Below are 125,433 nucleotides of genomic sequence, written 5' to 3' on the forward strand. Positions count from 1 at the left end.
CAGAAGATGTAAAGGAAGGGAGAACACAAGGCATCGTCTGCGGCGGAGCTCATCACCGGAGGCTTCTGACTAATTCATCAGTCACCAGGGGGCACATACTTTACCAGTCTGCCCACATTCAGAGCTCAGCTCTCCATAGATCCAGGAGTACACAGTGACTCCACCAGCAAAAGGGTGAGCGCAGCTCTGGAGTATAATACAGCATGTAACTCAGGATCAGTACAGGATAAGTAATGTATGTACACAGTGACTCCAGCAGCAGAATAGTGAGTGCAGCTCTGGGGTATAATACAGCATGTAACTCAGGATCAGTGCAGGATAAGTAATGTATGTATACAGTGACTCCACCAGCAGAATAGTGAGTGCAGCTCTGGGGTATAATACATGATGTAACTCAGGAGCAGTACAGGATAAGTAATGTATGTACACAGTGACTCTAGCAGCAGAATAGTGAGTGCAGCTCTGGGGTATAATACAGCATGTAACTCAGGAGCAGTACAGGATAAGTAATGTATGTATACAGTGACTCCACCACCAGCAGAATAGTGAGTGCAGCTCTGGAGGATAATACAGAATGTAACTCAGGATCAGTACAGGATAAGTAATGTATGTACACAGTGACTCTACTAGCAGAATAGTGAGTGCAGCTCTGGAGTATAATATAGGATGTAACTCCGGATCAGTACAGGATAAGTAATGTATGTACACAGTGACTCCACCAGCAGAATAGTGAGTGCAGCTCTGGGGTATAATACAGCATGTAACTCAAGGTCAGTACAGGATAAGTAATGTATGTACACAGTGACCCCACCAGCAGAATAGTGATTGCAGCTCTGGGGTATAATACAGCATGTAACTCAGGGTCGGTTGGGCGCAGTAACAGGTAGTGTTAGTAAATGTACACATCAGTCCGTTGTGTTTCTCTCCGCCCTCATTCGCACCTGCTATTTTGCTATTCTCTGTGCATTACCTCTATAGGTGATCCTATATGGCCGCGCACTCGGCAGGATCGGGAGATGTCCGCACGGTGACTGTGGGCCCCTCTCTACTACGCAGCGGCTTCCAACAGCGGTCCGCGCCAGCATCATGATGGTGTTTATCTGGAAGGGGATGAAGAACTTTCTCTGACAACAAATAAATCTACGGGTCGGGGAGGGAGCGTTTTGGCGCGGCGCTCGTCTTCCAGCGTTTGTTGTGCTCCATTGACATTTATATACCGTCTGTCAAGTTTAATGCATTTCAGTTTCACGCAGAACATGAGTGATGAGGACGAGGGATGAAAGCTTCGGCCTCGCTCACCAATGGGTTTTGGTTCGGGTCACTTGGAGATAATTAGAAACACATAGAAAGTTGTAGTAATGAGGATCAGCGGATCAGGGCGCCGGAGGCTCCGCGGTGCCTGCTGGATGCCTCGCAGAGCGAATACTGGGGAACCTGGGGGCCCGAGCTCCAGAACGCGAGTCATGGCTAGCAGTAGGTGAGCCGCCGTGTGCGGGCCCCATAACCAGCTCAGCCGCCGGGGCCACAACGAGAGGCAAGGTGAAAAGTTCAGTCCAGCGAAGGACAAGGCTTGTGCTGAGCGAACCGAAGCAGTGAAAGTCAGCTTCAAGTAGAACTTTGTTAAATGTTCAGTTTGGTGAAAACCTGAAGGCCGAGCGCCTCAGCGCCGCCAAACCTGCGCCGCCAAATCTAAAAAACAGCTCAAAAATACTCAGATGAACACGACGACCTAAGATTGTTATAGAGGGCCGGCGGCAGGTTTATGTGGGCAACAGTCTCAGAGGACCCCTATGCAGAGTGTCACAACATGCGGCAGTAAATCTGCAATGGTGCATACAGTCTTACCGGTAGATACCGGCTCTACAGAGGGGCCCTGCGGACCATACAAGCTATTACAGTACGGGCACATCCAGTGATCACAGCTGACGTCTTTCAATTTCCTTTTTCTTCTGTATCCAGCCCAGACCACCACAACAACTTCTACCGGCCACAACTTGTCTCCACGGAATTTAACATACAGACATCTTTGGCTCCTTGCTTTTCCACAACCCTCCCTATGTTCTCTATACCTTCACACAATGCCCCCTTCTACAGTACCCAAGATAGTAGTAATGCCACCTGTGGGACCCCACACAGTAGTACTGTCCCCATTTTTGTGCCTCCTAAAGCCCACACACAGCAATACCTAAGGAGAAGCGGCAGTCAATGCTACAAACTGGTATGATTGTAAAAGTCACACATTGTGGCACGATAAGCAGGGGCGACACAGAGAAGAGTAAATTCAAGTAGTAGCCCCCTTCCTCCTGTTGGGGACCCCAAGAGCTGCGACATCGTACACTTCTATGCCGTCTCTGATAGGCTATAATGCTGGGACTATAAACTCCAAACTGCCTCCTCCACCATATGAACAGCGGAGGCCGTGACCGCGGGACAGAGAGGAACATCGCCCCGAATTACATTAAGCCACACCCACATCTACAAGGGGACACTCCCCTGCTTTGTAAGCTCCACCTCTATTGTATTGGGTGTTACATTATATATTATATTGGTAGTGCATATTATGCAGAAATCCATCATCCTTTACACGACTGCTCTTGGCGCTCTGCAGGCGTCTCTCCCACATTCCCAGGAAACCGCGCTTCTTCCGACCCTCAATCTGATTTATATTTTCCAGTCATTCATTACTGGTAACTTCTCCTGACTCAGAAAACTCATCTCCCCCTACTTGTCATAGAAGAACAGCGGCACCGCTCACTGCAGACTAACATAAGTGAGAATGCCACCTATCCATCACTAGAGAGCAGCAGTGACATCACTGAGAATGCCGCCTATCCATCACTAGAGAGCAGCGGTGCCATCACTGAGAATGCCGCCTATCCATCACTAGAGAGCAGCGGTGCCATCACTGAGAATGCCGCCTATCCATCACTAGAGAGCAGCGGTGCCATCACTGAGAATAATACCTATCCATCACTAAAGAGCAGCGGTGACATCACTGAGAATGCCGCCTATCCATCACTAGAGAGCAGCGGTGCCATCACTGAGAATGCCGCCTATCCATCACTAGAGAGCAGCGGTGCCATCACTGAGAATGCCGCCTATCCATCACTAGAGAGCAGCGGTGCCATCACTGAGGATGCCGCCTATCCATCACTAGAGAGCAGCGGTGCCATCACTGAGAATGCCGCCTATCCATCACTAGAGAGCAGCGGTGCCATCACGGAGAATGCCGCCTATCCATCACTAGAGAGCAGCGGTGCCATCACTGAGAATGACGTCTATCCATCACTAGGGAGCAGCGGTGACATCACTGAGAATGACGCCTATCCATCACTAGGGAGCAGGGGTGACATCACTGAGAATGACGCCTATCCATCACTAGGGAGCAGGGGTGACATCACTGAGAATGACGCCTATCCATCACTAGGGAGCAGGGGTGACATCACTGAGAATGACGCCTATCCATCACTAGAGAGCAGGGGTGACATCACTGAGAATGACGCCTATCCATCACTAGGGAGCAGCGGTGACATCACTGAGAATGACGCCTATCCATCACTAGGGAGCAGCGGCGACATCACTGAGAATGACGCCTATCCATCACTAGGGAGCACCGGTGACATCACTGAGAATGACGCCTATCCATCACTAGGGAGCAGCGGTGACATCACTGAGAATGACGCCTATCCATCACTAGGGAGCAGCGGTAACATCACTGAGAATGACGCCTATCCATCACTGGGGAGCAGCGGTGCCATCACTGAGAATGACGCCTATCCATCACTAGAGAGCAGTGGTGACATCACTAGAGAGCAGTGGTGACATCACTGAGAATGACGCCTATCCATCACTAGGGAGCAGGGGTGACATCACTGAGAATGCCACCTATCCATCACGAGAGAGCAGCGGTGACATCACTGAGAATGCCACCTATCCATCACTAGAGAGCAGCGGTGACATCATTGAGGACTCCTTTGACACTCCGTATTCTTTGGAGCCCCTTCTTTCCTGGGTTCTGCCCGATGTAGACGTCCAGCTGTCTAATATCCGGTTCCTCGGCCTTAGGGCTAATGCCCACGGATGGATTAACGCTGCAGAATTTGCGGTCAGACACCCGTCACGAATTCCGCAGCAATGTCCGTCCATAGTTACCCATATGTTGTGGTAAACGATTCTCCCCTGCCCACAAGCAGAAATCAACTGCGCTTTTCTGTTCGCGGGGAAGAATCGCAGCATGTCCTATTCTATGCGGAAAATCGCACTGATGGCTTCTATTGCAGTCGATGGAGGCCGTCCGTATTGCGATACTTCTGCTGCAAGCACAGCGGAAGTATTTCGAGAGCCTGCGTCACCGCATGTGCGTCATGAGCTGCACTGTGCATGAACGCCGGGTGAGACACTCGCGGCGGATCCGGAGAGGTGAGTGTAGGGTCTCTGGGGAGCCCCGGGTCTGACTCCATTGCGATATGTCGCAGGCGGAATCCAACCTGGCCGTGGGCATGACCCCATAGGCCTCATGTCCACGGGCGAATCAGATTCCGCATGCGGATTTCTGCAGCAAGACACATAAAAAGTCCATTGGGCACTTTGAATTGTGGATGACCCTTGCGGATTCCGAAAAACCAATCCACCCGCGCCCATTGGGCCTTACATGGAGATTTCACCTATTATTAGCCGGGAAGAACGCTTTAAACTTACGTCAGCACCGCGGATCATCGCCAGCCGCTCGTGTGCGCAGAGGCGTCAAAGCTTTAGAAGTGTCAGGTTTCCGTGTCCGCGGTGGATGTTTCTAAGCAGATATTGTATAATAGACATTACCGGACGTACAAGGGTCCGAGCAACATCAGTATTAGTGGGGGGGATATCCCTATACAGTGCGGGAATATATATGACTAGAAACCCTTGAAGCGGAAAGAAAGAAACGCAGCCGAAGCATCCTGAGCTTCCTGGGCCATGAACAGAATGCGAGTACTGCAGTGAAGACAGACACCGCTATGTCTGAACCTGTAATAACAGCTAGTGATGACCGTGTATGAGCGCGGGGTCTCGGAGGGCTGAGGGTGGTCTTCAGGACCTCACCAGGGGGACATGTCTCATCATAGTCACATCCTCCTATCCGTGCCGTACGTCAGTGATCCCGGGCTCACCCTTCTCTGGCACTCTCCGCAGCGCAGATGCGTCTATTTGTCTGTCTCTGATAATCAGTCCATAAATTACAGAGCGGCCCTTGGGTAACGTTCCCGGATCACTTACAGAAAGCAACCGTGAACCATGGCGGGCGACCAACAGAAGACCGCCAAGACCAAACCAGGACATTGTGCAATAAAATATCAATATCTGCAGATGATACAAAACTAGAAGGTAATTTACACAAGAGGACAGAATGTGGGAACATATAGATGTGTGTGCCACTACAGATGGATCGGGAGAAGATGGGGGCAGTAAAGTGTCTGCTGAGGGGTAACACGGATACAGGTGAGGTTCTGCACGCGGCAGGAGATACATTTCAGCATTACACACTACTGGGAAACCACTGGGGACCCCAACAGGGAGAAGGACTGGGGGGTTTATAACTGTAAGCTTAAGTGGAGCAACCAGTGTCAGGCAGCTGCTGCCAAGGCAGATAGGATCATGGGGGCATCAGAAGAGGTCTGGGGGCGCATGATGGGAACATTGTTCTTCCTCTCTACAAGTCACTGGTCAGACCACACATGGAATATTGGGGACAGTTTTGGGCAGCGGTATTTAAGAAGGACATATCAGAGCTTGAGTGGATACAAAGGGGGCAACTAAAGTAATAAATGGGCGGACTACAATATCCAGAGAGGTCATCAAAACTGGGGGTATTAAGTTTAGAAAGAAAATGGCAGAGGGGCGAACTAATACCTATGTATAATATATCAGGGGTCAATACGGGAGCGCTCTTATAACTATGTATAATATATTAGGGGTCAGTACAGAGATCTCTCCCATCATCTATTATACCCATGACTGTAACAAGGGGGCGCTCTAATAACTATGTATAGATATATCCAGGGTCAGTACAGAGATCTCTCCCATCATCTATTATATCCAGGACTGTAACAAGGGGGCGCTCTAATAACTATGTATAGATATATCAGGGTTCAGTACAGAGATCTCTCCCATCATCTATTATATCCAGGACTGTAACAAGGGGGCGCTCTAATAACTATGTATAGATATATCAGGGTTCAGTACAGAGATCTCCCCCATCATCTATTATACCCAGGACTGTAATAAGGGGGCGCTCTAATAACTGTGTATAGATATATCAGGGGTCAGTACAGAGATCCCTCCCATCATCTATTATACCCAGGACTGTAACAAGGGGGCGCTCTAATAACTATGTATAATATATCTGGGGTCAATACAGAGATCTCTCCCATAATCTATTATACCCAGGACTGTAACAAGGGGGCGCTCTAATAACTATGTACAGATATATCAGGGGTCAGTACAGAGATCTCTCCCATCATCTATTATACCCAGGACTGTAACAAAGGGGCGCTCTAATAACTATGTATAATATATCAGGGGTCAGTACAGAGATCTCTCCCATCATCTATTATACCAGGACTGTAACAAGCGGGCGCTCTAATAACTATGTATAGATATATCAGTGGTCAGTACAGAGATCTCTCTCATCATCTATTATACCCAGGACTGTAACAAGGGGGCGCTCTAATAACTATGTATAGATATATCAGGGGTAAGTGCAGAGATCTCTCCCATCATCTATTATACCTAAGACTGTAACAAGGGGGCGCTCTAATAACTATGTATAGATATATCAGTGGTCAGTACAGAGATCTCTCTCATCATCTATTATATCCAGAACTGTAACAAGGGGGCGCTCTAATAACTATGTATAGATATATCAGGGGTCGTACAGAGATCTCTCCTTACTGTAAGAGCAGTGAGACTATGGACCTCTCTCCTGAGGACGCGGTGATGGAGATACGATATAAGAGTATAAGCGGGGCATGGAGTGTAATAATAGCACGTTACATCACTGATTACTCAGGAGGGTCGGTGATTCGGGAATTATTCCGATTGCCAGATTGGAGTCGGGAATTAATTTTTTCCCCCTAAAATGAAGAAAATTGTCTTCTACGTCACTGGGGTTTTTGCTTTCCTCTGAATCCACATTGGGGGGGTAAAAGGCTGAGCTGGATGGACGGGGGGGGGGGGGGGGACGACTTTATTTTCAGCCTGACATACTATGTAAACCCGGCCAAGATCTGCTGGACTCTTCCGTACAATAACCAGCCTCTGTATCACAATCCAATAATGCCGCCATGGTGAGATTCTTCCTCGTAATTCTTAAGATAATGGCAGCATCTGCGCTTAATCCCTAATATATCGGATGGCACCGCAGCTCCTCATATATGCACCATCAATGACCAGATAGAAATGCGACAATACTGCGCTTGTCTGGCCACGCCCCTTCATATGCAACCTAAACGTCTGGAAAAAATGCCACAATATCCTGCCAGCGACGAGACCCAACCGCAGCGCCATCCCTATCCGTTCAGTGGTGTCCGGCTCTGGGATACTCGGCAGGCTGTCCCCGCCTCCTTCTTGATGGCGTCCGGCCGACGGTCTTTTGTCTTCCCGCTTTCCTTTTACCACGACCATTCCAAGTAGCATCTTTCTCCAGCGCATTCGCCCTCATCCCGTGTGTCCGAGGTCCGTCAGTCTGTCTGGTGATCTTACCTTCCAGGGACTCCTCCAGGTTAATACGACCCGGCGCCCCTCGCTGTCCAGCGGATCCGTAGACGTTTTTTCACATCTCAGAAGCGCCAATTCCTCTTCTGTCTGCTCTCCTCGGTCTTCGCTTCTTACAGCCATTTGATACAATCCAGGAGACGATGGATGTGATTAACCTTTGTTTGATGGTGACGGAGACATCCTGGCACTTCCATCCTGGGTCCATGCCCCCCATGGCCGTACGCCCCAGATCTGGTCTAGCAGAGACTAAAAGAACAAGAATTGTGAACACTGCTGGCAAATACACAATATGCTAGGTGACACTTGGAAGGTCCATTCAGTAACAGCAAGCAGAGATTGGAGAAATGTTGGGGAAATTAGCAAAAAACCTATTATAAAGTTGCCGATTTTCTCACGATGTAAGTAATGAGCTTCATGTATGGCGCAGGTCATGTGACTGGTTCCTTCTATACAGACATTCATATGGGTAGCATGCTAGGGTAAGTCTAATAATCTTCTACCCCTCCACCAGCTGGTGCCCTCCTCAGTACTCACTCTTCCCTGGCATCTCCGGTGCCCTCCTCAGTACACAGTCAGTCCTGGGATCTCATGTACCACTACCTCTACCAGCGGGTGCCCACCTCAGTAACCAGTCCATCTCAGCACCTCCTCTGCCCACCCTCCTCCACCATCTAGTGCCCTCCTCAGTACCCAGGCTTCTCCCCTGCCCCCCCCCCCCTCCACCAGCTAGTACCCTCCTCAGAGCCCAGTTAGTCCTGGCATCTCATCTGCACCCCCTACAGCAGCTGGCATCCTCCTCAGTGCCTGCGTCTCCTCTACCACTCCCTCTACCAGCTGGTGCCCTCATCAGTACCCAGTCCATCCTGACATCTCCTTTGCCCCTCCTCCATCAGCTGTTGTTTTCCTCAGTGCCCAGTCAGTCTCCTCTACCACTCCTTCTACCAGTTGTTGGCCTACTCAGTACTCAGTCAGTCCCAGAATCTCTTCTGCCCATTCATCCACCGACTAGTGCCCTCCTAAGTATCCAGTCAGTCCTGGTATCTCCTCTACCCCTTTTCCACCACCTTCTGCACTCCTCAGTGCCCAGTCAATTCTGGCACCTCCTCTGCCCCTTTTCAACCTTTTGGTGCCCTCCTCAGTACCCAGTCAGTCCCAGCATCTCCTCTGGCCCTTTTTTGCCACATGATACCATCATCAGTTGCTAGTCAGTCCAGGCATCTCCTCTGCCCCTTCCTCCAACTGATAGTGCCCTCCTCAGTACCCAGTCAGTCCCGGCATCTCCTCTGGCCCTTTTTTGCCACATGATGCCCTCCTCAGTTGATAGTCAGTCCAGGCATCTCCTCTGCCCCTGTTAGGGTTATGCTGGCTAGGATCTGTTGTGCCACAGTTTCTAGCAGCACAGCTCCACAGGTGGTGATGATTGAGCTAGCTACCATAGATGTGTGTCTCCAGTCAGCCAATCACTCCAGGTCCGTACACATAAGAGCTGTCTTCCCAGGTGTGGGTGTGGTCAGCTGTCTTCACGGGTGTGGTCAGCTGTCTTCCCGGGTGTGGGTGTGGTCGGCTGTCTTTCGGGTGTGGGTGTGGTCAGCTGTCTTCCCGGGTGTGGGTGTGGTCGGCTGTCTTCCCGGGTGTGGGTGTGGTCGGCTGTCTTCCCGGGCGTGGGTGTGGTCGTCTGCCTTCCCCGGTGTAATCAGCTGTCTTCCCGGGTGTGGGTGTGGTCAGCTTTCTCTGCTCTCATTCTCTCCCTGTGTGTGGTGTGATCAGGTTCTGTGTTTGGTGGCTGCAAGTAAGGTTTGTGTCTCATGGTTGTTTGTTTATGTCTGAACTCCTGGTTAGTGTAGGGACTAGCGGTATAGCCAGGAGCCGTGACGTGGCACACTAGCTTCCATATTTTGATCAAAATGTCAACTAATACCTGGTATTTATAGCGGTAACATCTGCTACCAGTGGTTGTGTATTGGCTGCTGTATGGTGGGATTTGGGCTCTGTGTGTCAGCTTACTCTGTCCAGTTGTCCCTGTCGGTGGTGGCATGTGTATGCGTCCTAGCCTAGGTGTGTGGGTCCTAGGAACAGCAAGTTAGGGAGAGGTGCTAATCTGCGGTAGTGTTACCTGGTGTTCTTTATCATTCTGGGTTGCGTTTGTGTGGGCTCGGTGCTCACTAGCCAACACGAACGTAACAGCCCCCTTTCCACCTTTTAGTACCCTCCTCAGTACCCATTCAGTCCAGTAATTATTCTGCCCCTCCCTCCACCTGCTGGTGCCCTCCTCCGTACCCAGTCACTCCCGGCATCTCCTCTGCCCCTCTCTCCACCTGCTCGTGCCCTCCTCAGTACCCGGTCTGTCCTGGCATCTCCTCTGCCTCTCCCTCCACTTGTTGGTGCCCTCCTCAGTACCCAGTCAGTCCCGGCATCTCCTCTGCCCCTCCCTCCACCTGCTGGTGCCCTCCTCAGTAACCAGTCACTCCAGGCATCAACTCTGCCCCTCTCTCCACCTGTTGGTGCCCTCCTCAGTACCTAATCAGTCTTTGCATCTCTTCTGCCCCTCCCTCTACCTGTTGGTGCCCTCCTCAGTACCCAGTCAGTCCTTGCATCTCCTCTGCCCCCCTCTCCACCTGTTGGTGCACTCCTCAGTATCCAGTCAGTCCTGGCATCTCCTCTGTCCCTTCCTCCACCTGTTGGTGCCCTCCTCAGTATCCAGTCAGTCCTGGCACTTCCTCTGCCCCTCCCTCCACCTCTTGGTGCCCTCCTTAGTACCCAGTCAGTCCCGGCATCTCTTCTGCCCCTCCCTCCACCTGCTAGTGCCCTCCGCAGTACCCAGTCAGTCCTTGCATCTCCTCTGCCCCTCCCTCCACTTGTTGGCGCCCTCCTCAGTACCAAGTCAGTCCTGGCATCTCCTCTGCCTCTCCCTCCACCTGTTGGTGCCCTCCTCAGTATCCAGTCAGTCCTGGCACTTCCTCTGCCCCTCCCTTCACCTGTTGGTGCCCTCCTTAGTACCCAGTCAGTCCCGGCATCTCTTCTGCCCCTCCCTCCACTTGTTGGTGCCCTCCTCAGTACCCAGTCACTCCCGGCATCTCCTCTGCCTCTCCCTCCACCTGTTGGTGCCCTCCTCAGTATCCAGTCCGTCCTGGCATTTCCTCTGCCCCTCCCTCCATCTGTTGGTGCCCTCCTCAGTACCCAGTCAGTCCCGGCATCTCTTCTGCCCCTCCCTCCACCCGCTGGTGCCCACCGCAGTACCCAGTCAGTCCTGGCATCTCCTCTTTCCCGGTTCCATATTGTAGCTGCACAGATGGAGGCTGTATTCAAGTGATTTTCATACGCGTAAAAACCAATGTTGTTAGGCTGGGCTCAGACGGGCGTAACCTACTGTGTGCCGACCATGGAAGAGACGTGCGCAGCACTCAGCAGGCATGCAATGAACTAGTACAGCATATTCCGCGCAAAATATGCTACACCAGCATGCTTGTGTGAGCCAGGCTTTAGGGCGAAAACACATTGCCGTGGGCGCAACTACGCTCTGCAGCATACAGTGTAGTTGCGCCTGAACGAGGGAGATTTCTTTACCCTCGCCAGCAGTTCAAACTCTGCGCCAGAGGGCAGGAGTTTGAAAAAAATGGTGGTGTGAAGTTAGCGGCCGCCCGATCTTCTCTCATGCATTATTATTACGTCCGAGAAATTCCAGCAGTGAAAACAAAACCAACTTCCATTGAGATCAGCGGCTTTGTTTTGTCCCGTTTACGGCCGTGATTATCACTCCTGGATAAGGGAAGAGAAACGCGTCCGTCTGCTCGAGCCTGAAGGCTGTTTTTACACGGACGATAAAAACGCACGATTTTTAGAAAATTCAACAGCGAGTGAAAACGCAGAATTATGAAACTCGTGCTTTTACCGGCGTGCCTCCCTATTGGGCAGTAAAAAAGTAACATCAGTAGCTCCTATTGTCTTTTGCGCGAGAAAATCGCAAGCGGCAGCGATACAATGCGAGATTATTTGCAGGAAAAAGCATCGCTGCCGCTCAAACATCGTATAGAAATGCGATCTTGCCCTGATTTTCTGGCGGTGATGTCGCGCTCGCCCCTGTGAAGCTAGCTACTTGTGCATTTTTCTCGGCTCTGCCCTTCCGCGTTTTCATCTTCTCTCCATAGGAACCTGTAATAAAAATGCATCGCAACGCATGAATATCGCAAGAGACGTGGTGCATTTTTTTTATGCTCCCATAGAAAATAATGAGCGATTCTTGAAGAAACGGGACGTTGCGAGGACAGGCAGCCATCTTTCTTTCTTGGGCTACGAGAAAAGTCACTCGTGTCAATTACCTCATTCAAATGAATGGGTTCTTTTCCCGTGCGAGATCCATGTTTGCATCAGACAGAACTTCGTTTTTGTGAACCACAGCACGTCCGGACAGGATCGAGCCCCCCAGAATGTCACCCCCATTACTGTTCCCCAAAAATACTGTATACCATTGCTGCAGACAGACATATTCACGGGACCCACTACCTGCGCCTCACCGCCAGGGACATACATATATACCGCCGCCGCGCCAATCTACAGCAGTCGACTGCAGGCCTCACTTATGTAAACTGTCTAAGACACTAATGGTCTGTGTTCCCCCGGCAACCAATCACAGCGCAGCATTCATTTTACCAGAGCAGCTTCAGAAATGGAAGCCGAGCTCTGATTGGTTGCTAGGGGCAACAAGGGCGATTTTGATAAATGAGGCCCGTTTGAGTACAGAGACTGTGATTTCAGTATATCTCATGTCAATGGACGTCTGTGGAGGAGAAAGAGCTTGTGAGGCAACAGGAGACTGGCGCCCCCGTGAGGTAAAGAAGGGCGGCGCCCCGTGAGGTAAAGAAGAGCGGCGCCCCTGTGAGGCGAGAGGGAACAGGAGATTCTGAGGTAAAATGTGTGAGGAAGCGTGAGCTGGAGACAAACTACCTCAAGCGGTCAGCGAGATGCCCAGCGGAGCGCTCTGAGGGCCGAGATGCCCAGCGGAGCGCTCTGAGGGCCGAGATGCCCAGCGGAGCGCTCTGAGGGCCGTCACACACATCTGAGAGTGCAGGAGATGTGAGATCCTGGGAGCAGGAGACCACAAAGTAGCTGGTGAGCAGTGGGAGATTTCCCCTCAGGCAGGAGGTGAGGAGACGGAGCGACACGGACCGAGACGCCATAATACTGAGGGAGGATCTGTGAGACGCCTCGTGTACAAGGAGCTCATGGAGAACATCCAGGACTGAGCTCTGGGCCTTGTTCACACGGGCGCATTGTCACCGCGTATTACACACATGTAGGCAGGGAACGGAGTCACTGAAAGTCTGCGGACCCTGCGTATCGTTACGCCACATCTTGTACCACACAGTGTGAGCCGTATACCCAGTATGGGCAGCCTACAGGGTTGCCGCCTGGCCGGTATTTTTACGTACGGGGGTGAGTCTGGTGAGAGAAAGGTAAAAAGGCTGCAGTCAATATGGCGAGGGATGGGGCTGCTGGGACACACAAAACAGCCTGAACGCCCCCACAGGCCAGGCGGCAGACATGGGGCTCGCCTCACAAACTGCTTGCAGATGCCTGCCGCACTGCAAAATGTCAGCATGGGCTTTGGGTTTCTGAAGGCTTGGTGTCCGGTGCGTGCGGGGGTTGGGACCGCGTCCAGGGTTAATGGCGCGAAATATGAGAAGTTTATCACAAAAAATGGCATGGAGGCCGGATTCGCACAAGTATTTGCGCAGTCAACTGCGTTTGTAGGCCGGCTGCACACTGGCGTATTTGCGCATGCGATGCGCAGTGACTGGAACGCACGGATGGGTTCATCACATAAGCGTTTTTTCTCTCACATTTCAGTCGCGCCAAGAAAAAAAAAAGCACGTGCGCGGTCCACCGCAGGTCTGAGCGAAACTGCGTGAGGCAATGTATTTGCCTGCGAATTACTGCGTATAGCACAGGTAATACATGCTAATTATACGCCGGTGTGAGCTTGGCCTAAGTCATTCCAATGTCTGGGAGTATCGGTTTTGGGGTTTTGTTTTTTCTTCGGTGCGCACTAATACACATGCCTTGCGTGTGCAAAAAGTACAGTAAAATACGCCAAAAAACGGTGCAAAAAAAATGATACCGTTCGTCACGCAAAAAAAGCCATGCTCGCTGCGCACTGCACTATTTGTGCATGGAAAAGGAGAAAAAAAATGCGGTGATAAGCCACGCCCACAAGCCACACCCCCTTTTAACCATGGCCGGTATTTTTTCGTGACAATGGTGGCAACCCTAGCAGCGTACGATACATTATTCAGAGCGGGGAGTTTTAAAACTTGTCCGCGAGGCAGAGGTACGCAGCCATCCGCAGCCATCCGCAGCGCACTCGCAGTCTATACACCGTCTCTGTCGGCAGCGAATATATGGCTGGAAAATGTGGGGAGACCTACAAGGTTGTACGCATACAAGTATGTTGCTCAACCAGCGCTCCATCCCTACAGGACCGGTACCGCTTGGATACGCTATTACTTTAAATTCTGAGGAGGGCTTACCTCTGGTAGCCCACCAACCCTGAAAACGTAGGGGATGCAGGGCTGGTTTAACTATGCATCCCCTTTACCGTCTTCTGCCCATACAGCGGCCCCCGGTCACCCCACTGGGTAGCAAGGCTCCATTCATTTGAATACTGTAGCTCCCTGCTGCCAGAGAAAGTGCTAAACCAGCGCTGCATCCCCTACAGGACTGGTGGAGGTCCCAGATGTGTGCTAAACCAGTGCTGCATCCCTACAGGACCGGTGGAGGTCCCAGATGTGTGCTAAACCAGCGCTGCATCCCTACAGGACCGGTGGAGGTCCCAGACGTGTGCTAAACCAGCGCTGCATCCCTACAGGACCGGTGGAGGTCCCAGACGTGTGCTAAACCAGCGCTGCATCCCTACAGGACCGGTGGAGGTCCCAGACGTGTGCTAAACCAGCGCTGCATCCCCTACAGGACCGGTGGAGGTCCCAGACGTGTGCTAAACCAGCGCTGCATCCCTACAGGACCAGTGGAGGTCCCAGACGTAGTGTGCTCAACCAGCGCTCCATCCCTACAGGACCGGTGGAGGTCCCAGACGTAGTGTGCTCAACCAGCGCTCCATCCCTACAGGACCGGTGGAGGTTCCAGACGTGTGCTAAACCAGCGCTCCATCCCTACAGGACCGGTGGAGGTCCCAGACGTGTGCTAAACCAGCGCTCCATCCCTACAGGACCGGTGGAGGTCCCAGACGTGTGCTAAACCAGCGCTGCATCACCTATAGGACTGGTGGAGGTACCAGACGTGTGCTAAACCAGCGCTGCATCCCTATAGGACCGGTGGAGGTCCCAGACAAGTGCTAAACCAGCGCTGCATCCCTACAGGACCAGTGGAGGTCCCAGACGTAGTGTGCTCAACCAGTGCTCCATCCCTACAGGACCGGTGGAGGTCCCAGACGTAGTGTGCTCAACCAGCGCTCCATCCCTACAGGACCGGTGGAGGTACCAGATGTAGTGTGCTAAACCAGCGCTCCATCCCTACAGGACCGGTGGAGGTCCCAGACGTAGTGTGCTAAACCAGCGCTGCATCACCTATAGGATCGGTGGAGGTCCCAGACGTGTACTAAACCAGCGCTGCATCCCTACAGGACCGGTGGAGGTCCCAGACGTAGTGTGCTAAACCAGCGCTGCATCACCTATAGGATCGGTGGAGGTCCCAGACGTGTACTAAACCAGCGCTGCATCCCTACAGGACTGGTGGAGGTCCCAGACGTAGTGTGCTAAACCAGTGCTCCATCCCATACAGGACCGGTGGAGGTCCCAGACGTTGTGCGCTAAACCAGCGCTGCATCCCCTACAGGACCGGTGGAGGTCCCAGACGTGTGCTAAACCAGCGCTGCATCCCTACAGGACCGGTGGAGGTCCCAGACGTAGTGTGCTCAACCAGCGCTGCATCACCAACAGGACCGGTGGAGGTCCCAGACGTGTGCTAAACCAGCGCTGCATCCCTATAGGACCGGTGGAGGTCCCAGACGTAGTGTGCTAAACCAGCGCTGCATCCCTACAGGACCAGTGGAGGTCCCAGACGTAGTGCGCTAAACCAGCGCTGCATCCCTACAGGACCAGTGGAGGTCCCAGACGTAGTGCGCTAAACCAGCGCTGCATCCCTACAGGACCGGTGGAGGTCCCAGACGTAGTGTGCTAAACCAGCGCTGCATCACCTATAGGACTGGTGGAGGTCCCAGAGGTTGTGTGCTAAACCAGAGCTGCATCACCAACAGGACTGGTGGAGGTCCCAGATGTAGTGTGTTAAACCAGCGCTCCATCCCTACAGGACCGGTGGAGGTCCCAGACGTGTGCTAAACCAGCGCTGCATCACCTACAGGACTGGTGGAGGTCCCAGACGTTGTGTGCTAAACCAGCGCTCCATCCCTACAGGACCGGTGGAGGTCCCAGACGTGTGCTAAACCAGCGCTCCATCCCTACAGGACCGGTGGAGGTCCCAGACGTGTGCTAAACCATCGCTGCATCACCTACAGGACCGGTGGAGGTCCCAGACGTGTGCTAAACCAGCGCTCCATCCCTACAGGACCGGTGGAGGTCCCAGACGTTGTGTGCTAAACCAGCGCTGCATCACCTACAGGACTGGTGGAGGTCCCAGACGTAGTGTGCTAAACCAGCGCTGCATCACCTACAGGACTGGTGGAGGTCCCAGACGTAGTGTGCTAAACCAGCGCTCCATCCCTACAGGACCGGTGGAGGTCCCAGACGTTGTGTGCTAAACCAGCGCTGCATCACCTACAGGACTGGTGGAGGTCCCAGACGTAGTGTGCTAAACCAGCGCTGCATCACCTACAGGACCGGTGGAGGTCCCAGACGTGTGCTAAACCAGCGCTCCATCCCATACAGGACTGGTGGAGGTCCCAGACGTTGTCCGCTAAACCAGCGCTGCATCCCCTACAGGACCGGTGGAGGTCCCAGACGTGTGCTAAACCAGCACTTCATACCTACAGGACCGGTGGAGGTCCCAGACGTGTGCTAAACCAGCACTCCATCCCTACAGGACCGGTGGAGGTCCCAGACGTGTGCTAAACCAGCGCTCCATCCCTACAGGACCGGTGGAGGTCCCAGACGTGTGCTAAACCAGCACTTCATACCTACAGGACCGGTGGAGGTCCCAGACGTGTGCTAAACCAGCGCTCCATCCCTACAGGACCGGTGGAGGTCCCAGACGTGTGCTAAACCAGCGCTGCATCCCTACAGGACCAGTGGAGGTCCCAGACGTAGTGCGCTAAACCAGCGCTGCATCCCTACAGGACCAGTGGAGGTCCCAGACGTAGTGCGCTAAACCAGCGCTGCATCCCTACAGGACCGGTGGAGGTCCCAGACGTAGTGTGCTAAACCAGCGCTGCATCACCTATAGGACTGGTGGAGGTCCCAGAGGTTGTGTGCTAAACCAGAGCTGCATCACCAACAGGACTGGTGGAGGTCCCAGATGTAGTGTGTTAAACCAGCGCTCCATCCCTACAGGACCGGTGGAGGTCCCAGACGTGTGCTAAACCAGCGCTGCATCACCTACAGGACTGGTGGAGGTCCCAGACGTTGTGTGCTAAACCAGCGCTCCATCCCTACAGGACCGGTGGAGGTCCCAGACGTGTGCTAAACCAGCGCTCCATCCCTACAGGACCGGTGGAGGTCCCAGACGTGTGCTAAACCATCGCTGCATCACCTACAGGACCGGTGGAGGTCCCAGACGTGTGCTAAACCAGCGCTCCATCCCTACAGGACCGGTGGAGGTCCCAGACGTTGTGTGCTAAACCAGCGCTGCATCACCTACAGGACTGGTGGAGGTCCCAGACGTAGTGTGCTAAACCAGCGCTGCATCACCTACAGGACTGGTGGAGGTCCCAGACGTAGTGTGCTAAACCAGCGCTCCATCCCTACAGGACCGGTGGAGGTCCCAGACGTTGTGTGCTAAACCAGCGCTGCATCACCTACAGGACTGGTGGAGGTCCCAGACGTAGTGTGCTAAACCAGCGCTGCATCACCTACAGGACCGGTGGAGGTCCCAGACGTGTGCTAAACCAGCGCTCCATCCCATACAGGACTGGTGGAGGTCCCAGACGTTGTCCGCTAAACCAGCGCTGCATCCCCTACAGGACCGGTGGAGGTCCCAGACGTGTGCTAAACCAGCACTTCATACCTACAGGACCGGTGGAGGTCCCAGACGTGTGCTAAACCAGCACTCCATCCCTACAGGACCGGTGGAGGTCCCAGACGTGTGCTAAACCAGCGCTCCATCCCTACAGGACCGGTGGAGGTCCCAATCGTTGTGTGCTAAACCAGCGCTCCATCCCTACAGGACCGGTGGAGGTCCCAGACGTAGTGTGCTCAACCAGCGCTGCATCCCCTACAGGACCGGTGGAGGTCCCAGACGTGTGCTAAACCAGCGCTCCATCCCTACAGGACCGGTGGAGGTCCCAGACGTAGTGTGCTAAACCAGCGCTCCATCCCTACAGGACCGGTGGAGGTCCCAGATGTGTGCTAAACCAGCGCTGCATTCCTACAGGACCGGTGGAGGTCCCAGATGTGTGCTAAACCAGCGCTCCATCCCTACAGGACCGGTGGAGGTCCCAGACGTAGTGTGCTAAACCAGCGCTGCATCACCTACAGGACTGGCGGAGGTCCCAGACGTTGTGTGCTAAACCAGCGCTCCATCCCTACAGGACCGGTGGAGGTCCCAGAGGTTGAACGCCTGCTGTTCATAAAGTCATGGAACATCTCACACCTTTAAAATGAGGCAGTCGGTCATTCTTGGCAGCCATGTGAAAGGTATGTTCACCCGGCCGTCAGAGTATACAAACCGTATGACCATTAGCTCCAGTGCCCTCACACATCCCTGGGCAGATTGCATCTATAGTTTCCAGTCAACTTGAAAGATCTTTGCTTTGTTTACCTTACATTTATCTTGCGATGCCTCTAGTCACATCCAAAGCTGCATGCACAATGTCAAAAGATTCCACTGGCAATCTGTTAGCATTGTAGCTCAGATGCAATCTAGCTAAGATCCCACAATGCTCCACAAATTAGCAGACACTGAACCAGTAGGGGGCAGGAAGCAACCTCAAAAGAGCCTGAGAGCCAACAGGACACCAGTGCAATTTTATCTGCAGCTCTGAATGTGACAAAAGGTAGGAGAAAATGATGTGTGCAAACACTGGGTAGCCTCATGCGCTCACTGTTTTCACGCTGATGATATATGCACAATCTCTGATCTCCCTTTATATCTGCCAGTGAATCATTATTGAGTAAATTCAGACCTGAACACACCCTTATTTCATATCACATGATGCTGCCCAAAGACAAACACTGCACTGCACCACAAATATACAACTGTTTGGTTCCTTTCATCTTTAAAATGTTGAAATTCATCTGGAGAAACTCAGAGCTGACAATACTCTGCAGACAATTACTCCAAAAATTTAAAAATTGCCAAGGAAAATATAACTACTATAATACTGCTCCCTATGTACAAGAATATAACTACTATAATACTGCCCCTATGTACAAGAATATAACTACTATAATACTGCTCCCTATGTACAAGAATATAACTACTATAATACTGCCCCCTATGTACAAGAATATAACTACTATAATACTGCTCCTATGTACAGGAATATAACTACTATAATACTGCCTCCTATGTACAAGAATATAACTACTATAATACTGCCCCTATGTACAAGAATATAACTACTATAATACTGCCCCCTATGTACAAGTATATAACTACTATAATACTGTCCCCTATGTACAAGAATATAACTACTATAATACTGCCCCTATGTACAAGTATATAACTACTATAATACTGCCCCCTATGTACAAGAATATAACTACTATAATACTGCCCCTATGTACAAGAATATAACTACTATAATACTGCCCCTATGTACAAGAATATAACTACTATAATACTGCCCCCTATGTACAAGAATATAACTACTATAATACTGCTCCTATGTACAGGAATATAACTACTATAATACTGCCTCCTATGTACAAGAATATAACTACTATAATACTGCCCCTATGTACAAGAATATAACTACTATAATACTGCTCCCTAGGTACAAGAATATAACTACTTTCATACTCCCTGTGTACGAGAATATAACTACTAAAATACTGCCTCCTATGTACAAGAATATAACTACTATAATTCTGCCTCCTATGTACAAGAATATAACTACTATAATACTGCCCCCTATGTACAAGAATATAACTACTATAATACTGCCCCCTATGTACAAGAATATAACTACTATAATACTGCCCCTATGTACAAGAGTATAGCTACTATAATACTGCCCCCTATGTACAAGAATATAACTACTATAATACTGCCCCCTATGTACAAGAATATAACTACTATAATACTGCCCCTATGTACAAGAATATAACTACTATAATTCTGCCTCCTGTGTACAAGAATATAACTACTATAATACTGCCCCCTATGTACAAGAATATAACTACTATAATACTGCCCCCTATGTACAAGGATATAACTACTATAATACTGCCCCCTATGTACAAGAATATAACTACTATAATACTGTCCCCTATGTACAAGAATATAACTTCTATAATACTGCCCCCTATGTACAAGAATATAACTACTATAATACTGCCTCCTATATACAAGAATATAACTACTATAATACTGCCCCCTATGTACAAGAATATAACTACTATAATACTGCTCCCTATGTACAAGAATATAACTACTATAATACTGCCCCCTGTGTACAAGAATATAACTACTATAATACTGTCCCCTATGTACAAGAATATAACTTCTATAATACTGCCCCCTATGTACAAGAATATAACTACTATAATACTGCCTCCTATATACAAGAATATAACTACTATAATACTGCCCCCTATGTACAAGAATATAACTACTATAATACTGCCTCCTATGTACAAGAATATAACTACTATAATACTGCCCCGTATGTACAAGAATATAACTACTATAATACTGCCCCCTATGTACAAGGATATAACTACTATAATACTGCCACCTATGTACAAGAATATAACTACTATTTTCCGAGGCTCTTCTTCCCTGCTGCCCTGGATAGAGTCTTGACCTGTAAGTATGATGGACTGAGCTGTAATAAGGAGCTGCTTGGCTGTATCTCCCTCTGACAAGTCTTGGCCAGTACATAGACTTCAGGGCTGTGAGTGACAGGAGGCCGGGGGTTGGGGGGGACGGCCGGTGCCGATGACTGTTGGAGGCTCAGCCAGTGCAGATATCAGGTCCAGTGTGATCTTGTGGGAACAGCTGCTTTGAATAGATCTGATCCTCTCTGGATGGATGGTGACCCTGCGCCAAGCTAAACAGGCCGCTCCTTGGATTCTGTATCCAGGAGTAAACAGACTTTGTAGCATTTCATATTATTCTACAATATCTGGATCCAAACCCCATCTGCCCGAGAGATAAGTCAATGTGATGTATCTGCGGTGTGGGGGAGGGGGGCTAATATCCAGGGCACCTTCACACTATAGTCCCACAGTCACAATGTAAGAACACCTTTGTAGGCTTTAGGAGCAGCAGACTGGCCTCGCCTACATTCTTATTAGCTTCTTGTGTATAAAAAGATATTGATGACATCGACCTACAAGACTAAGAATTCGGATTAGATCCGCTAATGTATACAGCCCGCCCTGGAATTACCTTGTCTACAGGGGGCCGCGGGCCCCTCAGCAGCTGCCCAGGTTGCAGATATGGTATATTCACGGTTGGATGAATGGATGTTATCTGCCACAATTTACTCCACCAACTTTGCGTGATTCTCGGGCCGCCCTCGTGGTGCGCGACCTGCCGCAGAGTTTTCCCTTGTTTAGAGGATCGCCTGCGGGAGGCCGTAAGGTAAACAGCGACGGCGCACTCGTATAAATACTCTGCGTCCATAACTCAGCTGCTCCATCGTGTAAATATTAGGAATAGCTGCATCCTGGACATGTGGCGCGGGGACAGCCTGTTTCCACAGTCAGTCCCGGCCGTGTCCTGGAGCTGCCGGCGCTCAGGGGGTTAATACAACTCCTCTCCGCACGCCGCGTTATTATGTGCTCAGTACTACCAGCTGATGCTTATGGGGTCAGTAGCCAGCAGCACAACAGCTAGAGAGACACTACAACTCCCAGCAGCTCCTGACTATACCGCCTCCAGAGTTCACATTAAAGGAGCGGCATTAGAGATGAGCGAACGTACTCGGTAAGGCCGATTCCGCAATTGAGCACCGCGATTTTCGAGTACTTCACTACTCGGGTGAAAAGTACTTGGGGGCGCCGTGGGTGAGTGGGGGGGATTGCAGAGGGGAGTGGGGGGAGAGGGAGAGAGAGAGCTCCCCCCTGTTCCACGCTGCTACCACCGGCTCCGCCTCCCCCAGCCCCCCGGCGACCACCGAATCTTTTCACCCGAGTAGTGAAGTACTCAAAAATCGCGGTGCTCGATTGCGGAATCGGCCTCACTGAGTACGTTCGCTCATCTCTAACCGGCATCCAGTTTAATTTGAATTAATCTCTGTTAGTTTTTTGGTGAAACTGGAACTTTCTAATGGGATTTGTGCTTTATTTTCTCATAATCTTTGCTTGTTGTCAGTGAATAAAGACATTTCTTCTGATCGTTCCTGGCCGATTGCTTCTGACTACAACAGAAGCAGCTCAGTGCTGAAGTGTAACAGTATGTAAAAAAAAACAATCTTGTACTTATTCCGCAGCTTTCAGGTCATTTATTTATTACCCCCCACCAAGCTGGGGGCTCATTTTACCGACCTTGGAGGGATGGAAGGCTGAGTCAACCTGAGCCGGCTACCTGAACCATGCGGGGATTGAACTCAAGGTCGTGTGCGAGAGCTTAGGACTGCATTTGTGCACCACACGAGGTGTGTAGGTACATCTCCCCACAGTCACTGAGACCGTCCATTATAGTCAGGCAGGTGGAGGCCTCCTTCCGAGAAGCATCGTCAGCCTTCACCTCCACACATGGCTTCTGTTTAAGACTGGACACCTTCCAAGAAGCAGAAGAGACGCAGTGTCCATTACTGCAAAAACAAGATTCCCCCAACGGCACTGCTGCCGCAGAACATGGGGAGGTCACTGTGCACAGAGCCCCGCATATAGGAGCCTCTGACCCCATTACCTCAAGCCACCAGGGGCCTGAAACCTACATGAACGCCATCGGCTGCCTCAACTTATGACGCGGCTTGGAAAAAGTGATGAGCCGACTCCAGCAAATGAGCAGGAATAATCGTTCAAGTCACTGGTGAGTGTGCAAGATGAGGATGCACGAGTACCTACCCGGAGAAGAGTCAGTAACCCCCGAGGGGTCACAGGTCCGCACACGGTGTTACAACATGAAAAGTCAAAACTAGATATAGCAGGTGGTATTATAGTAGTTATATTCTTGTACATAGGGGGCAGTATTATAGTAGTTATATTCTTGTACATAGGAGGCAGTATTATAGTAGTTATATTCTTGTACATAGGGGGCAGTATTATAGTAGTTATATTCTTGTACATAGGGGCAGTATTATAGTAGTTATATTCTTGTACATAGGGGGCAGTATTATAGTAGTTATATTCTTGTACATAGGGGGCAGTATTATAGTAGTTATATTCTTGTACATAGGAGGCAGTATTATAGTAGTTATATTCCTGTACATAGGAGGCAGTATTATAGTAGTTATATTCTTGTACACAGGGGGCAGTATTATAGTAGTTATATTCTTGTACATAGGGGCAGTATTATAGTAGTTATATTCTTGTACATAGGAGGCAGTATTATAGTAGTTATATTCTTGTACATAGGGGCAGTATTATAGTAGTTATATTCTTGTACATAGGGGCAGTATTATAGTAGTTATATTCCTGTACATAGGAGGCAGTATTATAGTAGTTATATTCTTGTACATAGGGGGCAGTATTATAGTAGTTATATTCTTGTACATAGGGGCAGTATTATAGTAGTTATATTCTTGTACATAGGGGGCAGTATTATAGTAGTTATATTCTTGTACATAGGGGCAGTATTATAGTAGTTATATTCCTGTACATAGGAGGCAGTATTATAGTAGTTATATTCTTGTACATAGGGGGCAGTATTATAGTAGTTATATTCTTGTACATAGGGGCAGTATTATAGTAGTTATATTCTTGTACATAGGAGGCAGTATTATAGTAGTTATATTCTTGTACATAGGAGGCAGTATTATAGTAGTTATATTCTTGTACATAGGAGGCAGTATTATAGTAGTTATATTCTTGTACATAGGGGGCAGTATTATAGTAGTTATATTCTTGTACATAGGGGGCAGTATTATAGTAGTTATATTCTTGTACATAGGGGGCAGTATTATAGTAGTTATATTCTTGTACATAGGGGGCAGTATTATAGTAGTTATATTCTTGTACATAGGGGCAGTATTATAGTAGTTATATTCTGGTACATAGGGGGCAGTATTATAGTAGTTATATTCCTGTACATAGGGGGCAGTATTATAGTAGTTATATTCCTGTACATAGGGGGCAGTATTATAGTAGTTATATTCTTGTACATAGGGGCAGTATTATAGTAGTTATATTCCTGTACATAGGGGGCAGTATTATAGTAGTTATATTCCTGTACATAGGGGCAGTATTATAGTAGTTATATTCTTGTACATAGGGGGCAGTATTATAGTAGTTATAGTCTTGTACATAGGAGGCAGTATTATAGTAGTTATATTCTTGTACATAGGGGGCAGTATTATAGTAGTTATATTCTTGTACATAGGGGGCAGTATTATAGTAGTTATATTCTTGTACATAGGGGGCAGTATTATAGTAGTTATATTCTTGTACATAGAGGGGCAGTATTATAGTAGTTATATTCTTGTACATAGGGGGCAGTATTACAGTAGTTATATTCTTGTACGTAGGGGGCAGTATTATAGTAGTTATATTCTTATACATAGTAGCAGTATTATAGTAGTTATATTCTTATACATAGGAGGCAGTATTATAGTAGTTATATTCTTGTACATAGGGAGCACTATTATAGTAGTTATATTCTTGTACATAGGAGCAGTATTATAGTAGTTATATTATTGTACATAGGGGGCAGTAATATAGTAGTTATATTCTTGTACATAGGGGGAGTATTATAGTAGATATATACTTGTACATAGGGGCAGTATTATAGTACTTATATTCTCGTACATTGGAGCAGTAATAGAGTAGTTATATTGTTGTACATAGTGGCCGTATTATAGTAGTTATATCCTTGTACATAGGGGCAGTATTATAGTTAGTATATTCCGGTACATAGGGGGCAGTATTATAGTTATATTCTTCTACATAGTGGGCAATATTATAGTAGTTATATTCTTGGACATAGGGGCAATATTATTGTAGTTATATTCTTGTACATAGGGGGCAGTATTATAGTAGTTATATTCTTGTACATAGAGAGCAGTATTATAGTAGTTACATTCTTGTACATAGAGAGCAGTATTATAGTAGTTATATTCTTGTACATAGGGGGCAGCATTATAGTAGTTATATTCTTGTACATAGGGAGCAGTATTATAGTAGTTATATTCTTGTACATAGGGGCAGTATTATAGTAGTTATATCCTTGTACATAGGGGGCAGTATTATAGTAGTTATATTCTTGTACATAGGGGGCAGTATTATAGTAGTTATATTCTTGTACATAAGGACAGTATTATAGTAGTTATATTCTTGTACATAGGGGGCAGTATTATAGTATTTATATTCTTGTACACAGGAGGCAGTATTATAGTAGTTATATTCTTGTACATAGGGGGTAGTATTATAGTAGTTATATTCTTGTACACAGGGGGCAGTATTATAGTAGTTATATTCTTGTACATAAGGACAGTATTATAGTAGTTATATTCTTGTACATAGGGGGCAGTATTATAGTAGTTATATTCCTGTACATAGGAGGGCAGTATTATAGTAGTTATATTCTTGTACATAGGGGGTAGTATTATAGTAGTTATATTCTTGTACACAGGGGGCACTATTACAGTAGTTATATTCTTGTACATAGGAGGCAGTATTATAGTAGTTATATTCTTGTACATAGGGGGCAGTATTATAGTAGTTATATTCTTGTACATAGGGGGCACTATTATAGTAGTTATATTCTTGTACATAGGGGGCAGTATTATAGTGGTTATGTTCTTGTACATAGGGGGCAATATTATAGTAGTTATATTCTTGTACACAGGGGGCAGTATTATAGTAGTTATATTCTTGTACATAGGGGGCACTATTATAGTAGTTATATTCTTGTACATAGGGGGCAGTATTATAGTGGTTATGTTCTTGTACATAGGGGGCAGTATTATAGTAGTTATATTCTTGTACAGAAGGACAGTATTATAGTAGTTATATTATTGTACATAGGAGGCAGTATTATAGTAGTTATATTCTTGTACATAAGGACAGTATTATAGTAGTTATATTCTTGTACATAGGGGGCAGTATTATAGTAGTTATATCCTTGTACATAGGAGGCAGTATTATAGTAGTTATATTCTTGTACATAAGGACAGTATTACAGTAGTTATATTCTTGTACATAGGGGGCAGTATTATAGTAGTTATATCCTTGTACATAGGAGGCAGTATTATAGTAGTTATATTCTTGTAGCTATGGGGCAGTATTATAGTAGTTATATTCTTGTACATAGGGGGCAGTATTATAGTAGTTATATTCTTGTACACAGGGGGCAATATTATAGTAGTTATATTCTTGTACATAAGGACAGTATTATAGTAGTTATATTCTTGTACATAGAGGGCAGTATTATAGTAGTTATATTCTTGTACATAGGGGGCAATACTATAGTAGTTATATTCTTGTACATAAGGACAGTATTATAGTAGTTATATTCTTGTACATAGGGGGCAGTATTATAGTATTTATATTCTTGTACATAGGGGGTAGTATTATAGTAGTTATATTCTTGTACACAGGGGGCAGTATTATAGTAGTTATATTCTTGTACATAAGGACAGTATTATAGTAGTTATATTCTTGTACATAGGGGGCAGTATTATAGTAGTTATATTCCTGTACATAGGAAGCAGTATTATAGTAGTTGTATTCTTGTACATAGGGGGCCGTATTATAGTAGTTATATTCCTGTACATAGGAGGCAGTACTATAGTAGTTATATTCTTGTACATAGGGGGTAGTATTATAGTAGTTATATTCTTGTACACAGGGGGCAGTATTATAGTAGTTATATTCTTGTACATAGGGGGCAGTATTATAGTAGTTATATTCCTGTACATAGGAGGGCAGTATTATAGTAGTTATATTCTTGTACATAGGGAGCGGTCTTATAGTAGTTATATTCTTGTACATAAGAGCAGTATTATAGTAGTTATATTCTTGTACATAGGGGGCAGTATTATAGTAGTTATGTTCTTGTATATAGGGGGCAGTATTATAGTAGTTATATTCTTGTACATAGGAGGCAGTATTATAGTAGTTATATTCTTGTACATAGGGGGCAGTATTATAGTAGTTATATTCTTGTACATAAGGACAGTATTATAGTAGTTATATTCTTGTACATAGGGGGGCAGTATTATAGCAGTTATATTATTGTACATAAGGACAGTATTATAGTAGTTATATTCTTGTACATAAGAGCAGTATTATAGTAGTTATACTCTTGTACACTGGGGGCAGTACTATAGTAGTTATATTCTTGTACATAGGGGGCATTATTACAGTAGTTATATTCTTGTACATAGGAGGCAGTATTATAGTAGGTATATTCTTGTACATAGGGAGTAGTATTATAGTACTTATGTTCTTGTATATCGGGGGCAGTATTATTGTAGTTATATTCTTGTACATGGGATGCAGTATTATAGTAGTTATATTCTTGTACATAGGGGGCAATATTATAGTAGTTATATTTTTGTACATAGGGAACAGTATATTAGCAGTTATATCCTTGTATATCAGGGGAATTTTTATAGTTAGTATATTCCTGTACATAGGGGGCAATATTATAGTAGTTATATTCTTGTACATAGGGGGCAGTATTATATTATTTATATTCTAGTACGTAGGGGCACTATTATGGTATTTATATTCTTGTACATAGAGGGCAGTATTATAGTAGTTATATTCTTGTACATAGGGGGCAGTATTATAGTATTTATATTCTTGTACATAGGGGGCAGTATTATAGTAGTTATATTCTCGTACATAGAAGCAGTATTATAGTAGTTATATACTTGTACATAGGAGACAATATTATAGTAGTTATATTCTTGTACATAGGGAGCAGTATTATAGTAGTTATATTCTTGTACATAGGGGGCAGTATTATAGTAGTAATATTCTTGTACATAGGGAGCAGTATTATAGTAGTTATAGTCTTGTACACAGGAGACAGTATTATAGTAGTTATCATCTTGTACATAGGGGGCAGTATTATAGTAGTTATATTCTTGTACATAGGGGGCAGTATTATAGTATTTATATTCTTGTACATAGGGGGCAGTATTATAGTAGTTATATTCTCGTACATAGAAGCAGTATTATAGTAGTTATATACTTGTACATAGGAGGCACTATTATAGTAGTTATATTCTTGTACATAGGGAGCAGTATTATAGTAGTTATATTCTTGTACATAGGGGGCAGTATTATAGTAGTAATATTCTTGTACATAGGGAGCAGTATTATAGTAGTTCTATTCATGTATATAGGGAGCAGTATTATAGTAGTTATATTCTACATAGGAAGCAGTATTATAGTAGTTATATTCTTGTACATAGGGGGCAGTATTATAGTAGTTATATTCTTGTACATAGGATGCAGTATTATTGTAGTTATAGTTTTGTACATAGGGGGCAGTATTATAGTACTTATATTCTTGTACATAGGGGCAGTATTATAGTAGTTATATTCTTGTACATAGGGAGCAGTATTATAGTAGTTATATTCTTGTACATAGGGGGCGGCATTATAGTAGTTATATTCTTGTAAATAGGAAGCAGTATTATAGTAGTTATATTCTTGTACATAGGAAGCAGTATTATAGTAGTTATATTCTTGTACATAGGGGGCAGTATTATAGTAGTTATATTCTTGTACATAGGAGGCAGTATTATAGTAGTTATATTCTTGTATATAGGGAGCAGTATTATAGTAGTTATATTCTTGTATATAGGAGCAGTATTATAGTAGTTATATTCTTGTATATAGGATGCAGTATTATAGTAGTTATAGTTTTGTACATAGGGGGCAATATTCTTGTACATAGGGGGCAGTATTATAGTAGTTATATTCTTGTACATAGGGGGCAGTATTATAGTAGTTATATTCTGGTACATAGGGGGCAGTATTATAGTAGTTAAATTGTTGTACATGGGGACAGTATTATAGAAGCTATAGTCTTGTACATTGGGGGGCAGTATTATAAGAGTTATATTCTTGTACATAGGGGGCAGTATTATAGTAGTTATATTCTTGTACATAGGAGGCAGTATTATAGTAGTTATATTCTTGTACATAGGAGGCAGTATTATAGTAGTTATATTCTTGTACATAGGAGGCAGTATTATAGTAGTCATATTCTTGTACATAGAGGGCAGTATTATAGTAGTTATATTCTTGTACATAGGGGGCACTATTATAGTAGTTATATTCTTGTACATAGGAGGCTGTATTATAGTAGTTATATTCTTATACATAGGGGCAGTATTATAGTAGTTATATTCTTGTACATAGGGGGCAGTATTATAGTAGTTATATTCTTGTACATAGGGGGCAGTATTATAGTAGTTATATACTTGTACATAGGAGGCAGTATTATAGTAGTTATATTCTTGTACATAGGGGGCAGTATTATAGTAGTTATATTCTTGTACATAGGGGGCAGTATTATAGTCGTTATGTTCTTGTACATAGGGGGCAGTATTATAGTCGTTATGTTCTTGTACATAGGGGGCAGTATTATAGTAGTTATGTTCTTGTACATAGGGGGCAGTATTATAGTAGTTATATTCTTGTACATAGGGGGCAGTATTATAGTAGTTATATTCTTGTACATAGGGGGCAGTATTATAGTAGTTATATTCTTGTACATAGGGGGCAGTATTATAGTCGTTATGTTCTTGTACATAGGGGGCAGTATTATAGTAGTTATATTCTTGTACATAGGGGGCAGTATTATAGTAGTTATATACTTGTACATAGGAGGCAGTATTATAGTAGTTATATTCTTGTACATAGGGGGCAGTATTATAGTAGTTATGTTCTTGTGTACATAGGGGGCAGTATTATAGTCGTTATGTTCTTGTACATAGGGGTCAGTATTATAGTAGTTATATTCTTGTACATAGGGGGCAGTATTATTGTAGTTATATTCTCGTACAAAGGGGGCAGTATTATAGTAGTTATATTCTTGTACATAGGGGGCAGTATTATAGTAGTTATATTCTTGTATATAGGGGGCAGTATTATAGTAGTTATATTCTTGTACATAGGGGGCAATATTCTTGTGCATAGGGGGCAGTATTATAGTAGTTCTATTCTTGTACATAGGGGGCAGTATTATAGTAGTTGTATTCTTGTACATAGGGGGCAGTATTATAGTAGTTATATTCTTGTACATAGGGGGCAGTATTATAGTAGTTATATTCTTGTACATAGGAGCAGTATTATAGTAGTTATATTCTTGTATATAGGATGCAGTATTATAGTAGTTATAGTTTTGTACATAGGGGGCAATATTCTTGTACATAGGGGGCAGTATTATAGTAGTTATATTCTTGTACATAGGGGGCAGTATTATAGTAGTTATATTCTGGTACATAGGGGGCAGTATTATAGTAGTTAAATTGTTGTACATGGGGACAGTATTATAGAAGCTATAGTCTTGTACATTGGGGGGCAGTATTATACGAGTTATATTCTTGTACATAGGGGGCAGTATTATAGTAGTTATATTCTTGTACATAGGAGGCAGTATTATAGTAGTTATATTCTTGTACATAGGAGGCAGTATTATAGTAGTTATATTCTTGTACATAGGAGGCTGTATTATAGTAGTTATATTCTTATACATAGGGGCAGTATTATAGTAGTTATATTCTTGTACATAGGGGGCAGTATTATAGTAGTTATATTCTTGTACATAGGGGGCAGTATTATAGTAGTTATATACTTGTACATAGGAGGCAGTATTATAGTAGTTATATACTTGTACATAGGAGGCAGTATTATAGTAGTTATATTCTTGTACATAGGGGCAGTATTATAGTAGTTATATTCTTGTACATAGGGGGCAGTATTATAGTCGTTATGTTCTTGTACATAGGGGGCAGTATTATAGTCGTTATGTTCTTGTACATAGGGGGCAGTATTATAGTAGTTATGTTCTTGTACATAGGGGGCAGTATTATAGTAGTTATATTCTTGTACATAGGGGGCAGTATTATAGTAGTTATATTCTTGTACATAGGGGGCAGTATTATAGTAGTTATATTCTTGTACATAGGGGGCATTATTATAGTCGTTATGTTCTTGTACATAGGGGGCAGTATTATAGTAGTTATGTTCTTGTACATAGGGGGCAGTATTATAGTAGTTATATTCTTGTACATAGGGGGCAGTATTATAGTAGTTATATACTTGTACATAGGAGGCAGTATTATAGTAGTTATATTCTTGTACATAGGGGGCAGTATTATAGTAGTTATGTTCTTGTGTACATAGGGGGCAGTATTATAGTCGTTATGTTCTTGTACATAGGGGTCAGTATTATAGTAGTTATATTCTTGTACATAGGGGGCAGTATTATTGTAGTTATATTCTTGTACAAAGGGGGCAGTATTATAGTAGTTATATTCTTGTACATAGGGGGCAGTATTATAGTAGTTATATTCTTGTATATAGGGGGCAGTATTATAGTAGTTATATTCTTGTACATAGGGGGCAATATTCTTGTGCATAGGGGGCAGTATTATAGTAGTTCTATTCTTGTACATAGGGGGCAGTATTATAGTAGTTGTATTCTTGTACATAGGGGGCAGTATTATAGTAGTTATATTCTTGTACATAGGGGGCAGTATTATAGTAGTTATATTCTTGTACATAGGAGCAGTATTATAGTAGTTGTATTCTTGTACATAGGGGGTAGTATTATAGTAGTTATATTCTTGTACATAGGGGGCAGTATTATAGCAGTTATATTCTTGTACATAGGGGGCAGCATTATAGTAGATATATTCTTGTACATAGGAGCAGTATTATAGTAGTTATATTCTTGTACATAAGAGCAGTATTATAGTAGTTATATTCTTGTACATAGGAGCAGTATTATAGTAGTTATATTCTTGTACATAGGAGGCAGTATTATAGTAGTTATATTCTTGTATATAGGAGGCAGTATTATAGTAGTTATATTCTTGTACATAGAGGCAGTATTATAGTAGTTATATTCTTGTATATAGGAGGCAGTATTATAGTAGTTATATTCTTGTACATAGGGGGCAGTATTATAGTAGTTATATCCTTGTACATAGTGAGCAGTATTATAGTAGTTATATCCTTGTACATAGTGAGCAGTATTATAGTAGTTATATCCTTGTACATAGGGGGCAGTATTATAGTAGTTATATTCTTGTACATAGGAGCAGTATTATAGTAGGTATATTCTTGTACATAAGAGCAGTATTATAGTAGTTATATTCTTGTACATAGGGGGCAGTATTATAGTAGGTATATTCTTGTACATAAGAGCAGTATTATAGTAGTTATATTCTTGTACATAGGAGCAGTATTATAGTAGGTATATTCTTGTACATAAGAGCAGTATTATAGTAGTTATATTCTTGTACATAAGAGCAGTATTATAGTAGTTATATTCTTGTACATAAGAGCAGTATTATAGTAGTTATATTCTTGTACATAGGGGGCAGTATTATAGTAGTTATACTCTTGTACATAGGGGGCAGTATTATAGTAGTTATATTCTTGTACATAGGGGGCAGTATTATAGTAGTTATATTCTTGTACATAGGGGGCAGTATTATAGTAGTTATATTCTTATACATATGGGGCAGTATTATAGTAGTTATATTCTTGTACATAGGAGCAGTATTATAGTAGTTATATTCTTGTACATAGGAGCAGTATTATAGTAGTTATGTTCTTGTACATAGAGGCAGTATTATAGTAGTTATATTCTTGTACATAGGGGCAGTATTATAGTAGTTATATTCTTGTACATAGGAGCAGTATTATAGTAGTTATATTCTTGTACATAGGGGGCAGTATTATAGTAGTTATATTCTTGTACATAGGGGGCAGTATTATAGTAGTTATATTCTTGTACATAGGGGTCAGTATTATAGTAGTTATATTCTTGTACATAGGGGCAGTATTATAGTAGTTATATTCTTGTATATAGGGAGCAGTATTATAGTAGTTATATTCTTGTACATAGGGGGCAGTATTATAGTAGTTATATTCTTGTACATAGGAGAGCAGTATTATAGTAGTTATATTCTTGTACATAGTGTGATAGACATGATGATTAGATCAATAGGGGGCAGTATTATAGTAGTTATATTCTTGTACATAAGAGCAGTATTATAGTAGTTATATTCTTGTACATAGGAGCAGTATTATAGTCGGTATGATGTTTTATGTAGGCATGAAGTGCTCCATCTAATGCAAGGATACCTATAACAGCCTTACATGAAGTATATTATTAGAATGGATGTGATTGCATACTAATAAACTACACATTGATATACACACCCTATGAATCCACCAGAATACGTTTTCAGCACCACATTTATTACAAAGGTTACAAAATTTTCTGCACTCTCATGTATGGTATAAATGTAGCACCAGGTAGAAGATTCATCAGAAGAGCGACCCCAGGGATCTACAACATTAATACTTTGGTCACAATGATCCATACTGGGAAATAATAATTAAGGGTCTGTCTTATTTGTGATTTCCAGACTTCCATCTCCATAAATAACAGTCACATACATTACTTATCCTGTACTGCCCCTGCGTTACATCATGTATTATACCCCAGAGCTGCACTCCCTATTCTGCTGGTGGAGTCACTGTGTACATACATTACTTATCCTGTACTGATCCTGAGTTACATCCTGTATTATACTCCAGAGCTGCGCTCACTATTCTGCTGGTGGAGTCACTGTATACATACATTACTTACCCTGTACTGATCCTGAGTTACATCTTGCATTATACTCCAGAGCTGCACTCACTATTCTGCTGGTGGAGTCACTGTGTACATACATTACTTATCCTGCACTGATCCTGAGTTACATCCTGTATTATACTCCAGAGCTGCACTCACTATTCTGCTGGTGGAGTCACTGTGTACATACATTACTTATCCTGCACTGATCCTGAGTTACATCCTGTATTATACTCCAGAGCTGCACTCACCATTCTGCTGGTGGGGTCACTGTGTACATACATTACTTATCCTGTCCTCCAGCGCTGCACTCACTATTCTGCTATTGGAGTGACTGCTATAGCTATGGAGAGTATATACATATATCGCAGGGCTCCATAGTGAGGTGTTGCTGTGTGTCTCCTGCAGGCTGAGTCTTTGGTTCCCACTTGCCCTTCTATTTGAGTCCCTTTATCTGCTATATAGTAAACTTTCCTCTCTGCACTTCACATACTTGTTTCAGGCTCTTCGTATGTAAGAAGCAGTTCTAATGGAGGATGCAAGCAGGAAAGACAAGAAGGAAGACTTAAGTTCTGCCGGTGAATTTACAGCCGGCTTCGGAGGGAGCTTTTAGCTCAGGGACAAATCCTACAATCCTCGTGCGTATGCAGATGCAGGATATTTAATTTAAAGGGCCAGTGTCCAGTTTTCTGGAAGCAATATTTAATCATTATGTAAAGTTCTACAACTTATTAACAGACTTTCAGTAACTCATTAGTTTCAGGATCCCTGCTTGCTGCCAGTGAAGTGTACCGCCTTGTAAATAGAAAAGTCTATTAGAAAGCTGCATTATACGGGGATTATGATCTGTGACTGATCTGCCATGTAAGACCCGGGGCCCAATGTGCGCATAATGCAGACTGGCTGCTGGGGGCTGAGGGTCTTTCTGTAGTAATGGGGGAAGGGGGGGGGGGGGCGGGGGGCAATTCCTATGTGCAAACTATCTATGTGTCCGGCACTGCTCCCCACTAAGTACCGGGAGCAGTAAGTGCAACATACCCTCCCGCAGCCCCTTCCGAGAGGCTTCTAGATGTGGGTGAGGGGGTCCTGCCATTATCCACAGCACATACATAGAAGAGAATATATACAGAGGGTGAATACTCCCCACATATAAAATAAGACGGCGCCAGCACTGCTGCATACAAAACATCCGAATAATAACAACACGATACAAAAGATAAATATATACAATACTGAGGGGGAACCACCGGCCCACCACATCTGTCAGCACCCACCGGCCCACCACATCTGTCAGCACCCACCGGCCCACCACATCTATCAGCACCCACCGGCCCACCACATCTGTCAGCACCCACCGGCCCAAAATGTTTTGTTTTAAATTCGCCCTCGGAATGTTTGCGGACCCTACGAGCTGGAGGAGCGGCGATGCCGGGTTATGGGAGGGTTTCCCCTGGATGTTCGCTGCTTTGGATTATCCTACAATGACAACAGACACAGATGAGTCCAGGTCCGGGGGAGTCGGGGGGCTCGCCATGTGGACCCTCAGAGTCCGGTGACGTCAGATAGTGGGGAGTCCGTAAAGCATCCAAGATGGGGGATGTTTGGCCTTCTGAATGTCCGTGAACGTCCCACCAGGTTCCGCTTTCCTACTATTGCTTCACAGCAAATATACGGAACGCTTTACCTTCTTTACGATTCTTAACGCTGGAAGACAAAACAAACAGTTTGAATGTTCCGGGGGCTTCACCTTCTTAAAGAGACCCAAATGACACCTTACAGATGCAGCAATGTTATCGCTTGTTCCTCAGTCCCTTCTAATCCTCCGCAGGGAAGAACTTAGAACTCTGTTCATCCGGAGCTTACTGGATCATGAATAGAACTCTAAACTCCAGTGAAGACTGACACTTATACAGTAAGGGCGCTAGGCAGCAGATTTATAGGGCACTCAGAACCCGCATTGGTGATTGTCATCCAGGACCTGTTACTTGTGTAGCAAACGAGATGCCGGGGGTCTCGGCTCTATAGTGGCTTCTAACCACACACCATATAGCAGAGTGGCTCTATATGTCGGTATACTAACCCCTCCCACTCTTATCCCGATGACACTTCTGGGTTCTGGGCCACGCCGAATACCGTGCAGCGATCTACAACAGCGGCAGGCCAGCACCTTTCAAATACCTGAGAGGCATGAGAATCATCCACATGTAAATCGAGCAATGGATGGAGGAGACCCCCCTGGACAGTAATGAGGGGGCACTGCCTGTGGGATCCCAGGAGGGAAGACTGGACAAACCCTTGAAGTTCCCAGAACTTGAACCCATGAGGTTTTTACCTTTCTGAGTGGATCCCATTTTTATTGGAACCAAAGTAATGATTTTTCTTGTCCATGGGCATCACATCCACGTATCCACCAGCCTCGTCCTTAATGACTCCGGCATGCACGGCCGTCCGACAAATACTGGATGTCTAGAAGAGAAGACCATGTCAAAACTCAAGAGACTCACAACCAACATGGCAGCAGTCACTTTTAGAGATAACGCTACTGAAAGGTTAGTGCTGATATCACTGATATAATGAGGTGATCAGACATGAGATCCGACACCTTATACTACAGTGACATCATCTAGTACTGCTGACAGCCAGCCTGTATATCATGTCTGAGAGGTAGTCACAGCCCCGCCCCCTGCTGATGACATCACTGATATAATGACATGGGATCCGACATCTTATACTACAGTGACATCATCTACAACTGCTGACAGCCAGCCTGTATATCATGTCTGAGAGGTGGTCACAGCCACGCCCCCTGCTGATGACATCACTGATATAATGACATGTGATCAGACATGGGATCCGACATCTTATACTACAGTGACCTCATCTACTGGTAGTACTGCTGACAACCAGCCTGTATATCATGTCTGAGAGGTAGTCACAGCCACGCCCCCTGCTGATGACATCACTGATATAATGACATGTGATCAGACATGGGATCCGACATCTTATACTACAGTGACATCATCTATTACTGCTGACAACCAGCCTATATATCATGTCTGAGAGGTAGTCACAGCCACGCCCCCTGCTGATGACATCACTGATATAATGACATGTGATCAGACCTGAGATCCGACACCTTATACTACAGTGACATCTAGTACTGCTGACAGCCAGCCTGTATATCATGTCTGAGAGGTAGTCACAGCCACGCCCCCTGCTGATGACATCACTGATATAATGACATGTGATCAGACATGGGATCCGACATCTTATACTACAGTGACCTCATCTACCGGTAGTACTGCTGACAACCAGCCTGTATATCATGTCTGAGAGGTAGATACAGCCCCGCCCCCTGCTGATGACATCACTGATATGAGAGGTAGTTACAGCCCCGCCCCCTGCTGATGACATCACTGATATGAGAGGTAGTTACAGCCCCGCCCCTGTTACAAGTACTTTTTTTCTACACAGTTTTACTATGTACAGTTCTCTGTATACCCCTAGTCCTCCTGTATATTAGTAGGTCTGCAGGTGATGGTCATGTTGTTGTTCCATGTTCTCATGTCGGCAGTGTCTGGTTTGGAACCTAGTGGACTCTTATTCCAGATTTCTGATTTCGGACTTTGTGCTGTGAGTTGGCAACGGCTTCGTGCCCATAGAAGGGCAGAGTCACAGCTGGCAGCCGCATGAGGAGCCAAACTGCGGCCGCTCTAAATCTGGATTCTGAGCTCCTTGTGATGGGAAGAAAATCTCAACGATGCTTGTATGAGGTTCACAGGAGAAGCGGCCGCCCTGCATGGCGTCACGGAACAGTCTGACCGTCATATCTCCGGTCCTGATAGACGGCCGAGTCACAGGAGACAAAGCAGCGCTCCACCTCTCGCCCACGACTGGTCACTGACTAGATATCTCCAGAGAAGCAGACGCTGCTCTCGTTTGTTACAATGTATCAGTGCAAACAACATGTATCTGATTGACTGCATACAATTGTAGCGACCACTCACTTATGAGAAGTTTTAACTCAGGGCAGATTTTCAGAATCTGGATGTAAACAATGTTCCCAGTCACTGACAGGAAGCAGAGATGTTGAGGAATTGAAACAATGTAACGTTTCAGCAAAAAAAAAAATCAGCATATCCTATTTTGTCACAATTTTTGGATGAAAGTCTCCCATTCAAGTCCGTGGGGCCATTTAAAAAATGGAATGCATTTGTTTGATTCGATTGCCATCACATTGAACAACGATCAGCTTTAAAACAAAAAGTGCGCAGAACCAGAAAGTGAGAGTGCGGTGTTTTTTTAATGTGCGTAAAAATCGGATGCAAAACAGATGAAGATCTCACGGAAAAAATGCAGAAACACCTAAAAAGTGCTTGAAAATTGCATTTAAAAAATGGTCCAGTTTTTCAGGACTGCAAAAAATCTGCCCGTGTAAACAAACGTATGGAGTACAACTCCCATCAGCCAACTCATCCAGAGGGATGGCGGACATCTGGCTGAGGAGGAAGATGGCGGACATATTGGTGGTGCGAGAACTTCCTGTAGACGTCCTCCGGGATCACTGATGACAAATTCCTGGAGGATCACTAATGAGAACAAGACCTGCGTCACAGAGACCATGTCCTAACATTCATTTCATCACGTCAGAAGCCAAATCACATGACCACAACATGTGCAGGCGCTCGCACAACGCTCCGAGGCCGCCCAAATATCACAGGCTGTCTGCTCCCTTCATACATACGAGCTCTATGGATATCACTGATTCTGTATCACAGCTTTACTCCAGTCCCCTCCAGAGCTGCATCCACAGTGCTGCTGGCCTGATACCAAAGATCTTCTGGAAGAGTCCTGCTTCTTATTACAAGGAACAGACTGTTCTCATTGTCCGTCTGCGTCCCGGCTATGTGGGCTGCGCCACGGCCGCACGCTGCGGTAACAATTTATTTATTGATTCGAGTCGGTGACCGAGCGCGGCCCCTGAATGATCTGCTTATACGGACTGGTGGTGACATGTCAAGAATGTCTGCCTCCTCTCCAGCCCCGGCCCTCCACATGACTCCCACATTGGACCGCAGTCTCATCGATTACTTACGTCTGCGTAAATATTCGCGCCAATGACGGGCGCCCAGTGCGAGGGTTCATCTTTACAATAGCTGGGGCAGGAGAACCTGCGCAGGAGATGAAATGGTTAATACCAGCACAGATCAAACCTCCCCAATACACCACCACCGACTATCACCCGCCACGCTGCTACTCACCTGGGGCAGTGCTTGGCCGGCTTCTCATACGGACAGATCTCCGCCACCGTAGAATAACAGTCGATTGTCTGAACTGAGAGAGGAAACAAGAGTTACCGATATTATAGATCTATATCGCCACAGCACCCCCCATGTAGACCCCAGTATATACCTCCATATACACCCAGAATACCTTCTAACGTACAACCCCACATAGTCCTGTAATATCCCCTAATGTACACTCCCAATATATACCTCCATATACACCTTCATACACTCATATGTATCTTTCACGCACATCTCCAGATACCACAGCAGCCCCCCAATATACACCCTCATATATACTCCTATGTATCCTCCAAACATCTCGATCTACTGTTACAGTACCCCCTAATGTATACGCACCAATATACACCTCTATATAAACTCATAACCTCTAAACATCCCCAATATATACCACCACATACCCTGAGAATACCGCCCAAATGTACACTTCAATATATGCCATATACACCTGCATATTCCCTCACAGCACCTCTCAATGTATACAGCACCTCCATATACGCCTTCTTTTTTCCTCCAAATAAACCCATGCTACCCTCTAATGAAGACCCGCAATATATACCTATATACACCCATTCATGTACACCTCCATGACCCTATAGTACTCCCTAATGTATATATGTCCATATAAACCTCACTATGTCCTCCAAATACACCAATACACCCCTAGTGTGCACCTCCAATATATCCTCCATGTGCCTCATATATTCTCCAAATACAACCATTAACACCCTTCCATATAACCCCTGTATATTCACACACCCCTCCGTAGCACTCCCTAATGTACACCTCAAAATATACATTCATATACATCACTAATACACTTCCATATACCTCCATGTATCCTCCAAATACATACGTAGTACCCCCATATACCCCCATATACCTACATGTGCACCCAGCATACACCTCCTGTGTATCCTGTATTTACAGGTAGTCCATCATATATATACCCCATGTATCCTCCATATACACCTCCCCCATACAGATGGTATAGGCGGCCCCTCACCTGTAACTTTGGACACCATGAATGAATTTCCGGGTTTGAATTTACTGAAGGATATAAAAGAAATTGTCAGTTCTGGAATTCTGGGAATCTGCAGCTGGACAGAAAATGTCGCATCTTACCTCTGTGATTCCACCCCGTTCCTGGTGGACTTGACAAAGAACTGCAGCCGCCCTTTCCGGGTTATGTCCACCAGACCGCCATTGTTGTCGATGACCCCATAATGTATGGCCGCTCTGCACAAGCTGGACATCTAGAGGAACGCAAATGTAACAGCAGGATATGTGAGTGAGATGTGGTCACCCCATCGCTGAAGACAGAGGGGCTTGTTATAATACTGGGGGTCTGCACTGCCCATTGGGGAGGAGGTGGGCTGGCATCCCCAGGGCTTCCTACATGACATCTCTAGAAGACACTTACACTGTCATAGAACAGAGTCCCAAAGACCTTCACCTTCTTATTTGTGCAGCCGGCTGGACAGAAGTACCTGAGGAGGTGGGACACATTGTATCACTGATGGGTTATTATAGACCATTGTAGATTATTGTATGGGGTGATTCAAAGGTCAGGGCCACCCAAAATATCTTCTGAATGAAAAGAGAGGGAGGCAGGAAACTTTGTAGGACACAGAGGGGTGGGGAAAAATGTTGACGCTCTGGTGGTGCCCGTCCGCCATCTTGGATTCAGCCCAAGAAACTTCAATGGAAAGGGAGTCATCAGATAAGGGTCAATTTCTGTGAGGAATTGATCATTGAGGCAATTTTCTTAAATACCTGCAACCATTTTTGAGTTATGGATGACGTCATGTTGAGAACTAATGAAGTTTTTAAGTTGAGTTATGTGGTATGGAAAACATTAATCGCGTGTCGTTCCAGAAGATGCCGTTAACAATCCAGGACAGAACTGAGATCATCCTGAGGGTCGGTAACGGACGTTCACATGAGGTGGCCGAGGCGTTCCATCAAGAACACCCGGGAAGACGGCCGGTGATTACAGGAAACGGATTCAGAGGTTCTGGGTAACTGATCATGGCCTGAACAATCCGAGAACCGGTCGAGAACACAGAGAGCTTGTCAAGTGCTGGTGTGAGTCAACCAAGTGTTGTGAGGATCCTTCATCATGTCGTCTTCATACGTCTGTGGCGCATCACTTGTGTGTCTCACGCTCCAACGTCCGACTCCTGGTGCTTTCTGTGGACACCTGAAGATGAAAAGGCCCACCGGACGACCGCTTCTTGGATTGTCCTGGACACGACCAGTTTACTTGAACCTCTGAATCGGTTTCCTAATAGTTCACACGCTCCCCGGCCGTCTTCCTGGTGTTCTTGATGGAAAGCCTCGGCCACCTCATGTAGCTTCTGTTACCAACTATCAGTGTTTTCCAAGCCATATAATTCAACTTTATTAAGACTCAAGAGGACGTCGTCCAGAACTCAAACGTGGTTACAGATATTGAAAAAATGACTGCAGCCAAGCCCTCTGGGCTAAAAGTAGGTGAGCCGCTGATTCCAGGGATGTGTTATACTTACCACTCCCGTTGTTCCCCCGGTTTCAGCGCTGGAAGGCGCCGCTCAATGCCTTGAGTGGTGCGCTAAGCAGTCCGCCATCCTAATTTTATAATGGGCGGACTATTTAGCAGCAGCCCTCCGTGCACTCAGCGGCAGCTTCCAGGGCTGACACTGGGGGAACAACGGGAGAGGTAAGTCTAATACCTCCCTGGAATAAGCGGCTCACCTACTTGTAGTCCATATGCTTAGCTGATGTATCTCATGAGCCCCTTGCTTGGACTAAATCCAAGATGACTGCAACCAGGATGCCAATGTAAAAGCTGGTTGCAGCACACCACAACAAACCACCTGGTGGGGGTAGGATTCAAAAACAGATGGGTGCACAGGCCTCTTATAGTTTGGGTCTGGACTCAATGACCCACTGCAAGCATAATCAGCAGATCACTAAGCGGTGACGTCAGCACTCCAGGACTCCAGCATTAAACTTGACAAAAACCTAATATAGGTCGAAACGTCGCAGCAGTTTTTTATGGAGGATTAAAGACCATTTTGCATATTTATGCCGGAGTCCTGGAGTGCCGACTTCGCCACTTTAGTGATCCGGTGATTATGCAACCAGGATGCCGACGGGCACCTCCATAGGACCAAAGGTTTCCCCCACCCATCGAAGTGTTCTACAAAGTTTCCTTTTTGTATCTCTTTTCGTTCAGAAGATATTCCAGGTGGCCCTGACTTGTGAATCACCCCGGATATTACAGATTATAGATCCCTGTAGATTATTGCCAGCGCAGTGGATCCCCGCGCCTTTGTATCCGTGCTGATAGGAGCGCTGACCTTTCAGAACATTATAACTTGTCCTGTGACACACGATGCATCCGCAGCGCCGCGCCAAAGTCATTCTATTAAGTGCTAATCTCAGCCTTATAGGAGAGAAATGGGAGGAGCCTCTGAACTGAACGCTAACTGCTGCAAGGCTCACATGAAACACAATATCTGGGGGCGGAGTCCTGGGGAGGGGCTTATTGGGGTAGAATGAAGTCCGCACACTATGGCCGCTGACTAACGCTTTCTGTGCTTTCTTTGTGGCGTTTTTGTCATGTGGTGTTTTTTCTGGTGTTTTGGGGTATTTTCTGAGGTTTATAGTAAAACTCCTGAAAAAAACACCATAAAACAAAAGAAACCGCACCAAACATGAGGAACAAAGGCACAAATAAGAATACAAGCACTCCTTTTGGTTGTGTTTTAGGAGTTCTTCCTGCCGCAGGGCTTTCTGCAGAAAAAAAAGGAGGCACAAAATGAGGTGTGTGAAGCGGCGGCGGCGGCGCGGAGGGGCTCGGAGGATCCCGCCGGCGAACAGACCGCCTCCACATGTCTGAATATTGTCTCAGGGAGTCAACCGGGACGTTTCATTTATTTTGCCACCTCGGCTCCCAGCGCTATAAACAGTCGTGCTTTATACCTGCAGCGCCATACGTTCCCGTGACTCAGCGCCGCCGCTGACTAAACCTCTTCATCCCACTATGGATTAGGTCACCGCACTCACCCCAAATTTACATTTCCAGCAAAACCACTTCATCTCCGTGAATAATGTGAGGGTGAAGAATAAACAGTGAGTGAGGCGGCGCTGGAAGGAGCGCTCACGCCGCCGCTGCCAAAAATGTTGTTTTCTGTGGATGTCAGTGAGCGGAGAACGCCTGCAGTGTAAAGCCAACCGTTCTACCTAAAATATCAGCAAAATACTCAGGAGAAGCCAGACGAGAGGTGCAGGAAGCTCACACCTCAGTCCGGGGGCTGCAGGAGATCCCATTGTCCCGACCCCAGATATCCGGGGTCTGTTCCCACCCCATGCTGCTTTCTGGAAATGTTAGTGGGCGGGGACTTCCAGGTGTGATGTCACAGTTGTGCTATGAGTTCGGAGCCAATCAGTTAGTGCTCTCCCCCTCCTCCGTCTGCTACTTCCTAGGGTGCAGGTACTTGGGGGGAGGGGACGCCATCTCCTCATAACACTTTATATAGTTTTGTCGCTTCACATGTTTTGCAGATTTATACTAAATAAGTGAGAAAATGTACAAACACTACAGAAAATACAAGACATCAACATGGATGATAACAGAGAGAGAGCGCTTGTACCTGTTACAGGTAGATCCTTTACACTTGTCTCTCATCCTTGTCTCACATTTGATGACTTGCGCTAGAAGAGAAAAATCTAATATCAAGAGACTGCATTCTCAGTGATGTCACCGCTGCTCTCTAGTGATGGATAGGTGGCATTCTCAGTGATGTCACCGCTGATCTCTAGTGATGGATAGGCGGCATTCTCAGTGATGTCACCGCTGCTCTCTAGTGATGGATAGGCGTCATTCTCAGTGATGTCACCGCTGCTCTCTAGTGATGGATAGGCGGCATTCTCAGTGATGTCACCGCTGCTCTCTAGTGATGGATAGGCGGCATTCTCAGTGATGTCACCGCTGATCTCTAGTGATGGATAGGCGGCATTCTCAGTGATGTCACCGCTGCTCTCTAGTGATGGATAGGCGTCATTCTCAGTGATGTCACCGCTGCTCTCTAGTGATGGATAGGCGGCATTCTCAGTGATGTCACCGCTGCTCTCTAGTGATGGATAGGTGGCATTCTCAGTGATGTCATCGCTGCTCCCTAGTGATGGATAGGTGGCATTCTCAGGGATGTCACCGCTGCTCTCTAGTGATGGATAGGCGGCATTCTCAGTGATGTCACCGCTGCTCTCTAGTGATGGATGGGCGGCATTCTCAGCGATGTCACAGCTCCTCTCTAGTGATGGATAGGTGGCATTCTCAGTGATGTCACCGCTGCTCTCTAGTGATGGATAGGCGGCATTCTCAGTGATGTCACCGCTGCTCTCTAGTGATGGATAGGTGGGATTCTCAGTGATGTCACCGCTGCTCTCTAGTGATGGATAGGCGGCATTCTCAGTGATGTCACTGCTGCACTCTAGTGATGAGTGGGTGGCATTCTCAATGATGTCACTGCTGCTCTCAAGTGATGGATAGGTGGCAGTCTCAATGATGTCACTGCTGCTCTCTAGTGATGGATAGGTGACAGTCTCAATGATGTCACCGCTGCTCTCTAGTGATGAGTGGGTGGCATTCTCAGTGATGGCACCGCTGCTCTCCAGTGATGGATAGGTGGCATTCTCAATTATGTCACTGCTGCTCTCTAGTGATGAGTGGGTGGCATTCTCAATGAGGTCACTGCTGCTCTCTAGTGATGGATAGGCGGCATTCTCAGTTATGTCACCCTGCTCTCTAGTGATGGATAGGCGGCATTCTCAGTGATGTCACCGCTGCTCTCTAGTGATGGATAAACTACATTCTCAGTCATGTCACCGCTGCTCTCTAGTGATTGGCAGGCAGCATTCTCAGTGATGTCACTGCTGCTCTTTAGTTATGGCTAAACAGCATTCTCAGTGATGGCACCGCTGCTCTCTATTGATGGATAGGTGGCATTCTCAAGGATGTCACTGCTGCTCTCTGGTGATGGATAGGTGGCATTCTCAGGGATGTCACCCCTGCTCTCTAGTGATGGATAGGTGGCATTCTCAAGGATGTCACCGCTGCTCTCTAGTGATGGATAGGTGGCATTCTCAAGGATGTCACTGCTGCTCTCTAGTGATGGATAGGCGGCATTCTCAATGATGTCACCGCTGCTCTCTAGTGATGGATAGGCGGCATTCTCAGTGATGACACCGCTGCTCTCTAGTGATGGATAGGTGGCATTCTCAATGATGTCACCACTGCTCTCTAGTGATGGATAGGCGGCATTCTCAGTGATGTCACCACTGCTCTCTAGTGATGGATAGGCGGCATTCTCAGTGATGTCACCGCTGCTCTCTAGTGATGGATAAGCATTATTCTCAGTGATGTCACCGCTGCTCTCTAGTGATGGATAAGCATTATTCTCAGTGATGTCACTGCTGCTCTCTAGTGATGGCTAGGCGTCATTCTCAGTGATGTCACCGCTGCTCTCTAGTGATGGATAGGCGGCATTCTTATTCTCAGGCAGTCTGGGGTTTCTGGGCTCAGTACACCCAAGTAGTCTCTGCAGTTCTCTTACTCATGAGGTTCTCTTTGGCCGGCTGCGTTGTTTTTGGCACCACTTTTGGCTTGTTGATTGTTTCTTGCACCCAGATCGGCGTCTCTTCAGGCACGCGAGGAGGTTCCACCTCATTGGCTTCATCAGTCTCCACCGCGCCCGTGTGCTTGTCACCTGCAGGACGAGAAGAGGACACCATCTAACCATCAGCAGGTCGTCCCCGGCACAACGTGACCAACACAAGATGCAGCAACTGTTGCTAAAACCTCCATAAACCCTCAGTGCCCAGGACACGACAAACCGCCTCTATGGCGACGCTCCGCACGCCTAGCAGAGAAGCGACGACAAGAGCTTCAGTGAGAGAAGTTTGTGGAAAATCTGCTTCTCATTTACTTCCTGTCAACACAGAGAGTCATTGAGGACTGGGGGGCTTTTAGGGGTCCGGAGCGCATCGCTAGAAAACTGCTGCTGCATAAAGCCCAGTGTGGAGCTGGATGGGATGTCGGAGACATAAGGCGCGGCGTCCTGTAGGGCGCAATGCAACCTCGTCTCACCGCAGAGCCGTGCAGGACCTGATGTTCAGACAATGTCCTGTAAATCTCACTCTGCCTCTATGGCAGCCCGTAAACCACCAGGCGGATGAGGACTTAATGGGCATTACATAACAGACCGAGATGTGTAATAGACACATAATCCACGAGCTGCAGGCAGATTCCAGGGTCTTATTGGAAGAATAATACAGCAGATTCCCTCCGCTTCACAGCAGCCTCATTATTTGGTTGCGGGGCAGCAGTCCATGGCAAACAGAGTCCCCACCCCGACGGCCGGACAATGGTGAAATCACATCGGCCATCTGTACTCAGGAAGACGAGCATTAAAGAGTGTAATGGCCCAAGACAATGGTACAAGACCATAAGGCTAGTCCAAAGGAGCTACCTCCACGGAGAGGAGGACGGAGCACGCTCCCATGGTCCCGGAGAGGAGGACGGAGCACGCTCCCATGGTCCCGGAGAGGAGGACGGAGCACGCTCCCATGGTCCCGGAGAGGAGGACGGAGCACGCTCCCGGTCACGGAGAGGAGGACGGAGCACGCTCCCATGGTCCCGGAGAGGAGGACGGAGCACGCTCCCATGGTCCCGGAGAGGAGGACGGAGCACGCTGCCATGGTCCCGGAGAGGAGGACGGAGCACGCTGCCATGGTCCCGGAGAGGAGGACGGAGCACGCTGCCATGGTCCCGGAGAGGAGGACGGAGCACGCTGCCATGGTCCCGGAGAGGAGGACGGAGCACGCTGCCATGGTCCCGGAGAGGAGGACGGAGCACGCTGCCATGGTCCCGGAGAGGAGGACGGAGCACGCTGCCATGGTCCCGGAGAGGAGGACGGAGCACGCTGCCATGGTCCCGGAGAGGAGGACGGAGCACGCTGCCATGGTCCCGGAGAGGAGGACGGAGCACGCTGCCATGGTCCCGGAGAGGAGGACGGAGCACGCTGCCATGGTCCCGGAGAGGAGGATGGAGCACGCTGCCATGGTCCCGGAGAGGAGGACGGAGCACGCTCCCATGGTCCCGGAGAGGAGGACAGAGCAACCCCAGCCCATGGTCACGGAGCAACCCCCCCCCCCCCCATGGTCACGGAGACGACGACGGCGCAACCCCCCCCCCCCCCCCCATGGTCACGGAGAGGGCGACGGCGCAACCCCCCCCCCCCCCCCATGGTCACGGAGAGGGCGACGGAGCAACCCCCCCATGGTCACGGAGAGGGCGACGGAGCAACCCCCCCCATGGTCACGGAGAGGGCGACGGAGCAACCCCCCCCATGGTCACGGAGAGGGCGACGGAGCAACCCCCCCCATGGTCACGGAGAGGGCGACGGAGCAACCCCCCCCATGGTCACGGAGAGGGCGACGGAGCAACCCCCCCATGGTCACGGAGAGGGCGACGGAGCAACTCCCCCCCATGGTCACGGAGAGGGCGACGGAGCAACCCCCCCCCATGGTCACGGAGAGGGCGACGGAGCAACCCCCCCCATGGTCACGGAGAGGGCAACGGCGCAACCCCCCCCCATGGTCACGGAGAGGGCGACGGAGCAACCCCCCCCATGGTCACGGAGAGGGCGACAGAGCAACCGCCCGGTCACGGAGAGGAGGATAGTGCTACCGTATGGTCATTACTAGCATGTATTCCCCCGTGTGCAACACCTAAAAAGTTTTGTTCATCCCAAGCTTCTTGGTTGCTGAATATAATGCTAGACGTATAGTAAATACTGCCACAGGCAGATCACACAGGAAGAACTGTAACTGTACATAACAAGGCAGAGTTATAGATCATCCTGATCTCCAGAAAACTCAAAAATGGCTGAATAGCAGACGATTTTTAGGAGTGACAGGATTGATCATGCAGGGATTGGCATTTACATGACTGGGCTAAGGGGCAGAATGGGACATGAGTGCCCCCTGCACCATCAGAGACCTTTACCTTTGTAGCAGAGGTTATTTTTGCAGCTGCCCCCGTAGCTGGGTGGACATTCGGAGCAGGCTCGGCCGTTCTTATAGGGGGCTTCACCAATCCAGTTCCCCCTAAAACAGAAGATTAAAGATTCAGTGCATATCCTCTGTGGTCCTGGGGGGCTGCAGAGTCCGGCAGAGGATGGGGGCTCGGATGCTTCGCCTTCAGGGATGAATACTTTGTTGCAGGCACAGAACTTGACAAAGTACGGATTCTCCTCCAGGAATTGTCTTGTAGTGCCACTTATCACATGGCCTTAGCCGCTGCTCATTACGTGTTTTTCTATGATTTACTGATGCTGGGTGAACAGTTTTCCAGCCCTACGGTTGGCAATGAAAGGTCTGCTTGTGCCCCGCAGCGGGGGCCGTACATGGCGGGGCTCTTACTTTGGGGAATAGTTGCAGACGAGGTAGACAGCGTTCTCCCAGATCTCTCCCCACACGTTCATCTTCTTGCAGACGTTCACCGCGCAGCCCACTTTAGTGGTTGTGGCCCAGACGATCTGGAGATGGAAAAGACAACATGAATAGTAGCAGGTTGTTGATGGAGACGGAGCGGGGGCAGGTCAGCGGTGGTCTGAAGCTTAGGGGCTCCATGGGAGGTCGGGTCGTGGGATAAACCGCACATCTCAGGTAGGATCTGATCCAAAGCCGGTGGACTTGTTGCTCATCTCATTGCAGAATCCTACTAACACCCCGGACTGTGGTGGTGAGGGTCAGTCCTTAAAGGGGTGGTGCCTATAGCCCAGAAGATAACTTGCTGATAGCTGGGGGTCTCATTGCCGCTGATCTGCAGAACAGACCTCCCATGCCCCACTCTGCCTGTCACTGCGGAGCTCGTCAGCATGGAGGAGCGCTGGCCTGGGATTGTGTGCCAAGCGTTCCATTCAATTGTTGAGGCTGATGGGAATACCCGAGCAAGTGCTGCTCCAGTAACTCCATGACTCCTCATCTCGAGATTAGAGGGGTCTGAGTGGTGAGACCCCCCACGGATCAGCAAGTTATCCCTTATCCCTTTAAGGAGTTAACTCCTAGCATGAACTTATAGATAAAGACTCCAGACATTCCCTTCCCCAGCATGAACCCTAGGTGTGACTGGCACTGCCAGCATGCCCCTATAGTGTATAACAGACCTACCTGGGTGTAGTGGGTGCACATGGGTCCTGAGCAGCGTTCCGGACAGTAGGGGTTACACTCATGGGGGTATGGATACGTATAATCCTTCACCTCGTCGTACCAGGACTGGACATGAAACGCTGGAGACCGATACCTTAGTGAAAACATGATGATATGGGGTTTAATTACAATGTGGATGGTAGGATAGCGGCGGGGGGCTGCGGCGGTCCTCACCTGCCCCAGTGCACTGCCAGGTTCTGGCCGATGGACATGAGCAGGTTGGTGGGGCCGTGCTCCCACATGCACTGCTGGGCCCAGGCCTCGGCTGATCTCTCCAGCTCATCGTCCCATGTCTGCAAAAAGAACAAAAACTTCTAAATCCTGTGATTTAACCCCTTGTATTTTGCTCTCTGCTACAGTTTTGCTTGCTGTCAGTGAATCGAGACATTCACCGTTGACATATAAAGGCTGATACCTGTCCTGGCATAGTTCTACTCATGCTGGTAATGCATACGTTACAGTGTATCTAGTCTAGACAATCCTCTGTGACCACCTGATACATTGTAACAAACTATCAGGACAGGAGAGAGATTTGTGCTGATGTGTTTACCTCACAGAGGATTGTCTGCACTGATACATTGTAACAAACCCTCAACTCTGCGAGAAAGACAATTTGTCACTGTAGGGTTCGGAACTAAAACATAACTTTTATTGAATCTTTATAAAAAAAGAACTTGATAAACAAGTCTCGAGAAAGACACACAGAACTAAAAGAAAATACTCCAGAATTAGTGTATAGAAGGGAAATGACCGTATTCCGGGAAGGAAGGTTTAAAGCTATGGATTCTTGTCCAGAGCTTTAAAAGGAGTGGACCATGAATGGTTCAAACAATCAACGATTTGCTACAGAATTGCGTAGTATAGCTGTAGCCGTTTACTTAAAGGGTCAACCTAGCTATTACGTTCAGATGTTTCAGAACACCGACCACCTAGAGAAGTCCCCGTAGCCCTCCAAGTAAGGGGTGAAAGGGGTTGTCCCGCGCCGAAACGTTTTTTTTTTTTTTTCTTCAACCCCTCCCCCCCGTTCGGCGCGAGACAACCCCGATGCAGGGGTTAAAAAAGAACACCGGAGAGTGCTTACCTGAATCCCCACGCTCCGGTGACTTCTTACTTACCTGCTGAAGATGGCCGCCGGGATCCTCTCCCTCGGTGGACCGCAGGGCTTCCGTGCGGTCCATTGCCGATTCCAGCCTCCTGATTGGCTGGAATCGGCACGTGACGGGGCGGAGCTACACGGAGCCCCATTCAGAAAAGAAGAAGACCCGGACTGCGCAAGCGCGGCTAATTTGGCCATTAGACAGCGAAAATTAGTCGGCTCCATGGAAACGAGGACGCCAGCAACGGAGCAGGTAAGTGAAAAACTTCTTATAACTTCTGTGTGGCTCATAATTAATGCACAATGTACATTACAAAGTGCATTATTATGGCCATACAGAAGTGTATAGACCCACTTGCTGCCGCGGGACAACCCCTTTAACTCGGTGATTGTGTTCAGAGATTAAGGAACTTCACACGTTACCCCAGCCTGGTTTACTGCACAGGGGTATAGATAAATCCAATAAAGACTGAAGGGTATTCTCAGCAGAAAAAGAAGATCCAGTCCTCTCAGATTTAGTCCCCTGGATATAGATGAATCCCTATGTGGCTATATCTGATAAAGAATGAACCATCGATGACCCAGAACCTATTCCAAAATTGATTAATTCCACTCCAAACAAGGAGGGAATAGGTAATCCGTCAATTATATGGAATAGTTTTAAGACGTCGCTTTTTAAAAAAAGTTAGGCGGTTCGACGCGTTTCTGCTACAGTTAAAGTGGCCTCATCAGGAACCTAATTCTATATCTGGATGTCAAAAGTTCAGTACAGAAAGTCCTTAACTGCTCAACAAAAAATAAGTTGTAGCGGAAGTTGTAAGGTTGAGAGGAGAGGTAGACGATACTAGCATTCAAAGCGTTAGATATACCCCAGAGATTCCCCCCTGTAGCAATAAGAACGAGAAAAGGTAGCAGCACCAGCCCCTGTGGTAGGCTGGCGGCTAATCTGCGAGAAAGACAATCAGAATAGGATTTCAATCTGTGAATGTAAACATTGAATATTCTCAATTACTGACAGCAAGCAGAGATTTTGAACATGGTTAAAATTTCTAAAATACGAAAAGGAGCAGCACTATGCAAATTTTTTTTTCAAATTATACAGTAAAACTAGATGTCACCGGTCACTAAATATGGCAGCCAGGATGGATTTAGAGCTGTGGTTAACTAGCATCAGTGAAGCTCCTGAATAGTCATCATTGGAGATTTTTTATTCAGTCCATCACCACTAGGGGGCAGGAAGCAGTTCTTTTATTCCTTTTTTTTCTGGAACACTGTCAACGCCACCTATACAATCACTAGAGAGCAGCGGTGACATCACTGAGAATGCCACTCATCCATCAATAGAGAGCAGCAGTGACATCACTAAGAATGCCACTCATCGATCATTAGAGAGCAGCGGTGATATCACTCAGAATGCCACTCATCGATCATTAGAGAGCAGCGGTGACATCACTCAGAATGCCACTTATCTATCATTAGAGGGCAGCAGTGACATCACCGAGAATGCCACCTATCCATTACTAGACAACAGCGGTGACCTCACTGAGAATACCGCCTCTCCATCACTAGAGAGCAGCAGTGACATGACTGAGAATGCCGCCTATCCATCACTAGAGAGCAGCGGTGACATCACTGAGAATGCCACCTATCCATCACTAGAGAGTGGCGGTGACATCACTAAGAATGCCACCTATCCAGCACTAGACAGCAGCGGTGACATCACTGAGAATGCTGCCTATCCATCACTAGAGAGCAGCGGTGACATCACTGAGAATGCCACCTATCCATCACTAGAGAGCAGCGGTGACATCACTAAGAATGCCACCTATCCAGCACTAGAGAGCAGCGGTGACATCACTGAGAATGCCACCTATCCAGCACTAGAGAGCAGCGGTGACATCACTTAGACATATTTTGTTTGTTACATTCGATCCATCCAGTGTAACCAGCGGTAATCCTCGCTCTATATGTCGGTTTGTCTGGGGGTTGTAGTCTCTTTAGTCCCTGACAGTAAGCACTCAGTAGTTCCTTGGCGCTTTCCTTTACCCTTCCAGTCAGAGGAGGGCTGTCTCTCGTCTCTCCGGAATTTCCATACAGTAGCTCCGCAGCTGCAGCATGTATAGGTTATTTTATATTTGGCTTTGGCGGCCGTCCACGCTGCGCGCCTGGAAGAGCTATAGGAGCACAGAAGCTTGGAGGCTGAGGTGTACTTCATGGCCTGCATCCCGCACACAGCTGCTCCCACAGCGGCTGCCAAGAGTCTCCACTGTTCCGAGCATCCAGCTGCAACAGGAGATAATCCGACTCTCAGCCTCTGGCCTGATGATGATGATGATGATGATGACTCTCAGCCTCTGGCCTGATGATGATGATGATGACTCTCAGCCTCTGGCCCGATGATGATGATGATGATGACTCTCAGCCTCTGGCCCGACGCCCCAATGATGATGATGGGGAGTCTTAGACGAAGAATTAAATGCAGTTGAGTTCAGTGTCATTAGGCAATCTCCATTATAGCCAAGTGATGGCCTCAGACTACAGGGGGCAGCACTGGGGACACCCCACCCATGGCAGCCTCTCACACAATACAATGAATAGACAAATGACGGAAATTGCCGATTCAGCAAAAATAAAAAGTAACTCCAGGACAGAAGGAGCAGCTGCCCTCAGAGCTGACAATCTAACACAGTAGTGCAGCAGGAGCTCGTAGTGCCCAGTGGACGGGCCACCCATCAGTATAGGCTACATGGAAAGACTGAGGAGGATTCCAGACTGCAGGGATGAAAGCCGGTGGTCCTTACCTTCTGGAGACCACCAGAGATCACAAGCAGGAACAACTAGCAGACAATGCAAGTCATACCAGATCCATAGATCAGGAGAATATTCAGATCCCCCTGCAGCCAATCAGATCATGAGAATATCCACAGGACCAGATCCCCCTGCAGCCAATCAAGTCACAATAGTGTTAATACAAATTTCAGTACATCTCAAAACTTAGACGCCACTCGATTGTCTGTGAAATCAAATTAACCCCCTGAGGCAGGGAGAAAATCATCGGCAGGGAAGAAACAGGCCGGCAACATTCACGTTTCTGAGTTCTCTGGGGTGTTGGGGTTCACTCTGGGTATTCTGGGGGCCGAACCCCCACATCCTGGTCAGTAACGTGGAAAACCAATCAGAATGGTTCTCCGAGGCTTCTGACCTGTCTGCTTCCAACGAGTACTTTCAGCATTCACTACAATACGAGGAGGGAAACGGAAGCTTCTCTCCTCCCACCAAATTACCTTTGCGACATTGACCTTGGGGTTGTTGCTACACTGCGGCTTCCGTCATTGAGTTCTGCTATTCTGGGTGGGATCTCCTTGCAGCAACGGTTTCATAAGTATGTGGCTTTACACCTCCGTAGGACGCTGCGCCAAACATTTATATATTTAATTCTGTATTCTGACTTAACTTCCTTAAAACCCTTCTATGCTAAAGCCTGGCTGCCAACAGGAAGCGCCGTCCCAACCCCCTCCGCCACATGTGATGGCCTTGCGGTTTCAGCAAAAAGTTACAATTAAAAAAAAGAGTATGTGAGCGTTTATGTAGAGTTCTATAGGTATACATGGAGGCAGATATGGACAGGAGATATATATATATATATATTAGCGCCACTGCAATGGGAATGGAGCCATCGGCTTCCTGCATAAATTGGCTCAGTGCACAGGAGCACCAGCCCGGCTACCCCTAATGACAACCTACTGTCAGCGGTCTGAGACCCGAAGACTGGCGATCAATAGTTTACAACTGGACAAGCCCTTAAAGGAAATGAGACAGAATGAAAGAAAACAAATCTTGCTGAGCCTGATGTATAGAATCCCTTGGACAATAGTCACAGGAGCAGATTATCCTGCAGCCAATCAGATCATCAGAATATTCATAACACCAAATTACCCAACAGCCAATGAGAAAATTCATAGCATCAGATCACTCTGCAGCCAATTGGATCATGAGAATATTCACAATACTAGCTGTAATAATGAGAGCTCCAATAGAGCCGTGTGCGGCCCTGGTGGGTGCAGGAGGATGTATGAGCCGTGTGCGGCCCTGGTGGGTGCAGGGGGGTGTATGAGCCGTGTGCGGCCCTGGTGGGTGCAGGGGGGTGTATGAGCCGTGTGCGGCCCTGGTGGGTGCAGGGGGATGTATGAGCCGTGTGCGGCCCTGTTGGGTGCAGGGGGGTGTATGAGCCATGTGCGGCCCTGGTGGGTGCAGAAGGATGTATGTGCCGTGTGCGGCCCTGGTGGGTGCAGGGGGGTGTATGAGCCATGTGCGGCCCTGGTGGGTGCAGGAGGATGTATGAGCCATGAGTGGCCCTGGTGGATGAAGGAGGATGTATGAGCCATGTGCGGCCCTGGTGGGTGAAGGAGGATGTATGAGCCATGTGCGGCCCTGGTGGGTGAAGAAGGATGTATGAGCCATGTGGGGCCCTGGTGGGAGCAGGAAGATGTATGAGCCATGTGCGGCCCTGGTGGGTACAGGAGGATGTATGAGCCATGTGCGGCCCTGGTGGGTGCAGGAGGATGTATGAGCCATGTGCGGCCCTGGTGGGTGCAGGAGGATGTATGAGCCATGTGCGGCCCTGGTGGGTGCAGGAGGATGTATGAGCCATGTGCGGCCCTGGTGGGTGCGGATGTATGAGCCATGTGCGGCCCTGGCGGGTGCAGGAGGATGTATGTGCCATGTGCGGCCCTGGTGGGTGCAGGAGGATGTATGAGCCATGTGCGGCCCTGGCGGGTGCAGGAGGATGTATGAGCCATGTGCGGCCCTGGCGGGTGCAGGAGGATGTATGTGCCATGTGCGGCCCTGGTGGGTGCAGGAGGATGTATGAGCCATGTGCGGCCCTGGTGGGTGCAGGAGGATGTATGAGCCATGTGCGGCCCTGGTGGGTGCAGGTTCCGATGATGCAGCAGATGGGACCCTGTTCGTCTACCTGCCACTTCTCTTCTCCTGAGAGGCCCCGTCTGCTGGAGTCACCTCAGGTCACCGCGGACCATGAAGCGAGGTCCTGAGGCTGTAATTTTCATGGCAAACATTCCGGCTGCGTCTGCCAGCTCTTCCCTGTACTTTTCCACAGTCCTAGAATGAGGCTCTTTCTTGCCCGTCTGCAGCCTCTGTGGGCAGAGATGTTACCTCCAATAAACCGACTCCGGCTTCTCAGATTCTTCACCTAATCTATTCTTGTAGCCAAAATAACCCCTTCCCTGCCAAGGCAGCTCCACCGGAGGGGGGCAGAGCTGCCCGCGCCGGCTTGTCAAGCGCCCACCACCTCCTTGAATTCTGCACTAATCGCTTTTCATAGAATACCCCATTGAAATCACACATTGTATAACCAGAGTCCATCAGGACAGCGCCCCCAGTGGCCGCCCCAGTAACACATACAGTGAATAGTTCTGCTTTTGTCTGTGATATTTTTGGGGTTCACACACAGGTTTTCTCTGCTGCCGATATATTGCTGTGCGGCTCCTGACTGGCGCTACGAGTGGCCGAAGCTTTCTGGTGGGGCTGAACGCTGGCTGTATTTTTCTTGTTCCTATGTCCAGTAGGTGGCACTGCTGTGCACTGATGTATATGGGAGGAGGCTGGGAGGGCAGGATAGTCTTATGATCGGATGTTCCCAGCAGGAGGTGCGGGCACAGCTGCTTATTACACCAATTTTTATGCTCTTTTTGAGAAATTTGCCAATGATGATTATTCCGCTCAGCCGAGTCCATTACTCACATGACCGACACAACGGATTAATGAGCAGCCGGGATGAAACTATGCGGTGGTGACCACAAGATCAGCGCTCCTGTCCTGAAATCCTCTGTCCTGCTGGGAATCCTCCTCCTCTGTTTGTGAACCCCCACAAGGTCAACGACTCCTCTCCTGGAATCCTCAGTGCAAGGAGGGGTCCCCAGCGGGACAAGCTTGTAAGTCAGTCTGTGATCTCCCCCAAGATCAGCACAACCTTCTCCTGAAACCCTGTGTGCTGCTGTGAGGACTCTGCTGCTTCCACTATGTACAGGGAGGGTGGAAAGTCTCCGGACCCTTTTACTTTTTCTTATATGTTGTGGCCTTGTGCCCCCTCATTCTACACTCAGGACCCCAAAATGACAAAGTGACATCAGAATATTAGAAATAAAAAACATACCATTCTGCGTTGATATAAGTATCCCGCCCCTCCCCCATCCCCCGCTTCCCCTTGGTATGACACGGGACATATAGCTCTGCGGCTCCCATTTCTCTTGATCATATCTGAGGTGTTTCTACACCTTTATTGGAGTCACCTGTGGAAAATTTAGCTGATTGTACATAAGACCCTCCCATCTATATAAGGTCTCACCGCTCACAATACATATCAGAGCCAAAACCAAGCCATGAGGAGGACAGAACTGCCTGCAGAGCTCAGACAGGATTGTGTGGAGGCTCAGATCTGGGAAAGCTACAAAAACATTTCTGCTCCCCTGAAAGTTCCCAAGAGCCTAGCGGCCCCCATAATACTTACATAGAAGAACAACCAGGACTCATCCTAGAGCCGCAAGCCCACCAGACTAAGGGGGAGAAGGGTCTCGGTAAGAGAGGTGATCAAGAGCCCAGCAGCCCCCATAATACCTACATGGAAGAGCAACCAGGACTCATCCCAGAGCCGCCGACCCCCAAACTAAGGGGAAGAAGGCTCTTGGTAAGAGAGATGACCAAGAACCCAACGGTCACTGGCTGAGCTCCAAAGATCCTGTGCGCCAAAGGGAGAAAGTTCGAGAAGGTCAACCATTCCTGCAGCCTCCACCAATCTGGGCTTTATGGCAGAGCGGCCAGAAAGAAGCCTCCCCAGTAAGACACATGAAATCCACCTGGAGTTACCAAAAATATCCCAAAGGACCCTCAGACTGCGAGAAACAAGATTCTCTGCTCTGATAACACCAAGACGGAACATTCTGGCATCTAAGTGTTGTGTATGAAGAAAACCAGGCGCCGCACATTACCAGCCCAATACCATCCCTACAGTGAAGCCTGGTGGAGGAGAATCATTCTGGGGAGGGGAGACCGGTCAGGGTGGGTGGAAAGCTGAATGGACCAAAGTACAGAGATAATGACAACCTGATCCAGAGCACAAGGGACCTCAGACGGGCAGAAGGGTCACCTTCCAACAAGACAAGGACCATAAGACTCCAACCAAGACCACCTAGGAGTGCGGACAACTCTGTGAATGTCCTTGAGTGGCCCGGCCAGAGCCCTGAACCCAATGGGACATCTTTGGGGAGACCTGACAATGGCTGTCCACAGACGGCCCCCATCCAGCCTGACAGAGGGCAGAAAACCCCCAAATCCAGGGGTGCAAACCTTGTGGCATCAAAGCCAAGAAGACTGGAGGCTGGAATCACTGCCAAAGGTTCTTCCCCTGAGTGCTGAGTCCAGGGGTGTGAATACTTATGGCACTGCTGGGTGGGAGGTTTTTTGTATTTTTTAAAATTGATAAACATTTCTCCGGTTCTGTTGTCACTTTGTCATTCTGGGGTCCTCAGTGCAGAATGAGGGGGGCACAACATAACATGTAAAATAGTGAGAGGGTGTGGGGACTTTCCAGACCCGCCATAACTGTGACCACTAGATTAGCGCCCGCCTCTCTGGACTCCTCCGTCCTCCGGGGGCGCTGCTCCTTCCGCTCTGGATCTCCAGTCGCCTCTTTGGTTTCATATTTTGCACATAAAACTCTTTCATCCTGACGAGCCCCTGGAGATCGGCGCGTCCGGTGGAGTCGGAGAACACTGTGTCACTGCTCAGCCTTCATATCCAGGGCCAACCCAAATACTCGTCTGCCCCTCGTTCCGCCTGTGAGATCTCGCTCCATTCTCAGCCCTGAGAACCTTAGATGTTGTATAACATGAAAGAGAAGAGTCTGAGTGCGGGGGGGGGGGGGGGGGGGGGGGGGGCGGTGACCCCACAAATATCACCCTCCAAACTACTCTGCCGGACACCTAGCCGCCTGTATGGGGGTCCTCACCTGGCGGAACTAGGGGAGCATCTCTACAACCTGCGCTTGCATAGCTGGGAGAGACTGCCAGCGGCCACAGTGGTCATCACCCAGCTTTCCCAGGAACAGATGAGACGGGACTGTTGGTTACATTACTGCACTCACCATGTACTCCATGTTGGAGGCTGATGGGTGGACTTGTCCTCGCAGCTTGTTGTGAAGTTGCAGGATTTCCTCCTTGTCAGACCTGGGGATGGCTCTCCGGCTTCGGGCGTGCGCCGCGCCGTCCTGGTATCTGCTCAGGAGGTTTTCCAGGAAGGTGTTATTGGGCAGGAGCATGCAGTGACACTGCTCCACCAGCAGGAGGGCGCCAAACAACGGGATCCAAAGATTCATAGTGATGATGAACAAGACAACAAGGAGCTCACAGGCCAAAGGTGCTGGAAAAGGTCAAGTCTGAGAAAAGAAACACAGAAGTCACCCAAGAGCTTGAGACAGGAACAACTGAGTCCATCATCCATCCCGCACACAACACAACTGAGTCCATCATCCATCCCGCACACAACACAACTGAACCCATCATCCATCCGGCACACAACACAACTGAACCCATCATCCATCCCACAACAACACAACTGAATACATCATCCATCCCACACACACAGGACAACTGAACCAATCATCCATCCCGCACACAACACAACTGAACCCATCATCCATCCCGCACACAACACAACTGAACCCATCATCCATCCCACACACACAGGACAACTGAACCCATCATCCATCCCACACACAACACAACTGAACCCATCATCCATTCCACACACACACACAACACAACTGAACCCATCATCCATCCCACACACAACACAACTGAACCCATCATACATCCCACACACACAGGACAACTGAACCCATCATCCATCCCACACACAACACAACTGAACCCATTATCCATCCCACACACAACACAACTGAACCCATCATCCATTCCACACACACACAACACAACTGAACCCATCATCCATCCCACACACAACACAACTGAACCCATCATCCATCCCACACACACAAGACATCTGAGCCCATCATCCATCCCACACACACACACACAAGACATCTGAGCCCATCATCCATCCAACACACACACACAAGACAACTGAACCCATCATCCATCCAACACACACACACACAAGACAACTCAACCCATCATCCATCCCACACACAGGACAACTGAACCCATCATCCATCCCACACACAACACAACTGAACCCATCATCCATCCCACACACACAGGACAACTGAACCCATCATCCATCCCACACACACACACAAGACATCTGAGCCCATCATCCATCCCACACACACACACAGCACAACTGAACCAATCATCCATCCCACACACACAGGACAACTGAACCCATCATCCATCCCACCCACACACACACACAAGACAACTGAGCCCATCATCAACAGCCAACGCAGCACATCTTTTCCCACACTCCTGCCCAGCAACAATCGCTGGATGATGAGAGTTGTAGTTATGTGTCTTTAAAAGATCAGACTAAGAGACAAAGACGCCCAACAAGGAGAGAACCAGAAACCGACAACGGAAGTCACTTAAATAAGGGTGACGGCTGTCAGAGTTATTATCCTTTACTACAGGGAAAAGAGGTTCTGCAGAAGCTCATTGGCATTATGCAAATCTGCACCCTCACCATCTTGGCCCCACAGCAGCTGCCAGGTGGGTCCACTCCTTACTCATCCCTATTACTGGTTCACTGGCTGCGAGTCCCTCGTTGCTGCCTTATGGCCGTAATCGTTGCGCTAATGGTGGGATTTACCTTCATTTATCAGAAATGACTCACAGCAACCAATCAGAGTGCAGCTTTCTTGGATGCACAGCAGTTTATGATATGAAATCTGCGCTATGATTGGTGCAATAGATAATAAGGTTTATTATTAGAGAGCGAGGCGCCCTACAGCAGTGACATCACCTGCCACCATGTATGATGACATCACACTGCACAGGAGCGCATCCATCCGGCAGCAGTGACATCACCTGCCACCATGTATGATGACATCACACTGCACAGGAGCTCATCCATCCTGCAGCAGTGACATCACCTGCCACCATGTATGATGACATCACACTGCACAGGAGCTCATCCATCCGGCAGCAGTGACATCACCTGCCACCATGTATGATGACATCACACTGCACAGGAGCTCATCCATCCGGCAGCAGTGACATCACCTGCCACCATGTATGATGACATCACACTGCACAGGAGCTCATCCATCCTGCAGCAGTGACATCACCTGCCACCATGTATGATGACATCACACTGCACAGGAGCTCATCCATCCGGCAGCAGTGACATCACCTGCCACCATGTATGATGACATCACACTGCACAGGAGCTCATCCATCCTGCAGCATTCTGGGCACTACTTTGTATCAGTATTTGTAAGCTCGGCACCCCCTCAGGGCCAGAGGCCCTACAGCCCCCCAAGACTAGGGGTTCTGCACCCCCCATCGCTGAAGCTCACTTGCATGGCGTGTTTTCTATGGCGCCGCCCCCCCATCCTCACACGTTCAGCGCTGCGCATTTGTCTTTATAAATATGTAAACTGCGATTTTCCCATAAGACTAAAACCGGAAATGTACAAGAGGGAAAAGTGGAACATTCCAGAAGCGGCAGACGCCTTAACCCTTTGTGGCACGCACTCCGGCACATGGCAGAGGGGCAAGAGGATCAGAAGCTAGCTACAGCAGGCAGTATCCCATAAGAGAATTAGATACGTATCACAGGATCGGATTAGATACAGCAGCTCAGCAGACAGTATCACACATGAAAGGATTGGGTACAGCAGCTCAGCAGACAGTATCACACAGGATCGGATTAGATACAGCAGCTCAGCAAGTAGTATCACAAAGGATCGGATTAGATACAGCAGCTCAGCAGGCAGTATCACACAGGATCGGATTAGATACACGTCTCAGCAGACAGTATCACACAGGATAGGATTAGATACACGGCTCAGCAGGCAGTATCACACAGGATAGGATTAGATACAGCAGCTCAGCAGACCGTATCACACATGAAAGGATTAGATACAGTAGCTCAGCAGGCAGTATCACACATGAAATGATTAGATACAGCGGCTCAGCAGGCAGTAAGCAAACTCTTATTTTTGTATACCCTCAGTCACATTGCATACTCCAGTTACATCCAAATCTGCAAGCACAATTCTGCCTCTTGATGGGCTTCGGTATCTCGGGGTCTGGTCACACGCCACAGATTTGTTGCAGAATTTTTTGCAGCTGAAAATCCCTTCCATCCCTGTGAATGTGGCGCCGCAGCAGCACCTGCACCGATATCTGCAGCCTGTGAATGTGGCGCCGCAGCAGCACCTGCACCGATATCTGCAGCCTGTGAATGTGGCGCCGCAGCAGCACCTGTATCGATATCTGCAGCCTGTGAATGTGGCGCTGCAGCAGCACCTGCACCGATATCTGCAGCCTGTGAATGTGGCGCCGCAGCAGCACCTGCACCGATATCGGCAGCCTGTGAATGTGGCGCCGCAGCAGCACCTGCACCGATATCGGCAGCCTGTGAATGTGGCGCCGCAGCAGCACCTGCACCGATATCTGCAGCCTGTGAATGTGGCGCCGCAGCAGCACCTGCACCGATATCTGCAGCCTGTGAATGTGGCGCCGCAGCAGCACCTGCACCGATATCGGCAGCCTGTGAATGTGGCGCCGCAGCAGCACCTGCACCGATATCTGCAGCCTGTGAATGTGGCGCCGCAGCAGCACCTGTATCGATATCTGCAGCCTGTGAATGTGGCGCCGCAGCAGCACCTGTATCGATATCTGCAGCCTGTGAATGTGGCGCTGCAGCAGCACCTGCACCGATATCGGCAGCCTGTGAATGTGGCGCCGCAGCAGCACCTGCACCGATATCTGCAGCCTGTGAACGCTCTCTCTGCAGCACCTGCTGGATCAGTGTCTGGGTTTGGGGCATTCTGCTGCGCTGCATTACGTGAGATGTAGTGTTTATACCAGATATGGTAAAAAGTTGTTTGGAGTAATAGAGGCTCCAGCTAAGCTGGTAGGTACAGGGGGCAGCAGAAATATGACTGCAGATCTGGATGTGACTGGAGTATAAAACAGCTTACAGAAGATCAGTAAAAGGACAAGAAGTTTAGATCCAAGTTATCCAGTTGAAAAAAGTCTCAGCTGTCCCTGATGGAGGGCAGCGCAGGATCCCCACACCATCAGTCTCATGGCTGCTGCTGAACTACAATGCTCAGCATACCCTGCAGCTGCAGCTCCCATCAGCAGATGTGATTCCCATAGCAATCCTGGTCTCTGACCTCTGTGGAGGAGGTTGGAGGTTCAGCTGGAGCGCAGGCCTCATGGAATATTCTCTGTCATGCAGTGAATCACAGTAACCATAATACATGCCAGAGCCAAATCCCCCTCATCCATCTCAGTCCTTCCCCTGGTTCTCTATCCCAGACCCCCCTGACCACAGCAGAGAGCAGGGAGGGGATGCAGGGGGCCTGTCCATACTGTCATATCACCAGGAGCAGGCAGCAGTTACTACATAAGCTGCACCAAATTGTAAGAAGATTGTAAACTGAAGCAGAAGGTGCTATAAACCGCATATATTCCTCGTGCAGATTACAGCTACAAACTGGGTTATATGTATACGGCTGCGGCCAGATATTAGGCTTGAATAACCCTAAATCTATAATATCCCTAATCACATTATATATAACCCAGCATACATAGGGGGGCGGATCACCCATCGCTCCACATGTTACCAGTCCTCAGTTCTGTTTTGCATTGTTTGGTTACTTTTTGTTACACTTTGTTATTTCTGTATCAGGCATTAACCCTTCTGCTCCCGATCACCTGGTGCCCACAGAGCGCCCCCTACTATAAAATCCCCCAGTACCTGAGATCTGCAGAAAAAATCTCACATAGTAACAGCTAAACTGATGACTATGAACCACAAGTTCCAGCAACACCCGAATCCTAATATCATAGCCACTAGGAACCTGAGAGCTTCACAATAGTTCAATGCAGAAAAAAAATACAAAACCACAAGAAGTAAATACCAATATGGGGACTACAAGTCCTGTGTATGGGCTGAAGACCACTAGTCCAGCAGTCATGTTGTATACAAAGAATGGGGGGGTCCTGTCTATGCTCACCTCTACAAGATCTTTTGGGGAGGTTCAGTTCTGGGGGATGGGGGGGGGGGGGGGGCGGACTACCTGTTCTCATCTCTGGTAATGGGGGTCCTAGCTGTGCTCATCTATTAGGATGGGGACCCCTACCTGTGCTCAGCTCTTTGGGGTGAGGGCTACTACAGGGCAGGGGTCGTACCTGTGCTCAGTTCTGGGGGGGAGGGGTTCTACCTGTGCTCAGCTCTGGGGTTGGGGGCTCCTACCTGTGCTCAGCTCTGGGGTTGGGGGTAGGGGCTCCTACCTGTGCTCAGCTCTGGGTGTGGGGGCTCCTACCTGTGCTCAGCTCTGGGGGTGGGGGCTCCTACCTGTGCTCAGCTCTGGGTGTGGGGGGTCCTACCTGTGCTCAGCTCTGGGGTTGGGGGCTCCTACCTGTGCTCAGCTCTGGGTGTGGGGGGTCCTACCTGTGCTCAGCTCTGGGGGTGGGGGCTCCTACCTGTGCTCAGCTCTGGGGGTGGGGGCTCCTACCTGTGCTCAGCTCTGGCTCCAGCAGTACAAGCTCCAGGGATTCCGCTGCTTCCTCTGAACTGACTCCAGGGCTGCAGACTCCCTCCTATTTATACTTGTGGGGACGGCTGATCCTGGAAGTCAATGTTCTTGGCAACTTTTCCCCACTGACGAAATGAAGAAATAGGTGTCATCAAAGATCTGCTTCTTCGGAGAGGAGATAGCAGCAGGTCCAAGGAGAGCCCAGCTGCAGGGGGGACACCACAGCCCTGCACTCCTGCTTCAGGGGGGACACAATAGCCCCCCACTGCTGCTTCAGGGGGACAACACAGCCCTCCACTCCTGCTGCAGGGGGGACACCACAGCTCTCCACTCCTGCTGCAGGGGGGACACCCCAGCCCTCCACTCCTGCTGCAGGGGGGACACCCCAGCTCTCCACTCCAACTGCTGACGCTATAAACAATGCAAGGTCTTGACAACAGGACTGATACACCAGAAGTCAGAGCTCCCAGTATATATCACCCCGGGCAGACATAGTACTGTACTAATATATATGTATACCTGTAGAGCTTCTGGTATATTATATACGGTATGTCACCTGCAGATATGAGACTGTATAAGACATTACATACAGCACTTTCATGTCACCATGTCGCCCGCTGAGCTGACAATCTACTCATAATTAACGACTTCTGTACAGATTTCTCCTCGGAATACAGGAGACAAACCATGAGAATTCATGTAAGAGCCCCATGGACGACAGAATGATCCCCACTCCAGCCCCTATAGATATACGAATATATAGATCCACCGGCAGGATTATCCCTCTTTACTCTCTGCTGCATCTGCCGATCTCCATTAATGGCTGCGACCAGCAGAGGGCGACACAGACACTGGAAACTCCTTAGAAAACACTGTACACTCCTGCAGTAAGTGGTCCGGAGGAGTCGTGATACCACTCACCTCTGATGTCATAACACAGTTGTTGTACATGATGACATCACACACTGCTGTATAGGATATCACACTTCAGTATATGATGTCATCATGTATTGCTGTACAGGATGACATCACTCACCAGCTGCTGTGTACGATATCTCTGTAGGCACCCAGGGTGATGCTTGCTTTCTCACTAAACTACTGATCTTCAATTTGTGGAGGGATGAAGGGTCAGGGGGTCTAGGACAGTAGGGGGCGCTATCCCCAGGCATATGATCAGGGTGAGGGCTGCAGGTCACTGATCTCTCAGTCTGAGCCTCATAAAATAATCACCTTCAGAAATGCCCCCCATGACTCAGATGTGACCGTTTTGGGGGTTGTTGCACGACCCGGACCCCCGGCCACATCACCCCATGTATGAGGTCTGTATGAGTATCTGCACACCTGCCCTAAACGCCTCGCTGGATGACGAATTGGTGGATTTACACAGAGGATTGTTCTCTCGCAGCGATACTCCAAGACGGAAAAATCTCAGCATGTTCTATTTCCATACGAGTCTCACATGAATCCATACAGTCCGCCGCCCCTCGCACGGCACGCGGATGGGGGGTCCGGGTGCGGCTCGCTGCTGCTTGTCTGAAAGGTCCCTTATTGATACAGTTTGTTGCAGATTTCTGGCACCTTCTGCTTTATAAATCCCCCGTGGCGCCGCTGCAACCTCTGTATCCCCCCAAGTACCCCGCCTGACCCTGCACACACGTACATGCCTCCCAGCGGATCCCGCAGCGGGACGCTCTGCTGCAGATCTCTGCTCCGTAAGCCGCAATGTATTCATGCAGACTCGGTTGCAGAAATGTTCTGCCTTAGAAAGCAGCAAGTCTGCAGGGGAAGGTCGGGACTGCCGCAGGTTGGGGGATGTCCGTGTTCATTAGCACAGATACTCCCTTTATGACAGCCGCCCCCAAGGGTCAGGACGCCCAGCAATGCAGCCATTCACTGTACGACCCGCAACTTATATCAGTGCTAGAGCGTTCTAAGTCATATCAGTCACACATGATGTAAATGTCTCTGTGGGTTATATATCAGTATCACTCCCCTCATACAAAAGAGAAAAAAAGGTAAAAAGCCCCCCAGCTCACCAACCCGTCTGACCAGAGGGCGGGCGCACGGACACGCCAACAATGAGGTCCAGCGCCTCCGATGGGAAAACATTATAAGAACACTAAACTCTGACACACCGCCAAAAAAATATTAGGGTCCGGTAGAGCAATAGTGACCATGTTTGTTTAGAAGCATTTCAACTTAGAGTTTAGCGGTTTTATAACGTTTGCCCATCAGATGAGCCGGACGTCTTGTTTTGTATCACTCCCATTATCCCTGCCCCCAGGAGCTTGCAATCTAATCTCCCCATCACACAAACTCAGTCGAGACTGGCCATACACATTTGAATGCTCTCAGTGGAGCGTGCCTGTGCCCTCAGGAGTTAGTTGCTCGCAGCGCCCCCTCTGGCCTCCAGTCATGTTTTCTCAACCTAAAGTCTGCTGGAGCCACAAGAGCCCACGGGGGCGTCCAATGAGCGCCACAGGGAGATCGTCTGTTTAGTCCATCCGTAAGGTCATTAAAGGGATTGATCAGCCTTAAAGTATTGCTGGCCTATCCTAAGGAGGTCACAAACCTCTTATAATGAGAGGTGGTACAAAGCCCAGCAGCAACACAGAGGCCGATACCAAGAGAACCCCGCTGACAGACCGACAGAGCCCCGCTAACCATGAGAGCTGAGAGAGACCGAGAGAACCCCGCTGACAGACCGACAGAGCCCCGCTAACCACGAGAGCTGAGAGAGACCGAGAGAGCCCCGCTAACCACGGGAGCTGAGAGAGACCGAGAGAACCCCGCTAACCACGAGAGCTGAGAGAGACCGAGAGAACCCCGCTGACAGACCGAGAGAGCCCCGCTAACCACGAGAGCTGAGAGAGACCGAGAGAGCCCCGCTAACCACGGGAGCTGAGAGAGACCGAGAGAACCCCGCTAACCACGGGAGCTGAGAGAGACCGAGAGAGCCCCGCTGACAGACCAACAGAACCCCGCTAACCATGAGAGCTGAGAGAGACCGAGAGAGCCCCGCTAACGCAGAGAGAGACAGACGAAGAGAACCCTGCCAACCATAAGAGCTTACACTCTACAGGAGAGAGAGGACCCTGCTGACCATAAGAGCTTTCTCTATCTCACCTGTACAGCTGTTATGGTCAGCAGGGTCGTCTCTCTCTCTCTTGTAGAGTGTAAGCTCTTATGGTCAGCAGGGTTCCCGGTATCTCTCCTGTAGAGTGTAAGCTCTTATGGTCAGCAGGGTCCTCTCTCTCCTGTAGAGTGTCAGCTCTTATGGTCAGTAGGGTCCTCTCTCTCTCCTGTAGAGTGTAAGCTCCTATGGTCATCAGGGTTCCCTGTCTCTGTCCTGTAGAGTGTGAGAAAGGACCCCGCTGACCATAAGAGCTGACACTCTAGAAGATACAGAGGACCCCGCTGACCATAAGAGCTGAGAGAGACCGAGAGAACCCCGCTAAGGGTTCCATTCACCCTTTATGTTCTGCGGAGACTGACCCCCAATTTCCCGTGACTTCTCTTCATCTTTCGCACTTTGCTGATCTTTTGAGAAATGTTGCAATTTAGTGATTTTCCTGCGGTCTGGTCTCCGTCCAGCGGACATTAATCTAGTTAATTGGGAACACATCCCCACGACTGGCTCAGGTTGTTGGGCGCGGGGCTATTGTGTAACACGCTGGTTTCTTTGGAGCGTGCGCTCCCCGTGCCTCGACCCTCCCTCTATCACTGCGCTCATCTGATCTCCCAATCCTGCAGTGTTGTCTGTCTCTTGGACGAACTGCTGATATCTGCATCTGATTATAGAGGAATACACAGTACGGAGCGCGGAGATGGACGCGCCGAACCCGCCGGGCATCTGGAACGGGGGCCATTAGTGTATGTACTGCATGTGTCCTGGAGAGCAATTCATACGGAGGAAGTCACACCACAGGACAGTGCTAGCAGACATGGCCTTAAATGGTTGATACGGGGGTCCTCTCTCGTTCCTGTACAGTGTAAGCTCTTATGGTCAGCAGGGTCCTCTCGTTCCTGTACAGTGTAAGCTCTTATGGTCAGCAGGGTCCTCTCTCGTTCCTGTAGAGTGTCAGCTCTTATGGTCAGCAGGGTCCTCTCTCTCCTATAGAGTGTAAGCTCTTATGGTCAGCAGGGTCCTTTCTCTCCTATAGAGTGTAAGCTCTTAGGGTCAGTGGGATCCTCTCTCTCTCTCGCTCCTGTAGAGTGTAAGCTCTTAGGGTCAGCAGGGTCCTCTCGCTCCTGTAGAGTGTAAGCTCTTAAGGTCAGCAGGATCCTCTCTCTTTCATTTCTGTAGAGTGTAAGCTCTTATGGTCAGCAGGGTCCTCTCACTCCTATAGAGTGTCAGCTCTTAGGGGCAGCAGGGTCCTCTCTCTCCTATAGAGTGTCAGCTCTTAGGGGCAGCAGGGTCCTCTCTCTCCTATAGAGTGTCAGCTCTTATGGGCAGCAGGGTCCTCTCTCTCCTATAGAGTGTAAGCTCTTAGGGTCAGTGGGATCCTCTCTCTCTCTCTCTCTCTCTCTCTCTCTCTCTCTCTCTCTCTCTCTCTCTCTCTCTCTCTCGCTCCTGTAGTGTAAGCTCTTAGGGTCAGTGGGTTCCTCTCTCTCTCGCTCCTATAGAGTGTAAGCTCTTAGGGTCAGTGGGTCCTCTTTCTCTCGCTCCTTTAGAGTGTAAGCTCTTAGGGTCAGTGGGATCCTCTCTCTTTCTCTCCCCTGTAAAGTGTCAGCTCTTAGGGTCAGTGGGATCCTCTCACACACACCCTCTACAGGAGAGAGAGAGATACAGCTAGTTAGTAAATACTTTTGCTCCCTTGAAACAACAGTTTTGAGCCTCTTTTCTTAGAACTCTGTGCTGATCTGTTTCTGTTATTCCTCCTGGAAAATTCTGAATAAACTGACAACTGGGTGTTACCATTCTATGTCAGAGGGGCGTGTCAAATACTGTCAGAACTGGTTAGGTTCTAGGGATGTCTGTTTCCCTTTTTTCATACCCATTTTTCAGTCTATCGATATATTTCTAGGAGGAATAACAGAGGAACGGCACCCTGGAAGGATCAAAAGAAAGAGGCGACAGAGTTTGGGAAATTAAAGGCAACTTCAAATGTCTACGGCCCAGAAGAAGTTGGGAGTCCAAGTTTATAAACTTTTTTGACACTTTCAGCGGAGGCCTCTAAAGGCCCATTTAGACACGACGATCTTTTGAGCAATAATTGTTGGGTGTAAATGTGCCCATCTTTCACTTTTCTGCCGAAGGATAAAATGCAGTTCTGCATGAAAACCATCGTTCAGTAGAAGAGCTGATAAGCAGGACTGCATGCTGTGCTCTGCCCACTGAGAGCTGATAAGCAGGACCGTATGCTGTGCTCTGCCCACTGAGAGCTGATAAGCAGGACTGCACGCTGTGCTCTGCCCACGGAGAGCTGATTAAGCTGATACTATTGTCTCAGCTGCCAGCCTGCCACAGAACAGAGGGAATGTAATCAAGGAACTGCAGGTGGTCTGTTCCCGGACTACAGCTCCCAGCGGCTCACACACTACTAACTGGCACTTATAGGCATTAGTACTGTGAAGGCTACGGGCCTATATACTTCATCTTGTCTCCTCTGAACATTTCTTGTATGAACTTTATATGATTTATCTTGACAAGAAACACGGGGCTCCTCAGGGGACCAAACATCAAACAATTATCTCAGCCGCTCAGCTAAAAATACATATTTTATATCCTCTTTTGTTCTGTTTTTCATATCTAAATTCCTCTTTTCTTTCTCCTTAGCGGCATTTTCCCATAAATGTATATGAATATGCAAATCTTTGATCACCCGCTCTACATGTATACGGGCACAGATATTTGATCACCCGCTCTACATGTATACGGGCACAGATATTTGATCACCCGCTCTACATGTATACGGGCACAGATATTTGATCACCCGCTCTACATGTATACGGGCACAGATATTTGATCACCCGCTCTACATGTATACGGGCACAGATATTTGATCACCCGCTCTACATGTATACGGGCACAGATATTTGATCACCCGCTCTACATGTATACGGGCACAGATATTTGATCACCCACTCTACATGTATACGGGCACAGATATTTGATCACCCGCTCTACATGTATACGGGCACAGATATTTGATCACCCACTCTACATGTATACGGGCACAGATATCTGATCACCCGCTCTACATGTATACGGGCACAGATATTTGATCACCCGCTCTACATGTATACGGGCACAGATATTTGATCACCCGCTCTACATGTATACGGGCACAGATATTTGATCACCCGCTCTACATGTATACGGGCACAGATATTTGATCACCCGCTCTACATGTATACGGGCACAGATATTTGATCACCCGCTCTACATGTATACGGGCACAGATATTTGATCACCCGCTCTACATGTATACGGGCACAGATATTTGATCACCCGCTCTACATGTATACGGGCACAGATATTTGATCACCCGCTCTACATGTATACGGGCACAGATATTTGATCACCCACTCTACATGTATACGGGCACAGATATTTGATCACCCGCTCTACATGTATACGGGCACAGCGCCACTCAGCTTTTGGTATAAAGGAAGATGATTTGGGAATAAGCCTCAGATTGCTGTCACAGTCCTGCTCTCTTGTCCATTGCTTTCTTATGGCCGCCGCCAGAATCCCCTTTTAATTTGGAGCCTCCCAGCGTTTAGCTGGAAGCACTGAATGTCCCCGACAGGACCAAGGAGTGGTTTATGCAGAATGATGCTCACAGCCCATCGCTGTCGTGTAAATCCACCTGAAACTCCTCAGAAGACTTCATGGCCGACTGCAGACTATGAGAAACCTGGAGCAGAGATGACAAGGCCGACCCGGTGACCCCAAACCCAACAGAGGGGCAATAAAACTCTCACATCCCTCATCAGTGGACTAATTAAAGGCTGGTTTACACGGGCCGATGATCGCTCCAACCACAGTGACAGCTTGGAGCGATCATTTTCCACAAAGTATTAAGTAGCTACTTAAGAGCGATGAGGTCTGTAGATGAAGCCGTCCCTGAAGGCAGTTAGTAACCTCTCTTATCTGCGCTCAGATCCTTTGTTCTCCATGTGGAAACAATGCTATCAGCACTCCCCCTGGAGAACTGCTGATAAGGCTGAGGGACGATTTTTAGGTTGGACTGAATTTAATGATCAGCTAGCAGTGCCTGAAAAGCAGACGATGGGCGCACATTTACACGCACCGATTATGGCTGAAACGATCGCCGATGAGCGTTTTGTTTTTTTTAGCGATCATTGGCTGGTGTAAATGGGCCTCCAGTAACTCCTCTACTGATCCTCTTCGGATATTGTTTTAAGGGCAAATTAATCACCCCATGACTGTTATATTATACACATATCTACACCTCCTGGGATCTATTCCATTATGCCGAAGAAGGTATGAAAGCTGCCATGACATCATGTGCTTTTGCAGCAGTTAAAAGGTATCAGGAGGACTGGGAACAATTACATTCTGCAAATTAAAAAGATGGACAATATTCTCATCCTTCATGGCACCGCTGCTCTCTAGTGATGGATAGGTGGCATTCTCAGTGATGTCACCCCTGCTCCCTAGTGATGGATAGGCGTCATTCTCAGTGATGTCACCGCTGCTCTCTAGTGATGGATAGGCAGCATTCTCAGTGATGTCACCGCTGCTCTCTAGTGATGGATAGGTGGCATTCTCAGTGATGTCACCGCTGTTCTCTAATGATGGATAGGTGGCATTCTCTGTGATGTCACCGCTGCTCTCTAGTGATGGATAGGCGGCATTATTAGTGATGTCACTGCTGCTCTCTAGTGATGGATAGGCATCATTCTCAGTGATGTCACCGCTGCTCTCTAGTGATGGATAGGCGGCATTCTCAGTGATGTCACCGCTGCTCTATAGTAATGGATAGGTGGTACTCCCAGTGATGTCACCGCTGCTCTCTAGTAATGGATAGGTGGCACTCTCAGTGATGTCATGGCTGCTCTCTAGTGATGGATACGTGGCACTGTCAATGATGTCACCGCTGCTCTCTAGTGATGGATAGGTGGCACTCAGTGATGGCACCGCTGCTCTCTAGTGATGGATAGGTGGCATTCTCAGTGATGTCACCGCTGCTCTCTAGTGATGGATAGGCGGCATTCTCAGTGATGTCACCGCTGCTCTTTAGTGATGGATAGGCGGCATTATTAGTGATGTCACCGCTGCTCTCTAGTGATGGACAGGCGACATTCTCAGTGATGTCACCGCTGCTCTCTAGTAATGGATAGGCAGCATTCTCAGTGATGTCACCGCTGCTCTCTAGTGATGGATAGGTGGCATTCTCAGTGATGTCACCGCTGCTCTCTAGTGATGGATAGGTGGCACTCAGTGATGTCACCGTTGCTCTCTAGTGATGGATAGGCGGCATTCTCAGTGATGTCACCGCTGCTCTATAGTAATGGATAGGTGGTACTCCCAGTGATGTCACCGCTGCTCTCTAGTAATGGATAGGTGGCACTCTCAGTGATGTCATGGCTGCTCTCTAGTGATGGATACGTGGCACTGTCAATGATGTCACCGCTGCTCTCTAGTGATGGATAGGTGGCACTCAGTGATGTCACCGCTGCTCTCTAGTGATGGATAGGCGGCATTCTCAGTGATGTCACCGCTGCTCTTTAGTGATGGATAGGCGGCATTATTAGTGATGTCACCGCTGCTCTCTAGTGATGGACAGGCGACATTCTCAGTGATGTCACCGCTGCTCTTTAGTGATGGATAGGCGGCATTATTAGTGATGTCACCGCTGCTCTCTAGTGATGGACAGGCGACATTCTCAGTGATGTCACCGCTGCTCTCTAGTAATGGATAGGCAGCATTCTCAGTGATGGCACCGCTGCTCTCTAGTAATGGATAGGTGGCATTCTCAGTGATGTCACCGCTGCTCTCTAGTGATGGATAGGCGGCATTCTCAGTGATGTCACCGCTGCTCTCTAGTGAATTAATTGGTTACTCAAGATCTGCCTCTACAACGATGTTGTTGAACTTTGCAGCAGACAGGCGATACGTGGAACTCGCTGACTCCGGTTAAGTTTGGTGATGACCGCGGTGTCGATGCCAGGGAGTGACTCCGACCGACATCCGTCTTACAGAAAGTGGGATTACTTTTATGTTCTGTTCAATAGTCCCTGGCACCGCCGGCGAGGGGTTGGTTAGAAGGAGCCGGAAGCCAAGCCAGTGCAGCAATAAACCAGAAGTGTGTCAAACACCAAAAATAATGATTTTCCATGAAACATCCAAAAACTCCCTAACAGGCAATTAATGATCAAACCCGAGTCGGCAGCAGAATAAAAGGGACAAGGCCTGAGAGCAAACACCGCCGTGGGGGCAGAGAGCTGCGACTCCCATCACACAGTATCCACACTCTGGGCCCTAAACCCCCATTCTTTACACTGCAGGCTGCATCCAGAGAACATTCAGCTTTTAGACTTCATGATAAACTGGCATCATCTATAATCTTCACCCCCCCAACTCCGTAATCACTGACTTGGGGTTGAACAGTTTTAGTCCCCGAGACCACTCAGTGTTGTGGACCCCAGAGGGATTAGAGGGGGACTTTTAGTAAAACTCCACTTACCTGGATCCCTGATCAGATGAAGGTCCGAGGCGATCGCCAGTAAAGACATCTCATTACCGTCACTCATTACAGCACTAATTACAGGATTTATTATCAGCGGGAAATCCAGACATTTACATAACGGAGCAGAAAGGAAACATTCAGGAGTTGTGGAGCGATTAGATGAGCGGAGACCCTAGAAGTGATACAAGTTTTGCGCTCTTTTGCCCGCTGGAGTCTTCTGTTCCTCTTAGACACAATGGCGCTGGAACTGGTCGCCCGCTGTTATACCATCCGTGCGGAGGAACGGCGAGTTGTGCGGTCGGACACGTTAGTTGGAGCTCCAGCGTTGTATTCAGCTGACTGTGCAGCCTGTTGGTCAGAACGATTCCTGACATCCTCCTCCGACCCCTTTCAGCGATGAGTTGTTTCCGTCCGCAGGATCCCCTTTCGCTGGATGTTTTCCTCCATCGCGCCATTCTCTGTATACTCCCCACACCATTACATGATCCCCCCCCCCCCCGCGGTTGGTGGTGAGACCCCGGCTAGTCTAGCACCGATGACCGGCCTCGCTGGAAGTCGCTCCGATCGCTGGATCTTCCATCTAATGTGGATTCACACTGAAACTGATCCACGGAAAACTTGTCACGTGACGTTCTGTCGCACTCTGGGGTCACGGGGGAATTACCGAACAGGGCAGCGCCAATCGTGAGAGGGCGGGGGGCTCAAATAAATGGTCTGTTTAGTCTACACACCCAATTGTTGGGGCCCAGGCCTCCGGCCGGCACCAGGACAGCATACAGCAGCACTGAGAAGTGTAAAGGACCAATAAAGGTACACACTTTCCAGTGCCGGCCGGTATCTGTAGCCCCTGCAGTAGATGCGCCGCCTTCCTCCAGCGTATAGCAGGTCTGCTGGGCTCAGATAGTCGACCTCCCCAGGATAGATTCGGACCGCAGCGCACCCGTTGAGCAGCCATGAACTGAGAGATCGGCCCACACAAGACCCTGTTTTATGCGTAATGGTCATGGGCGACCGCGGGCTGCATCAGCTACTAATCCCCCTCTACCGCTCATCTATGGGGGCGGAGTTACATGAATTTTGCGCACTTCATTGGTGGTCAAGGCTAATCAGTCAGAGCGGCGGGCACAACAATACACAATGAACGACTCCACGAGGTTTAAACCAACGTTGTGACTTTATTGATGGGCGAAGACTTTGTACTCCTAGAGATCACTAAGCGGTGTACAATTAGGAACTGAACGTTAGAGGAGAGCGAGACGGCAAAAAGTAACTGAAGCGGACTGCCTGGCATCGCGGGCGGCTCTGCCCTCCGCCGTACAGAGGATCCTCATCATTGGGGTGTCTGGTGACACTCTGTCCCCTCGGCAGGCGAACCTCCCGCACTTCACGCCTTTAACTGGTTTACTTTATGCTTTTTCTCCGCAATGGATTTTAAAGCCTTTGGCTGCTGGGAAAGGCCGCCGTTTGTGGCAATTCTCCAGCAGGAAAGGGGTTAAAATGCTCTAATACTTCAGGTTACGCCTACGAGGCCCCCAGCGACCGATGTAAAGCCTTCTGTGGTTTTTGTTGTTTTTTTTTTAAACTTTTTTGCTACTTTTTACTATTTTTTTTTCCGTTTTTTAAACTGATTTATGCGAGAAAATCTAGAGAAAATTTGCAGCCCGACGCGTTTACGTATTGTATCGTTACTGTTACTGATTCGGTGATCCGGAAAGCGAGGAGTGGCGAGTTTTTTTGTCTTTTGCTAGGAGTGAAGGGTGGAGGCTTGCAGGAAGGGGCTGAAACCTTACAGGCCTGACTGTTGTCACATGTAGATTAATGCTGGTGTGTGTTGAGTCTTTGGAGAAGTGCGCGGCGGCCCGACAAGTGGCGCGGCGGCCCGACAAGTGGCGCGGCGGCCCGACAAGTGGCGCGGCGGCCCGACAAGTGGCGCGGCGGCCCGACAAGTGGCGCGGCGGCCCGACAAGTGGCGCGGCGGCCCGACAAGTGGCGCGGCGGCCCGACAAGTGGCGCGGCGGCCCGACAAGTGGCGCGGCGGCCCGACAAGTGGCGCGGCGGCCCGACAAGTGGCGCGGCGGCCCGACAAGTGGCGCGGCGGCCACTTCTACCCCAGACGCTAAAAAAATAATAAAATCTATTCTGTGTATTAAGAACCGTCCCCTCGACTGGTTAAAGCCTCGGCCCTCTGGGCCAACGTCCAGCCCGGTGCCGCAGGTTACTGTGCAGCGGCAGCAGACCGGACCTACCTGCCCAGAGGTGGTTTCATCGCTTGATCCTTTTGCCTCCAGATGGGGGCGCTCCTAGCCGCAAAAGGATGAAGTATCAGCAATATATTAAACATCTTGCTAAGCAGATTACAACATCGTCTCATTTGCTAAGATTTTCACCTTTGCAGGTCACATGGTACGCTTAAAAAAGGTCTGCGCCCCAAAAACGGGGGAGCAGCAATCTTGGCTACTCCACACCCCACTCGCCCCCCATCAGCGGTATGCTGGGGTCCCTAAAGCAAAGTGAAATCGCTTTTAAACATTTCCCCTGGTCTAATCTAAAAATGTACCAGGAAAAAGAAAGAAAAACTCCGGGGGCAGCGAGGAGAAGGGGGGGAGGGGCACTCAGGAGAAAAAAGAAATAAGGGCGAGGATTAAAAGGAAGTGGAGACCGGTGATTTGTGTCCTATGAAGCAGGAATCTTGCGCAGGAGCGCACGGGGCGCGGTTCACAGCAGGTCGACGCGGCGGTAATACAGGAGGTAGGCCGTGCGCTCTACAGTCTGTTTCACCACCTGATACTGATTGATCACTTTCACAGTCTGGTCGTCGATGCGTAGCCAGCCGTTCAGACCGATCTGGAAGACGTCTGTAGTGTAGTGTCCGCCCGTTGCGCTGTTACCATGGTGATAGACCACTGATGGAGAGAAGACAAGAAATGAGTGAGAAGGGCGGTGCAGATGATACACGGAGCTCACAGGGAAACACAGCGGGTCACAACTGAGGCCTCGCCCACAGACCACCTCACCGCGATTAGTGCGGCGCGGTCAGACCTCGCTAACCGCCGCAGAACGCGACCATCGGTCTTTACTATTTTTTTTTCCTTTCGTTTTTTTAAACTGATTTAACAGAACAGTAAAGGGTTAAACATCAATAAAATAGAAAAACATTTGATCTGGTGTAATGATCGGCCGTGGTGACCGCAGGCCCAGCCAGAGCGCCCCCTACTGCGGCTATGCAGCTCGGCGCATACGGATTTCCCCAGCAATTTCCTAGCTGCAAACAAAAAGAGGGATTTCAAGAAAAAAAAAGCACAACGAGGCTGATAACAGAGAGCTGCACATTCTGCGCGGTTTAGCTTTTAAATGCCGGCGATCATCGGGCCACAAGCAGAGCAAATTAATGAACTGGAGCGATAATGGTTCAGTGTGATGCAGACAATCGCTGGCTCGCCGTTCGCGGTCGTCGGCTTACAAACACTTTGTCGGCTCGCTGGCTCGCCGTTCGCGGTCGTCTGACTTCAGTCGGCTTACAAACACTTTGTCGGCTCGCTGGCGTATCGCTCCGTGTAAACGATTCTCATGAGAGGAGTGCCGAGCGAGAAACAGAGGAGAAGCCGCGAGCCGGCAGCAAGGCTTCATGTGAACGAGCGGTCTGAGCGCCGGCGGCCCCAGAACTGACTCAAATGTGTAACTTATAGTAAAACGTGACGAGCCGCAGCTGAAGGCACGGAGTACTGACCTGCGAAGAGCCGGTAGGTTCTTTGGCCTTTAAAAATCTTACTTCTCACCCCCGGAGAAAGCAAATCTGCAGAGAAGGAAAACAGCGTCTTACAGGAGGCAGAAGAGTAATGCGAGACGTCAGCGGTCGGCGCCGCGCCAGATTTACAGAAACGTCCCAACAGGAGGAGGAAACTGATGGGGGACAACGGGTGCTTTGTCTCCCCTCGCTGCTCTGTATGTGGGGGGCTACCCACCATGGACACCCCTCCATGTCACCAGGAAGGTATGCTGCTCGAAGAAATGACGGGGGCATATCAGGGCTCGGTCTCAACGGCATCTGCAGACTGGTGAATGCCAATAGAGCTGCCCGTTACTGGGCTCCGAGGGCCCCACTACAGGATGCCCAGCCCTCACCAAGTCTGGGTGGTACAGGTTGGCCAGTAGCTGCTACAGGGGACAGTTCATGGGACTCTGGCAGCTCCTCCTGTCCGGCTGTCCTGGTGTAACGCCCGTGGCCTGCTATCTGCTTCTGTGCTGGTAGACACAGCGGACCTTCTTGCTGCGGCACGCATGAATGTGCCAACCTGGAGGAGCAGGACCGCCGGTACAACCTGATTGGCGCCTCGTGTACCAGTAGTGATAAGGACACCAGCAACATGCAGAACTAGAGAGGAGTCGGGGGAGGAGAGCGGCGGAGGAGAGAGTCCCTTTTTGGGGTTGTCTCGCCCCTCCGACACTCCTGTTGTCACTCTCATTTGCACCAAACCGGGTGAAATGGATTCCCGATGGCTTCTGCCTCCTAACTAGACAGATTGATGTCCGACATGTACGTGACTTGGGGTTACACCGCGATGCTTACACGTCCCCTTAACTGTTTGGAGCAGTATAGCTGTGGAGGACACGACGATATGTATTCATGCCCCTCCCCCCTCCGATGGGGCAGAGCGCCTCCTCTTACCTTTGCTGATTTCCAGATCCACAGGGTATTCAATATTCTTCACCAGCTTCTGGCAGCCGCCAGTCTTCTCGAACACGAATCGTTTGAGGTGCAGAACGAGGACCGGCGGCAGCTCCTCCAGCGTCACTCGCCGGCTGACCTCCACCTGGAACAGAAGCAACATGTCAGCAAGGAACAGAACAACCCGGTCGCTGCACCCCGAGCACAGAGCCTGCTGGGATGAGGGAATGCCTGGACAGAGCCGCAGATACCAGAAACAGATGTGCCATCAGTGCCGTATCCAACTGTCACAGGAGTATTTGTCACTTTGTTCGCCCAGCGCTGCGATGGTTAAATATTTGGGTTATCACTTCTCCAATGTCCTGCCAGTATATGTGAAATTACAGACTACACTCTGCAGCAACCTGCCCTCTGCTGCTCGCAGGGATGCTCGGCCGCCGCAGACGCTAGGAATGTGCAGACCTGAAAGCAAGGACAGCCGCCAAATCCCACTGCTACAACAACAATAAGAAGAGAGCCGGGACGTAAAACCACAACGGATCAGTCTGGGCGGCATCCATCCATACCGAGGAGTAGTAGTGGTGCAGCGCCAATAGTGAGGAGTAGTTGTGGTGCAGCGCCAATAGTGAGGAGTAGTAGTAGTTGTGGTGCAGCGCCAATAGTAAGGAGTAGTAGTAGTTGTGGTGCAGTGCCAATAGTGAGGAGTAGTAGTAGTAGTAGTTGTGGTGCAGCGCCAATAGTGAGGAGTAGTAGTAGTAGTTGTGGTGCAGCGCCAATAGTGAGGAGTAGTAGTAGTAGTTGTGGTGCAGCGCCAATAGTGAGGAGTAGTAGTAGATGTGGTGCAGCGCCAATAGGGAGGAGTAGTAGTAGATGTGGTGCAGCGCCAATAGTGAGGAGTAGTAGTAGATGTGGTACAGTGCCAATAGTAAGGAGTAGTAGTAGATGTGGTACAGTGCCAATAGTAAGGAGTAGTAGTAGTTGTGGTGCAGTGCCAATAGTAAGGAGTAGTAGTAGTTGTGGTGCAGTGCCAATAGTAAGGAGTAGTAGTAGTTGTGGTGCAGTGCCAATAGTGAGGAGTAGTAGTAGTTGTGGTGCAGCGCCAATAGTAAGGAGTAGTAGTAGATGTGGTGCAGTGCCAATAGTAAGGAGTAGTAGTAGATGTGGTGCAGCGCCAATAGTAAGGAGTAGTAGTAGTTGTGGTGCAGCGCCAATAGTAAGGAGTAGTAGTAGTTGTGGTGCAGCGCCAATAGTAAGGAGTAGTAGATGTGGTGCAGCGCCAATAGTAAGGAGTAGTAGTAGATGTGGTGCAGCGCCAATAGTAAGGAGTAGTAGTAGATGTGGTGCAGCGCCAATAGTAAGGAGTAGTAGTAGATGTGGTGCAGCGCCAATAGTAAGGAGTAGTAGTAGATGTGGTGCAGTGCCAATAGTAAGGAGTAGTAGTAGATGTGGTGCAGCGCCAATAGTAAGGAGTAGTAGTAGTTGTGGTGCAGCGCCAATAGTAAGGAGTAGTAGTAGTTGTGGTGCAGCGCCAATAGTAAGGAGTAGTAGATGTGGTGCAGCGCCAATAGTAAGGAGTAGTAGTAGATGTGGTGCAGCGCCAATAGTAAGGAGTAGTAGTAGATGTGGTGCAGCGCCAATAGTAAGGAGTAGTAGTAGATGTGGTGCAGTGCCAATAGTAAGGAGTAGTAGTAGATGTGGTGCAGTGCCAATAGTAAGGAGTAGTAGTAGATGTGGTGCAGCGCCAATAGTAAGGAGTAGTAGTAGTTGTGGTACAGCGCCAATAGTAAGGAGTAGTAGTAGTTGTGGTGCAGCGCCAATAGTAAGGAGTAGTAGTAGTTGTGGTGCAGTGCCAATAGTAAGGAGTAGTAGTAGTTGTGGTGCAGCGCCAATAGTGAGGAGTAGTAGTAGATGTGGTGCAGTGCCAATAGTAAGGAGTAGTAGTAGTAGTTGTGGTGCAGTGCCAATACTAAGGAGTAGTAGTAGTTGTGGTGCAGCGCCAATAGTAAGGAGTAGTAGTAGTTGTGGTGCAGCGCCAATAGTAAGGAGTAGTAGTAGATGTGGTGCAGCGCCAATAGTAAGGAGTAGTAGTAGTTGTGGTGCAGCGCCAATAGTAAGGAGTAGTAGTAGATGTGGTACAGTGCCAATAGTAAGGAGTAGTAGTAGATGTGGTACAGTGCCAATAGTAAGGAGTAGTAGTAGATGTGGTGCAGTGCCAATAGTAAGGAGTAGTAGTAGATGTGGTGCAGTGCCAATAGTAAGGAGTAGTAGTAGATGTGGTGCAGTGCCAATAGTAAGGAGTAGTAGTAGATGTGGTGCAGTGCCAATAGTAAGGAGTAGTAGTAGTTGTGGTGCAGTGCCAATAGTGAGGAGTAGTAGTAGTTGTGGTGCAGCGCCAATAGTGAGGAGTAGTAGTAGTAGTTGTGGTGCAGCGCCAATAGTGAGGAGTAGTAGTAGTAGTTGTGGTGCAGCGCCAATAGTGTGGAGTAGTAGTAGTAGTTGTGGTGCAGTGCCAATAGTGAGGAGTAGTAGTAGTTGTGGTGCAGCGCCAATAGTGAGGAGTAGTAGTAGTTGTGGTGCAGTGCCAATAGTAAGGAGTAGTAGTAGTTGTGGTGCAGCGCCAATAGTGAGGAGTAGTAGTAGATGTGGTGCAGTGCCAATAGTAAGGAGTAGTAGTAGTAGTTGTGGTGCAGTGCCAATACTAAGGAGTAGTAGTAGTTGTGGTGCAGCGCCAATAGTAAGGAGTAGTAGTAGTTGTGGTGCAGCGCCAATAGTAAGGAGTAGTAGTAGATGTGGTGCAGCGCCAATAGTAAGGAGTAGTAGTAGTTGTGGTGCAGCGCCAATAGTAAGGAGTAGTAGTAGATGTGGTACAGTGCCAATAGTAAGGAGTAGTAGTAGATGTGGTACAGTGCCAATAGTAAGGAGTAGTAGTAGATGTGGTGCAGTGCCAATAGTAAGGAGTAGTAGTAGATGTGGTGCAGTGCCAATAGTAAGGAGTAGTAGTAGATGTGGTGCAGTGCCAATAGTAAGGAGTAGTAGTAGATGTGGTGCAGTGCCAATAGTAAGGAGTAGTAGTAGTTGTGGTGCAGTGCCAATAGTGAGGAGTAGTAGTAGTTGTGGTGCAGCGCCAATAGTGAGGAGTAGTAGTAGTAGTTGTGGTGCAGCGCCAATAGTGAGGAGTAGTAGTAGTAGTTGTGGTGCAGCGCCAATAGTGAGGAGTAGTAGTAGTAGTTGTGGTGCAGTGCCAATAGGGAGGAGTAGTAGTAGTAGTTGTGGTGCAGCGCCAATAGTGAGGAGTAGTAGTTGTGGTGCAGTGCCAATAGGGAGGAGTAGTAGTAGTAGTTGTGGTGCAGCGCCAATAGTGAGGAGTAGTAGTTGTGGTGCAGCGCCAATAGTGAGGAGTAGTAGTAGTAGTTGTGGTGCAGCGCCAATAGTGAGGAGTAGTAGTAGTAGTAGTTGTGGTGCAGCGCCAATAGTGAGGAGTAGTAGTAGTAGTTGTGGTGCAGCGCCAATAGTGAGGAGTAGTAGTAGATGTGGTGCAGCGCCAATAGGGAGGAGTAGTAGTAGATGTGGTGCAGCGCCAATAGTGAGGAGTAGTAGTAGATGTGGTACAGTGCCAATAGTAAGGAGTAGTAGTAGATGTGGTACAGTGCCAATAGTAAGGAGTAGTAGTAGTTGTGGTGCAGTGCCAATAGTAAGGAGTAGTAGTAGTTGTGGTGCAGTGCCAATAGTAAGGAGTAGTAGTAGTTGTGGTGCAGCGCCAATAGTAAGGAGTAGTAGTAGTTGTGGTGCAGCGCCAATAGGGAGGAGTAGTAGTAGTAGTTGTGGTGCAGCGCCAATAGTGAGGAGTAGTAGTTGTGGTGCAGTGCCAATAGGGAGGAGTAGTAGTAGTAGTTGTGGTGCAGCGCCAATAGTGAGGAGTAGTAGTTGTGGTGCAGCGCCAATAGTGAGGAGTAGTAGTAGTAGTTGTGGTGCAGCGCCAATAGTGAGGAGTAGTAGTAGTAGTAGTTGTGGTGCAGCGCCAATAGTGAGGAGTAGTAGTAGTAGTTGTGGTGCAGCGCCAATAGTGAGGAGTAGTAGTAGATGTGGTGCAGCGCCAATAGGGAGGAGTAGTAGTAGATGTGGTGCAGCGCCAATAGTGAGGAGTAGTAGTAGATGTGGTACAGTGCCAATAGTAAGGAGTAGTAGTAGATGTGGTACAGTGCCAATAGTAAGGAGTAGTAGTAGTTGTGGTGCAGCGCCAATAGTAAGGAGTAGTAGTAGATGTGGTGCAGCGCCAATAGTAAGGAGTAGTAGTAGATGTGGTGCAGCGCCAATAGTAAGGAGTAGTAGTAGTTGTGGTGCAGCGCCAATAGTAAGGAGTAGTAGTAGTTGTGGTGCAGCGCCAATAGTAAGGAGTAGTAGATGTGGTGCAGCGCCAATAGTAAGGAGTAGTAGTAGATGTGGTGCAGCGCCAATAGTAAGGAGTAGTAGTAGATGTGGTGCAGCGCCAATAGTAAGGAGTAGTAGTAGATGTGGTGCAGTGCCAATAGTAAGGAGTAGTAGTAGATGTGGTGCAGTGCCAATAGTAAGGAGTAGTAGTAGATGTGGTGCAGCGCCAATAGTAAGGAGTAGTAGTAGATGTGGTACAGTGCCAATAGTAAGGAGTAGTAGTAGTTGTGGTGCAGTGCCAATAGTAAGGAGTAGTAGTAGTTGTGGTACAGCGCCAATAGTAAGGAGTAGTAGTAGTTGTGGTGCAGCGCCAATAGTAAGGAGTAGTAGTAGATGTGGTGCAGTGCCAATAGTAAGGAGTAGTAGTAGATGTGGTGCAGTGCCAATAGTAAGGAGTAGTAGTAGTTGTGGTGCAGCGCCAATAGTGAGGAGTAGTAGTAGTTGTGGTGCAGCGCCAATAGTGAGGAGTAGTAGTAGTAGTTGTGGTGCAGCGCCAATAGTGAGGAGTAGTAGTAGTAGTTGTGGTGCAGTGCCAATAGGGAGGAGTAGTAGTAGTAGTTGTGGTGCAGCGCCAATAGTGAGGAGTAGTAGTTGTGGTGCAGCGCCAATAGTGAGGAGTAGTAGTAGTAGTTGTGGTGCAGCGCCAATAGTGAGGAGTAGTAGTAGTAGTTGTGGTGCAGTGCCAATAGTGAGGAGTAGTAGTAGTAGTAGTTGTGGTGCAGCGCCAATAGTGAGGAGTAGTAGTAGTAGTAGTTGTGGTGCAGCGCCAATAGTGAGGAGTAGTAGTAGTAGTAGTTGTGGTGCAGCGCCAATAGTGAGGAGTAGTAGTAGTAGTTGTGGTGCAGTGCCAATAGGGAGGAGTAGTAGCAGTTGCAGTGTAGCACTGGCAGTCCTTTTATTCCAGATCCCCCTCATACATTACACGCACCCCTAAATGATGCCAGTAAGGCGCACCGGATGTCAACGGGAATATTAAAAAGTTATGGTTTTTGCAACAATAAAAAAAAAAAACACACCTAAGGCCGCCTGCACACGAGCGGAAATCCCGCCGCGGGATTTCCGCCGCTCAAAGTTTGCATAGGAGTGCATTACAATACGCACTCCTATGCAGACGGCCGCGGTTTGGCCACGCGAAATCTCGCGCGGCAAACAAACCGCGGCATGTCCTAATTTTCTGCGGGGCACGCACTCACCCGGCCGCCAGGCGCGGGTGAGTACGCGCTCGTCCCTGCAGGCGCTCGGGTCGGATCGCGCGGCGAGAATTCTCGCTGCCGGATCCGACCCGCTCGTCTGCAGGCGGCCTAAAAATGAGTTGGTCATTAAGCCATAAGATCACTAAGGGGTTAATCTACCGGGACACAAAAATCAAGTGGAGTGAAATGGATTTGAATCCCCATTGTTCTGCCATCCTGCGTTTACGGCGCGGCCCGATGTGGGGAGTTCGGCGGTTCTTTATATAGTTTACTTTGAGGCGGAGCCACCAGAGCAGCGCAAATAATCCTTACCCCCCCCGACGTTCTCCATGCGGGATGAATGTGTTACTTTGACAAGTCTTAAGGATGCAGCAACACGAAATAGTTTTTTCAAATATGCGAAAATGGATTTTCTTAACCCCTTAACGCTCCAGGGCAGAACCGGCGTGTGGAGTGAAGGCAGCCATGTCAATGCAGTCACCTATGAGAGCGCGATACGGGGCCGGCTATATCCGTGCGCTGCGTGATGCAAGCGGTGCCCAGAAGACGCCATGTAAATAGGTACGGCTGCCTGTCAGACTATACAGCAATACTGCGGTACTGCACTACACTGAGTGATCAAACCATCACAAGGTCAAGACTTTAACGGGGACTAAGAAAAAAAATACAATGTGTAAAAAAAGAAGAAAAATGGTGTTATTTAAAGAAAAGGTGATAAAAAGGCGGCGAATCCCCCTCATTGCAGCGAATCCCCCCGCGGCTGCTAATCCCCCGCGGCTGCCAATCCCCCGCGGCTGCTAATCCCTGGACTGGCCAGCCATGAGGACGACATTTGTCAAAAATCTCATCCACACGGGGCAGCAAATCAGTCGTGGTAAAGCCGGCGCTGCGGCGCAGATTCCCGGGACGCAGCATATCCATTCATCTGTTTTGCCGCTGCGGCCTCGCTCCTCTCTATGGGAGCGCCAGCTGCAACAGAAAAGCATGCGGCAAAGCTGCTACCAAACCCGCAGACAAGTGCTGCAGGTTTTGAAGCTGCGCTTTCCCGGTGGAAATCACGTGGTTTTTGCCGCAGCAAAACCGCCAGATTTCTGATGATACGACCCATGTGACCGCGGCCCGAATACCCGGTACCCACAGCTGTCGGGCATCACGGCGCCCGTCTGACCGTACATTAAATACTACCACTAGATAACGGAATACGAGCCCGCAGACCGTTGCGATGACCGATACACGAAGGAGTTAGGAAAGTGGGGGGAGGGGAAACCGAAAATTGGGGGGAAAAAAAGGAAAGGCCGTTCGGGGAATAAGCCTCGTCCATCACCATTAATTTCTTCTGAACTCGCGGCCGTTAGATCGCTCAGCGTTTATTGCTTTATCCCCCTGACAGGCAGCCATGGCGGCCCTCGCGGTCTCCTCACTGATCGGGACGTACCACTGCTGCTCGTTGCCACGATCCGTGAGAACATTAATCGCGTCTGTTGACGCCCGCCGTGTATTGGCTACCGATCCCACAGGCCCAGAATGCAATGCTACGCTCCCAGCCATGCAGGGGTTAACGGCCATTCACACGGGACAATTAGAGCACAACAGCGTAATAATCGCGGTGTGTAAAGCCGCAGCCATCGCACTCCCCGTCTACAGCTCACCGACTTCTCGCTGATGGCAGCGCTCCCCGCTCGGTGTGTTACAAAGAACGCGAAGCGCTGAGCGATAATCTGCCTGTCTAAACGCTCTGCAGGAGCGCCAACAACCTAGCGGTGACTGAACAGCGTGAGCGCTGATGTCGACTGTCGTCCCATCTAATTGGACATCAAACAGCCTCCGGACTGATACATTGTAACAAACTATCAGGACAGGAGAATGATTTGTGCTGCTGCCGCCTTAGGATCATCTAGACTGGATACATTGTAACCAACCCTCAGCTGTGACAAGCATTATGTTCACAAGGGGTTTTCAACCTCTGAATATTAAAAAGATTTCTATTCACTGACAGCAAGCTGAAATGGACAGTAGCTGAAACAAAGTCCAACAGAAAGCTTGGCGTTTGCACCAGTGCCAGGCTCTCTGGGTAGGGGGCATTCTGAATTACTCCCTGATGAGACGGTGCCAAGGACAGACGCGTTATCACGTATTCACAGGGCGTCCAGTACAGATCCGCGGCAGTAACCGTTATCACCGATGTGCCAGCCGCGTGTGAGCGCAACACAACCAAAACAATCTGCAGGCGCGGCACGGAGTGTTCGTTAACAGGACAGCGTGGGCGGTTAATGAGCAGCTAATCTGCTGCTCCTCCTCCACCTACCAACAGGTCTGATGATGTCATCGAAGGAGCAGAGGGGTGCGAGAGCCGGACCCCCCTGCCAGGTCAGTAGAAGAAAACGGTCTGCGGGGTCTATTAGCGCTGGGACCTCCGAGCACCTGAGGGGCCGCCATGTCTGCGCCAATCTCACACCAAAATCCTTGTGAAATAGAAAATTCGAACAGCGCTTCTGCTTTCTTGCTTCACCCTTTGGAAGACCTCCGCTTGCTGCCAGTGACCGGATACTCCTCACAGCTCAGCGGGTGCTACAGTTGTATCCAATTCTGTGAGCTAAACTTCAGACTGATACATTGTAACAAAATCAGGACAGGAGAGTTATGTGCTGCGGTGGCGGCGGCCCGGGGGCAACCAGGCGGGCCGGCCCGGGGGCAACCAGGCGGGCCGGCCCGGGGGCAACCAGGGGACGATTATCGCTGAGTTGCTCTAACTCCCCATGAAGGACAGTCGTTCCGTGTAAACGGGCACTTAGTCAGATTCAGAGACTGAATGACGGTTTACAGTGAATGGAGGCGGCGGGAGGGAGAGCGCCCCCTGGCTGCCCCACCTCCAGGCCGGCCACGCTCTGAGCGATACTTGCTCCACGTAACAGCACCCTAAATCCCCGCCGCGGCGCAGGGCCTGAATACTTTCCTCCAGCTAGAGGAGTGTAAATGTCGTCGCTGCCCCCCCCCCCCCCCCCCACGTAAACCTGCGAGAACAAACACCCCCAAATATCATCCCACCGCAGCGAAGCGTCCGCACCTCAGGCCTGCGCCGCTCGGAAAGTTCCCCTGGCCGCCTGTCTAAATGCCATGCGCGGCTCCTGCGCGGCTTCGCTCGCCTCGGCTAATTATCATGCGTGAACTTTATTTCCAGCCCAGACATCAAAACAAGAAGCAGACGGAGCGACCAGAAGGCAAACGCCGCGCCCAGCGCTGCTGACCCCTAATTGGCCGGCGGTCGCTCCGTGAAGACCAGAAATGACGGGTTACCCACCAGAACCTTACAAGCTAAAATCAAGTCACTTGGCGAGGAGCGACGACCTTCAGATGGCTGGGAAACATAGACCGCGGCGGAGCGCGCTGCTTAACCCCTGCACTGCCAGCAGCTCCTACACAGGTTACATCTGCCGGCCCGAGGACGGAGCCGCGCAAAACTGAGGACTCCTAGAAGGGACGCCTCATCACCGTGTAAGGGCAAAGCTCTGCAGCCTTCAAATACAGCATGCAAGATCACTGCTTGCTGTCAGTGAATAGGAACATTCAACTGTTGTCTAGAACTCCAGACTGATACATTGTAACGAAACAGCAGGTGGAAACTTCCTCTATTACCACAGATTTTCAATGGCAGACGGGGCGACCGAAACCCCCACAATTCTGAAACAATGCATTCATTTTGTGAGATTAATGATGGAAGCTCAGACCGAGCTTTTTTAGATGTGGTGATAAAAGTGAACCGAATTCGTATTATTTACGTTGTTTTGTAGGAAAAAAAGGTAAAAGGAGGTTTTGGGGAAATTAAATATTTATCATTTTACATTTCTGTTTTTTGTGCCCTTTACTGTTTGATGGCTTCTACAATACACCGCAACGCTTCGGTACTGCAGCACATTGTATCTGTACTGTTCTCATAATAACCCCTTAGTGACCAGACTGTTTTGCTGCAAGGACCAAGCGACTTTCGCACAAGCCATAATTTGCTTCCGTAGTCGGAGGGCCCGCTGCTTGTGGGGGGAGCTATGTAACTCATGGCAGCCCTCTGGGGGTCCCTAGAATGTGTAGAACTGCTGTTGCATCTTTTTTGGAAGGTGGAGGGGGGGGGGGGGGGGGGACCGGAAAAATCATCCAGAAAGTCTTTTTTTACAACATTCACCATTTGCTAAACATAACAATTCTGGATCCCCCCGACTACTGCGATACCAAGTTTATTGAGAGAATTGGGGGAAAAAGTACATTTACTAGTTTTGCTCAATAAAAACATATTTTAACCCTTAAGGACACGTAAGGTTATGTCCTGCACATTTGAGGTATGTATGGAGGGGGATCGCAGGGTGAGGTCGCTCCATACATCACGGCTGCCGGCTGTTTCTTACAGCAGACACCCGGCGGCAGTAGCTCCCATAAGCTGTGCGGCTTATCTGAGCCGTTAACCCTTTAAATGCCACCAATTTTGACAGCAGAATTTAAATCCCCCGGCCAATGTTCCAGGGTCCCATACGGCTGTGCGGTTGTCATGGCAGCTGAGGGGCCTTTTGAAAGTCATTCTGCTTGTGACAGCCCTGGAGCCTATCAGGCCATGCCATTGGGGTAGCTTGATAGAATGTCTGTCTGATCGCAGAATAATTAATGCTATGGCATTACATCACACTGCAGAAGCGATCAAAGCATCACAAGCTCTTGTTCCCCCTGGGGACTAAAAAAAAAAGTAAGAACTAAGTTTAAAATAAAGTTTTACTGATCATTAAAAAAAAAAAAAGTTATAAAAATTAAAAAAGAAAAAACAAACAAAAACAAACAAACGCAAACAAAAACGCTCCTTCGCCATATTTACAATTAAGGAATCTAAATAATAAAACAAACACATTTGGTATCGCCGCGTCCGGAAAAGTCCGACCTATCAAAGTAACTGATTATTTACCGCGGGCGGTGAACGGCGTCCGAAAAAAAAAAGTCAGAATTGTGCTTTTAGGTCACCCTGTAGGTCATAAATATTCCAAAACGGTCCCAACATAACCGGAGCACAAGAGGAGACGTCGCACAACTCGATGAAGACATGAAAATGATAACGGTCAGCAGACGGCGGCGGGAAATAAAAAAAAAACAATAGTACAGCAAAAACAAAAAAACGTGTAAGAGTGTAAGTTTGTCCGGCCGTGATCGTACAGCGCCCGGGAGTGACGTCATCAGTGCTCGCCGCAGAGAGCCGTGAGGGTTGTATCTACAGGGGAGCGGTCCTCCTTGGCCGCGGTCGCCTCTAGGTCGCTTGGCTTTATTTTTGGCGCTGACGATAGACAGCGTTACTTTAAACTATTTTTATGGCGTTCAGCGGGCGCAGCTAAATACTTCATCGTCTGTCGTTCTGAAGGCGCTGATAACCATGCGGAGGATTTTGGGGTTAAATTGTGGTATTTCATCCAAAAAGGTTCGTGTAGAAAAATGCCTTTTAATTAAACTGGATTTTCTCTGTTTAAACTTTATTGACGCTTTTTTCCCCTCAACGAAACTTGAAGAGGCGATCATGTGATGGCTGGGATAATACACTGCATTACCTTTGTGGCGCATTCTACTGAGCCCATCAGACTCTGCCAGTCGGGGTCTAATACACCGAGTTACATGACAGACGGGATCCCGGCTGCATACCTTGTGACCGGTGGCACTGCGGGTGTCGCAGGGTGGCAGAAGGTTCCCACGTCTCCCGCTGCCATCTGTTACATGCTGCAGTTGCTATTAAGGCATGTACCGACGGTTAGAGCAGGAGCCTTAGCGCAGGAGCCTTAGCGCAGGAGCCTTAGCGCAGGAGCCTTAGCGCAGGAGCCTTAGCGCAGGAGCCTTAGCGCAGGAGCCTTAGCGCAGGAGCCTTAGCGCAGGAGCCTTAGCGCAGGAGCCTTAGCGCAGGAGCCTTAGCGCAGGAGCCTTAGCGCAGGAGCCTTAGCGCAGGAGCCTTAGCGCAGGAGCCTTAGCGCAGGAGCCGGGCTGTTGGCAGTCAGCTAGGCCACTGCTTTAAAAAGATATGCAGATTTAACCCCTTAAGGACCAGACCCGTTTCAGGGATTTCACCCATGTGGCGGTTTTACTGCCGTATTTTGTTTCCTTTAGCTACCAAAATTATTTTACTGCTTTTTCCGGCGACATTTAGAGCGATTTGTTAAATATCTTTTTCACTGACTTTTTCCCCATTTTTTAGTTTTATTGGGGGTAAAATGATTTTTTTTACATTTAAAGTTATTTTGTAATTTAGTAGATTTATGCTATAAGTACAGCAGCAGCTCCTCTAATTGTTCCAGACATTGATATATTGTACGTATGGTTTCGGTTTACGGACGGCGACGGTTCTGGATGGCGTTTTGTGTTATTCTCCTTCTTATGTAAATATTGTTGGTTTATTCTGTAATTTTGTTCCACTGATGTCTGGATGGTGTTTTTTACTATCTATATCCCTGCTGTCATCATGTAAGACCTCTGTGGGACAGTCACGTTTTTATTTGACACTTACCCCCTGTAGCCGGAGCCGCATCCATAGTGACCCAGTTACAGGGAAAACAACCCCTGTAGTGACAGTTACTGGCAGAGCTGGTCAGGGTCTAGTATGACCCTCCAGCTCTGCTGTAGCAGGAAACCCCGGCAGTCACATGATCCCCGGATCCCATAGTGGAAGACACCCTTCCATTTTCCCCACACAGTGGTCATTGAGTGCTGTGTACTCGGGGAAGCAGAAGGCAGGAAGGATTAAATACCTGTCCTGCCTTCTCCTCCGGGTTATCAGCTGTCACTAACAGCTGATAACCTGTCCTGCATCTAATTGATTGCAGAGCCAGGAGGCTTAAAGGCCCATCGTAATTTTACTATCGGCGTGGTTTTAAACCCAGGATCAGACGCCGTATATTTACCACGCCTGGTCCTTAATGGGTTAAAGCCCATTACCAAGGTCAGTAAAAAGATGTATCGGCCGTCACTAAGGGGTTAAAGGGAAACAGTCACCAGTGTTTTCGACCATGAACTGCCACCATGGGGCCATCACTCACACTTACAGCACCCCAGATATGTGGTGCCATGTTTTACACTGTTTTGTAGGTGAAAGCCTTCCGTCCCGGTCAGGAATGAACTAGATTCCCGGCCTGCTGTATTCCTGTCTGCTATACGGATGAGACATGACGGTGCCGTGTCAGTCAGACGGCAGACTGGTGTCGGTGTGCCATGCGAGGCGCCCGAGCCTCTCCTCTGAGCCCGCACTCACAGCCAGAGTGCCAGAGGCCTTAGTGGAAATCATGGAAAAAGCTACCTAAAAAGTGGCTGCAGCTCTGGATGTGACTGGAGTATTCCACATAATGTATGAGGCAGCGTTGAGGCAGCGTTGGGTGCAGATTAGGTCGGAGACTTTCCAACAACCCATCAGATAGCTGTACTTGGCGATTATCAGTGGCTGCTCACAGTAAGTCCTCGGGTCAGCAACGGGTCGGGAGGTAATCAGATGTGAGACATGTATGGCGGCCGCAGCCCTGGGAGTGGAACGGATGCAGCGAGGCACCAGTGGAGCGATCCACGGATGAGCGGCGCGGGCCAGCACTCACCTCTTGCTTGGTTTTGGTGGTATAACCCTGGACAGACTCCCTCGCCACGAGACTCTCCAGAGCGTCCTGGACGGTGCGGATCTTTTCAGACTGAATGTCCAGTTGCAGGGTGAAGAATGGCTGCAAGGTGGCCGACTCCTTGGAGCTCTGCTGGTAAACGACAGATCTGCAACAGAAGATAGTAGCCCGTTACCCTCGGGTGCACTACTACTGCCTGAACGCAACGCAGCGAGCATAGAGGGAAAAGGTCACACCATAGTTCTAGATAGCCCGTGCCTGCCTGGACCGAGCGGCTGTGCCCTCCAGCTCCCTACCTGCATGTAACTATAGACAGTGAACACCAGGGGGAGCCGCACTACAGAGATAAATGCCTGCGCCGGCCGCAGGTAAACGGCCAACACGCCATCATCATCTGCATAGGGCAGGGCGGTTCTTTAAAGGGCCACTAAGATGCCCGTGTCGGTGTCTCACATGGCCGATGCGGTGCGAGACGTCTTCATGAAATGCTCCTTTATATGGTTTCCCCTCAGTCTTGGCTCAATCAGTGATGAAACGTTCTTTGCCAAATCACAAAGCCCCGAGACTCAGGAGAGGGCGGCACATTAATGGGTGTCCGTGCTAACCACATGGCACAGAGTGCAAGCCCTAGTGGTGAGGGGAAGTGTCACGTTACATCCTCATCCCACACCCTTCCTCCGCCGACGGCAGATGTTACTCAGGATCGTGCAGACTGCGCCGTCTGAGAAAGAGAACCGCAAGTCTCACACGTCTGACATCCCGACCGTACCGCGGAGCGGTGAACCGATAAGAGACGTCCCGCACCGGAATACAGAGAGCAAGTCTGACTAACCGGGAGGTAAGAAAAGCGACATCACTAATGGATGCACTCTTGGTGATGTCACTACTGCCCTCTAGTGATGGATAGGCGGCATTCTCAGTGATGTCACCGCTGCTCTCTAGTGATGGATAGGTGGTATGGTCAGTGATGTCACTGCTGCTCTCTAGTGATGGATAGGTGGTATGGTCAGTGATGTCACCGCTGCTCTCTAGTGATGGATAGGTGGCATTCTCAGTGATGTCACCGCTGCTCTCTAGTGATGGATAGGCGGCATCTTCAGTGATGTCACCGCTGCTTTCTAGTGATGGATAGGCGGCATTCTCAGTGATGTCATCGCTGCTCTCTAGTGATGGATAGGCGGCAATCTCAGTGATGTCACCGCTGCTCTCTAGTGATGGATAGGCGTCAATCTCAGTGATGTCACCGCTGCTCTCTAGTGATGGATAGGCGGCATTCTCAGTGATGTCACCGCTGCTCTCTAGTGATGGATAGGCGGCATCTTCAGTGATGTCACCGCTGCTCTCTAGTGATGGATAGGCGGCATCTTCAGTGATGTCACCGCTGCTCTCTAGTGATGGTCAGGCGGCATTCTCAGTGATGTCACCGCTGCTCTCTAGTGATGGATAGGCAGCATTCTCAGTGATGTCACCGCTGCTCTCTAGCGATGGATAGGCAGCATTCTCGGTGATGTCACCGCTGCTCTCTAGTGATGGATAGGCGGCATTCTCAGTGATGTCACCGCTGCTCTCTAGTGATGGATAGGCGGCATTCTCAGTGATGTCACCGCTGCTCTCTAGTAATGGATAGGTGGCATTCTCAGTGATGTCACCGCTGCTCTCTAGTGATGGATAGGCGGCATTCTCAGTGATGTCACTGCTGCTCTCTAGTGATGCATAGGCAGCATTCTCAGTGATTTCACCGCTGCTCTCTAGTGATGGATAGGCGGCATTCTCAGTGATGTCATCGCTGCTCTCTAGTGATGGATAGGCGGCAATCTCAGTGATGTCACCGCTGCTCTCTAGTGATGGATAGGCGTCATTCTCAGTGATGTCCCTGCTGCTCTCTAGTGATGGATAGGCGGCATTCTCAGTGATGTCACCGCTGCTCTCTAGTGATGGATAGGCGGCATCTTCAGTGATGTCACCGCTGCTCTCTAGTGATGGATAGGCGGCATCTTCAGTGATGTCACCGCTGCTCTCTAGTGATGGTCAGGCGGCATTCTCAGTGATGTCACCGCTGCTCTCTAGTGATGGATAGGCAGCATTCTCAGTGATGTCACCGCTGCTCTCTAGCGATGGATAGGCAGCATTCTCGGTGATGTCACCGCTGCTCTCTAGTGATGGATAGGCGGCATTCTCAGTGATGTCACCGCTGCTCTCTAGTGATGGATAGGCGGCATTCTCAGTGATGTCACCGCTGCTCTCCATTGACACTAAGATGACATTTTTGGATTCGCGCACTCCTTCCCTTTTTCGGTTCGCACGGTCTGAACGTATGTTGGATTTTTCAGCACAGATTCTGCAGTGATATCGGTGGCCGAGCCGCAAACTTCCACTTGTAGCGCCGGCAGATATGACTGGGAGGCATGGGCATCACACAGTGACCGGCCGCCTCCTACAAACTGCAGCCGATTTACATTATCTTTAGTGATGCTACATTGTGGATCTGACGCAGGATTGGCGCGGCGCGGACCCCACATCCGTCTGCTGTGTGAACGCAGCCCTAGGGATCACAAGACGTAAGAGCAGCGATACAAGGACCCCCACCTCATGTGCCCTCCGAAGATGTCCGTGATGGGAGTCTGCACAAAGTCCGCCTGCCGGGTGACCGACGACTTGTTCCGGGGTCCCACCTGCTCCCACTCCTCGTCGCTGCCTTCGCCTTGGTCTCCATGTTGGTTTACGTCATTTTCATCATTCACCGGCTGAGTTTCGGGTCCATTTGATATTTCTTTATGGGGAGACAGAAAAGTAAAGTTAGATGAAGCTGAAGGGCCGCCCCGGTATGACGCGGGGCCGCCCCGGTATGACGCGGGGCCGCCCCGGTATGACGCGGGGCCGCCCCGGTATGACGCGGGGCCGCCCCGGTATGACGCGGGGCCGCCCCGGTATGACGCGGGGCCGCCCCGGTATGACGCGGGGCCGCCCCGGTATGACGCGGGGCCGCCCCGGTATGACGCGGGGCCGCCCCGGTATGACGCGGGGCCGCCCCGGTATGACGCGGGGCCGCCCCGGTATGACGCGGGGCCGCCCCGGTATGACGCGGGGCCGCCCCGGTATGACGCGGGGCCGCCCCGGTATGACGCGGGGCCGCCCCGGTATGACGCGGGGCCGCCCCGGTATGACGCGGGGCCGCCCCGGTATGACGCGGGGCCGCCCCGGTATGACGCGGGGCCGCCCCGGTATGACGCGGGGCCGCCCCGGTATGACGCGGGGCCGCCCCGGTATGACGCGGGGCCGCCCCGGTATGACGCGGGGCCGCCCCGGTATGACGCGGGGCCGCCCCGGTATGACGCGGGGCCGCCCCGGTATGACGCGGGGCCGCCCCGGTATGACGCGGGGCCGCCCCGGTATGACGCGGGGCCGCCCCGGTATGACGCGGGGCCGCCCCGGTATGACGCGGGGCCGCCCCGGTATGACGCGGGGCCGCCCCGGTATGACGCGGGGCCGCCCCGGTATGACGCGGGGCCGCCCCGGTATGACGCGGGGCCGCCCCGGTCCCAGCATGCCCTGCAGTCAGCGGCGGGCGCAGCATGCTGGGAGCTGTAGTTTCCCACAAGTCGTACCCTGGCGTTATTAAACGGTCTAAGCTGATAACTACATACAATGCCCACCGTGACCCGGAGACGAGGGCACACAAGTGGGTCAGACTGCGGGTTGGGCGTAGGGACTTATATTTGTGTTGCGTCCTCAGCGTAGGCCGGTTAGTCAGGAAGTCTGCTGGTGCGTGGAGGAGGCACGGCGCTTCCTGGTGGTCACCAGCAGCGATTACAGCCGGAACTGGAGAGACAACAGCAACCACCGCTGTACCAGGATGCCACAATGACAGGGCGAGAAACACCGGACAGAAATAGCGCCACGGCCTGCAGAGCATCGCGTCTGCCGTAGGCGCAGGGCGTTTACACTGCAGGGCTAATCACAAAAAAGCTCAACGCCAAAAATACGGAGGTTCCGGAAGGGAAGTGATTAACCCTTTAACTGCTGACCAATTCTCAGGTTTCCATTTGTTTTTTTAATCCTTTGCACATCCATGAAGTGTTTTCCCGCTGACCGCCACACGAGGGCGATTGTCGCACGGCGGGACAGAACTTTTCTTGCCTCCATTTTGGGGGACGTATAATTATTTTTTAAGCACTTTTTATGACTTTTTGGGGGAAGTGACAAAAATATCAGAATTGTGGCATTTTTTTTCCTTTTCAACTTGAGAATATTGTGATGTTTGGGCAGTTTGGACTCTCACCGCCGCGGGGAGCGCGATTGGATCGCGGCTTTTTGTAAGACGGTTTAGTTTGTTTTAACCACTTTATGACCAGAGATTTTTCATTTTTGTGTTTTTTCCCCATTTCCTTAAAAGTTCCATCATTTTAATGTCCCATTGGCGACCCCACGGGGCTCATTATTAGAGGGACGAGTCGCATCATTAAACGTACGGAAAAACCTTTAACAAAAAAGTGGGAAGAAATAAAAAATAAAAAAATCCATCCATTTCAGCGAGTTTAGTCTCTGGCGTTCGCGCTGCCGTGCGCTTGGCTCCGCGCCGACGGGCGATACCGAATTTGTAGGTTTTTAAGCTTTCTGTTGTCGCACCCTGGGACCCGTAACGGTTATACTTCCTCGCCTCCGGGGGGCGCTGCAGGTCTTATTACTAAATGATGAACATCTTTTTGATGAACGCTGTTTACACCCAACGAGCCGCAATCATTTTTAGGCCCCCAAGAGGCGCTCTCGCTCGCAGTCACCGGTTATCGCTAAAATTCATAGAGCTCTCTGAGCGGTAATCGCTTCGTGTAAGGGGGCCCGGCGTTATGTCGCCCCGGGAGGTATGCTCTATTGTTCTCCGCCTGCGCCATCACCGCTGTGGGCACACAACTGGCAGAGCGCTGCGCTCACCGACGAGCCCATCCGCTGCCACATTTCAGGCCACTATGGATTTTAGGCAAATCGCACAAACGCGGCTGCAGAACGTGACAGAAGTTTTTGGGGGGAGCGGCGATCCCCGCGGCCTCCGCAGACGCATCCAGCGACCCAAGAACATGCAGATAACGAGCGGCACGGTACAGCTCTGCAATCGGGAAATAAGCAGATAATCCACAAGGACATCACTGCTCGGACGGCCGGGACAATCTGCGCCAAACATGAGAGGAGGGGGAGGGGGGGGGGGGGGAGGGGTGACCGTACTGTCGTTCTGCGGGTACAGCAGCTTCTTCAGAGACAGCATTTCTTCGTGTAATCCGTTCAGCACGAAGCCCAGGTACTCCTCCGCGTCCTCCTGCCGCCCCTGCAGAGAGACAACATATGGATGAGCATCGCCTATATACAAGCTCTGCGTTACACTGTATACGGCACTACACAGGTCAGGTGATCCCTCACAACCAATCAGGAAGCTCCCATAAGAATCTTCCACAGCAGCCGCCAATTACAGCCAAAACGTTATGAAGAGGTCGCTGACCTTAAAGTGAAGCTTACTAACCGGATAGTGCAATCTTATCACACGGTCTCAAATTAACCATCTCTGCTTGCTGTCAGTAAATCAACTTATTTACATTCGAAAACCAGAAGAAGTCCGGAGCAGCATCAGCACGAGAGCTGAATACACAGGGTTAAATGGCTAGTGGTCACCCAGCATGCCTCAGACCAGGAGGTTTCCCTTCAACAAGCCCTCCTCCCCCTCCACACGCCGGGGGTCCCCATGCCGCTCCCCTCCACACGCCGGGGGTCCCCATCCGCTCCCCTCCACACGCCGGGGGTCCCCATCCGCTCCCCTCCACACGCCGGGGGTCCCCATCCGCTCCCCTCCACACGCCGGGGGTCCCCATCCGCTCCCCTCCACACGCCGGGGGTCCCCATCCGCTCCCCTCCACACACCGGAGGTCCCTCAGACCACACACTGTTTGACTTGCACTGTGATTCTCTTCTTCCTACATTATAGACCTTCCTAACTGATGAATGCTAACGACACGGACATGAGTGCAATCATTTCCTGAGATTTTCGGAAAACGAGCACCAAAATACCCATTTCATAGGGTAAAACTTACTCCCCCCCCCCACCGGCCCCCCTTCGTCCCTAAGTCACAGAAACGAGGCTCTACTATAATTGGAGGGTCTTTGTTCCTTTCTGTTGGATACAGAATGGATTAACTCTGAGACGCGCCGCACCTTCCTGTACGTGTAGTTATCAAAGATGGCGTCCAGCCCAGAACCTGCGAATACGGACTTCATCTATAATACCAGCGACAGACCCGAGGCACACCGGGGAGTCCAGGGGGGTTCTTAGCTTCTTTACACAATAAGGCCTCATCTGTCCACAGGCTCTTCATTAGGGCCACCGCATCCCTGCTGCCTCCCCCCCCCCCACATAAGGGACCAGGCTCCCCCGTATGTCCCCGCCCACATAAGGGACCAGGCTCCCCCGTATGTCCCCGCCCACATAAGGGCCCAGGCTCCCCCGTATGTCCCTGCACACATAAGGGCCCAGGCTCCCCCGTATGTCCCCGCCCACATAAGGGCCCAGGCTCCCCCGTATGTCCCCGCCCACATAAGGGCCCAGGCTCCCCCGTATGTCCCCGCCCACATAAGGGCCCAGGCTCCCCCGTATGTCCCCGCACACATAAGGGCCCAGGCTCCCCCGTATGTCCCTGCACACATAAGGGCCCAGGCTCCCCCGTATGTCCCTGCACACATAAGGGCCCAGGCTCCCCCATATGTCCCCGCACACATAAGGGCCCAGCTCCTCCGTATGTCCCCCTACATTAGGTCCTAGCTCCCCTGTATGTCCCCCTACATTAGGTCCTAGCTCCCTTGTATGTCCCCCCCTGCACACATTAGGTCCCAGCTCCCCTGTATGTCCCCCTACATTAGGTCCCAGCTCCCCTGTATGTCCCCCTACATTAGGTCCCAGCTCCCTTGTATGTCCCCCCCTGCACACATTAGGTCCCAGCTCCCCTGTATGTCCCCCTACATTAGGTCCTAGCTCCCTTGTATGTCCCCCCCTGCACACATTAGGTCCCAGCTCCCCTGTATGTGCCCTCTACATTAGGTCCCAGCTCCCCTGTATGTCCCCCTACATTAGGTCCTAGCTCCCTTGTATGTCCCCCTACATTAGGTCCCAGCTCCCCTGTATGTCCCCCTACATTAGGTCCTAGCTCCCTTGTATGTCCCCCCCTGCACACATTAGGTTCCAGCTCCACCATATGTCCCCCCTACAACAGATCAGGGGCTCCCGTTCCCCTCCTCCATGACTTTACCTTCTCGGAGAGGTTAGACTTGGAGAGGGTCAGCAGCTGGTAGATGTAGGTCGGTTCGAACGCCGGGCCGGGCCGAATGTCGCGAACAACCTTATCAATGGCAGTAGCTGCAGGAAAGACAAGAGTATCCAGTCAGCGATCCATTCCGGCACCGCTTTATATGGCAAAATCTACCATCGGGTGACATCATCAGCTGACGGCCCGTCCGTCACATGGCAGGCAGCGGGACGCTGTCGGTGACATCACACATGTGACAACTGTCCAACCAGGGACAGGGATCCCCGCAGCACTTACCTTGCTTCGCTTTAGGAATAACCGGCATGTTTGTGAATTCATTCATCAGATGAACACTGAAAGAGAGAGCGAGCATCAGAGCAGAGAAGCGGCGCCCCCTGGAGCCCACAACGAGCGGCGCTGCAGGGAGATCCGTACGGGCGTCCACACCCCAACACACAACCTCCTGTGAAATCCTAATCCTGGACACAGACAAGTTCTCCAACTTCCTAATACCACGTTTTAATTCTCATTCCTCCCAACATCACTGCTTGCTGTCACTGAATGGAAATAACATTTACATCCAGAGGCTGAAATCTCATGTAGACCCAATGCAACTGCACCAAACTCTCCACTGTGAGACATCAGTGCAGGTGAAAGCTCTTAGCCTGCGCACACATGACCGCTAACACTGTAGCAGCCCCTCAGCTACGAGGAGGCAGAGCATGAGGTCAAAGGACATTTCCATTCAGTGTCAGCAAGCAGCCATCCTGCAAAATAAACTACTGAAATGTTGCAAAATGCTGAGAGTGGTGTAACATCTGCCCGTCTCCCCGGGTGCCGCGGCCCGCACCCCGCTATCTGCTGTGACCTGGTGCTGCTGATCTAGTGCGGTCAGACCTCTCTATCCCGGCACTGAAGGCAGCGCAGCGGGGTGCCAAGAGTGCGAACGCTCCTCGCTCTGAAGCCGTCAGACTGCAGCTTTACATGAAGTGACAGAGAAGGTCGGGGCGAGTGGCTCCACCAGACGGCACGTCAGGGTGCACCGTGTACGCTTGGCCGCCGAACATGAGCCCAAGATGGGCAGATGAGGTGAGCAGCAGCAGTAATGCCAGCGGGCGCGGTCATGTACCTCACAGATCAATACGTCTTCGTACCAGAATATGAATATTAAAAGGTGTTTCCCGAGTGTAAAGAAGGCTCCTCCCCATCAGGTGGGTGGGGTCTGCGGCGCGGGACCCCCGTGGAACATCTTTCTGAACCAACCACGGCACTCAGGCGGTGACACTTCACTGCATACCAAGCACAGCGCCGTACATGTCATAGTGGCTGTGTCTGGCATTGCAGTCCAGTCCTGTGAACTTGAATGGGACTGAGCTGCTTGCAAGTCATGTGACTGATGTACATGACGCCGCTGCGACATTTAATGGAGCCCCGCAGCCTCGTCCATCAGCTGCCAGGGGGGATCCCTGGCACCGATGAAGGATCCCGAGGTCAGGCCATCAACATCCTAACGTTGGAGAACCCTTTCATAGGGGCTAATCTAAGAAACATAATCCTTCTGCCTGTATACATGTATACACGCCGTTGTGGCGCCGCCCCGTTGGAGCCCCCCAACACCTCATGAGAACGGCGGGTACTTACAAGCTGTCGATCATCGGCGTGGAGGTACACGATCTCTGCAGTCTGCTGTACGCTGGAATGCACTTCATTAGATGATACATGGGTGGGCACGCCACCAGCGCTTGTAGGGTCTGCACCACGGGTGAAGGAAGACAACGGCGAGACGTGGCGACAACACGCCGTCAGGGCTCCTCGCCGCGCACAACACGGCAGCACCGACCCCGCAGAACCGATCGGGGCGCTCAGGCTTTTCTCACGTGTTTATCCTAACTGCATGACGAATAGCGCAGTGCGGCCGTCAGTCCCGCATTAAGGACCAACCGCGACCAGGCAAGTCTACGGGAGCGCTAGAAATACGGAGCGAAGACTGTATATTTAGACAGCGCGCCGTTTGGGTTTTTCTCACACGCATGAATCGGGCGCAAAAACAAGGCAGAAAGGACAAAATATGCAGTAAAAATAAGCAGTTTCAGTCTGTGAAAACCTTGCGTGTTTCAACCCAAACTGCACATCCTTAAAGGGCCGGCGTCTCATCGCGGCGTCAGGAAACGTTCTGCAGCTTTCTATGCAGACCGAATACTTCTCACCCCTCAGTGATGGGATGCAAAAGGAACAAACCCTCAGCGCAGAAAAGTATCAGGGCAGGACAGGCTCCCATCCTCTGGGTCTAAACAGTGAGCGTTCCATTCACTGACAGCAAGCAGAGTGCTTGAACACAGATTTAAACAGTCCATTAGACAGCTGCCGAAATGTTTCATGTCTGGGAAGTAAAGGGGCCCCCAGCTTTATACAGTAACACTATTGTTAGGAGGGCCCCCAACTACAAACCGCTGCGGGGACGCCAACGATCACATGGAATGTGTATGGAAGTGCAGTTAACTTGCTGTGCCGGGTCCTAGAGACAACTGCTCTACCCGATATGAGGGTCCTGGATGGGGCCCCCCAACTCCCTGATAGCAGATATATAGTAGTGAAGGATACAGCATTGATATAGCACCAGTTGCCTTTGTTGATGAGTCCTCGCGGCTGCAGCGACACCGGCTTATGGATGAGCTTCACGCCTTCCAGGAGTTCTGGAAACAAGAAGAAAGCAGCGTTAGACAGAAAGGGTTAAATATGTGGCTGGTGTGGCGCGCGGGGCTGCCGGCAGGGCGGGCGTCACATATCACACCGCCGGCAGGGCGGGCGTCACACATCGCACCGCCGGCGGGGGCGAGCGTCACACATCGCACCGCCGGCGGGGGCGAGCGTCACACATCGCACCGCCGGCGGGGGCGAGCGTCACACATCGCACCGCCGGCGGGGGCGAGCGTCACACACCGCCGGCAGGGAGTGGGGAAAGCGTCACATATTACACCACTGGTGGGGCGAGTGACACATATTACTGTAATGTATGCACACAGTGACTCCACCAGCAGAATAGTGAGTGCAGCTCTGCAGTATAATACAGGATGTAACTCAGGAGCAGTACAGGATAAGTAATGTATGTACACAGTGACTCCACCAGCAGAATAGTGAGCGCAGCTCTGGAGTATAATACAGGATGTAACTCAGGATTACTACAGGATAAGTAATGTGTGTACACAGTGACTCCACCAGCAGAATAGTGAGTGCAGCTCTGGAGTATAATACAGGATGTAACTCAGGAGCAGTACAGGATAAGTAATGTATGTACACAGTGACTCCACCAGCAGAATAGTGAGCGCAGCTCTGGAGTATAATACAGGATGTAACTCAGGATTACTACAGGATAAGTAATGTGTGTACACAGTGACTCCACCAGCAGAATAGTGAGTGCAGCTCTGGAGTATAATACAGGATGTAACTCAGGAGCAGTACAGGATAAGTAATGTATGTACACAGTGACTCCACCAGCAGAATAGTGAGCGCAGCTCTGGAGTATAATACAGGATGTAACTCAGGATTACTACAGGATAAGTAATGTGTGTACACAGTGACTCCACCAGCAGAATAGTGAGTGCAGCTCTGGAGTATAATACAGGATGTAACTCAGGATCAGTACAGGATAAGTAATGTATATACACTGTGACTCCACCAGCAGAATAGTGAGTGCAGCTCTGGAGTATAATACAGGATGTAACTCAGGAGCAGTACAGGATAAGTAATGTATGTACACAGTGACTCCACCAGCAGAATAGTGAGTGCAGCTCTGGGGTATAATACAGGATGTAACTCAGGATCAGTATAGGATAAGTAATGTATGTACACAGTGAGTCCACCAGCAGAATAGCGAGTGCAGCTCTGGGGGTATAATACAAGATGTAACTCAGGATCAGTAGAGGATAAGTAATGTATGTACACAGTGAGTCCACCAGCAGAATAGTGAGTGCAGCTCTGGGGTATAATACAGGATAAGGATAAGTAATGTATGTACACGGTGACCCCTGCGGACGTAGTATATAGAGGGGTTGTCCCGCTGTTTACTACTGACGACTTATCCTCTGGAATCTGCCCAGAGATCCACAATAAAAATCTGCGGTATAAAGACTCGGATTTTGCGGTCGTTTTTAAAGGAGTAATTCCCGTGGATGATAGCGTTCTCTTCATATAGGAGAACACGGGGCCTCCTGCACCCCCACTGCAGGCTGAGAGCGCCACCTGCTGCCCAAAGCAGCTTTAGGAGTAAGTACGCCGCAGGTCACGTCCGATCGCCTTCCCTGCACAGTGCAGTCTTTGTTCGCGGCTACAGTACGGCATCTATATCTACAGCGCCCCGCGGATATGATTTCCATCACAACCCCAGTGGTCGCTGATGGCGCCCGGACTGCGGCGACACTTCACGGCGACAGTGATGGCTTCTGGGCGGCCGTCACTTTATACCGACGGCTTCAGGAGTTTTAGAAAACTTACACTGCAAAGTTTGTGAGGAGCAGAGAAGAGTCGGCGCGGCTCAGTAACTCCCCCTGCTGGAGACATTTATCCTTTTCGGGTTTCCATGCCCACTCTTTTTTTGCGGAGTGAGTTTTGCTACCATTTTGGGGTAAATATAGGACTTTTTGATCACTATTTTTGGAGATGGACGGATCACATGTGACAACTGGGGAAAGGGCTTTCTAGTTTAATGTTTACATAATGATTAACCTGCATGACGCCTCCTCCTCCACACGGCGGCTGCATATTGGTCAGTGACACATTTCACTGTTTTTGCACTTTTTACATATTTTTGTTGCATTTTTAATATCCGAGCGTTATTGAGTAATCTGTTTTTCACATGTGAAAAAAAAAAATGTTGGGGCTCTGACCGCCGAGACCCCCGCAGATCCTGAGAATGGGACACCGATGTCCTCCATACTGCGCCCTCCGCAGCGAGGAGCCGACTGAGCAGAGCTCTGGGCGCACAACGGCATAGACACTCCATTCACTTTCAGTGGGACGAACGTACATGCAGGAGGTAGACGGGCCCCCGCAGTGATGGGCACAGCGGGCACGGGAGCCCCTGTGAATAGGAGATGACTTGGTACAACCCCTGTAAGTCACAACCCAGGGAAGTCAAAGGGTGAGGGGTAAGCGGGGCACACGTCGCCATGCCAACGCTCCTTCTTTCCACTCATCCACTGACAATAATGGGCAATTTTGGTGCCCAAAAAAACGAACCAAAATAGGATGCGCTGCAATGTAGTTTTTTCTTTTTTTTAAATCAAGAAACGCCCGTGCGAACGGCGGCATTCACCCCAACGGGTCCGCGTTCTGTCAGTTGCAGACACAAACGGATCTCGCTTTGCACGCGGGCGGCGCGTTTAGACTGATTCATTCCGTAAGCGTTCAGATTTCCACATTCCTAGGACAGATCGGTGTTTAAACTGCTTGAGACGTGAACGAGTCGGCGCCGATTCTTATGCCGGCTGAAACTGAACAAGCAGCGCACGATTCTTGTTAGTGGCGTTTAAACTGAACGATTATCTTTCAGTCTAGACGCAGCACCTCCTGAAGCGCCCCTCCGGACCCGGACAAAGATGGCCGCAGCAGCTTCTCGGGCTACGTGAGGTGCACGGTGCATAGCAAGCATCATTAGGCTGGGTTCACACAGGGCCACAGCAAAAACCGAGAGATTTCCGCCGGGAGAACAGCCGCGGTTTAAGGCTGTGTTCACACAGGGCAGATTTGCCCGCGGCCGCTAATCTCGGGATTAGCCAGCCATGTGGACGAGATTTCTCAGAAATCTCGTCCACACGGGACGGCCAATCCGCTGCGTTAAGTCCGGCTGAAACCGCGACTGCGGCCGCCGCAGCTTCAGAAGATGCAGCATGTCTGTTTACCTTTCCTTTTTTGTTTATTTTCGTCGCAGCCGCGCTCTCCTCTGTGGGAGCGCCGGCCACAACGGAAAAGCAAGCGGCCGGGCCGCTTCAAAGCCGCGGCGGTTCTCCCGGCGGAAATCTCGCGGTTTTTGCTGCGGCCAAACTGCAAGATTTCCGTCGGGAATCTGCCCTGTGTGAACCCTGCCTAAGCCGCGGCGGCTTTGAAGAGGCCCGGCCGCTTGCTTTTCCGTTGCGGCAGCAGCGGATTGGCCGTCCCGTGTGGACGAGATTTCTGAGAAATCTCGTCCACATAACTGGCTAATCCCGAGATTAGCGGCAGCAGCGGATTGGCCGTCCCGTGTGGGGCCCACATGGCTGGCTAATCCCGAGATTAGCAGCCGCGGGCGGATTTGCCGCGCGGCAAATCCGCCCTGTGTGAACCCAGCCTTAGACGCTGCCGTCATTAACCAGTCAGACCAGCCCGCAGTGTCCCAGACCACGGGATGGGGACCAGAGGGATATATGAGAGGAGGAATACTGTCGGGGAAATGTACAGAGATTTAGAAAAAGGCAGGGGGCGAGAGGCGACTTCATGATTAATGAGCTGCGCCGACTCCTCCCCGCTGCTCAATGCAAACTTTGAAATGCAAGTTTTCTAAAACTCCTGAAGCGACTGGAATCAGCGTTACAATATTGCAGCGTCTGCAGCCCGGGCACCGTTCGGGACCTGACAGGTTGCCCTTAGCGAGGCCTTCCCCTTGGTGCGAGAACTGCAGACCCCCGGCCCACCCCACCATGCCAGGGAGCTTGGAAGACGAGAGCCAAGGCAAGACTCTGGACTGTAAGTACTTCGGAGTCCACCGCTCGCCACCCCAACCTGCTGGCATGTAACAGTCCAGCTGAGGGCCGGCCCCCCATTGGATGAGCCGAGCGCCATTCATCTATCAGGGCTCATCCACACAGGCGCATCTCCATCTGTATTATGCGTGTAATTCGGACTAATAACTGATTCGCAGTCGGTTATTCAGAGGGGCGATTTTTACACACAAAACAATCGCAGGATTCCTGTTATTAGTCCGTTTTTATGTACCAAAATCATTAAAGTCTAAAGGATCGTGTAAAATCGCAGCCGATACGCATTTACACGTATATTCATTGCGGTTTTACGCAGGTTTGCAGGAGACTGGTTTAAAAAACAGCGACACCCCCTGCGAAAGACGCAGTAAACATACGTGTAAAAACATGCCGCAAATATGCAAAAATACAGTAAAAAGGCTGTTTACATCTGTGTGAGGAAGCCTCAGGGAGCTTTAGGCCTCATGTCCACGGGGACAGATCCGCAGCGGGTCACCCGCACACGTGATCCGCGCCCCACAGGGATGCATTGGACACCCGCAGGTAAGTAAATACCTGCGGATGTCATTTTCCCCGAGGCGCAGATTGTGTCTGCGGGAAAACACCCGCGGCATGCTCCATTTTTAGTGCGGGTCTCCCACAGGGGCGGCTCCCACAGGCTTCTATTAAAGCCTATGGAGGTCATCCGGATTCGCAGCACACCCGCGGCTGAATTCCTGCTCTCCGGCGCGGGAGAGCAAAAAAAAAAAGAATGCACGGTGCATGCACACATCCACGGAGGGAAGATCCGCAGCGTCCGGACAGGTAAGTAAATTCTTATTTTTAGGCCTCATGTCCGCGGGAAAGGAGGGACCGGCTGTGGGACTCTGCATGGAGAATCCGCGGTGGGCCTGATTTTCCCCCGTGGACATGAGGCTTTAAACTGCTTCCACCTGTGGCGCCACCTTGTGGTAAACCAGGAGTACAATACAATACTTTACAGACCAAGTAAACACTTCATCCCCCTGCGGAGCAGCGGATACCTGCAATCTTTATGGCTACCGGGTCTTCTGACACAGGAACGGGGCCCTCCTTAATGTCAAGCGGTTTCTCGGGGGCCGGAGGGGCTGCAGAAGGAGAAGCTGGCTTAGATTCAACATAAGCCACCAGTGGGGTTGGTGAGGGCTTGGAATTGTGAAAGAGACTCGCCCAAGACTTAGCTGGTGGATTGCCGGGGGCCGATGAGGAAAGCTGGTTGCCGGCCTGAGATAAGGACGTATCGTCTGGCTTGCCTTGCTCGGCCTCGGGATGTAAATCCACCCCGTTGGAGGCGGCAGCGTCCTCTGCGGCGTCGAGCGTTTGTCCGTTTGTTACCCCAAGCTTTTCAGTAGTATCAGAGACAGCCGGCGGCTGCTCGTCAGATGTCCTTAGCGGGCTCTCCCGCCCCGGGTCTGAGGCCGGGCATCCCTCGGGCTGACCAGCAGTCCTGCCATTGTCTAGTGCATTACAAGAGCTGTCGTCAGTGACAGCCTCGTCGGTGAAGTCCACAGAAAGCTCCGGGCTGTAACAAGTCCTAGGAGAGGCCGAAGACGCCCGAACGTCATCTGCAAACTCCGTCTCGTCTGTGCTTATACTGTGAGGTCCTGCAGAGCTGGCGTGCCCGTTCACAAGGGTCTCCGCAGGAGCGCCGCCATCACTAACACCGTCCAAGTAATTGTAATACCCCGGAGGACGTTTTTTCTTCTTTTTCCGCTCCCTCTGCCCGGATGTACCATCGCTGTCTGCGTTGCCACTACCGTCCTGAGCAGCCGCTTCGCTGTACTGACCGTCGATGGCGTCACAGTTGTTAGTATGGATGAGGTCGTCGGGGGATTTCTGGGTCGGGCTGCAAGAGAGGATGAACTCCGGAGCCTGCGGGTTTAGGGTGCTGGAAATACTGTAATCGGAGTTACTGAGCTGCGCGGCGTCCGGGTCGATCACTTCACTGACGCCAAACTCGATTCTCTGATACTCCTCACCTGGAACAGAAAACAAAAGCGTGAGCGGCCAGTAAGACGGGGGGCAGAAACTTCTGGTACTAGTCCATTATGGGGGAAAAGGTAAGTAGTTTAGCTACTCTTTAACCCCTTAGCATCCAATGTTGCTGTAGAGTATGTCAGGCGGCGACGTACAGAGGGGGGATATGAGCCGACTCCATACAGACCACAGCGGTAACTCTTGATCCCAGCCTGTTACCCATCTAGATATCGCCGTCATGGCTGACCACAACATTAAATGGCTTCACAGGGTGAGGGGATGTGACCGGCCCCCCACGCCCAGATCCAGCACATGTCTAGATACATATTGGACGAGGATCGTCATGGTCACGCGGGCCGGTTAGCTGTGGAAAACCTGCATGGCTTCTGCTTTAGGACTCCGGAGCGTCTGCTGCTGATTTCAGCCTTTACTGAAGTTCAGGTCAGAAGTCCAGAAGTTTTGGGCACCAAACCCGCTGTGGCAGCGGGCGTATTGTGCAGGTAAATTCCACCCCATTTAGTGCCGATTGTTTTCTACAGCATTTAGAGGAGACGCTGAACGTCTGCATCCACATCGCTGCCGTGGTACAATCCACATGGATAGTCGGCCCCACGGGGAGGAGCGCATGCAGAAGTGCCGCAGATCGTCTACAGAGGAGAATCCACATCATTGGCGCAGCAACAGCTATCAGCCGGCACAAAAACATTTCCCTTGTGCACACAGAGCGCAGCGTACACAGACACCCGGCTGCCGCTACTGAGCTCTGACAGGCGATGCGGAAGTGGGCTTTCCCCCCCAGACAGGCAGCCTACTTCCACCTCATTGGACCGGCGGCGCTCAGTAGCGGTTGCTGGTGTGCGCTGCGCTCTTGATGCGGCAGCACTCAGAAGCGAGAGGAGCGCTCGGCGCCGGCCGCAGATTCTGATGAGGATTTTCTGTACACCATTTCCGTGTGATCGTCAGTAACTGAAGGCGCTCACAGCGGGTCACTGCAGATGGTTGTGGCAATCTGCAGCAGATTTCACTCCAATCTAAATTGAAGTCCGCGCTGCGTGTGAACACATGGCAGAGTTTAAAAAAACAAACAAACATTAACGTGCCCCCCCCCCCCCCCCCCCCCCAGCAAAAAATAGGAAACCTAACCGGTAACCGCCTCATCAATTATAATATTTGTCCCACATGGTCAACATTGTCAAAAAAACCGTGTGTTTTCTTCACTTTATCCCCTCCCCAAAAATGTAATAAAAAACGTTACCCAACAGTCCCATAAACCCCACGATGGTACCAATAAAAACAGCAGCCGCTCACCTCGCAAAACAAACGGGGAGACGAAGGTAGAGCAGCAGAAACCACCACAACGCGCCGACCGATGGCACGAAGTAAACACGCCATTCCCAAAGCGGTTATCTAAGACTTAACATTAGTGGCAGCGGGAGGCCGAGGGTGTAACCACCTACACTGACCTCCCACGGCCCGGGCTCTGCTTACATCGATCACATGACCAGTACAGCCAATGGGAGGTCCGCGGGGACCAGATCAGTGACGTTCCGTAAACTTACCTTGGGACAAAGCCCACGACAGGTTAATGGGAGGTCTCCGCGCCGGACCGCTGCCGCAGGGGAACCCAACACTAGGACCGCTGCCGCAGGGGAACCCAACACTAGGACCGCTGCCGCAGGGGAACCCAACACTAGGACCGCTGCCGCAGGGGAACCCAACACTAGGACCGCTGCCGCAGGGGAACCCAACACTAGGACCGCTGCCGCAGGGGAACCCAACACTAGGACCGCTGCCGCAGGGGAACCCAACACTAGGACCGCTGCCGCAGGGGAACCCAACACTAGGACCGCTGCCGCAGGGGAACCCAACACTAGGACCGCTGCCGCAGGGGAACCCAACACTAGGACCGCTGCCGCAGGGGAACCCAACACTAGGACCGCTGCCGCAGGGGAACCCAACACTAGGACCGCTGCCGCAGGGGAACCCAACACTAGGACCGCTGCCGCAGGGGAACCCAAAACTAGGACCGCTGCCGCAGGGGAACCCAAAACTAGGACCGCTGCCGCAGGGGAACCCAACACTAGGACCGCTGCCGCAGGGGAACCCAACACTAGGACCGCTGCCGCAGGGGAACCCAACACTAGGACCGCTGCCGCAGGGGAACCCAACACTAGGACCGCTGCCGCAGGGGAACCCAAAACTAGGACCGCTGCCGCAGGGGAACCCAAAACTAGGACCGCTGCCGCAGGGGAACCCAAAACTAGGACCGCTGCCGCAGGGGAACCCAAAACTAGGACCGCTGCCGCAGGGGAACCCAAAACTAGGACCGCTGCCGCAGGGGAACCCAAAACTAGGACCGCTGCTGCAGGGGAACCCAAAACTATATAATAGAACTTGGAAAACTCTCTGAACACAATTTACACTAAACACTAAACACAACGGCGGCGCCTCTGGAGGGTCTGACCTTCTGCTCACCCCATTAAGAAAGTTTTACAAGTTCTGCAATACATCCTACAGACATCAAGCAGTGACCCTGGAGACGCGCCCGCCTGGAGGTAAAACATCCTCATGTTGGGGGAAAAAGGCAGCGAGGAAGAAAAAACTGAACAACGGGGAGTCCAAGTCTGGAGCGCCGCAACCTCAGAGCGACGCATGTGCAGAACATCGGCCCCGCTGCGGATACATGCGCCGGTCTCAGAGGCTGCTGCACGTGCGCCGGCTGTGAGGACCTGGAGGACGAGCGGCAGGATGGAGGGACGCGGAGCTCCAGGGGTGATCCCACCGCCCCCCGGACCCCTCGCCCGATATCTGCCTGCGGCACAGAGTGCAGGTCCGCTTGGGGAACAAAATAACTGGTGAAAACCACGTCGGCCGCCTGTAAACGATGCATGAAGGTTCCATCAATCCGTAGACCAGGCTCACATCGGGGGCACTCACCATCCTGAAGGTCGCTTGAAAACTGGGGTCCACATAAAACGGTTTCATTAAAAGGAGGCAACTGCAGAGAGAAGAAGCTTCATCAGTCTCATCCAAGGCAGAACCAGTGAACACAAACCATACAACACGAGATCCCCGAGGGGCCGGCGGCAGCGACCCTACACAGGTCACTGAAGTGGTCTGCCACTCGGGACCCCCTATCCATCAGCTGATCGTCCGGCCCTCTGCAGCGGGACAGACATCGTTATCAGTGACCGGAGGTAGCGGGGGGAGGGCGCCGTGCTTCTCCTACACCTCCTGACATGGTGACCATAAGGGGAGCAGCGCAGGGGGGTCTTCAGTGAAGAGTCCAAAGTACCCCTCTGACTTTATTCTTCAGGCTCCGTCATCCGCTTTATTATAGCGGGACGCTCTGCGCATTTTCCTGCAATCTGAAGTTGAAATCAGAGCCGACACATAACTTCTGTCGCCTTCCGCAGAGATGAGCGCGTGGATCCACATCCTGGCGGACGGTGCCGGCTCGGCCGCAGGTTTACGTAGTAGATGGTGGGAAAACCAGAGAGATGTGATGAAGCGATCCGTGTGAAGGCGTCCTCAGGGGACCTGCAGCACCGGCCCATTTACACGCAATCATTATCGCAGATGAGTGATAATCGTTACTTGTAAATGCGGCCGTCGGCCACTTTTCATCTGAACGATGATTTTAAGGTGAGCTTAAAATCCATCATTCAGCCGCAGAGATACAGCATCTCTCAACAGACTGCAGGCTGTGTTCTCAGCGGGAGCCGAGAGATTACATTGTATTCAGCGGACAGCTCTGATGAGAACAAGGCAGCTGTGTGCAGAGCTCAGCCCACATACTGGGCTCTGCAAACAGCTCCTGGGGGCCCTTTTACACGCAAATGAAGATAAGTGTTAATGGGCATTAGTGCTCATTAACACTTTATACAAAATGATCGCTACATCTTTCAATCATTTAAAAGACTGTGTAAACGAGCCTCACACTGCGAAGCAGTAATGCAGCAACTATTAGGCCACTTCAGGCAAATGCTCAGGTGGGTAGACCTGGGGGGCCTTTGTTAGACAACCGACTGCTGTAGTAAAGCATTGGTCCGCCTATGGAGCGACATCATCCCTCAAAATCCATAGAGGCCGCGAGCGCCAACACTACAGCATCCAAGGGGTTAAAACAATCAGATCAATGTTATTGATCTCCATGTCACTACCAAATGGCTGAAGGCTGCATGTAATAGCCGAGGGCTTGGATAGCAGCGAGCGCAGCAGTTCTCTTCCATAAAGTAGTCCTTACAGAAAGGTTACTTCTGAGATCCAACATGCCGGACGGGCGGCCAGGATGTCCCGCGCAACGCCGGACGGGCGGCCAGGATGTCCCGCGCAACGCCGGACGGGCGGCCAGGATGTCCCGCGCAACGCCGGACGGGCGGCCAGGATGTCCCGCGCAACGCCGGACGGGCGGCCAGGATGTCCCGCGCAACGCCGGACGGGCGGCCAGGATGTCCCGCGCAACGCCGGACGGGCGGCCAGGATGTCCCGCGCAACGCCGGACGGGCGGCCAGGATGTCCCGCGCAACGCCGGACGGGCGGCCAGGATGCCCCGGCGACCACTACAGCAGCCAGCAGCCTTCCGGCGCAGAGCATCTCGTCAATGACAAATCATCGGGGCCGCAGCCTTATCTAATGTAACGATTCATTAGGGTAATTGATGTTGCTGTGCAGAAGTCCACAAGCAGAGGGACCCCCGAATGTAACATGTTGGGGGAGGGGCGGCTCATAATCCTCTTACCTCTACTGTGCAGCGAGCACTGATGAAGAACTGCCGGAACTCATCGTCACTGAACTCCCCAAAAATGTACTGAAACAAAAGGAGAAACAGAAGTGAGAAGAGAGAGCGGAGGCGGGCGCCCCCCCCAACACGACCGAGGCGGGCGCCCCCCCCAACATGACCGAGGCGGGCGCCCCCCCCCCCCAACATGACCGAGGCGGGCGCCCCCCCCCCCCCCCAACATGACCGAGGCGGGCGCCCCCCCCCAACATGACCGAGGCGGGCGCCCCCCCCCCCACATGACCGAGGCGGGCGCCCCCCCCCCCACATGACCGAGGCGGGCGCCCCCCCCCCCACATGACCGAGGCGGGTGCCCCCCCCCAACATGACCGAGGCGGGCGCCCCCCCCCCCCAACATCCCCATAGGCAGCGCACACAGAGGAGGTCCTGCTCCCCCGTCTCCAGCAGTCTGTCATCCCTCTATCATAAAGTACCTCAAACTTGGAGGTTCCTGTAACACAGACGGGGTTTTGGAATATGGTGGTCAGACGGTCATCTTTGTGTAGTAAGAAGGGTCATCAGAAGCCCAACTGTAGATTCCACAAGACGCTTGGACTTGATACTGGAGATCCCCGGGGTGGGAATAGGTTTCCTAAACTACACAAAGCTGGCAACCAGGGAGGCCGATGATCTCCGGTGTAGGACCCTCACTGAAGGAACCTCAGGATGGGTGGAAGGTGTCCTCAAACCACTGGAGAGGAACACAACCAGCTACTTGCAGGACACCACGGACCTACTGAACAAACTGTCAACCATAGGTCCCCTCCCAGCCGGCACCATCTGGGCCACCATGGATGTGGAGTCCTTATACTCCAACATCCCCCATGAAGACGGAGGACCGGCTGCCAGGAACACCTTAAGGCCAATGGGGTCGCCTCTAGTAGAGACCTACAACCCACAGCTAGAAGTACTACGGATAACCACAAACTCCATCATACCTACACAAGGATGACCATCTGACCACCATATTCCCGGACCCTTCCCTTCTGTGTTACAGGCAACCTCCAAGTCTGAGGAACCTTCTAATCAGGAGTGCATTGTCCTTCAACATAGAAGGAGCTTATCCCTGTAAGGTAAGGAGACGCAAGACCTGCTGACATGTACGGACCGCGGACAGGATATATATATATACACACACACACAGCAGGACTATAAGACCCCTGTAATGTAAGGAGCTGCAACTTCAGATCTCATCATAGAAGAACTTGGGAGTAGAAGTTTAGAACCATCTCTGACTCAAGAAAGAGAACCAACATCTCAGGAGGCTTCATGCATCACTGGAGATGAGAGGTCTGCAGCAGAGATAACACGCTGGCCTGGTGACCCCCGACACGAAACCACAGGATGAAAACCGGACCCAACCCCAATGTACTGTAGAGCCCCAACAGCCCAGTCCCCTCCGGCTGCCATCATGCCCCTGCCCCACATTACAGCCCCCCCTGCAGGCCGGACCCTCCCTCACAACATCTGCCAGCAGTGCGACTCGCCTGAACACGGACGCGCCGCCGCCATTAATACAAACCATACCGGAGTCAGCGGATGTAGGAGCGATAATCCCTACATTCAGGGGATCGCGGTGATTCAGCTGGAGATCAGCCGTGCCGCACTGCGGTCTGCGACGGCCACGGTGTGCGCAACTTACAACCCACAATGCAACAGTACAGAAGCTTTTAGGCGGTGGCGGCCCCCCAGGTCGCTCCGAGACCCCACTGACCAGCAGATGGAATGTTGCCCTAAAAAAAGCCAAAAACCAAACAGGTGTGATTGATGAGGTCAGCATATTGTGGCTCCGCCCGCAGGTTGTACCAGCTTTATAGCGCCAACTACAGGCCAAAGTCCCGCAGATAACGAGGCTTTTGTGGGGGAGAAACTTTGTCCGTACAATGTGGCTAATCCTGAGATGGGAGCGAGCCGCCAGAAAACTGCAACCGCAGCACGGCGCCCTTTGTCACAGGACTGCTACTTCAGCACCAGACGCGTTCACGTGCAAAGCAGCGTAATCCGCGGGCGCCGCGCCAGCAAAGCCTATTACAACAGACCTCACCCCTCCCCCGCTCCGAAGGGGGCGCTGTATGATGGACGGCACCCCTCCCCCGCTCTGAATGGGGCGCTGTATGATGGACGGCACCCCCTCCCCCGCTCTGAATGGGGCGCTGTATGATGGACGGCACCCCCTCCCCCGCTCTGAATGGGGCGCTGTATGATGGACGGCACCCCCTCCCCCGCTCTGAAGGGGGCGCTGTATGATGGACGGCACCCCCTCCCCCGCTCTGAAGGGGGCGCTGTATGATGGACGGCACCCCCTCCCCCGCTCTGAAGGGGGCGCTGTATGATGGACGGCACCCCCTCCCCCGCTCTGAAGGGGGCGCTGTATAATGGCCGGCACCCCTCCCCCGCTCTGAAGGGGGCGCTGTATAATGGCCGGCACCCCTCCCCCGCTCTGAAGGGGGCGCTGTATAATGGCCGGCACCCCTCCCCCGCTCTGAAGGGGGCGCTGTATAATGGCTGGCACCCCTCCCCCTCTCTGAAGGGGGCGCTGTATAATGGCCGGCACCCCTTCCCCGCTCTGAAGGGGGCGCTGTATAATGGACGGCACCCCTCCCCCGCTCTGAAGGGGGCGCTGTATAATGGCCGGCACCCCTCCCCCGCTCTGAAGGGGGCGCTGTATAATGGCCGGCACCCCTCCCCCGCTCTGAAGGGGGCGCTGTATAATGGCTGGCACCCCTCCCCCTCTCTGAAGGGGGCGCTGTATAATGGCCGGCACCCCTTCCCCGCTCTGAAGGGGGCGCTGTATAATGGACGGCACCCCTCCCCCGCTCTGAAGAGGGCGCTGTATGATGGACGGCACCACTCCCCTGCCCCGAAGGGGGCGCTGTATGATGGACGGCACCACTCCCCTGCCCCGAAGGGGGGCGCTGTATGATGGACGGCACCCCTCCCCCATGCCGAAGGGGGCGCTGTATGATGGACGGCACCCCTCCCCCACGCCGAAGGGGGCGCTGTATGATGGACGGCACCCCTCCCCCGCCACGAAGGGGGCGCTGTATGATGGACGGCACCCCTCCCCCACACCGAAGGGGGTGCTGTATGATGGACGGCACCCCTCCCCCGCTCTGAAGGGGGCGTTGTATAATGGACGGCACTCCTCCCTCGCCACGAAGGGGGTGCTGTATGATGGACGGCACCCCTCCCCCGCCCGAAGGGTGCGCTGTATGATGGACGGCACCCCTCCCCTGCCCCGAAGGGGGCGCTGTATGATGGACGGCACCCCTCCCTCGCCACGAAGGGGGCGCTGTATGATGGACGGCACCCCTCCCTCGCCACGAAGGGGGCGCTGTATGATGGACGGCACCCCTCTCTCGTACCGAAGGGGGCGCTGTATGATGGACGGCACCCCTCTCTCGTACCGAAGAGGGCGCTGTATGATGGACGGCACCCCTCTCTCGTACCGAAGGGGGCGCTGCATGATGGACGGCACCCCTCCCTCGCCACAAAGGGGGCGCTGTATGATGGCCAGCACCCCTCCCCCGCCCGAAGGGTGCGCTGTATGATGGACGGCACCCCTCCCTCGCCACGAAGGGGGCGCTGTATGATGGACGGCACCCCTCTCTCGTACCAAAGGGGGCGCTGTATGATGGACGGCACTCCTCTCTCGTACCAAAGGGGGCGCTGTATGATGGACGGCACCCCTCTCTCGTACCGAAGGGGGCGCTGTATGATGGACGGCACCCCTCTCTCGTACCGAAGGGGGCGCTGTATGATGGACGGCACCCCTCTCTCGTACCGAAGGGGGCGCTGTATGATGGACGGCACCCCTCCCTCGCCACAAAGGGGGCGCTGTATGATGGCCAGCACCCCTCCCCCGCCCGAAGGGGGCGCTGTATGATGGACGGCACCCCTCCCCCGCCCGAAGGGTGCGCTGTATGATGGACGGCACCCCTCCCCCGCCCGAAGGGTGCGCTGTATGATGGACGGCACCCCTCCCCCGCCCGAAGGGGGCGCTGTATGATGGACGGCACCCCTCCCCCGCCACGAAGGGGGCGCTGTATGATGGACGGCACCCCTCTCTCGTACCGAAGGGGGCGCTGTATGATGGACGGCACCCCTCCCTCGCCACAAAGGGGGCGCTGTATGATGGCCAGCACCCCTCCCCCGCCCGAAGGGGGGCGCTGTATGATGGACGGCACCCCTCCCCCGCCCGAAGGGTGCGCTGTATGATGGACGGCACCCCTCCCCCGCCCGAAGGGGGCGCTGTATGATGGACGGCACCCCTCCCCCGCCACGAAGGGGGCGCTGTATGATGGACGGCACCCCTCCCCCACACAGAAGGAGGCGCTGTATGATGGACGGCACCCCTCCCCCACACAGAAGGGGGCGCTGTATGATGGACGGCACCCCTCCCCCGCTCTGAAGGGGGCGCTGTATGATGGACGGCACCCCTCCCCCGCTCTGAAGGGGGCGCTGTATGATGGACGGCACCCCTCTCTCGTACCGAAGGGGGCGCTGTATGATGGACGGCACCCCTCTCTCGTACCGAAGGGGGCGCTGTATGATGGACGGCACCCCTCTCTCGTACCGAAGGGGGCGCTGTATGATGGACGGCACCCCTCTCTCGTACCGAAGGGGGCGCTGTATGATGGACGGCACCCCTCTCTCGTACCGAAGGGGGCGCTGTATGATGGACGGCACCCCTCTCTCGTACCGAAGGGGGCGCTGTATGATGGACGGCACCCCTCTCTCGTACCGAAGGGGGCGCTGTATGATGGACGGCACCCATCCCCTGCTCCGAAGGGTGCGCTGTATGATGGACGGCACCCATCCCCCGCTCCGAAGGGGGCGCTGTATGATGGACGGCACCCATCCCCCGCACCGAAGGGGGCGCTGTATGATGGACGGCACCCCTCCCCCGCACCGAAGGGGGCACTGTATGATGGACGGCACCCCTCCCCCACACCGAAGGGGGCGCTGTATGATGGACAGCACCCATCCCCCGCACCGAAGGGGGGGCGCTGTATGATGCACGGCACCCATCCCCCGCACCGAAGGGGGGGGGGCGCTGTATGATGCACGGCACCCATCCCCCGCAGGCACCCCGGCCGCTCTGAAGGGGGCGCTGTATGATGGACGGCGCCCCCCCCCCCCCCCCGCACCGAAGGGGGCGCTGTATGATGGACGGCCCCTCCCCTCCCCCCGAAGGGGGCGCTGTATGATGGACGGCACCCCTCTCCCGCAGGCACCCCGGCCGCTCTGAAGGGGGCACTGTATGTTGAAACAGAATATTTCAACTCCCCATTTCAAGATTTCTGCCTGCTGTCAATGAATAGACATGCAGATGAGATCCTGAGGCTGAAGAGCTGCTGCTTGTTACAATGTGTCAGTGCAGCCCACTCTGGATACATTGTAGCAAACCTTCAGCTGTGAGAATCCTGAACAGTTTGCGGCTTCTGAATAAAACAGGCTGCGATTTTTCTTGCAGACGTAATTTATGTAATTCGTACGAGCGGCAAGATGGCGGCCCGCGGGACGCACTGCGCCGGCACGCTCGGCCCGCGATCCCTCCGGAGTCGCTTTATCCACAAATACGGAATTAGATTTTATGCCCGTCAGTTCATCATCCCGGGGTTAACCCTGCGGTTGCTGGACGCGGCTAAGAATGCGCCGGGCGGGAGAAGGGCAGTGTTATCAGTACAACCCCGCGGTCTTGTGACGCCACCGGTGGGCGGAGCTTCAGGCGCACGCAGTTACAGCGCAGTCTGCGGATCCTGGCAGCAGCGGGTTTTCATATTTTTGTGATTTTTCATCCGTTTTGCAGCGCGGCGGGTTTTTTGCTCGGACTGTTTGTCCAATTAAATGTGTAACGATGCACTTTATTTGTACTTTCCTCACCTGACGTCGGACCGGCGCTCGCTGCGGCGCAGGAGGCGTGAAGTCGCTGCACCTGGAGAACGGATTCGCAACGCGATTACAAAAAGCATAAAAAATTGGTGAAATTTGAGCAAAAACGCTGTAAAACCGCCCGGCGGTCAGTATCTGCGCCGCTCGCTGCTCTCCGTGAATCGCGGCGGCTTGCAGTTCTAGCGTATAGTAACGGAGGAGGAGTATACAGCGGCGGGTGCAGAGCGTGGCAGCTTACACAACGGGGGTACGGCGCCCCCATCAGGACGCTCCTCGCTGCCGCTACGAGGAACGATTACCGCTTGTGCTGCCATTAAACTGTGGTCATCAGCGGGACCAGCGCGGGATTCGCTCACGGGCATCAGTGGCGCTCATGTCATAGCGCCCCCTAGGACACAACTAAGTGTAGAGATGACGAACGGCGGTAGACGAAGCTTACCATAAAGCGAGGTGAATATTAGGGACGCTGGCCCTTTAACCCCTTCCCGCCCCGGGGTGTACATGTACGTCCTAGCGGGAGGCAGGACCTGCAGGTGTGCCCCGGTGATCCCAACGCCCCGTGACCGACGCCCCGCCTCCTCGCCAAGATCACCGACACCCGCTGTTAATGAAAGTTGGATTGTGGCATGTAAAGGGTTCACAGAGGGCGGGCGCTCCGCCATGTAATCGCAGAAGGATGATGGGTTGCCCTGGTAACCAGACTGCCAGCCAATGGAGTCCAGATCAGCCGTGGCCTGCAATCACAGCATCGCAGGTTCAAGTCCCCCGCAGGGACACGAAACTCTAGATGGGGATTACAACAAAAAAAAAAAACATTTGCGCACTTTTCTATTTGCTATAACCCCGCCCCCGTTTATCGTCACGCCCGCAGCGACGCCTACGGTGTAAGGAACAAACTCGCCCGCCGAGGTTCACGTAACCTCCTAAAAAATGTAAAAAAGTGAAACTCCAGCGGATCGCGCAAAAGACGAGCGGAAGAAAGTCACCGGGCTGAGCGCAACACAAAAAGAAGTCCCATCACTGACGCTGCGGGGTGAGGGGCGCGAGCCCACGGGCGGAAATGTGTCGCGTTTTACACAGCGTTATCAGTGTCCGCTGCGCGACTCCGCAGCACGAAGCGACCCGCGGCGCTCCAACCGCCGCGGGAACACACTGTAGTCAGTAGAAGCCGCCGTCACGCTATAGCGCCGCATGCAGCCCCGCCCACCGCGGCATCCACACCACCGGCGCGTCACAATGTACTGCGCAGACACGGCGGCTCGAGGGACGGCAACAGCGCAGCGGATCTGAGAGGAGTGTATGAGGGTTGGGGGCGCCGTGGCGGACCCCGCTGCGATATTCTGCCGCGACCGCGAGGACCAGCGCTGCAAGGAGGACACGTCTGATCCCAAAAATGGTGCCGATAAAAGCTGCGTCACACGGCGGCGGCGAGCGAGGTGGGGGGGGGGGGGGGGGGGAGGACGGCGAAGAAGAGGAGGAGGAGGACAATGAGGAAGGCTCCGCCCCTCGAGATGTGAAGATGACAATCCCTAAGATGTGATGCGCCCCGCGGCCGGCCGTCACTGAAGGGTTAAGCAGCGGCTTCAGGTGGCGCCGGCCGTCGCACTCCTCGCTGCCGTCACGCCGGCGGGGGACGCGGCTCCGGGAGGTTTGTTCGCAGAGAAGGACAGGAGTCGCGCTTCACCCACCGACCGCGGGCACAGAGACGCCAACCTGCGTACGAGAAACCCACCGACCCTCCGCAGAGCGCCACACGGGACATTCCAGGACGGCGTCGCAGTTGTATAATCGCAGGTCACCGCGGGGGCCGGCCGCCATCACGGGCCGCAGAGATCTCCTCCGGACGCAGCGAGATCCGCTCCTGTGGATAGAAGATAAAACATGGCGGCCGGCGGCGCTGCGGAGACGCATTAAGCCGAAGGAGTCGAGCGGACTGCGGTAATATCCCCCCCCCATCAGCTGGCGCACAGCGTCCTGCGGGGTCTGGACCGCCCGCCATGCTCCACCATAAGACCCCAGGAGGCGGCGGTTCGCACCGGTTTCACGTTCATCCGGGACGCTGCGGCTCAGCGGAGCCCCTCCCCCCCGGCAATAACGACCGGCAGACAGCAGAGCCCCTCCCCCCCGGTGATAACGACCGGCAGACAGCGGAGCCCCTCCCCCCCGGTGATAACGACCGGCAGACAGCGGAGCCCCTCCCCCCGGAGCGCTGGCGATACAAGGTGCAGCTAACCCCCGGCTGGGACTTGTAGTCCCACATCTGCAGGCTTTGAAGAGAGAAGCACTACAACTCCCAGCCGGACGCCTTCCGCCTCCAGTGATGAATGACTTGTGCTGCTCCCTGGGTGACCATTACTGGAAGGGCTGATAACAGAGAGCGGCAGCCCCCACTACTACTACTGGGGCGCACGAGTCACGTGACTGCTGGAATGAACCCGCGGTGACCCCAGGACAGCGAGCAGTAACCGGGCCCTCCCGCCGCCCCCGAGCTCCGGCCCGCTCCCAGGCCCCACGTGTGGTCGGAGCCCCGGGCCCAGATGAGGCTGCAGAAATGGGGCCGGGCCTAGCGCCACCGCCCCCCGGCGCCTCGTGCCGAGCGGAGCTGCAGGCCGCGGCCGCCCCCACGCCGCGCTGTGGCTGCCGGCTGCCCGTCTCCTACCTGCGCGCCCGGGGAGGCCATGCTGGACACTTTCAATGAGTGAGGCCGCTCATGCCGCTTCCCCCGCCGCCGCCATCTTCTCAGCGCGCCTACCTCGCTGCGGAGCCTTGCGCAGGCGCAGACACGCCCTCCTCCTGCTCTACCTCAGTGAGGGCGGGGCACAGCACGTGACCCGAGGAGGAGCGCAGGGCTGCACGTGACCCCGGAGGGGCGGGGTGCAGCATGTGACCCGGAGAGGGGCGGAGTACTCCACGTGACTGCTGCGCGGGCCGGGATAAACCAAACGGAGAGAAGGGGGAGAGCAGCGGCGGGAAAGTCTGAAGGACGGCTGAACGAACGGAGCCGCTTTAGCCCGCGGGGGAAGAGGAGGCGGCAGCAGCAATGGTCTCTGGGGGGTCCGTGCGGAGGAGGCGGCGGCGGCGGCCCCGGTCCGTTTATTCTCAGTGGGTGACGGAACACGGTTTAAACGGCATGAACCCCCCCGCCGGCGCTCTGACCCCTCCGCGTTGTTCCGCTGCTCTGTGCCGCCGGGGTCGCCCGTTACGCGGGTGTTTTTCCGCTCGCACACATGAATGCAGCAGATTCTACTTCCTGCGTCCGGCAGCGTGTTAGCGCCCCCTCAGTGTGATGGGTGACGAGGAGCATTACACGGCCAAACAGAACTGCGCTGGGAAGCGCCATCTAGTGGCGGCATGGAGCGTGTGTCTGCGGGGCCCCACGGACTTCTATGGGAGCGTTATACCGCCATGTATGTAGTAATGAGATGGAGGAAACGGCTGACGAGAGGGAAGAGGCTGCGGACCGAGTGGGAAGAGGCCGCGGACCGAGTGGGAAGAGGCCGCGGACCGAGTGGGAAGAGGCCGCGGACCGAGTGGGAAGAGGCCGCGGACCGAGTGGGAAGAGGCCGCGGACCGAGTGGGAAGAGGCCGCGGACCGAGTGGGAAGAGGCCGCGGACCGAGTGGGAAGAGGCCGCGGACCGAGTGGGAAGAGGCCGCGGACCGAGTGGGAAGAGGCCGCGGACCGAGTGGGAAGAGGCCGCGGACCGAGTGGGAAGAGGCCGCGGACCGAGAGGGAAGAGGCCGCGGACCGAGAGGGAAGAGGCCGCGGACCGAGAGGGAAGAGGCCGCGGACCGAGAGGGAAGAGGCTGTGGAGGAGATGGACACCCAGAGCCCCCGCACCAGAAGTGACTGCAGAGGAGGAGACGGGGCCCCCGCACCGCGCCGCGGGGTTTACTGTCCCAACAGCAACAACGGACAATGTGTTCTGAGGACCGATAAGGATGGACGCGCAGAAACTGTTAGAGACCCCCTTCTCTCAAGGCTGACCGCCTGGAAACTGCAACATCGATACAAGAAGCCTCCAGGGGGCGCCGCAGCGAGCAGCCGATTACTGCAGTCTCTGTAATTAGGAAGGGATGAGGGGGCATGTAGGGAGGAGTACAGGCGGGAAGAGGGATTGCTCCGCCAGCAGCACACACCCTGCTCTCGGGTAGAGCCCCCTTCATCAGGCACGGGTCATACCCGGCAGACGTGCCAACGCCATCCAGACCCCCATGTTGTATAAACGCCCTCCGTTTATCATCGGCTCGGAGTCCCCCCATATGGCTGATGTCGCCCAACTCATCCAGGCCGCAGAGACTTGTGACTTCCAGAGCCGTGGACTCACCATCCTCGTGGCCAGGAGGAGGAGTCTAAGGAAGTCTCTCTTACTGGTCTTGCTCGAGCTTGGAAGACTTGACCAAAGGGCCATCTCTGGGGGGCGCTCTAATGAGCCCCTCCCCCCTCAGGGTATCTACATGGCTGATATCTCCACAGTCCAGCAATAAGTGGACAGGACCACCAAATACGTGTGACCGCGCCCACTCCTCCCACCCCCCCAGCGTCTGCAGTCCCACCCAGCGGCCGGAGTGCGATACACCTGGGCAGGAGTTTGTAGTTCAGCGCATTGGGTCTACCTGACACTAGGCGGTAAGGTCAGGGCTTTGGTTCAGTCATCGTCTGACAGACGCAGGCTCAGCTCCCTTCCCCAGTGATCCCTAAACCTCGGCGTCCTGCAGCTCCCTGGCCATTAGATCTCACCCCTTGGGCCCCGAGGGGTCAAGCAGGAGTTATTGAAAGCAGTGGATGGACGGTCATTTCTGGCACCGAAAAAATGGCATAACTGTAACTATTGTAGCCACACACCCGCTATGGGTCTGCCAATGCCTAGTAATGCGACTAGCGGCCTAATGCCATCCTCGTGGGCAAGAGCTCGGATTCTAGGCATGTGAGTTTCCAGTCTGTCAAGAACTGGCCAACCGAAGTCTCCCCACCAGTCCAGGGATAGTTGTCATACCGCTCCCCTGTGCAAAGTCATCCCATAGCCACAGCATAGAGTTCAGGTAGAGTGAGACCCTCGCGCCCCGTCGTCCCAACCCCCCTGAACCCGAACAGGAGCAGAATCTTGCTGGACCCCATAGTATGAGGCTCTCCGGTTTAGTTAAAGGCCCCATAGTAGAGCAGCGAGTCGTCCCCCCCCCCCCCCCCAGCTCCCCCTCCCTCTTCGTTGGGTAAGAAGTTTATAGCTCAAACAAGACCTGGACCCCCCCCCCCATATGAAGCGTGTGACCGCCCAGGAAAGGGTCCGCGGGATCTGTATGGGGGGGGGGGAGGGGGTACAGAAATCTAGGCAGGGAATTCCTCTTATTGATTCTACCCCCCATGAGAGGGTTAATGGTCGCCATCTTTCTAGGCCTTTTGCCGGGGTGGCGTACATGGGTTCATAGTTTAGCTTGACTAGTCGTTCAGGATCTGGGGACGGTCGGACCCCAGGGGATGTAATGTGGCCCTCGTGCTAATGTAGAAGAGGGGCTCAAGCTGTGTGACATCCGAGGCTGGAACACATGCAATCAGAATTTCAGCTGTTTTTTTAGATTAACGTTACTCTCGTCCGAGGACCCCCACCCCCACCCCACGCCCACCCAATCCCTTTGTATAAGTTTAGGGCAAGATGTTCTCTTATGGCTTTAGTCTTCACAAATCTTTGTCTACATTTAATAAGGAGATTGGTGGGTAATCCCAGTAGGACGAGGGGCCCCCCCTGGTTTCGGGATGTGATGATTGGCCCCCTGGTAGGTTGTGTTCTCGGGGGGTTTGCTGAACCCGGATTCATCTATCATTGCCAGATAGATTGGAGGTCCAATGACCAGTCACTCTTCCAGCCGTACCTTGGTATTGTGCAGCTGCTCCTACATGGGAACCCAGTGCATGAGGCTCCTGCCGCCCAGACCTAGTGCCCTCCCACTCACGGTATTTTAGACAGGGTCATCCATAAGGACAACTTGGGACTGCTTAGGGACAGTGGGATCTGGTGTTGAGGGACAGACAGCCTTTCTCGTTAGTTCAGTGCCAGAGTATCTGTGTCAGTTTCCACTGCCAGTTTTCTAAAAGTCATCATCCTCTTATCACCCCCCCCCCCCAACCCTGTCATCTAAGGGCAGTCCCTGGATGCATCTACTATCAGTGTGTCGATACGTTCTTCATTAAATTATTCAGATCTACTTTAAGGTCTAGGAGCATCTGAGTGTTGGGGGGCATTGCTAGTACCCAGGAAAGGTGACTATGAAATGTGGGGCCAGGTTGTGCCATCTAGTGCCTGCTGGTGGAGTCACTGTGTACATACATTACTTATCCTGTACTGATGCAGAGTTACATCCTGTATTATACCCCAGAGCTGCACTCACTATTCTGCTGGTGGAGTCACTGTGTACATACATTACTTATCCTGTACTGATCCTGAGTTACATCCTGTATTATACCCCAGAGCTGCACTCACTATTCTGCTGCTAGTGGAGTCACTGTGTACATACATGACTTATCCTGTACTGATGCAGAGTTACATCCTTTATTATACTCCAGAGCTGCACTCACTATTCTGCTGGTGGAGTCACTGTGTACATACATTACTTATCCTGTACTGACCCTGAGTTACATCCTGTATTATACTGCAGAGCTGCACTCACTATTCTGCTGGTGGAGTCACTGTGTGCATACATTACTTATCCTGTACTGATCCTATATTATACTCCAGAGCTGCGCTCACTATTC

At 51.0% G+C, this 125,433-nt stretch overlaps 2 protein-coding genes across 3 annotated transcripts; both read right to left on the reverse strand.

Annotated features, from left to right (window-relative positions):
* Positions 1 to 33,641: 33,641 nt before the first annotated feature.
* On the reverse strand, positions 33,642 to 64,549 carry CRISPLD2 (cysteine rich secretory protein LCCL domain containing 2). Of its 2 annotated transcripts, none has more exons than XM_066582264.1 (15): positions 64,430 to 64,549; positions 58,862 to 59,152; positions 49,782 to 49,900; positions 49,569 to 49,701; positions 48,819 to 48,934; positions 48,403 to 48,503; positions 45,950 to 46,102; positions 43,988 to 44,048; positions 40,771 to 40,837; positions 40,473 to 40,603; positions 40,354 to 40,397; positions 39,303 to 39,375; positions 39,137 to 39,212; positions 36,374 to 36,507; positions 33,642 to 35,745 (listed from the first exon to the last, which is right to left on the reverse strand). In XM_066582264.1, the coding sequence occupies exons 2-15, from the start codon at positions 59,090 to 59,092 to the stop codon at positions 35,691 to 35,693; spliced, it is 1,494 nt and encodes a 497-aa protein (XP_066438361.1). In that variant the 5' UTR covers positions 59,093 to 59,152; positions 64,430 to 64,549; the 3' UTR covers positions 33,642 to 35,690. The 2 variants fall into 2 exon arrangements, with proteins under 2 accessions (XP_066438361.1, XP_066438362.1); XM_066582265.1 differs by lacking the exon at positions 64,430 to 64,549 and adding an exon at positions 64,055 to 64,068.
* A 10,718-nt stretch (positions 64,550 to 75,267) lies between these two features.
* USP10 (ubiquitin specific peptidase 10) lies at positions 75,268 to 121,479 on the reverse strand. The gene is made up of 14 exons (XM_066583852.1): positions 121,347 to 121,479; positions 112,754 to 112,822; positions 110,950 to 111,010; positions 107,040 to 108,014; positions 101,888 to 101,979; positions 100,928 to 101,037; positions 99,584 to 99,639; positions 99,290 to 99,396; positions 97,224 to 97,323; positions 94,593 to 94,776; positions 91,989 to 92,154; positions 78,779 to 78,923; positions 77,840 to 77,905; positions 75,268 to 77,015 (listed from the first exon to the last, which is right to left on the reverse strand). Exons 1-14 carry the CDS (start codon positions 121,365 to 121,367, stop codon positions 76,828 to 76,830), a joined length of 2,340 nt encoding a protein of 779 aa, XP_066439949.1. The 5' UTR covers positions 121,368 to 121,479; the 3' UTR covers positions 75,268 to 76,827.
* Between the last annotated feature and the right edge of the window lie 3,954 nt (positions 121,480 to 125,433).

This window comes from Eleutherodactylus coqui, chromosome 11 (assembly GCF_035609145.1).
Source record: "Eleutherodactylus coqui strain aEleCoq1 chromosome 11, aEleCoq1.hap1, whole genome shotgun sequence".
Classification (NCBI taxonomy): Eukaryota; Metazoa; Chordata; class Amphibia; order Anura; family Eleutherodactylidae; genus Eleutherodactylus; species Eleutherodactylus coqui.

What these genes read in the sequence shown, in the direction of transcription:
- CRISPLD2 (XM_066582264.1), bottom strand. Translation starts at nt 59,092, where the DNA reads ATGAATCTTTGGATCCCGTTGTTTGGCGCCCTCCTGCTGGTGGAGCAG. An exon ending in AAATAACCTCTGCTACAAAG is followed by an intron (nt 46,103 to 48,402) that starts GTAAAGGTCTCT and finishes CTCGTCCTGCAG; the next exon opens with GTGACAAGCACACGGGCGCG. An exon ending in AAAGGATCTACCTGTAACAG is followed by an intron (nt 40,838 to 43,987) that starts GTACAAGCGCTC and finishes CCACCTCCTCAG; the next exon opens with GTACTTCTGTCCAGCCGGCT.
- USP10 (XM_066583852.1), bottom strand. Translation starts at nt 121,367, where the DNA reads ATGGCCTCCCCGGGCGCGCAG. An exon ending in ACGCCGATGATCGACAGCTT is followed by an intron (nt 99,640 to 100,927) that starts GTAAGTACCCGC and finishes TCTCTCTTTCAG; the next exon opens with TGTTCATCTGATGAATGAAT. An exon ending in GGATCTGGAAATCAGCAAAG is followed by an intron (nt 77,906 to 78,778) that starts GTAAGAGGAGGC and finishes CCTTCTCTGCAG; the next exon opens with ATTTGCTTTCTCCGGGGGTG.